Consider the following 113963-nt stretch of genomic DNA (forward strand, 5'->3'; position numbering starts at 1 on the left):
GCGAGGGGGAAAGAGAATTAAACCTGTCAGAATCTCTTAAATTTCACCTCTTTCCCCGAGCCGGGCCGGCCCCACTCCACACCCCGGGCCTGAGCCCGCCGAGCCACCGGACACATCCCCACCGATGTCAGCGGAGAGGATCCCCCGAGCGGAGTGAGCTGCGGAGGGGCAGCGTGCAGGCAGCGAGCGAGGGGGCATCCTGGCCGCAAGGGGAACTTCTGCGTTCCTCTCTTTAAGGAAGTACGCAAACGAGAGCTTGAAACCCGGCAGCGGTTCCCAGGTAGCGCTCGCCGGGCGCTGCCTTCCCCCTGCGGCCCCGCTCCGCGCCGAGCACAGCTGCTGCCGCTCGACATTTGGGGGGTTTCCTTCGGAATTCTTTCCCCCCCGAGGACGCGGTAGCGGCGCCGTCTCCGCGCATTGCGGTGCGTGCCGCCCCCGCCGGGAGCCCGGGACCCCCCACCCACCCCCCGGGAGCCGCTCGCCGCCCGCAGCCCTCGGCCCGACACCGGCACCGGCACGGGAGGAGGAGAGCCCCGGCCGCCCGCGGCCCGCCCTCACCCCGCCGCAGTGCCCGCACAGGCCGGGCCCGGCCCCCCCCTCGCCCCCCTCCTCCTCTCCCGCAGCCCCGGCCGCGCCGTATTCACCCCGCTATGAAAAAATTAAACTTTCAAAACTTTGCGTTTCCCGCAGCCCTCCTGAATGGCGAGATGCGATTCTGAAGGGCAGCCCCCGCGCAGCAGGCCGCCTCCGGAACTCCTCGGCATTATTTATTAATCCCCCGCTTTTAGGGCTTTTTTTTGTGGGTGTTTGCTGGGGTTTTTTTTTCTGCCTTTCGGTGGGGCTGTCAGCGGGGGGGCGATAGGGGGGGGGTCGTGCCGCGCCGTCCCGCGGCCGTCGGGGGGCGGCCGGGCCGGGCCGGGAGGGATCGGGGCCCCCGGTGGAGCGCGGCGCTCGGGGCCGGGCGGAGGGGGGGGTGCGCGTCTCCCGGCGGCGGGCGGGCAGCACACAAAGGAGAAACGTGACACGGCTCTTCACCCCGGCTGTCGGCTGGGGAGGGCTTAGAAAATAAAATAAAAGCGGCGAAAGAAAATAAAGGGGGAAAAAGAGAAAAAAAAAACAACACAAAACCACACAGATGGGGAAGCGGGGCGATCCGCCTCGGGAGCGCTCTCTGGAAGCCCCCGAACGGAAGCCTACAGGTTGTTTGCCGGGCTCCCGTCGCGCTGCCGCCCCGGGACGCGCGGGGACACCCGGGGAGGAGCAGAGCCCGGCCCGGCCGGCAACGGCCCCGGCGCGGCGGGGCTGACACATGTCACCGCGGGGCCAACGCCAAACTTTCCCGCGGCGGCGGCGGCGAGTCAGTGAGCGGCGGAGGCGGGGGGAGAGGAGAGTCACACACCGGAGCGCGGGGGGAGGAGGGGACGGGTGTGTGCGGGGAGGGGGTGGGGGGGGAAAGGGGGGGTAGCACTTACCGGGAGGAGACACCGTGCGGGGCGTCCCGGCGAGCTGACACCGAGAGAAAGGGCGAGCGGAGCGCCGCGCACATGCAAAGTCTCTGCGGGCGGAGCCGCCGCCGCCGCCGGGACGCGCGGGCCGGGAGCGGGGCGGGGGGGGAAGGAGGAGGGGGGGGGGGGGAACGGCGGGGCCGGGAGCGGGCGCGGGGCGGCGGCGGGGCCGGGCGGCCTCCCGCGGGCTGGCGCTGCCTGGCGCCGGCGTGCGGGTCTGGCTGTGTGCGGAGTGTGCCGCTGTGTGTATGTGTTTTGTTGGGAATGCGAAAAAAAAAAAGAGAGAGAGAGAGAGGAAGAAAAAAAAAAAAAAAACCCGCTGCACACACACACCGAGTCCTTCGGAGGAAAAGGGGAGTGAGGAGGGAGCCCTCACATGATCGCCAAGTGGCCGGCACACAAGTGCTAATAATGCGCGGGGGGCGGCGCAGGGGGGAGGATGGCAACGGCGGAAAGTGCCGCGGGACGCGCCGCGCCGTGCCCCGCTCCGCGCCCCCCCCCGGCCCGTGCCCGCTCCACCTGCTGCCAGCTCCCCCCTCCCCGCCCCCTCTCCCTCCCTCCCTCCCTCTTCCCCCCCCTTTTTGCTCCGTTAGACACAACGAGTTTAGCAGACGGGGAGACAAAACAAAGCCGCGCGTTGTGCCGGCGCTGCCGACCGTCTGCGGCCCGCCGCCCGCCCTCGGGGTGGGAGACACGCGTGGGAGGCGGCAGCGGGGCCGCCGGTCCGACGCTCCGCGAAACTTTCTCCGACGCGGCGGCCGCGCCGCGTCGCGCCCCTTCCCGGCCCCTGCCCCGCGGTGCGGGCCGTACGGCGGGGCCGAGGCCGGGGCCGGGAGGGGGCCGTGGCGGCTGCGGGCCCGGCCAATGGGGGCGAGGCTGGGTTCGCGAGGTGAAAGTTCACCGCCGGGGCAGGCTCGCCGCCGCCGCGGCTGCCGATGGGTGGTCGTAAAATATATTTATTTGCTACTTGCGACTCTTTTGTGTTCGTCGCCCCCTGCCCCCCCCCGCTCGCACACCTCCCCGCCTCGTCCGCCCCGTTGCCGGCTTCGCTTCCACCGCACTTTGCGGGCGCAACGGTTGCGGGTGCCGCCCGCGGAGCCCGCCGCGGGGCCGAGGGGATGCGGAGAGCGGGGACCGCGGGCAGCCGCCCCCCGCCGCCCCCCGACGGCTGCGGGCGGGGGGGGAACCGAGCGGCGCCGTCCGCGCTCCGCGCCGTCCGCAAACGAAATCGGCCGCCGCGGGCTCCGCGCGGCCCCGAACCGGCCGCCCTCCTCCCGACGGGCGGCGGCGGCTCTCCGGGCAGCGGCCCGCGCCGTGCCCCGCACTTGTTGGAGGGAGCGCCCGGCCCGGCCCCGCCGCGCTTTCTTTGCGAGCGGTGCGAAACGCGCTTCGCAGCGGAGCGGCCGACGCCTTGAGCCGCGCTGTGCGGTGCGCGACGGGGCGGGGGGAACAACGCGGGGTGAGCGCTGAGCGGGGCGAGCGCTCCGCGAACAAACACTTTTCCGACTCTTTTTATTTTTACAGCAGCGATCGGAGCATGAAACACAGCTTGGCCTCCTAATGAACGAGGCGCGTGTTATTTGTTCCTATTTACGGTTCGGGATTTCATCTGCGCTTTTGTATTGTATTTCTCGCTTCAAATAAACCGCTTCGAAGCCGTCTTCCCTTAATTAATTTAATGCATTTTCCCGGCGCAGCTGGCGGCGCGAGGTGCCCGTCACGTTGTCGTTTCCATCAACGCTGTGTGTATAAGGGCCCGGAGCACGAACCGAGTCCTCTCTCGCCCTACGTCCACTCACCGTCCGCCCCGCGCAGCGCCCGGCGCAGTTCGGGCAGAGCGGAACGTGGGGTTTAAACGGAGTCACCTCGAAGAGAACCTGTACTGCAACATCAAAGCGATCGGAGACGCCACAAAATTGGTGGAGTTACACCACCATCTGTCGTTAAGCCTCGGGACTACAAAAGTTCAGACGGATCGTAAATCTTAATGAGAGCCGGCAACTTTTCCCCCCTCTTCTCAGCTCTGCCCCGTGACAGCGCCGAGCTGGGGGCGGCCGCGTCGGGAACCCCTCCCCGCTGTGCCCGGCCTCCGCCGGGGGCTCCGGGCTGAGCTCTTCGGGGCCCTCTCACGTCCTCCTGCCCTCGGGAGGCTGCGTTCGATGCAGGGCAGACGCGTACCCAACAGTTCAAGTTGTAAGACATAAAACTTCTCTCCAGGCTTCCAGTTGTAGGATTCAGTTTGTTCCATGATGCGTACGAGTCCTACCACAGTATTGGGTTCTGAAAAGTAATATATAGAAAACACACCTTGGAATAACACAAGGAAAAAGCTGATGTCCCACTGCTATACTGCAACGCCTCTTAAAAGAGAACCATCTGTATGCAAACCCTTGGAGGAACCATGAAGTGCTTTGGCATCACCCAAAGCATGCAGCGACCAGTGCGGCATGTGTGACTGTGGGAGCAGCCCCTGGGCTCCTGCTCTTTATCAGTTCCTCAGCCTAAGGCTACAGAGTGCTCATTTGCCATCATTACAGAAGAACCAAGACAGAAGGTGTGTTTCCTTTAGGATTTCCTATTCAGTTTTGAAGATCAGCTGCTATTTGGAGCAGGCTGGGAAGAGACCTGCAGGCTACCTGTAGTATGTATGGAACCCTACAAGGAAAACCATCACATTTATCGCTGAGGCATGAGACATTCAGTAAGTACTGGATCCAAATGGGTTCCAGTGTGGAGTGCTTGATGTCAACTTTCAGATTGTCTTTCTGTAGCTGGGGAAGTTCATGGCTTTTTGCCTGTCTGTGCCAAACACTGTGCAAGTGCCCACTGCCCTCACCCAGAAATTGGTGTTTAGCACTTCCCCATGCTGGGGCTGTTGGTAGGGGAAGATAGCAGCTTCAGGCACCCTTATCCAGTCCTTTCTCAACCCAATGCCTCATCACAGGGAAACTCCATTTCCATCCATCCAGGAACACCACCTCTCCACATTTCTTGAGCACCTCCAGGGACAGTGACTCCACCACCCTCCTGGGCAGCTCATTCCCTGAGTGCCTCACCGCTCTTTCTGAGAAGAAATGTTTTCTAATACCCAACCTGAAGCCCCCCCTGGTACAACTTGAGATCATTACTTCTCATCCAGAATGTGTGCTGCATTCAAAAGCGCTGCCCAAAAATGACTGTTCTAGTTTCTCTTCCTATTTGTGTGGGCAGGCTTGGAGAAACACACCACGCTGACCTTCAGGACAAAGTCCCAGTCCCTAATGTTTAGCTGTGTATGTGAAAGTCTTGTTCAGTCACAGCTGAGGCAAGTTAGCAAACTGAAGGTTTTCCTACTCATCAGTTGGGGAGCAGTGTCACAAACACACACAAACATGTGGTTTTGCCTGAGTCCCAGACAGCTCATAGCTTTTGGAAAGTTTGGCATCTGATGTGTAAGGTTTAACTGCCTAAATCCAAGCTGCAATCTGCAAATGCCTTGTTTAGCCTCACGTGAAGAGGTAACATTGGTGAGGTGGCCCAGTGACCCCTCTTGGCTCCTAAAATATTACTTCTAATCGAAATAACAACTGATGCAGTAGGGCTGATAACCTGACTTACTTCCTGAGCCAAATCAGCCCCCTAAAGCTACGCACCCTCTGCAGAGTTGTGCATTAGTTTGTAACTAGGTGAAATGCTCACCAGTCCTTGTAGCCTGGCTGACCACAGCCTTCCCTTCTCCACTCCCTGTGCAGTAATTTAAGCATTGTAATGTAACATAATGGCACTGCCCCAGCCATCTCTAGCTCTTTTTTGGCAAAGTGACGCTGCATCCCTGTGCTGGGACAACTGAAACCAAGTGGTGCTGGGAGTTGGCTGATGGCTCAGGCACAAGGTGAGTCTAGAAACCAATTAAGATAGCACAGTTATCTATTTATTGTATTAAATAGATATATGTCAGCTACTGCAAGGTAATGCAAAACTAGAAGATATTGTAATTTTAAAGTACAGGTGAAAACAACTGCTTTCCTTATGAGACAGACCACATAGCTCAGCAGAAGCCATGCAGAATGTCTCTGCCATAGCTTACATTGCACTGGAAGTGCCACCTCCAGATGAGCTGCTTCAGCCTCACTCATAACAGGTAAGATGAGATGTGTGGTTGTAGAAGAAGTGAGTGGGCTTCTTGCTGTCAGGCAGTACAAGGCCTCTCACACTTGTCCCACACCCGAGCATGGTGAGTTACTGTCACAGCGCAGAAATCCCTCTGCCAGAACCTGGTGTATGTGGGGAGAACACACGTGGTTCAGCTTCACAGAAGAAAACAGGACTGATTTTGTTTGCTTCCAACCCCTAATGTGGTTTTCAGTATTAAACTGTGATTTCATGATACCAGAAGAGTTCTAGTTTCTAGTTCTTTAATAAAAAATTAAGTAAAAAATTCTTACATCCAGGGGAAAAATGTTTAGTAACCAGACAGCAATTACAGCTCTATCAGGAAACTGCTTTACTTTGGTACCACAGGCACAAGGACCACATTACAGATGCAAAATTGCATTCAGCTTCATGGCATTTACACATCTGTAACAACATTCCTGGCGTGCTGGAAATTTTGTCAGCGTTTGGGGTTAGGGGACAGAGCTGTCTTTTTAGAAACCATTTCTATGTCATACACACAAATTAACATGTATTAAGTAGACGTCTTTCCACCCACAAGCACTTGTGTAGAATTCATGGGTTTGCGAAGTAAATTGAAAACAGACCGTGGATGTTAACAATATGGTTAGATACGGGAGTTCCATGCCAATTGAACAGTGAATAAACAAACCCCCTTTTTAGGTTTATTTAAGAGGACTGTGCAGACTCAACCTCAGATTATGTATTTTAAGGCAATAGAGGTAATTCCTTGTAGATGTGAATTGTAGAGTGCTGTGATACAGAGGCAGCAAAATAACTTGTTTTCCAAATTTGCACAAAACTATAATCAGATACACAAAACACTGCCTTTTTTCCCTCGGCATCCTACTTGCCACTTTCCTTAAACAGCAAAACATGCTTTTTATTGCTACAGCTGCACAGCCTGTAGAGGTAGGAGGAGAATCAGGGAAACGTGAAATCAAGCACAGTCAACGCAATTGGGTATCAGAGTGCTGCACTTCAGTCTGTCAGTTATTTTACTCATTGTGTAAGAAGGAGAGCAAGAGAAATGGAGAAGTGACTCAGAAAAAAAAAAAAAACAATCAGTGCTTTTAAGAAAAAGAAGATTTGAGGAGAAATGAAGTGTTGCTGTAGCCTTGGACACTTGTATCAAGGTTTGACAACGTTACACTCAGTCATTAAAAAAGAAGCTGTTAAAAGGAAGATCTTATATTTACATTGCCTTTTCCCCTGATATTAGACATAATTTATTTTCACATTTCCAAACTGCAGCCACTCCCAAATGCTTTCAGTAATTCACAGATGCCCTTGCAGCTGAACACACTCACTCCCATCTTTCACATTCCCAAAGATGATTCTCTGGCTGAAGCCTGATCTGACATTTGGAAAGCATGTCCCAGGGTCTGCTGCTAAACCATATGCATCTCCTTACCTCAGCCTTACCGCCCAGCAATTCCATGTGCATTCTCCACAGAGTTCTGTTCGTGAAGCTCGGTAGTAAGAATCTTAGCCATGGACATCTTCTCATCAAAGCAATGATTCTTCCAGCCCTGAGTGTCCTCTGCGTGTCAGACTCAAAAGAAGTCACCTTTTTAGGAACTGAAGTATATGACCAGTACATGTTAGAGAAGTCAACATCTTCTAAAGACATCACGTTATTGAAAATCATCTTGGAAATGATCTTGAATCCTGGAAATGTGGCCTTGAAGAGTACTTAAATCAATGCTGACTTCCTAAAAATCTCTTTGCTCTATAGGCAACACACACATAAATTCTGGTATTTTCCTTTGTTGAGAATCTATCACTGCAGCACCACACTGTGCTACAGGGATGTACAAACTCCCCTTTATTTTGGATCTATATAATTCTGTGCTAAAGAAGGTAAAAGCCATAATTGTCCTTTTAAAGAGTTACCTGTGTTTTCCCTATGTCTGCACACTTCTTACGATTATTTATTGTATTTACTAAAAGGTAATTTTACTGAAAACTGAAAATTACAAAAACTGATACCATTCTTTTAAAAGATGGGTTTGACTTAGTTGGCCCAAAAACTGATGGGAATGCATACACGTGACTGGGCAATTGAAATGAATGTCCTATAACCTGTCTAGGAAAAAGGCAGAGAGAAAGAGAAGTAAAGAGAAAGGCAACAGAACAACTGAATTTTCGCCACCTCCTAAGATACTTGTTTTATAAATGACATGGTCTCTCCAGATTTCTTAAATTCTTATAAGAGAAAGGAGATTCACATAGATGCATTGAATCCCCTTAGTGTCTTTCACTTGAATATAAGGAATAGGATAAACTAGCCCTCTAAATTAAAGGTTTATTTTGGATAATGTGCTATGAATACCCCACTGAATAGAAGAACTGCACCATCTGTTTTGAAGTTACACCATTTTGCAAACAGAATATCAGACTGTGACATTCAGCAGTACCTTAAGTACCTATCTGTAATGATGGAAAAAACACTGGGCTCAACTGAGAAAGTTCAACCCAAACTTGATAAAACGGAGATTTAATATTGCCAATCCCCCCAATCCCCCAAAAAAACAATGCAATTGAATTTGATGGGAGAATTACTTTTGTAAGTTAGTACTAATTATTTCCTAACACAGAGAATTGCATCCAGCATAAGATGGAGTTAGGTGACAGCGGCACATAAGGAAAAGCTGATATTGCAGAATTAAAGCATTACAAAAGTAAAACAATTAGTCGATTATAACAAAGGGTGATTATTGATGAATGTTATAGCAACAAATGGGACAATAAACAGCAGTTAGAAAAAAAAAGCGATTCTCAAAAAATAGGTGTAGGCAGTTGATATTCAAGAGTCCTGAAAGTGTAGGATGCAGTTCTTCCTTTACCATTAATATAGATTTCCAATAAATCTGGGAAAAGAAAGCAAGTTCCAAAAAGAGTGGAAGAATGCAAATGCTTTAACTGTGTTTCTAAGTGGTAAACAAGACAGTGTGGGTAGGCTTGTCAATCTGATATCAGTCCCAAGCAATGAATGAAATACAGGCTGAAATGATACATGGGAAAAAGGAATGGAAAATTCATATGCACGGGATATTTGTGCAGGGAGGGGCTGAGGGGGAGACAAAGGGCCTGTGCTGGAAATAAAACCAGCTTTTCTAAAAACCCACAGGGATCGTGACAGACAATCAACTGAACAAAATCCCTGCTCGGTTCTCAGTGCGGTGCTGCAATCAGAAGAAATGTATCTCCACTGTTCGAGAGAGATGATTAAAACTTGGGAAAGGTTAATGGCAGAGTAACGGGAATTCAAACAAATTTTAATGCGAGCGTCATGATACCCACAAGACAATATATTTTGATACTAATAGAGGGGTCTTCACTGTTGAAGACAAAGTATAACAGCTTCCAAAGGACGGCATCTGCAATGAGACAAATTCAAACTGCAGTGCTGTGGAACATTTTTAACAGTAAGACTGTTCTGGAATAATTTCTTACATGCTGTCATGGGTTCCCCGTCACAATCAATTTTTAAAGCAAGTGTGAATATTTTCCTGTGCATACACTATCATTAAAATAAAAATTAACTCAGGAAAAATTCACAGTATGTGCTGTGTATGAGTTAAGGCTCCACAATCTCAATAGCCAGGTAGCTTGGAGGTTAGAACTGGCATTGCCGTGTATTTAACACCCCATGAAGATGAGTGGGACCATCCATACTACTCCTTACACGTGCAGTTCCAGGCAGTTCAAAAATTAATGGATGCATTAGACTGCATAGGGAAAGATGTATTAATAAAGGGAAGGGGGATATCGCTAAAGGAAATATAATTACTAATAATTAGTTTCAGTCGCAGTTAACACCAGCAAGTTGAGGACTCTGTTGTACCATGCACCATGAAAAATCTTCTTCGGTGAGTTCACGATGGATTTTGCAGTCCAGTTAGAAGACAAATGGTAATGTGTAGCCAGGGAACAAACAGCCATAGCTGTTGAGAGTACACATCCTCTTACTCTGAAGCACTGTTCCACTGACTCACATGGCATGCACCACTTCATTACAGCACAGACAAATTCTGGGATCAAAGCTTATCTGGTGTCTGTTTTGTAAATATCCTTTATTTTTCATCAATGTGCTGAAGCAAGTGTGAAAATACGAGTATGAAAGAACTGACAGCACATTGTCAGGTATTTTGTATTTTGTTTTGTTAGACAATACTCTAAGATGAAAATTTAATTCACAAAGTATGTGTGTCGCTGATTGAAATCTGTTGTTTTCTTACTTGATTTATCGGTAGCATCACACAGAAGAAAATCTTACAGTGAATAAAGAATCTCACCTTTTTTGTGCATTAGGGATCTTCCCCACAAGCTAAAACTGAGTATTAAAGAAACGTACATCTCTACTTTTTCCGATTCCTCTTTGAACATTTGTTGAGTGGATACTTGAGTGCTCAGTGCAAAAATCTCAGAACAAACCTGAGCAATCTCTGTGCTCGCCATTCTCTTAATTGCTTATCACCACCTTGTCCAAAGCACACACCGTAAGGCATAACTGCATGGGCTGTGATGTAATTAGATCTTGTTAGCTAAGCAAGACCAGACCTCAAACTTAAGCAAAATAAATGTGGATAAACTTCCTGCCCCTTGACCCAGCTGTTTTGCAGTCTTTGAGCTGTAAAGAAATTTGGAATCTGGTCACAGACGCCAATGCAGAAATTCCCCTGGCTGAAGGGAACTGTCAAATAGTGTACAGCCAGAGGAGCTGGTTCCCACTGCTTTCTGTCTTATCCCAAAAAGCGTGTTAAGCAAAAGAAAGGTTGGGAAATTCAGAGGGAAGATGAACTGTGTCTTTATTATGATGATTTCTGGCCGGCATATGGTCCCTTAGGGACCAAAGCCAGCTTCATAAATTAGAACCATATAGAGTTCACAAACTTATTTTATGTTCTAACTTCAGCTAAGGAGCAAAGCAAGACAGGACAGGGCAGGCTGAGAAAGAAGAAGCTGTAACTCGTTCTGACAGACCTTCCAACAATTCCTCTGAGCACATTTTAGCAACAGGGCAAATATGTCCTTCTGTTAAGCTTTGTGCAAAACCAACATTATTTACCCAAATATGTACAATAATAAATGTACTATGTATTATATATATATACATATATATTTTAAAAAGGATTATAAAATAGAAGCAGTGAAGAAGCCCATACCGCATGTGCAGTGTTTCTAATAAGAAGTGTAATTAACCTGTTCTCTTCTACCCATTGAAGCTTTCTCTCTCTTCTCATTACTTAGTGCTTTTGACTTGCAGTTTGTTATTTGAGAAGAGCTGGAGGAGCAGTGAGTCAGAGAAATCTCAAGACCATCTAAAGTCTTCTTGCTTTAAAAACAATTATGCCTACTTATTCTGTAGAATCTTCAATTCTATGTAGGACTTGTTTAAAAAGCATCTTTGGCTAAAGGTGTTTCTCTTTCAACCAAAGTTTAGAGCTTCTTTGTTTGGTTTTATTTTGTAACAAACCTGTAAATTTTACAGTTACTTTTCAATTAACACTCATCATATGACGCATTTCTTTGGATATGAGGTGAGAAAGGATGCTCTAACAGTGGGATTTAGGAAGCCTGATACTAATATTATGGTACTGCTATTATGTAGCCTACTTTGAAAAAAAATAGATTTAATTGAAATTTTTAGCATTAGGGAGATAATTTAAAAATCTTTGCATATACTCTCAATAATGCAAGAAAAGCATCAGTAACAGGGTAATGTAAAACAAATCACACAACAAAGTTTTGAACTGCAGTATTCTATAACAACAACAACAACAAAGATAGAAAGCAGCTTTATTTTAAAAGCTTCTGTTCTTTGAGTAATTACAGCTGGCTTGGTTGTATCTGTTGTAAGAAGGAAAATCACCTCATATTCATCTCTGTTGGAATCGGAAATAATCTTACCATGTGTCAGCTGAGAATTACACAGTTCTCACAGGACTGTATTTTGAAAGTCTTCTTCCAATGATCGAAACTTAAAGCATTGACCACTGTCCCAGGTGGATCAGCAGAGCTGGGCAATCAGAGCCTACATTTGAAAACATGACCATGACTGGAGGAATGGTCAGTCCAAAGGCTGGTCACCACCACCACCAAGTAATTGCATCTCTTGCAAATAGTACGTAGATTAGTATGGCAGAATACATTTAACATAACTAAAAATCTAAGAAGCAACATTTCAGCCTGTAATTAGAGACTGAACTCTCTTCAGGGAAGCAATGCTTTTCAAAAGAATTGGGGATCAGAGTTCATAGTCATCTGTGTATAACTTCCCAATGTGACATAGTGCACAAAATGTCCAATATGAGCTTAATAAATAAGCATCTGAGGAATAATGAATGAAGATAGGTGTCGAGAGTTATTACAGTGTTGTTGTATTTAGCACTGATGAAATCATTATTGGAATATTTTGTCCAGCCCTGGGGTTCATGGTTCAGGAACATTGTTGAAGAAGTTCAGAGAAGAGTCACAAACATGACTTAGGGACTGTTAATCATGCTTCAGAGTAAAAGATTCAAAGAGTTTGATCTGTTTAGTTTATCAGTTCAGAATAGTAAAGATTGATTTGGACCTAACCTCTAAGATGTTACCATGGGGAATTATGCAGGTTCGGTTATGGACTAATAAATCTAGCGAATATATGAAATTAGTGATAATATGGTGATATAGTGGGAAAACCTGGACAAATTCATGCTAGAAATGGCAACACATACTTTCTGCCCATGGAAGTGGGCTACTTTCTAATGTCCTCAGCAGCAATTGCAACATGCTTTTCTAATAGACTGTAGCTCAGTCAAGAATTAATGTAGACAGCTCTAACAACCTGCTCCATACCAGAAGACAGACCTTATGATTGCAGTGGTACTTCAGGTTCTATACTCCGCAAAGCTACAAATAGACAGCGTTGGAATACTGAGCTTTATATGATGGCTTTGCAGCCATCAAAACAAAGGCCTCCAAATGCATCAGTACAAAACCAACAATTCTGATGGACCAAAAGAGTCCTTAGTGATAGCTTATTTTTCTTGGAAGAAGATTTCTAGGAAATAATATATTAACAAAATAGGAAAGCAAGTAACAAAATTCTGGAGAAATCATGGGTATGCTGTTGATGAGAGTAGTTTTACCAATATAAAAGACTGGTAAGTGTATACCAGTGTATAAGGTATTAAGAAACATGCAAGTGAAACTCGTCAATTTTGTATTGCTTTCCAGCAAAAAATCTTAGAGTGTTTTACAAAAAGCAATAAGCAGAGTCATTCAGAAATCCTAGTGAGTGTTATTATTGAAACGTGAGGAAACTGGGCTTGTTTAGCTTGGAAAAGAGAAGGCTTCGGGGAGACCTCATTGTGGCCTTCCAGTACTTGAAGGGAGAATATCAACAGGAGAGGGAACAGCTGTTTATGAGGGTGGATAGTGATAAGGACAAGGGGGAATGGTTTCAAACTGAGACAGGGGAGGTTTAGGTTAGATATTAGGATGAAGTTTCTCACACAGAGAGTGGTGACGCACTGAACAGGTTGCCCAAGGAGGTTGTGGATGCCCCATCCCTGGAGGCATTCAAGGCCAGGCTGGATGTGGCTCTGGGCAGCCTGGTCTGCTGTTTGGTGACTATGCACTTAGCAGGGGGGTTGAAACTCAGTGATCATTGTGGTCCTTTTCAACTCAGACCATTCTATGATTCTATGATTATTTGCATTAAGCTGAAAACAAACTGAGAGACAGAAGGCATCGAGACTCACACAGGAATTCTATGACTTGTTTGGGAATGGAACAAAAGCCTTCTGAGAGCTGTTCCTGTGCTTTAATCAATTCTTATTTTTATTTTGTTTAACTAAGCACCCTGTAAAAATCCTGGCAAGTGACAAGCTCGTTCTGTTGTCAGTATTGATCCAACCCGGTGTCCGCTGCCAAAAGACAGTCTGATGTTGAAAGCATAGTCCCTCTGCAATGACAATATAGAAAGTAAAGTCCTGAGCACTTACTCTGTGACTTATTCTCTATGGCACTTGTATAAGAAAGAGGTGATATTGATTTTAATGTCTTTTCAAAATTCCAACTTGGGTAATTAGTTTATTCTTACCTAAACTCCTTGAATTTCTGTATGGATGATAACTCATTTGCCTCCCTGCAGAAAACAACAGCAGCAGTTTGCAGTACTAACCAAAAGAAACTGTAGAACAATATAGCATGTCTCCCACTTTATGCAATATTTGTAAGGGTTCTTCAGTAAAACCAGTTGGGGTGCACCACAGATTTCAAAAAGGTATAATGAATGCTATAAAAATGAAGTTTCAATGCAGAACTACCCTGTGGCCCAAAGCTAAGACTATTTTATTTTAAAGCTTTGTTTTTTAGAAAGTTTAGGAATTACCTTCATGATAGCAAATGTCCGTTCCTATGGGTATGTTCTTGAATGGAAGACATGATCAAGTTTAAGGAAAAATAGTGAAAATGATGTATATTAGGCAAAAATCAGCTTACTAGAATTAAAGCAAGAAAAAAAAAAAAAAGGACTAATGAGAAAAAAAACCCAACTCCCATCTGTTACTAACATTGAACAAAATCAACATAAAATGAACTAACATTATTTTGGTCTTTGATCTCTTGGATGCTTTATGACAGAGGTCATAAATCATGTAATTATTATCTGATATCAAGACAGCCTGAATTAACCTCTTACATTCCTAAGGCAATGAGAGCCCCCATTGCAAGTCAAAGTCTGCTTATGTGGAATAAGTAACGTAACTGGGGGAAACATAACCCTTTTAGTCTAGCCTAGACTTTTAAAAACTTAGTGGGAAGAAGATGGAAACTATCACAATGAAAGTCACTGGATCACAGACTTGTTCATTTTGTTTCTGAAAGCTGTCCCTCTGATTTGTAAATCACGTTGTCATTTGGGTTCTGGCTTCTTTTAATTGTAGGCTTCCTCTTTCCTTCTGCTCCTCTTCATCATGAGAGATCAGCCCAAGATGCCTCTATGTTCTGGCTGCTGAGATTCAGGAAAATTTAAAAGGCCTTTAATTTTGACATTTCATTCCTGCCACTGATAAGAAACAGCCTCCATTTGACGAGCTTCAGAAAACATAGCTGAGAATAGTACACACTTGTTGGTTTGGGATGGTTTTTTTTTCCCAACTGACAGTATTGAATGAGACTCGGTTTTGTTTTTTTCCTCCTCGAATAGAAAATTTCCAGGAATACCAGCACTTCTTTTTTTATCATTTTAAAAAATTTTTACTGTAAATTGGCCAGCAGGAATGATGGGCATATTATGATTAAAACACCTTATTTTTATGTATACAGCAGGCAATCATTTGCGGTAGGCACCACACATATATATTGTGAAAAACAGGCACACAATAGAAGTTCTTTCACAAAAGAAATGTACTTTTCCAAAAGAGAGAAATACCTGAAATATCTTATAACAAAAGTACAGCAGCTGGACTAATAACATCAGAACCAGGTCACACAGAACCATGACCAATAATTCAGCATTTTGAGTACCTGAACAAGAAAAGAAGACAATACATAAGCTTCATAATGAAAAACATAACAGGATAAACAGAGAAGTGTCTTTTACTAGCAGCACTTGGAGCTGAAAGACAGCTGAAAGGGAGATGGGCCGCCAAGTTATGTGCAAATCTTCACAGGAAGTCCTCCGGATGAGGTAGCCCATAAAATGATGTGCTTGAGAATGGTTATGTATGGTTTCAACTCAGCCAGGATTTCTGGTCCTGTTTTCAGACAGTTCTGGCACTGGATTCCCCACCACTGAAATGAGAAGCTAACAAGAACAAATTTGAGTGTCTGATTGGTTTTTTAGTAGCATGCTACTTTCACCACAATCAGTGACTTGCTGAAAGATTTAATCATTGCTGAGATCAGACATGGCCACCCACATCTTTGCTTCAATGCAGCCTAAAACACTTGCTTTTTACTATACCTTAACTGTGCATCTTTATTATTTCTTTGCTCTTTTTAATTCTGGACTTACAATAATAAAGGTGACTAAGCAAATTTCTGAGTACTTAGCCAGAATTATATACAGATACAGTATTAGATACTGCCATCATGAAACAATTGGCTCCATGGCCTTGTGTCCAGTCAGGTGCTAGAAACTAGGCCCAAGCCGACATGTAAGCAGTGCAGGGTGAGTTCCCACACCAAAGCCTTCAGCTAATATTTCAGTATAGGTGTAACCACAATCTGAGGTGCTGTGGGGTCAGCACCAAACTGAAAAACCCTTTTCGGTGAATACTGTAATTGTCACAGCAATAGATCTGTAAGATCTGGGGAAGGCTTCTTTTTGCCCTTTTGTCCTGCACAGACATGCAAAAGACAGGAACAGACCCATTCAGTTGGCAAAGCATCCAGGCTGCAAGGCATTGTGTAAGAATAATACATCTGATTGCTTGCCTAGAGTACGTGCAAACAAAGACTTGCGCAAGTGAGCAGACACAGCTCGGTATTTTGATAACACAGATAACAAAAGGTTTGGAGATTTTCCATGCCATCGAAAGCTTTTTTTAACAATAATTTAAAATAAAGATTTTGGCATGAAATTTGGAGTCTTCGCTACTTTGTGACTCAACGTTCCTTCCTCCTAACAAAGTATAACTCAAGATAGGATGAAGTATAGCATCAGGCATCAATCTCATACAGAGCTATTTCTGGATGAAGTTATATAAAGACAAACTGTTCAGGTTGTGGTATATTATATAGGTTTTTATTACCATTACTTAAAGAGACTCACAGAAATACTGAAATTGTTTAGCAGGAATGAGAGATTTCAGAACAATCCCACCAGCATCACTGTCTAGACAAGACTTAGTACTTTAGAGCTAAGTCCACATTCAGTGTATCACTATAAATTAGGGTGAAATCCTCTAAAATCAGGGGAGAGATCCTTAAGATCTGCTGTAAAATGCAGGAAAATCTGATGTAGGAGAAGGGCCATGAGAGAATGTAGTAATAGCCATTTTGTCATACCTATTACATGTTCTAATCAGGCTAACATTTATTAGCATACTTAGAAGTTCTCCCATATCTTCAAAGGAGCATTTGAAAGTTCTTAATTTTGCTATGCAGTCTATGATAGGAAAAAAAAAACAACAACAACTGTGTAGGCTTTCTGTATTCAAGACCGTGTAGTGGTAGATCTCAGTGTGGAGTGTGATGCACATGAAGGGCATGGATTTATGCCAGATTTACATTCTCTTGAAATTGGGGTTGACCCGACTGTCAAGTCAAAATAACTTATTCTTTACATAAGTCACATTTGGGATAGCTGTAAGTAAAAATGAGAACTTGTAAGTAAAAATGAGCATTGCTTTCATTGCAATACATTTTAGACTGATGATATCTATCTTCTCGGTGAACAGTATTTTTGTAAGCGAAGTTGCAAATATGCAGGAATTTCAGATCACTGCATACTCCTTTAAAGAAGATAAACAGGCAGGGAGCGTCTCATGATTAGAAGAAGTGATTTTCTGAAAGCACAGTGTAAATCTATAGAAATCAACAGGACTTCTTGGAATTTTAGTGGGGCTCTTGAAGAACTTGGGAAAATCACTCCTCCTGCACATCACTTCATTCATCTGCTCAGTGACTACAAGGTGCCTACACACTCCGTGGCAAGTGAGAGTCTGTCAGGTGACTCCCACGGCATTTCCCCTTTCATCTGGGAAACTCCTTTGTTAGTGATAAGCCTCTCCTTCCTGGCATCCCTGTACCAGCCGAGGGGAGGAACCTGTTTGTAAACCAGATGCTTTGACGTAGCTGGAACTTGGAAGGGAGGCAGAAGTACTTGGCAAACAAACTTGTAATAAGTGCACTTTGCTTGAAATGTTTATAATTTGTTCTTGAAAAATATGCTGAGAAGATGGGCACGAGACAAACTGCCTGACTTTGAAGTTCAAGTTTGAAGGTGAGGATTCTGAATTCCTCCCAAGGAACATTTGGTAAAAAAAACACAACCTGGTGCTCTGTAAAGTAAAGAATCTGCCTGAGAAGAGGGTATAGGGATTGTTAATAAGACCTCCTTTCACATCATCTGCAATTAATGACCAAGATCTGGAGAAAGACAGCTTCACTGGAAGCAGCAACAAGTTTGTGTGAAGTCTTCTCAATCTGCTAGCAGGTTTTCAATAACAGGTACATGGGTTTATTGATTATCTCTTCCAAATCATGTTGATACTCTCAGTTTAGCAGCACAGTAAAAAAGGAAAAAAAGTAGGCAAATGCCTAGCACAAAAAGAGTCTAATTGACTGCTTGATGTTTACTTAAAATAACTCATACAGGAGTTACTTTGCTCTGCTGTGATATATGGTGCCTATTCACAATACACAAAATGCCCCCCCTGAGAAAACAGCAGCAATTAGAGTTCCTCCTGAAGGCAGCCTGATCAGGGAGTTAAAAACAGGACCTCCGGGACCTCCACTTCTCCAAATGTGAAACTTACCCAAAGATTTCTTCCCTGTGACATTTACATTGCACAACAGAGGGGAATTATTCGTGGAAGTGTTGAACAGGGATGGAGAGTAACTGGACTGATTTCAGAAATCAGGTTTGGGAGATTTATTGATATTTAGAATTTCACTGAATAATAAAGGGGGCAGTTTTATGCTTTACACTTTTATAGTCAAATACATTTATCTCTGTTTTGACTTTTCCTTGTGTCCAGTGTGAACCTCCCCTGGCACAGCTTTTGTGCTGCTTCTGCACATCCTGTCATTACATAGCATAAACAGAGCCCAGCATCTCCTTCTGCTTTCCTTCCTCAAGAGGTTGTAGAGATCAACAAGTTCCCTTCTTGGCCTCCTCTTCTCCACACTGAATATCCCAAGTGTCCTCATCCTCTCCTCACAGGACATGCCTTCCAGCGCTGTTACCAGGACTGTGCTAACGTAAGATCAGTCTCTGGGGGATGCTTTGAAGATTTGGTGGCTGAAATCAGCAGTATATGTTCTTGTACTCAGCATTGGTCCATGTGGCTCAGAAAAGCCCACCAATAAGACATAAGGCAGAACTGAAACAGCTTTGGAACTATTGCCTCAGAGTCTGTGTGAAAAGATAGGTAAGGTGGAAAGAACTACGTTAAGAGTCATCTAGGGATTAATGCCTGCACAAAAAGCAGTCATAATCTTACAGAATTTTGCCTGTGTTTAAGCATGTGAGTATTTTTGCTGATACCTAGTGGGAATGCACAACAGTAAAGACAAACACAAGGCAGAAACCTAAAATAAGACAGGGAATAAGTAATCCAGAATGGGAAAGGCTGAGGGGAAAAAAAAAGAAATGAGAGAGAAAAGAGAAGGAGAATTATTATTATTAACAGAGAGAAACAAATTAGAAGCCAAAACATGTGATATTTTATTATTTTCTGTTGATGGTTGAGATGTATGAAAACACAGCAAATATTGATACTGCTTTTAAAACCTCAACCTAGAATACATTAAAAGAAAGTACATTCAGCTTCCTCGGATTAGCAAGCAGGCAAAGATTTGCATTTAAAATAAGAGTCCAGATCGTGCGCCCTCTCAGACAGGGTTAAACCAGACCAGAAAAAATTGCAGGGTCAGGGCCAAGGCAGCTGCCTGCACGCCTGTTATGTCTGTCATTGTTTGTTTTGTCTTTTCGGACTTGTAAGCTCTGGGGGTAGGAGAGCACCGTGGGGCCCTCCCGCCGGCCCTGCCTCAGTGGCACCGGGCAAGGCTTTGTTTGCCCAGCAGTCAGCACGGCGCAGCCCGGGCCCGGCTGGGCCCTTCAGGTACACACACGTACTACACGCTGCCTGCCACCAGCGGCCACCTGCACAGGGCCGTGCCTCTGCAGGTCCTCCTGTATCGGAACTGCACAGACGTGGCTCAGACAGAACTTCGTGTTTGGACTCTGTTACGATCAGTGAAGGCAGTGCTTTATAGGTAGAAGGAAAGGCGGTTTAAAAGCCTTCTCTAAAAGCGTGCCGGCTTGTTTTCATGCCCGCCCCGAGACGCAGCCGAGCGGCACTTTGGTGCCCCCTCGTGGCTCGCGGCGGAGCAGGGCGGGCGGGGCCGGGCTGTAGTGACTCCGCGCTGTGGAGGCGGCGGAACGAGGATGCGCTGTGGGCAGGACGGGGCTGTGAGGAGGGACAGTCCAGGATTCAGGAGGGCTTAAGAGGAAAATCCGTTGCTTTTCGTGTAGAGATACATGTAACGCTCTGAAGAGCTGCCTTTGAGGAGAGAATTCTCTCGGCAGAGAAGGACCTGGGGGTCCTGATGGATGAAAGACTCAACATGAGCCAGCAGTGCACTCTGGCAGCCCGGAAAGCAAATGGGATCCTGGGCTCCATCAGGAGAGGGGTGGTCAGAAGGGATAGGGAGGTGATTGTCCCTCTCTACTCTGCTCTTGTGAGGCCCCATCTGGAGTACTGTGTCCAGGTGTGGAGCCCTCAGTACAAAAAAGACATGGAGATTTTGGAAAGGGTCCAGAGGAGGGCCATGAAGATAATCAGGGGGCTGGAGCACCTCCCCTATGAGGACAGGCTGAGGGAGTTGGGTTTGTTCAGCCTGGAGAAGAGAAGGTTGCGGGGTGACCTCATTGCAGCCTTTCAGTACCTGAAGGGAACTTACTCCCAGGAGGGGAGTAAACTCTTCGAAAGGGCTGATAATAGCAGGACTAGGGGAAATGGTTTTAAGTTAAAAGAGGGAAGATTTAGATTGGATGTTAGGGGGAAGTTCTTCACTAGGAGAGTGGTTAGGTCCTGGAACAGGCTGCCCAGTGAGGTTGTGGATGCCCCGTCCTTGGAGGTGTTCAAGACCAGCTTGGACAGGGCTCTGGGCAACCTGATCTAGTAAAGGCGTACGTTTGGTGGCCCTGCCAGGCAGGGGGGTTGGAACTACATGATCCTTGAGGTCCCTTCCAACCCGGGTCATTCTGTGATTCTGTGTGAAGAGCAGGAAAGGAATAAGCCAACAAATGTTTGTGTTTGTGTGGGAACTCTGATCTTTATTGTGATGGAATTTTGGGACCAGAGTAAGGAGGGGAAGGTTAGGGGGGTAAACGGTATGCAAGGGTGGATAGCATTAGGACAAGGATGGATGTTTTTAAACTAAGACCAGGGAGTTTGGGGCTGGATATCAGGGGGAATTTTTTCTCAGAAATGTTAGTGACACAGTCTGGAACAGGTTGCCCAATGATGTTGCATATGCACCAGCCCTGGAGGCATGGAAATCCAGGCTGGATGTATCTCTGGGCAGTGTGGTGTAGTGGATGTTGACCCTGCACACAGCAGGGGGGTTGATCCACATGAACATGGTAGTCTTTTTTGACCCAGGCCATTGTACAAAAAGCAATCGGCTGCACCTACGCGGACGCGGTGGATGTCTGTGGGGACTTTGTCTCTGATGTTTTTCCTGGGAGCAGCTTCATTCACAGAAAGGCCTCCACTGTTGGGCCCAGCTCCTGCTGCTGCTTTGTTGCGAGCTGTGGGAACTGTGGGCCCGATGTCTCTGATGGGGAGAACTTTGGGTGCGGGCTCACCCTCAACGCCTGGACCGTCCCCTGCGTCCAGGCGCTCTGGAAGAACTGGTGGATCTTGATCTTGCAGATCTTGTTGATCTGCGGGTGCTGCTCCGATCCCCTGAGGCTGGCGTTCGCCTGCTGCCATGGCGTCTTCTTGGCTGGCTCCGGGATTGCGAGGCCCGACTTTGCAGCGGGGAGCGGCTTCGTGTGCCACTTCTTCCTCGCTGCCTGGGACGTCTTCTGCGTGCAGCTGATGGAGACGCCCTGCAGGTTCTGGATGCCCTCTGCCTTGTGGATCTTCGGGAACCACTTTGAGACCTCTGGGCTGCTCTTGGTCTGCGCCCACGACGTCCTCGCAGCTGCTCCGAGGTAGCCCCATCCTCAGATGGACGTGGGCTGCTTGTCTCCTGCTCGGTCTCAGGCAGGTTGCTGTGCTCAGGCAGCTGGGAGGTCTGGGACGTCCCCGGTGCTACCTGGCTGGAAGGCATCGAGCTGATATCCTCAGGCTCCACGAAGATGATGAATGGCCCCTGAGCCCTCTGAGCGGCAGCGCTGGGACTGTCGCTCTCAGTGTCAGAACTGGAGACTGTAAGAGGAGGCAGGAAGGTTATGAGGATGAAGCGGCAGCTCCGCAGTGAGATCTGCCAGACCTCTTGCGGCAGACAGACTCCAGCAAAGCTGCCCTGAGCTCTTACTGCCAGATTGCCACTTACCAGTTCCCTGGCCAGCACAACTGTTGCACTCCCACCTGGCTGCTGTGTTACTCAAGTGCGAGCAACGACGGTGGGTCCCCTCAGCAGCACAGGAGCTGCACAGGATCAGCTGCCAGGATCTGGGGAAGCAAAGGGGTTGTGGCTGTGAGTAGCAAGTGAGCTAAGGCAGGGAGTGCCCAGCACAGCACATCTCTGGTGCTCAGTTATTGCTCCCCCAGCCTGTGGTCAGGCTGAGAACCCCCACAGAGCCTCAGAGAGCTGCTGCGGTAACTCACCCTGTTCTCTCTGCCTGCTCTCTGCCTCCAGGGTAAAGGCACTCGCTGGCATCGCAGCGGCTGTGCCTCTCCAGAAGTGATGCATATGCATCATTCTGCTCCCATTCTGGCTCTCTATAAGAGAAGTGAGGGGAAGTGATGAGCCCCCAGTGTCCGCAGCATAAGATCCAAGGTCCTCCTATCTCATTCACCCCAACTCCATTCCCAGCCTCTCCATGAAGGTTGGACACACGCTCATGATCCAGCCAAGGCCCAGGCCTGCCAAGACAGCCCCTGGACAGACCCAGCACAACAGTCTTTATGTCAGCAGAAGTGGGCAGAAGGGCACCAACCTGACTGGGATTCGGATCCCCAGCAGGGCCATTTCTGTAATGAAATCCTCAAAATCCCGACAGCTGGGGCACTGGAAACACAAAGCACCAGCACTCCTGGCCATTTGCTACAGAAGATGAAGAAGAAGCAGTGTGAGTGTGAGCAGTGCCTGGTGCTGCTGAGCACCAAGTGTGCCTGCAGGGTGAGGGGAGGGCTCCTACCTGGATGCAGCCCCGGTGGAACCAGGTGTGTCTGCACGCTGGACACACCATGGTGTGGTAGGACACAGTGTCCCCCACAGGCTCCAGGCATATGAGGCAGTTTGTGCCTTGAGGTGGAGCTTCCTGAGCTTCCTGGCGAAGACGGTGCTCCGAACAAAAGGACCTGGGGGAATATGGAAGCGATGGGCAGCGTGAGCCGTGCTGCAAGAAGGGCAGAGGAGCAGGAAGGAGCTCCAGGCCCTGGCTCAAGCTGCCGGGAGGTGTAACTGCAGTTTCCTCCCTGGCTTGGCTGCTGCTGACAGCACTTACCTGCGTTGCCCAAAGAACTGGGTGATGCATTCCCCATCCTGGGCACAGGGCAGGTGGAAGCTGCGCTCACAGCCTCTCTCTGAGCATGCAATGGTAGCACCCCTTTCTCCACAAACGCAGCATTGCTGGAATGAACAAAACAACCCTGTCAGCAGCACACTCTGGGCTTCTGTGGCTGGCCGCACATCTCTGGGCAGGGCCCAGGACGTGGACACTGCTGGGTGATGTTCTACAAAGATGCCTGGTGGACAGGACTCATCCTCTAACTTAGTCCAGGAGGCAGTTGGAAAGGCTGCGATGGCTTTCTTTGGCTCCAGACTAAGCTGGTGTCAGCCTCTCCTGGCACAAATCGGCCTGCTCTGTAAGAGTCCTCACCTTCCTGGTTGCCTCTTTGGCTGCACGTCTGATGGCAGCAAGAGGGAGGCGGTCCTCACTTCCCGACCTTGTCCCTCTTGCTTCATTAATGGTGCTGGCAAGATCCTGTAGGAGGGAAAAGAACAAGGTCTCCTTAGTATAGGAAGAAAAGGAGCATCCCTAGCAGTGATCAGAAAGGAGCCCATGGGAGAACTCACCAAGCACAACCAATGGACGTGAATTCCACTCTCATGAACCATGTGCCCACAGATGTTCGGGTCAACATCTGCCCGGCCACACAGCATGCACACTGCAGAGGAGAGAGCAAATGTGAGTAGCGGTGAGCAGCTTGCACAGCCAGGTGTCCCTGAGGGCTGTCCCCAGAGTCCTGCTCTGTGCCTGCTGTGCTGGCTGAAGGCGGTGGAGGAGAAGGGGCCATGGCAGGCCCAACGCTGCCAGTGGGCAAACACAGCCCAAGATGGGCCCACCTGCCATGAAGCTGAGGGGCCCTGCCTTGCAGCTGTTGGGGAGTCCCTGCCTGTCCCTTCTTAGCCTTTCAGCCACAGGCAGATAACCAGCACCCCTTTTGCCCAGTAGCTTTGCTCAGGGATGCAGTGCTCTCACCTGGCTCCTCCGAGCTGGAGGCCTTCCTCTTCCTATTGGACATGATGTGCGCTAACAGTGAGCATTGCAAGAGTCACTGCTCTCTCTACGCCTCACCAAACCGCACTGATGCTCAGGCTGAGCCCGGCAGCCTTGGCTCTGCTCCCAGCATCACGTCACAATGGCCACTCCCTGACACCCACTGTGACATCACGGTCACTGCCTCACAGTGGGTGTGGGCGCAGGCCCTCAAGCAAGAGGTTGGCAGCCATTCCAGGCAGCACAGATTGTGGACTAGGTGCTGCCTTGCAGCAGAGAGGAAGCATGGCCTCCCTCAACCTGCTGGCACTGCTCCTCGTGGCAGATGCTGAAGTGCTGCTGTCCCTTTGGTCCCACGCTAGCACTTCTGATCTGAGTCTAATAGTTTAGTTTATGTTTCTGCATGGTCTAGTAAAGATATCAAGATAACAGCATATTTGGTGTCTTGTGTGTGTGGTGAGCGACATTTTCCATGGTCTGATAGGGATAGGACATGGTTTAATCTAGTTTTAATCGGGAGAAGTAGTTTAGACTAAGTCTTAGAGCTAGTTCTTTACCCTAAGATTGGTGAGACACTGGCACAGGCTGCCCAAAGCAGCTGTGTATACTCCATCTTTTTTGGTTTTCATGTCCATGCTGGATGGAGCTCTATTCTAACTTTCTGTAGTGGAAACTCTTGGCCCCGGCAGTTGGTTGGAATTAGTTCAGCTTGTCAGGACCCTTCCAACCCAAGCATTCTGTGATGCTTTGGTAACAAACTGCTGCTGTATTGTTGGCACGACCTTAGTGTCATATCATCATAGTTTGTATAATGTTGTCCTGCTGCAATTTATAGGAGAGAGAGGAGGATCTTTTAATGTATGTGTTCCCGATGGAGAGATGAAGGCGCAACTGATCAAATGTTAGCCTGACCATTTTGTTACAAATCCTAGTGGTTTAGGGGTATGGGGATAGGAAGACTGGTGTTAGAAAAGATAGGAAGGAAAAGCGAGAGGTCTCTGTAGGAAGCAAGAAAGAGGTGGCCATCACCACGCATCCAGTGTTGTCTGTAGTTCCATCGTTGATCTTCATTTGTTATGGGTTATCAGAGATTGTTGTTCGGTTGATGATCATGACGACAATGACCCTTTGCAATGGTAGCACAAACTTATAAATTGATATGTCCAAAGAGATCGAGTCAGCTCCTTTTGGAGTGACAGCTTCTGGCTTTTGGATCTCAGCAGGAACTCCTTTTGTTTCAATCTTCGTGGCCTTGGCAGCCAATAAGAGGGAGCATGGACGCACCAGCATGTATCTTGCCCTCACATAATACAGTGGTATCATCCCCCAGTCTCCCTTAGGAAGCTGGAGTTCTTCGGGCACAGGCCAGATCTTCTGCCAGAAAACAGCCCTGAGCATTCTCTTCCAAAGGCAAACACCTCCAAAGAAATGCTTTCAAATGTAACACTGTGATGCCGACTGCCACACGGCAACAGCCACCTCTCATCTCCTAGATAAGTCAGGGTCTTACCGCATGAAATGCCTCAGTGACTAATCTCGGAGCCAAAACCAAAGAAGGGTTCAGACTAACGTGCACATGCCTCCGTTCTTCTTCTCTATTGTGGCAGCAGGGAAAGCGTTAATGATATGCATTATGCCTTGTCTACGAGGTGTCAGGGTTTGATGGTTTTTGGTTATCGTATTCCACATCATAACATCCCACAGTGCACTGTTAAACTACTAGTGCTCCAGTTCCATGGAATGTGGATGGTTCCGGGTGCCTGGTTCTCCAAAAAGAGGAAGAGCTACATACTACATACCCCAGAGGATTTTGTGTTATTTGTGTTTCTGTTTTCCACTCAGGGGGAAAGATAAATACCATCCACAAAATAGTTTCCCTCCCCTTTTTGATATCAGCAGCCATTTATTTTGTAGTCATTGCTCTACACTTTCCCTCTTTTTTCCCATTCCTGGAGCGTAAGTCTGTGGGTTCCCCCAGTCTGCTAGACACAGAATCGGAACAAACCAGCCTGTAAAACACTGACAAAGAAGTAAATGTTTTCAGAACTTAAAATGTGACGCAATATGAAGCTTAGTTGAAGCAACAGAAAGAGAACCCTAAAACTTGATGTTCATGAAGTGTGGGCTGCCCAAGCATATTCCTTATAGCGGGGCTTGAGCTTTCGTGGCTATAGCTGAGTTCATCATTGAGCTCTCTCTTCCTTTGGTACCTTTCTCACTGCACTGACATTTTGTCTCTCTTTATTGTCTCTCCAGAGAGAAAACCTGACTGCTCCCGTTTCCCCAAACTCTTGTCATTTCTATTTATTCCTTTATTTTGAGATTAGGGTTTTATTTTTTTAATTAACCTGAGTGTTTGAGTGTGCAGATGCTTTTACTAGACAACCGTAGGGAAGTTCCACTGAAGGTGAGCAATTCCAAGGCTTTGAGAAGCAATGAAGTAAGCCCCTGAAGTCCACACGGCAGTGATGAGTTGAGCCAGAGATGAAATGCAGGCTGGCATGACATTCGTGGAATGAGGAGCATTTGTCTGTGGGTTTGTCCAGCTCAGAAGAAACATTTATCTAGAAGCATCAGAGCTACAAGTGTTTTGCAGTCAGCACAGGTAAACTGGCCTACAGTTCCCTTCAAGTTCACATCTAAACTCCATCAGGAAATCTGTGTTGGGTGAGATGAAGATCCCGCCTGGCAGAGGATTCGTGACCACCTCAAAACACACGGGGTTAGTAGAACTTTTGCTGGCAGAGCATATTGAGCTCTTCTGTTTGCTCTGTAAGGCAGTTTGCCCTGTAAACTGTAGGTGAAAGGAAAGGTTTAAAGGGATTAGCAAAAGACAGTACAATAGGTACTGCTGTGGCTGTACTAGTGGGCTGCTTGTTTGTTTTTACGACATTTCTGTGTTTCTTAATTTATTACACACATTTTTCTAAGTTTGTTCCTGTGGAAATGACAATCTCCTCCACGTGGATCCCAGTTCCCTGAGCCCACAGTAGTTCCCAAAATAAGGAATGCTGATCTGAATTTTAACTTGAGAAAGTCCTTTCACGTTTGGCACCAAAACTCGGCCTGATTCAAAGCCTCAGTGGTCAGAGTGGCTGCTCCCTGCCACCCTCTGAGGCATCATGGTCACCTCACCACATTGGTCACATGGGATGTGGGTGTGGGCCTTCATTACCCAAGCAAAAGAATTGCAGCTCCACAGCTGAATAAAGATGTTCTTCCCAACATCCAATCTTTATATATCTCTCCTTTCTTTGTTCAGAATTAGGCATCACATCCAAGCACAGCTACTTCCCTCAGATACTCTCCACCTTTCCACTTGCCTGAACTTCTCCGAATGGATACTTTTACTTCATGGCAGAGAAAGAATCACTTCCATAGCATGAAAGCAGATGTTCAATCTCCGCTGGCTTTGTCATGGTCCTCTTCCCTTCAAAGGGATACCAGATACATGCCTTCACTGTAAACAAATGGACCAAGGGCCCCATTCTCCCCTAAACAGAGGAGCCATGGGGCACTGTGCTCGCCCTGATGATGGCTGAAGTTTTTTCATAGATCTCTCAGCTCACTCCGAGAGTTCTGTCTCATTTTACATTCCATTCTTAGAATCACAGAATGAGTTATCCACAAATCTTTAGGAGGGTTGGAGAATACCTCTAAAACCAACTAGTCCAAATGTCTACTTGTCACCAATATTGCCCACAAAATCATGCACATAAGTTCTCAGATACTATGGCGTCCAGTTCCGGCATTCCCAAAGCAAAAATGGTAAGGAGTGGTTGGAGCAGGGCTGGGGAGTGCATGGTCAGAGGTCAGGAGCTCCTGTGTGATTATAAGAGGCATTCAGTACATACAGGATGGAGATTTGAGCAGCCTGGTCTGGCAGGTGGTGTTCCTGCCTGTAGTGGAGAGTTTGCAACTAGATCAAGGAATCATAGAATCACGAGGTTGGAAAGGTCCTACAAGATCATCTAGTCCAGCTGCCCTCCCATTACTGTAGCTACAACAAACCACTAAACCATATCTCCTCATCCAGACGCCTCTTGAACACTACCAGGGACGGTGACTCCACCACCTCCCTGGGCGGCCACTCCAGTCCCTGACCACTCTCTGGGAGAAAAATTTGCTTCCTATGTCTACTCTAAACCTCTTCTGGAATAACTTGTGACCATTTCCTCGTGTAATGTTTGTTGAATGGTTGAAGAGGCCAAGCCCCTCCTCATCGCAACCTCCCCTCAGGAAGTTGTAGGGAGATGATTTGAAAGGTCCGTTCCAGCCCAAAACATTCTATGATTCTAATTCACAATTCCCTGCCATTCCTTTGTGTCTCCACCTACTATGAGAGCTCTGACTCCAGGCCAAGCAGACCATCCACCTACTCTCACCTCATGCAGGTGGTATCCCTGCCACCCTCCAATTTGTGAGGAGACTGCAGGACCCCGCCTCTCCCTGAACTATTTCTCACACACATCTTGTGATGGCTCGGCTTTGTTCTCATCTCTTCTTAAAAGTACATTTCCTTTCTAATCTCTGTGACTTTTTCAGCTGTTGACTCATCTTGTATCCACGGGTGTCTGACAGAGGCACAGATGGGCTAACAGGACAAACCACAATTCCTCTCACAGGGACTGCAGCAGCTACAGGGCCTGTCACAGGGGCTGCAGCAACCAGAGGGCCTGTCTCAACCACAGGGCCCGTCACAACGGCAGGGCCTGTCACCAGGACTGAAGCAGCTGCAGGCTCCGTCATGACAGTTGGAGCAACTGCCGCCTCCGCTGGAGGCTTGGAGCGGTTGCAGGGCCTGCTGAGTTGTCATCAGCTCCAAAGATCTCCAGGGATGGAGCAGCCACAACCTCTCTGAGCAGCCCATTCCAGCACCTCAGCACTGTCTGCAAAGAACTTCCTCCTGGCCTCCACCCTGACTCAATCTTCGCTACCCCAGCTTAGAAACATAGTTGCATTGGCCCATCTGACCGGTAGGTGGCCTGCCCACGTTCAGAAGGAAAGCCCGAGCTCTGACAAAGCTGAAAGCAGCCCTGGAGCTGAACACCATGACATCCCAAGGCTGGAAACAAGCCCAGAAATGGGCTGTCCTTGCCAGTGCGGCCTGGGATCTTGAGGAATGTGGGTTGTGTGCCCCACCGGGGATGTGGCCTGAACCCAGCTCAGCCTGGCCTAGGCGAGGGGAAGTGAGGTCTGGGATGGAAGAGGGGAGGAGAAAACCTCTTGTCAAGGTCCCTACCTCTGCCCATCTCAGCAAGAGCAGAGAAGGATGAAGCCAACAAATGTTTGTGTTTGTGTGGGAACTCTGATCTTTATTGTGATGGAATTTTGGGACCAGAGTAAGGAGGGGGAAGTTAGGGAGGTAATCAGTATTCGAGGGTGGATAGCATTAGGACAAGGAGGGATGTTTTTAAACTAAGACCAGGGAGTTTGGGGCTGGATATTAGGAGGAATTTTTTCTCAGAAATGTTAGTGACACAGTCTGGAACAGGTTGCCCAATGATGATGTTGCATATGCACCAGCCCTGGAGGCATGGAAATCCAGGCTGGATGTATCTCTGGGCAGTGTGGTGTTGTGGTTGTTGACCCGGTAGACAGCAGGGGGGTTGATCCAGATGAACATGGTAGTCTTTTTTGACCCAGGCCATTGTACGAAAAGCAGTCGGCTGCACCTACGCGGACGCGGTGGATGTCTGTGGGGACTTTGTCTCTGATGTTTTTCCTGGGAGCAGCTTCATTCACAGAAAGGTCTCCACTGTTGGGCCCAGCTCCTGCTGCTTCTTTGTTGTGAGCTGTGGGAACTGTGGGCCCGATGTCTCTGATGGGGAGAACTTTGGGTGCGGGCTCACCCTCAACACCTGGACCGTCCCCTGCGTCCAGGCGCTCTGGATCTTGATCTTGCAGATCTTGTTGATCTGCGGGTGCTGCTCCGCTCCCCCGAGGCTGGCGTTCGCCTGCTGCCATGGCGTCTTCTTGGCTGGCTCCGGGATTGCGAGGCCCGACATTGCAGTGGGGAGCGGCTTCGTGTGCCGCTTCTTCCTCGCTGCCTGGGACGTCTTCTGCGTGTAGGTGATGGAGACGCCCTGCAGGTTCTGGATGCCCTCTGCCTTGTGGATCTTCGGGAACCACTTTGAGACCTCTGGGCTGCTCTTGGTCTGCGCCCACGACGTCCTCGCAGCTGCTCCGAGGTAGCCCCATCCTCAGATGGACGTGGGCTGCTTGTCTCCTGCTCGGTCTCAGGCAGGTTGCTGTGCTCAGGCAGCTGGGAGGTCTGGGACGTCCCCGGTGCTACCTGGCTGGAAGGCATCGAGCTGATATCCTCAGGCTCCACGAAGATGATGAATGGCCCCTGAGCCCTCTGAGCGGCAGCGCTGGGACTGTCGCTCTCAGTGTCAGAACTGGAGACTGTAAAAGGAGGCAGGAAGGTTATGAGGATGAAGCGGCAGCTCCGCAGTGAGATCTGCCAGACCTCTTGGGGCAGACAGACTCCAGCAAAGCTGCCCTGAGCTCTTACTGTCAAATTGCCACTTACCAGTTCCCTGGCCAGCACAACTGTTGCACTCCCACCTGGCTGCTGTGTTACTCAAGTGCGAGCAACGACGGTGGGTCCCCTCAGCAGCACAGGAGCTGCACAGGATCAGCTGCCAGGATCTGGGGAAGCAAAGGGGTTGTGGCTGTGAGTAGCAAGTGAGCTAAGGCAGGGAGTGCCCAGCACAGCACATCTCTGGTGCTCAGTCCTTGCTCCCCCAGCCTGTGGTCAGGCTGAGAACCCCCACAGAGCCTCAGAGAGCTGCTGCGGTAACTCACCCTCTTCTCTCTGCCTGCTCTCTGCCTCCAGGGTAAAGGCACTCGCTGGCATCGCAGCGGCTGTGCCTCTCCAGAAGTGATGCGTATGCATCATTCTGCTCCCATTCTGGCTCTCTACAAGAGAAGGGAGGGGAAGTGATGAGCCCCCAGTGTCCGCAGCATAAGATCCAAGGTCCTCCTATCTCATTCACCCCAACTCCATTCCCAGCCTCTCCATGAAGGTGGTACACACGCTCATGATCCAGCCAAGGCCCAGGCCTGCCAAGACAGCCCCTGGACAGACCCAGAACAACAGCCTTTATGTCAGCAGAAGTGGGCAGAAGGGCACCAACCTGACTGGGATTCGGATCCCTAGCAGGGCCATTTCTGCTATGAAATCCTCAAAATCCCGACAGCTGGGGCACTGGAAACACAAAGCACCAGCACTCCTGGCCATTTGCTACAGAAGATGAAGAAGAAGCAGTGTGAGTGTGAGCAGTGCCTGGTGCTGCTGAGCACCAAGTGTGCCTGCGGGGTGAGGGGAGGGCTCCTACCTGGATGCAGCCCCGGTGGAACCAGGCGTGTCTGCACGCTGGACACACCATGGTGTGGTAGGACACAGTGTCCCCCACAGGCTCCAGGCATATGAGGCAGTTTGTGCCTTGAGGTGGAGCTTCCTGAGCTTCCTGGCGAAGACGGTGCTCCGAACAAAAGGACCTGGGGGAATATGGAAGCGATGGGCAGCGTGAGCCGTGCTGCAAGAAGGGCAGAGGAGCAGGAAGGAGCTCAAGCTGCCGGGAGGTGTAACTGCAGTTTCCTCCCTGGCTTGGCTGCTGCTGACAGCACTTACCTGCGTTGCCCAAAGAACTGGGTGATGCATTCCCCATCCTGGGCACAGGGCAGGTGGAAGCTGCGCTCACAGCCTCTCTCTGAGCATGCGATGGTAGCACCCCTTTCTCCACAAACGCAGCATTGCTGGAATGAACAAAACAACCCTGTCAGCAGCACACTCTGGGCTTCTGTGGCTGGCCGCAGATCTCTGGGCAGGGCCCAGGACGTGGACACTGCTGGGTGATGTTCTACAAAGATGCCTGGTGGACAGGACTCATCCTCTAACTTTGTCCAGGAGGCAGTTGGAAAGGCTGCGATGGCTTTCTTTGGCTCCAGACTAAGCTGGTGTCAGCCTCTCCTGGAACAAATCAGCCTGCTCTGTACGAGTCCTCACCTTCCTGGTTGCCTCTTTGGCTGCACGTCTGATGGCAGCAAGAGGGAGGCGGCCCTCACATCCAGACCGTGTCCCTCTTGCTTCATTGACGGTGCTGGCAAGATCCTGTAGGAGGGAAAAGAACAAGGTCTCCTTAGGATAGGAAGAAAAGGAGCATCCCTAGCAGTGATCAAGAAGGAGCCCATGGGAGAACTCACCAAGCACAACCAATGGACATGAATTCCACTCTCATGAACCATGTGCCCACAGATGTTCGGGTCAACATCTGCCCGGCCACACAGCATGCACACTGCAGAGGAGAGAGCAAATGTGAGTAGCGGTGAGCAGCTTGCACAGCCAGGTGTCCCTGAGGGCTGTCCCCAGAGTCCTGCTCTGTGCCTGCTGTGCTGGCTGAAGGCGGTGGAGGAGAAGGGGCCATGGCAGGCCCAACGCTGCCAGTGGGCAGACACAGCCCAAGATGGGCCCACCTGCCATGAAGCTGAGGGGCCCTGCCTTGCAGCTGTTGGGGAGTCCCTGCCTGTCCCTTCTTAGCCTTTCAGCCACAGGCAGATCCCCAGCACCCCTTTTGCCCAGTAGCTTTGCTCAGGGATGCAGTGCTCTCACCTGGCTCCTCCAAGCTGGAGGCCTTCCTCTTCCTATTGGACATGATGTGCGCTAACAGTGAGCACTGCAAGAGTCACTGCTCTCTCTACGCCTCACCAAACCGCACTGATGCTCAGGCTGAGCCCGGCAGACTTGGCTCTACTCCCAGCATGATGTCACAATGGCCACTCCCTGACACCCGCTGTGACATCACAGTCACTGCCTCACAGTGGGTGTGGGCGCAGGCCCTCAAGCAAGAGGGTGGCAGCCCTTCCAGTCAGCACAGATAGAGGACCCGGTGCTGCCTTGCAGCAGAGAGGAAGCATGGCCTCCCTCAACCTGCTGGCACTGCTCCTCGTGGCAGATGCTGAAGTGCTGCTGTCCCTTTGGTCCCACGCTAGCACTTCTGATCTGAGTCTTTCTAGTCTATGTTCCTGCATGGTCTAGTAAAGATATCAAGATAACAGCATATTTGGTGTCTAGTGTGTGGTGAGTGACTTTTTGCATGGTCTGACAGGGATAGGACATGGTTTAATCTAGTTTTAATCGGGAGAAGTAGCTTAGACTAAGTTTTAGAGGTAGTTCTTTACCCTAAGATTGGTGAGACACAGGAACAGGCTGCCCAAAGCAGCTGTGTATACTCCATCTTTTTTGGTTTTCATGTCCATGCTGGATGGAGCTCTATTCTAACTTTCTGTAGTGGAAATTTTTGGCCCCGGCAGTTGGTTGGAATTAGTTCAGCTTGTCAGGACCCTTCCAACCCAAGCATTCTGTGATGCTTTGGTAACAAACTGCTGCTGTACTGTTGGCAGCAGCTTAGTGTCATATCATCACTGTTTGTATAATGCTATTCTGCTCCAATTAATAGGAGAGAGAGGATGATCTTTTAATATATATGTACCCGATGGAGAGATGAATGCACAACTGATCAAATGTTAGCCTGACCATTTTGTTACAAATCCTAGTGGTTTAGGGGCTTGGGGATAGGAAGACAGGTGTTAGAAAAGATTGGAAAGAAAAGCAAGAGATCTTTGTAGGAAGCAAGACAGAGGTGGTCAGCACCACGCATCCAGTGTTGTCTGTAGTTCCATCGTTGATCTTCATTTGTTATGCGTTTTCAGAGATTGTTGTTCGATGGATGACCATGACGAAAATGACCCTTTCCAATGGCAGTACAAACTTATGAAATGATATGTCCAAAGAGATCGAGTCCGCTCCTTTTGGAGTGACAGCTTCTGGCTTTTGGATCTCAGCAGGAATTCCTTTTGTTTCAATCTTCTTGGCCTTGGCAGCCAATAAGAGGGAGCATGGACGCACCAGCATGTATCTTGCCCTCACATAATACAGTGGTATCATCCCCCAGTCTCCCTTAGGAAGCTGGAATTCTTCGGGCACAGGCCAGATCTTCTGCCAGAAAACAGCCCTGAGCATTCTCTTCCAAAGGCAAACAGCTCCAAAGAAATGCTTTCAAATGTAACACTGTGATGCCGACTGCCACACGGCAACAGCCACCTCTCATCTCCTAGATAAGTCAGGGTCTTACCGCAAGAAATGCCCCAGAGACTAAGCTGGGAGCGAAAAACAAAGAAGGGATCAGGCTAACGTGCACATGCTTCCATTCTTCTTCTGTATTATAGTCAGCAGGAAAGCGTTAATGATATACATCATGCCTTGTCTACACGGTGTCAGGGTTTGATGGTTTTTGGTTATCGTATTCCACATCATAACTGTCATCAATTTATAAGCAATGAGCCGATAATGTTCCAATTAGAAACTTTTATTAATTGTAGCGGGTAAAACAAAAAGGCAATTCAGCGCTGGGCGACAGGGGAATCATCGTTCCTCCAACTGCCGCGCCTTCCCGTCCCTTGCAACTTCTTTTGTAAGGTCCATCCCGAGTGTATTGTCCTTTAATTGGTCGGTCGTGATCGTGCCACTTGGTGTGTCGTTCCTTGGTTGGTCCTTCCGTGAAACTTTGTATCCATCGGGGCGCGCTTTGCCTGTAACTATGCAGAGTACACAATCTACCCATAAAATTAGAGTGTTCTGCAACCCTTGTGGCCTCCATATTCCACCATCACATCCCGGTCCTAATGAACAAGCACTCCACCACAATGCTACCACATCCCGGTCTTAATGAGCAAACATTTTATCACAGTCCCCCCTTTTCTTTTATTGTACTATTTTGTTTTGCTCATTAAACCGTTTTAGTTCTTGTCGACTCCATTCTAGAGCATCCTCTTCTGGTTCCCCATCAAGGGGTTCATATCTTTCTCTAATTACCATTAGGTGGGCTGCCTCTAGCCTGTTCTTAACGATAACGATTAGTCTATTTAAAATACAGGGTCCAAAGGTCAAACCTAATATTATCATAATAACTGGTCCCATTATTGTGGATAATAATGTAGTGAACCAGGAGGAACCATTAAACCAACTCTCATACCAACTTCTTTGAGACTCCTGGGCTCTTTTTCTTTGTTCTAACTGTTTTCTTAGTTCAGTCATTGTATCTATTGCTACCCCCGTTTGATCAACGTAGGTGCAACATTGTTCTTTAAGAGCCACACATAGTCCCCCTTGCTGCAATAGGAGAAGATCCAACCCCCTTCTATTTTGTAACACTACTTCTGATAAAGACCGTACCAATTTTGTAAGCGCATCGATGGCTTCATCTATTTTCTGTAGATCTTCATCCACAGATTGTCTAAGGGTTTTCAGTCCTTGTGGCTGGTTTATTAAAGATGCTACTCCAGTCCCCAGCCCGGCCCCTCCTATAGTTAATAGCATTGCAACGGTTAGGGCTGTGAATGGCTCCCTTTTAATCAGGTGATGTTCAGAGGTTTCTTGTTGACTGATCACATAATCTTTAGGGTGATATATGATTCGTGGAACTATAATTACTTGTACACAGTAATTGGTGGTTTGATTAAATATCTTAGTCGATAAGCATGTAGTGACCCCTAATTTGGCACATATCCATTTAGCATTGTCTGCGGGTAGGAGCCAGTCTGAGGGTTTCTCCTGACTTTGTACTTCTATAGTTTTATTACATAGATGTCGTTTTTCTAGAGGTATAGTTCCCACACACACACCATTTCCAGTAACATGTGCTAGAGTTATCCCTGGAACATTAGGCCTTCCCTTTTTCCATAGGCACTCTGCTGGGTTAGTCCCATTTCTTCTCCTAATCTTCGCTACGGATCCTATTGCTTCATAAAAAGGGGGTCTTATATCATAGCATAGCCAACACTCCTTAGTTAATTCTGGGTGGGTGTTGTTTAACACCTTGAAACTAGACTGAATTATTTTCCAAAGGGTGCCATATTCGGTAATATAAGGGCTTGCTTCGGTCGGGCCTACAGTAACAGCTTCTGTCTTATTCTGATTGTTATTTATTACTACGTTAGGTCCTATACCTATTGGGGGGTCTGGCGGAACTCTTTCTTTTTTAATAAGGAAATGGCCCCCTCGGTCTCTTCCAGGCTCCCACATTCGTACCCCCCAAGTCTTTCCTATCCACCACACTGTGTTTTCTGTTTTAAGGATTTTTATCTCTAAATGTTGGCATGTTCCTTCACTACCGATATCAGAGTGAGTCCCATAAGTCGGAGGTGTACAACCTGAGGGACCCCAACTAATTGTTATATATTCATCTCGTCCCCCCCCTGGCAGAAATCCCAGTGAAACCGTTTCACAGCCCCAGTATGCACAATAATATTCCCCTGGGTAATTACAATAACTTTTCCCTGGATTTGATGCTGGGCAAGCATAGATTGCCTTGCGATTCAGGCATGGTTGTGTTGGTACTAGGTCACATACTTGACTTTTAAGGATGGGAGCGCCTGGGGTCACGTCTGTGCTTATCACCTTCTGATCTTCCCATCTGATTAGGGACCACTTAAATGGCTCATGTGTCTGTACCTCTGTACCCCAACCCTCATTAATGAGACTTAATATTATTATCAATTGAGCTAGTTTTAGATAGGCAGTTTTCCCACTGCAGTAGTGAGTCTTTAATTGCTCGGGGGAGTTATTTCCAGTCTTGGGGTATCTTCTGGATCCTAAATCTTTGGATTCATTCATAATGGAGCAGACCCCTCCACATGTTTTATCTCCTCTGCCTCGCCCATCGACTCGGTTGCCTCGAGCCATGGGGTGTATAATCTTCTCGGCAGCAAGAGTATTCTTCAGGAGGGGCTGGTTTTGCTTCCCTTTTAAGTGGGTCTTTGGGGTACTGCACCCTATTCTTTTTCCCACTGGTTATACACTTAAGTGATGCTGGTAAGGATCCAAATTCACCCCCAGGTTTACCCCCTTCTATTAAAATTTCCACGGCCACTCTGAAGGCTAATAACCAATTTGTGTATCCCTGTCTTCGCAGTGGGTCCACTACCTTTCTAAAACATATCCCAACAGTTGCATTCACAATAGTCAAAATATTCCCTTCTACATTAAATTCTATACTGATACGTTTATACAATCATTGTTAATTCATGTTCTCATTTTCCTTGACGGAGGGTTTCGTGACAATTTTACTTTCAAATCACCCGCTGGACTAGTGACTCTCCATTCGTGATTTTGTACTGGACCCTTAACACGACTAGCATGTGTCCATCCTTTTTCAGCAGTTCTGATGGCAGTATTGGTAGTCAATAATACCAGATAGGGACCTTCCCAGCGAGGCTGCAGTGTGGTTTCTCTCCAGGTCTTTATCAGAACCCAATCTCCAGGCTTTATTCGATGGAGGGTAATGTCCAGAGGGGGTCTTTGAGTCAATTGTCCCTTTTTCACAATTCCTGTTTATACTTCATTAATTCCGTGATATAAGCTTGAATGTTCTTATTTAACACCCCCGGGTGATCTTTAGGGGTTCCCGCATCATATGGCATTCCGTATAACATTTCAAAGGGAGATATTCCTATGTCAGCCCGGGGCTGGGCCCTAAGGTTTAAGAGGGCAAGGGGAATGCATTTTATCCATGAGAGCTTAGTTTCTAGTGTTAATTTGGCCAATTGCTTTTTTAGTTCCCCATTCATTCTCTCTACTCGCCCTGAACTCTGTGGGTGCCAGGGAGTATGTTCTTCCCATTTTATTCCCAAGGCTTCAGCTATATTTCTAGTGATTCTTGATGTAAAGTGTGGTCCTTGATCTGAATCTATTACTTCTGTTACCCCATACCTAGGGATGATTTGTTCGAGTAATATTTTTGTTACTACCTGAGCTGTTGCTTTAGTTGTGGGGAATGCCTCTACATAATGTGTGAGGTGGTCTATTATGACTAATACATATTTATATCTTCCTACTTTAGGAAATTCGGTAAAGTCAATTTGGACTCTAGAAAATGGCCTAGTGGCCAAGGGTCTTCCCCCCATAGGCAGTTTTCTTTGTACGGCTCTGTTTATCTTTAAGCACGTAATACATCCTTGAGTAATATGTCTAGCTAAATTATGTAGGCCTATACACATGTACTTAGTGGCAAAATGATCTATTAAAGCTTGGCTTCCCCAGTGGGTCTGTTCGTGCAACTGGGTCAGCACCTGAGATGCTATTGACTTAGGCAGTACCTCTCTCCCGTCAGCTAGATACCACCTCCCTTCTGTGTTTTTAGTTATTCCCATTTGATTCAGTTTTTGTTCTTCCTTCGGTGTAAACGAAGGGGCCTCATCATGTGTCAATTCTTCCTGCCTCTCCTGCCTCAGGACCAATTCCCTGAGGGCAGCTTGCTTAGCTTCTAGGTCTGCTGCATTATTTCCTCTAGTCTTGTAATCGGTCCCCTGTTGGTGTCCTCTAAGGTGTACCACCGCTATCTTCTTTGGTCTTCGTAGGGCCACTAAGAGTTGCTTTATTAATTCTTGATGTATTAAGTCCTTTCCTTGGGAATTTATCAATCCCCTTTCTTCCCAAATCTTCCCAAAGGTATGTATTACCCCATAACTATATTTGGAATCAGTATAGATAGTGCCCTCTTTTCCCTGTAATCTTTTTAGTGCCTGTAAAACAGCATACAGCTCGCAAGCTTGAGCTGACCAAGTGTTACTCAAGGGTCCTGATTCCAATACCCGGAGGGTCTTTCCATCTACTATTGCATAACCTGATCTTCTCTTTCCCTCCACTACTCTAGAGGATCCATCCACAAATAATTTTTCCACTTCTCTTAATTCTTCTTCCCTGCCCAATCCTGTGTTAAAACCCCATACGCTGTACCACTGTCTATGTTAACGAATAAATAAAAGGGTCTTTTTAAGTCAGGCAGGCTCAAGACAGGGGCATTGATAAGATCCTCCTTCAGCTTTTGTAGATTCTCTTCATCTTGTCTATCCCACTTTATTAATCCATCGGTACTGAGCTTTTGATATAGGAACTTTACTTTACTGCTATAATTTTCAATCCATTGTCTACAATATCCCACCAATCCCAGCAATTGTCTTATTTGTCTCTTATTGCTTGGCGATGTCAGGGACAATATTCCTTGTATCCTTTCAGGATCTATCTTCTTTTCTCCTTTACTCAGGTAATGCCCTAGATATCTAACCTCCTCTTCCACAAATTGCAATTTCCTTTTTGATACTTTAAGTCCCTTCAGTCCCAAAAAGTTCAGCAATTTAATACTTTCTTTCCGAACCTTTCCCTCATCCTCTCCAGAATCATACCTCTCTCTTCTGCTGTGAACAGTATACTTAGAATAGATTGTAGTTCCTCCCAGGTATCCTAAGAACTGATCTACTCTGTCTGCCACCCCCAGGGGATCTTCTAGTATATTACCCATTTCCTTCTTAAAATCTCTAACATCCCCTGAATTTAAGGGCACTGATATAAACCCCATCTGAGGTTGTGGACCTCCCATGGGCATTTCTCTTAAAGGGTAGAGGTTATTTTGTCGTGCCTTTGCCCGTGTCACAGGCCCTCCCCCTTCTATCTTTTGTACTTCTCCCTCTCTCGAATCCATCTGCCCATGATCCAACTGAGGAGGAGAAGGTAGGGGAATTGCTGGTGGTAAAGCATATGGTGGGGGTCCCACTAAGGCCTCCTCTTCCCTTCGAGGCTTACGTTTTTCGACATCTTTTTCTGTTCGTGTCAAATTAAAAATGGGGACTCCTAAACCCTCCGGGCGAGTGACCCATACTGCTGCATAGTCACTTTCTTCTTGATTGAAAGGGGTTTTGGAGTTTACCCAAAAATTTAATTGCTGTTGTACCCAATCTTCATTAGAACCATACTTAGGCCACCATACTGCCGGGCCAATTTGTTGTCCGCTCCAAATTTCTACACAATAATAAATCATCTTTGCCTTATCTTTATTTCTTGTTCCTGGATAGTGCGTCCAGGCACTTAGCATGAACCCTAGAGGTGAGTCCTTAGGAATGGATGGTCGTTTAGAAGGGGTGGATGGTTTAGTTTTACACTGCCCCATCTCGTTCTTTACTTCTTGCTCTCTTGTTTTATTCAACGTCTGTAGCTCCCCCTAGTGCCCGTAGCTCTAGGGGAACACCTAATAGTAATCATCCCTAGTGCCCGTAGCTCTAGGGGAACACCTAATAGTAATCATCCCTAGTGCCCGTAGCTCTAGGGGAACACCTAATAGTAATCATCCCTAGTGCCCGTAGCTCTAGGGGAACACCTAATAGTAATCATCCCTAGTGCCCGTAGCTCTAGGGGAACACCTAATAGTAATCATCCCTAGTGCCCGTAGCTCTAGGGGAACACCTAATAGTAATCATCACTAGTGCCCGTAGCTCTAGGGGTTGTGGTGGTGAAAGGGTCCCGCTTATACCCTGTACCCACCCTTCGGCGTGCCCTCACTCAGTGTTGCATTCACTCGCTTCCCCCAGGTCGTGGCCCACGCCCTCGCGGGCAATGGGAACCGCACTACTGTGGGGTCCACACTCGCTCGGGTTAGTGCCGGCTGCCGGCCCCCCTTCACAAGCACACAACACTCGCCACACGCCGGATTCCCAACCCAGACCGGACTATACTCACCTGTCCTGCGTCTTCGTCCGGACTTTCGTGCACGAAATTTAAAGGGTTAACCGGTTTTTCCTTGCCTTTGTGTTTTAAATTTCGGATCGTCGGCGGGAGTAGGGCGGGAGGATAGGAGCCGAGGCCGCCTATTTAGGCGGGGCAATCCCTCAGGCTCCTCATACCTACGCCAATATTCCCATCCGAGTCACGGCACCAAATTGTCATCAATTTATAAGCAATGAGCCGATAATGTTCCAATTAGAAACTTTTATTAATTGTAGCGGGTAAAACAAAAAGGCAATTCAGCGCTGGGCGACAGGGGAATCATCGTTCCTCCAACTGCCGCGCCTTCCCGTCCCTTGCAACTTCTTTTGTAAGGTCCATCCCGAGTGTATTGTCCTTTAATTGGTCGGTCGTGATCGTGCCACTTGGTGTGTCGTTCCTTGGTTGGTCCTTCCGTGAAACTTTGTATCCATCGGGGCGCGCTTTGCCTGTAACTATGCAGAGTACACAATCTACCCATAAAATTAGAGTGTTCTGCAACCCTTGTGGCCTCCATATTCCACCATCACATCCCGGTCCTAATGAACAAGCACTCCACCACAATGCTACCACATCCCGGTCTTAATGAGCAAACATTTTATCAAAATAACATCCCACAGTGCACTGTTAAATTGCTAATGCTCCATTTCCATGGAATGTGGATGGTTCCGGGTGCCTTGTTCTCCAAAAAGAGGAAGAGCTACATACTACATACCCCAGAGGATTTTGTGTTATTTGTGTTTCCGTTATCCACTCAGGGGGAAAGATAAATACCATCCACAAAACAGTTTCCCTCCCCCTTTTTGATATCAGCAGCCATTTATTTTGTAGTCATTGCTCTACACTTTCCCTCTTTTTTCCCTTTCCTGGAGCGTGGGTCTGTGGTCCCGACAGTATGCTAGACACAGAAGTGGAGCAAACCAGACTGTAAACCACTGACAAAGAAGTAAATGTCCTCAGAACTTAAAATGTGACGCAATATGAAGCTTAGTTGAAGGAACAGAAAGAGAACCCCAAAACTTGATGTTCATGAAGTGTGGGCTGCCCAAGCATATTCCTTCTAGCAAGGCATGAGCTTTCATGGCCAGAGCTGAGTTCATCATTGAGCTCTCTCTTCCTTTGGTACCTTTCTCACTGCACTGACATTTTGTCTCTCTTTATTGTCTCTCCAGAGAGAAAACCTGACTGCTCCCATTTCCCAAAGCTCTTGTCGTTCCTCTTTATTCCTTTATTTTAAGGTTAAAATTGTATTGTTTTATTTAAGCAGAGTATTTTAAGTGTTCAGATGCTTCTACTACTAGACAACCGTAGGGAAGTTCCACTGAAGGTGAGCAATTCCAGGGCTTTGAGAAGCAATGAAGTAAGCCCCTGAAGTCCACACCGCAGTGATGAGCTGAGCCAGAGATGAAATGCAGGCTGGCATCACATTCGTGGAATGAGGAGCGTTTGTCTGTGGGTTTGTCCAGCTCAGAAGAAAAATTTATCTACATGCATCAAAGCTACAAGTGTTTTGTAGTCAGCAGAAGTAAACTGGCCTACAGTTCCCTTCAAGTTCATATCTAAACTCCATCAGGAAATCTGTGTTGGGGGAGATGAAGATCCAGCCTGGCAGGGGATCTCTGACAACCTCAAAAGACACGGGTGTTTGTGGAGTGTGTGCTGGCAGAGCATATTGAGCTTTCCTGTTTGCTCTTTAAGGCACTTTAGGTGAAAGGAATGGTTTAAATGGATTGGCGAAAGACAGTAAAACAGGTACTGCTGTGGCTGTACTAGTGGACTGCTTGTTTGTTTTTACAACATTTCTATGTTTCTTAATTTATTACACTCATTTTTCTAAGTTTTTTCCTGTGGAAATGACAATCTCCTCCACGTCGATCCCAGTTCCCTGAGTTCCCAAAATAAGGAATGCTGATCTGAATTTTAACTTGTGAAAGTCCTTTCACGTTTGGCACCAAAAATTGGCCTGATTCCCGGCCTCAGGGGTCAGAGCGGCCGCTCCCTGCCACCAACTGAGGCATCTTGTTCACCTCACCACATTGGTCACAGGGGATGTGGGTGTGGGCCTTCATTACCCAAGCAAAAGAATTGCAGCTCCACAACTTCTCTGGGCAACCTCTTCCAGTTCATCACTGCCCTCTGAATAAAGATGTTCTTCCCAACATCCAATCTTTATATATCTCTCCTTTCTTTGTTCAGAATTAGGCATCACACTCAAGCACAGCTACTTCCCTCCGGTACTCTCCACCTTTCCACTTGCCTGAACTTCTCCAAACGGATACTTTTACTTCATGGCAGAGAAAGAATCACTTCCATAGCATGAAAGCAGACGTCCCTTCTGTGCTGGCTTTGTCAGCGTCCTCTTCCCTTCAAAGGGATCCCACATAACTGCCTTCACTGTACACGAATGGACCAAGGGCCCCATTCTCCCATAAACAGAGCAGCCATGGGGCACAGTGATCGCCCTGATGATGGTTGAAGTCTTTTCAAAACTCTCTCAGCTGACTCGTGGACAGCAGTTGAACAGTTATTGTCAGCTCTGAGAGTTCTGCCTCATTCACATCCTGTTCTTAGAATCACAGAATGAGTAATCCACGAATCTTTGAGGAGAGTTGGAGAAGACCTCTAAAACCATCTATTCCAAATTTCCACTTGTCCCCAATATTGCCCACAAAACAATGTCCCTGCATTCTTGTTCACTACTGAACACTCCCTGCCACCCTCCAATTTGTGAGGAGACTGCAGGCCACTGCATCTCCTTGAACTATTTCTCCCAAACATCTTGTGATGGCTCGGCTTTGTTCTTATCTCTTCTTAAAAGTTGATTTCCTTTCTAATCTCTGCGACTTTTTCAGCTGTCACAAAGGCAGGGCCTGTCACCAGGACTGAAGCAGCTGCAGGCTCCGTCATGACAGTTGGAGCAACTGCCGCCTCCGCTGGAGGCTTGGAGCGGTTGCAGGGCCTGCTGAGTTGTCATCAGCTCCAAAGATCTCCAGGGATGGAGCAGCCACAACCTCTCTGAGCAGCCCATTCCAGCACCTCAGCACTGTCTGCAAAGAACTTCCTCCTTGCCTCCACCCTGACTCAATCTTCGCTACCCCAGTTTAGAAACATAGTTGCATTGGCCCATCTGACCAGTACACAGCCTGCCCACATTCAGGAGGAAAGCCCAAGCTGTGACACAGCTGAAAGCAGCCCTGGAGCTGAACACCATGACATCCCAAGGCTGGAAACAAGCCCAGAAATGGGCTGTCCTTGCCAGCGCGGCCAGGGCTCTTGAGGAATGTGGGCTGTGTGCCCCACCGAGGATGTGGCCTGAACCCAGCTCAGCCTGGCCTAGGCCAGGGGAAGTGAGGTCTGGGATGGTAGTGGGGAGGAGAAAAGCCTCTTGTCAAGGTCCCTACCTCTGTCCATCTCAGCAAGAGCAGGGAAGGATGAAGCCAACAAATGTTTGTGTTTGTGTGGGAACTCTGATCTTTATTGTGATGGAATTTTGGGACCAGAGTAAGGAGGGGGAAGTTAGGGCGGTAATCAGTATGCAAGGGTGGATAGCATTAGGACAAGGAGGGATGTTTTTAAACTAAGAACAAGGAGTTTGGGGCTGGATATCAGGGGGAATTTTTTCTCATAAAGTGTAGTGACACAGTCTGAAAAAGGTTGCCCAATGATGTTGCAGATGCACCAGCCCTGGAGGCATGGAAATCCAGGCTGGATGTATCTCTGGGCAGTGTGGTGTTGTGGTTGTTGACCCGGTAGACAGCAGGGGGGTTGATCCAGATGAACATGGTAGTCCGTTTTCACCCAGGCCATTTTATGTAAAGCAGTTGGCTGCTCCTAGGCAGACTCGGTGGCTGTCTGTGGGGACTTTGTCTCTGATGTTTTTCCTGGGAGCAGCTTCATTCACAGAAAGGCCTCCACTGTTGGGCCCAGCTCCTGCTGCTTCTTTGTTGTGAGCTGTGGGAACTGTGGGCCCGATGTCTCTGATGGGGAGAACTTTGGGTGCGGGCTCACCCTCAACACCTGGACCGTCCCCTGCGTCCAGGCGCTCTGGATCTTGATCTTGCAGATCTTGTTGATCTGCGGGTGCTGCTCCGCTCCCCTGAGGCTGGCGTTCGCCTGCTGCCATGGCGTCTTCTTGGCTGGCTCCGGGATTGCGAGGCCCGACTTTGCAGCGGGGAGCGGCTTCGTGTGCCGCTTCTTCCTCGCTGCCTGGGACGTCTTCTGCGTGTAGGTGATGGAGACGCCCTGCAGGTTCTGGATGCCCTCTGCCTTGTGGATCTTCGGGAACCACTTTGAGACCTCTGGGCTGCTCTTGGTCTGCGCCCACGACGTCCTCGCAGCTGCTCCGAGGTAGCCCCATCCTCAGATGGACGTGGGCTGCTTGTCTCCTGCTCGGTCTCAGGCAGGTTGCTGTGCTCAGGCAGCTGGGAGGTCTGGGACGTCCCCGGTGCTACCTGGCTGGAAGGCATCGAGCTGATATTCTCAGGCTCTACGAAGATGATGAATGGCCCCTGAGCCCTCTGAGCGGCAGCGCTGGGACTGTCGCTCTCAGTGTCAGAACTGGAGACTGTAAGAGGAGGCAGGAAGGTTATGAGGATGAAGCGGCAGCTCTGCAGTGAGATCTGCCAGACCTCTTGGGGCAGACAGACTCCAGCAAAGCTGCCCTGAGCTTTTACTGCCAGATTGCCACTTACCAGTTCCCAGGCCAGCACAGCTGTTGCACTCCCACCTGGCTGCTGTGTTACTCAAGTGCGAGCAACGACGGTGGGTCCCCTCAGCAGCACAGGAGCTGCACAGGATCAGCTGCCAGGATCTGGGGAAGCAAAGGGGTTGTGGCTGTGAGTAGCAAGTGAGCTAAGGCAGGGAGTGCCCAGCACAGCACATCTCTGGTGCTCAGTCCTTGCTCCCCCAGCCTGTGGTCAGGCTGAGAACCCCCACAGAGCCTCAGAGAGCTGCTGCGGTAACTCACCCTGTTCTCTCTGCCTGCTCTCTGCCTCCAGGGTAAAGGCACTCGCTGGCATCGCAGCGGCTGTGCCTCTCCAGAAGTGATGCGTATGCATCATTCTGCTCCCATTCTGGCTCTCTATAAGAGAAGTGAGGGGAAGTGATGAGCCCCCAGTGTCCGCAGCATAAGATCCAAGGTCCTCCTATCTCATTCACCCCAACTCCATTCCCAGCCTCTCCATGAAGGTGGGACACATGCTCATGATCCAGCCAAGGCCCAGGCCTGCCAAGACAGCCCCTGGACAGACCCAGAACAACAGCCTTTATGTCAGCAGAAGTGGGCAGAAGGGCACCAACCTGACTGGGATTCGGATCCCCAGCAGGGCCATTTCTGTTGCGAAATCCTCAAAATCCCGACAGCTGGGGCACTGGAAACACAAAAGACCAGCACTCCTGGCCATTTGCTACAGAAGATGAAGAAGAAGCAGTGTGAGTGTGAGCAGTGCCTGGTGCTGCTGAGCACCAAGTGTGCCTGCAGGGTGAGGGGAGGGCTCCTACCTGGATGCAGCCCCGGTGGAACCAGGCGTGTCTGCACGCTGGACACACCATGGTGTGGTAGGACACAGTGTCCCCCACAGGCTCCAGGCATATGAGGCAGTTTGTGCCTTGAGGTGGAGCTTCCTGAGCTTCCTGGCGAAGACGGTGCTCCGAACAAAAGGACCTGGGGGAATATGGAAGCGATGGGCAGCGTGAGCCGTGCTGCAAGAAGGGCAGAGGAGCAGGAAGGAGCTCCAGGCCCTGGCTCAAGCTGCCGGGAGGTGTAACTGCAGTTTCCTCCCTGGCTTGGCTGCTGCTGACAGCACTTACCTGCGTTGCCCAAAGAACTGGGTGATGCATTCCCCATCCTGGGCACAGGGCAGGTGGAAGCTGCGCTCACAGCCTCTCTCTGAGCATGCGATGGTAGCACCCCTTTCTCCACAAACGCAGCATTGCTGGAATGAACAAAACAACCCTGTCAGCAGCACACTCTGGGCTTCTGTGGCTGGCCGCACATCTCTGGGCAGGGCCCAGGACGTGGACACTGCTGGGTGATGTTCTACAAAGATGCCTGGTGGACAGGACTCATCCCCTAACTTTGTCCAGGAGGCAGTTGGAAAGGCTGCGATGGCTTTCTTTGGCTCCAGACTAAGCTGGTGTCAGCCTGTCCTGGCACAAATCGGCCTGCTCTGTACGAGTCCTCACCTTCCTGGTTGCCTCTTTGGCTGCACGTCTGATGGCAGCAAGAGGGAGGCGGCCCTCACATCCAGACCGTGTCCCTCTTGCTTCATTAATGGTGCTGGCAAGATCCTGTAGGAGGGAAAAGAACAAGGTCTCCTTAGGATAGGAAGAAAAGGAGCATCCCTAGCAGTGATCAGAAAGGAGCCCATGGGAGAACTCACCAAGCACAACCAATGGACGTGAATTCCACTCTCATAAACCATGTGCCCACAGATGTTTGGGTCAACATCTGCCCGGCCACACAGCATGCACACTGCAGAGGAGAGAGCAAATGTGAGTAGCGGTGAGCAGCTTGCACAGCCAGGTGTCCCTGAGGGCTGTCCCCAGAGTCCTGCTCTGTGCCTGCTGTGCTGGCTGAAGGCGGTGGAGGAGAAGGTGCCATGGCAGGCCCAACGCTGCCAGTGGGCAGACACAGCCCAAGATGGGCCCACCTGCCATGAAGCTGAGGGGCCCTGCCTTGCAGCTGTTGGGGAGGCCCTGCCTGTCCCTTCTTAGCCTTTCAGCCACAGGCAGATAACCAGCACCCCTTTTGCCCAGTAGCTTTGCTCAGGGATTCAGTGCTCTCACCTGGCTCCTCCGAGCTGGAGGCCTTCCTCTTCCTATTGGACATGATGTGCGCTAACAGTGAGCACTGCAAGAGTCACTGCTCTCTCTACGCCTCACCAAACCGCACTGATGCTCAGGCTGAGCCCGGCAGCCTTGGCTCTGCTCCCAGCATGATGTCACAATGGCCACTCCCTGACACCCGCTGTGACATCACGGTCACTGCCTCACAGTGGGTGTGGGCGCAGGCCCTCAAGCAAGAGGGTGGCAGCCTTTCCAGTCAGCACAGATAGAGGACCCGGTGCTGCCTTGCAGCAGAGAGGAAGCATGGCCTCCCTCAACCTGCTGGCACTGTTCCTCGTGGCAGATGCTGAAGTGCTGCTGTCCCTTTGGTCCCACGCTAGCACTTCTGATCTGAGTCTTTCTAGTCTATGTTCCTGCATGGTCTAGTAAAGATATCAAGATAACAGCAAATTTGGTGTCTAGTGTGTGGTGAGTGACTTTTTGCATGGTCTGATAGGGATAGGACATGGTTTAGTCTAGTTTTAATCGGGAGAAGTAGCTTAGACTAAGTTTTAGAGGTAGTTCTTTACCCTAAGATTGGTGAGACACTGGCACAGGCTGCCCAAAGCAGCTGTGTATACGCCATCTTTTTTGGTTTTCATGTCCATGCTGGATGGAGCTCTATTCTAACTTTCTGTAGTGGAAACTCTTGGCCCCGGCAGTTGGTTGGAATTAGTTCAGCTTGTCAGGACCCTTCCAACCCAAGCATTCTGTGATGCTTTGGTAACAAACTGCTGCTGTACTGTTGGCAGCAGCTTAGTGTCATATCATCACTGTTTGTATAATGCTATTCTGCTCCAATTAATAGGAGAGAGAGGATGATCTTTTAATATATATGTACCCGATGGAGAGATGAATGCAAAACTGATCAAATGTTAGCCTGACCATTTTGTTACAAATCCTAGTGGTTTAGGGGCTTAGGGATACTAAGACAGGTGTTAGAAAAGATCGGAAAGAAAAGCAAGAGTTCTTTGTAGGAAGCAAGACAGAGGTGGTCAGCACCACACATCCAGTGTTGTCTGTAGTTCCATCGTTGATCTTCATTTGTTATGGGTTATCAGAGATTGTTGTTCGATGGATGACCATGACGAAAATGACCCTTTCCAATGGCAGTACAAACGTATAAAATGATATGTCCAAAGAGATCGAGTCAGCTCCTTTTGGAGTGACAGCTTCTGGCTTTTGGATCTCACCAGGAATTCCTTTTGTTTCAATCTTCGTGGCCTTGGCAGCCAATAAGAGGGAGCATGGACGCACCAGCATGTATCTTGCCCTCACATAATACAGTGGTATCATCCCCCAGTCTCCCTTAGGAAGCTGGAATTCTTCGGGCACAGGCCAGATCTTCTGCCAGAAAACAGCCTTGAGCATTCTCTTCCAAAGGCAAACAGCTCCAAAGAAATGCTTTCAAATGTAACACTGTGATGCCGACTGCCACACGGCAACAGCCACCTCTCATCTCCTACATAAGTCAGGGTCTTACCGCAAGAAATGCCCCAGAGACTAAGCTGGGAGCGAAAAACAAAGAAGGGATCAGGCTAACGTGCACATGCCTCCATTCTTCTTCTGTATTATAGTCAGCAGGGAAAGCGTTAATGATATGCATCATGCCTTGTCTACAAGGTGTCAGGGTTTGATGGTTTTTGGTTATCGTATTCCACATCATAACATCCCACAGTGCACTGTTAAATTGCTAATGCTCCATTTCCATGGAATGTGAATGGTTCTGGGTGCCTGGTTCTCCTGTGGCTGTACTAGCGGACTGCTTGTTTGTTTTTACAACATTTCTATGTTTCTTAATTTATTACACTAATTTTTCTAAGTTTTTTCCTGTGGAAATGACAATCTCCTCCACGTCGATCCCAGTTCCCTGAGTTCCCAAAATAAGGAATGCTGATCTGAATTTTAACTTGTGAAAGTCCTTTCACGTTTGGCACCAAAAATTGGCCTGATTCCCGGCCTCAGGGGTCAGAGCAGCCGCTCCCTGCCACCACCTGAGGCATCTTGGTCACCTCACCACATTGGTCACAGGGGATGTGGGTGTGGGCCTTCATTACCCAAGCAAAAGAATTGCAGCTCCACAGCTTCTCTGGGCAACCTCTTCCAGTTCATCGCTGCCCTCTGAATAAAGATGTTTTTCCCAACATCCAATCTTTATATATCTCTCCTTTCTTCGTTCAGAATTAGGCATCACGTTCAAGCACAGCTACTTCCCTCCGGTATTCTCCACCTTTCCACTTGCCTGAACTTCTCCGAATGGTTACTTTTACTTCATGGCAGAGAAAGAATCACTTCCATAGCATGAAAGCAGACGTCCCTTCTGTGCTGGCTTTGTCAGCGTCCTCTTCCCTTCAAAGGGATCCCACATAACTGCCTTCACTGTACACGAATGGACCAAGGGCCCCATTCTCCCATAAACAGAGCAGCCATGGGGCACAGTGATCGCCCTGATGATGGTTGAAGTCTTTTCAAAACTCTCTCAGCTGACTCGTGGACAGCAGTTGAACAGTTATTGTCAGCTCTGAGAGTTCTGCCTCATTCACATCCTGTTCTTAGAATCACAGAATGAGTAATCCACGAATCTTTGAGGAGAGTTGGAGAAGACCTCTAAAACCATCTATTCCAAATTTCCACTTGTCCCCAATATTGCCCACAAAACAATGTCCCTGCATTCTTGTTCACTACTGAACACTCCCTGCCACCCTCCAATTTGTGAGGAGACTGCAGGCCACTGCATCTCCTTGAACTATTTCTCCCAAACATCTTGTGATGGCTCGGCTTTGTTCTTATCTCTTCTTAAAAGTTGATTTCCTTTCTAATCTCTGCGACTTTTTCAGCTGTCACAAAGGCAGGGCCTGTCACCAGGACTGAAGCAGCTGCAGGCTCCGTCATGACAGTTGGAGCAACTGCCGCCTCCGCTGGAGGCTTGGAGCGGTTGCAGGGCCTGCTGAGTTGTCATCAGCTCCAAAGATCTCCAGGGATGGAGCAGCCACAACCTCTCTGAGCAGCCCATTCCAGCACCTCAGCACTGTCTGCAAAGAACTTCCTCCTTGCCTCCACCCTGACTCAATCTTCGCTACCCCAGTTTAGAAACATAGTTGCATTGGCCCATCTGACCAGTACACAGCCTGCCCACATTCAGGAGGAAAGCCCAAGCTGTGACACAGCTGAAAGCAGCCCTGGAGCTGAACACCATGACATCCCAAGGCTGGAAACAAGCCCAGAAATGGGCTGTCCTTGCCAGCGCGGCCAGGGCTCTTGAGGAATGTGGGCTGTGTGCCCCACCGAGGATGTGGCCTGAACCCAGCTCAGCCTGGCCTAGGCCAGGGGAAGTGAGGTCTGGGATGGTAGTGGGGAGGAGAAAAGCCTCTTGTCAAGGTCCCTACCTCTGTCCATCTCAGCAAGAGCAGGGAAGGATGAAGCCAACAAATGTTTGTGTTTGTGTGGGAACTCTGATCTTTATTGTGATGGAATTTTGGGACCAGAGTAAGGAGGGGGAAGTTAGGGCGGTAATCAGTATGCAAGGGTGGATAGCATTAGGACAAGGAGGGATGTTTTTAAACTAAGAACAAGGAGTTTGGGGCTGGATATCAGGGGGAATTTTTTCTCATAAAGTGTAGTGACACAGTCTGAAAAAGGTTGCCCAATGATGTTGCAGATGCACCAGCCCTGGAGGCATGGAAATCCAGGCTGGATGTATCTCTGGGCAGTGTGGTGTTGTGGTTGTTGACCCGGTAGACAGCAGGGGGGTTGATCCAGATGAACATGGTAGTCCGTTTTCACCCAGGCCATTTTATGTAAAGCAGTTGGCTGCTCCTAGGCAGACTCGGTGGCTGTCTGTGGGGACTTTGTCTCTGATGTTTTTCCTGGGAGCAGCTTCATTCACAGAAAGGCCTCCACTGTTGGGCCCAGCTCCTGCTGCTTCTTTGTTGTGAGCTGTGGGAACTGTGGGCCCGATGTCTCTGATGGGGAGAACTTTGGGTGCGGGCTCACCCTCAACACCTGGACCGTCCCCTGCGTCCAGGCGCTCTGGATCTTGATCTTGCAGATCTTGTTGATCTGCGGGTGCTGCTCCGCTCCCCTGAGGCTGGCGTTCGCCTGCTGCCATGGCGTCTTCTTGGCTGGCTCTGGGATTGCGAGGCCCGACTTTGCAGCGGGGAACGGCTTCGTGTGCCACTTCTTCCTCGCTGCCTGGGACGTCTTCTGCGTGTAGGTGATGGAGACGCCCTGCAGGTTCTGGATGCCCTCTGCCTTGTGGATCTTCGGGAACCACTTTGAGACCTCTGGGCTGCTCTTGGTCTGCGCCCACGACGTCCTCGCAGCTGCTCCGAGGTAGCCCCATCCTCAGATGGACGTGGGCTGCTTGTCTCCTGCTCGGTCTCAGGCAGGTTGCTGTGCTCAGGCAGCTGGGAGGTCTGGGACGTCCCCGGTGCTACCTGGCTGGAAGGCATCGAGCTGATATTCTCAGGCTCTACGAAGATGATGAATGGCCCCTGAGCCCTCTGAGCGGCAGCGCTGGGACTGTCGCTCTCAGTGTCAGAACTGGAGACTGTAAGAGGAGGCAGGAAGGTTATGAGGATGAAGCGGCAGCTCTGCAGTGAGATCTGCCAGACCTCTTGGGGCAGACAGACTCCAGCAAAGCTGCCCTGAGCTTTTACTGCCAGATTGCCACTTACCAGTTCCCAGGCCAGCACAGATGTTGCACTCCCACCTGGCTGCTGTGTTACTCAAGTGCGAGCAACGACGGTGGGTCCCCTCAGCAGCACAGGAGCTGCACAGGATCAGCTGCCAGGATCTGGGGAAGCAAAGGGGTTGTGGCTGTGAGTAGCAAGTGAGCTAAGGCAGGGAGTGCCCAGCACAGCACATCTCTGGTGCTCAGTCCTTGCTCCCCCAGCCTGTGGTCAGGCTGAGAACCCCCACAGAGCCTCAGAGAGCTGCTGCGGTAACTCACCCTGTTCTCTCTGCCTGCTCTCTGCCTCCAGGGTAAAGGCACTCGCTGGCATCGCAGCGGCTGTGCCTCTCCAGAAGTGATGCGTATGCATCATTCTGCTCCCATTCTGGCTCTCTATAAGAGAAGTGAGGGGAAGTGATGAGCCCCCAGTGTCCGCAGCATAAGATCCAAGGTCCTCCTATCTCATTCACCCCAACTCCATTCCCAGCCTCTCCATGAAGGTGGGACACATGCTCATGATCCAGCCAAGGCCCAGGCCTGCCAAGACAGCCCCTGGACAGACCCAGCACAACAGCCTTTATGTCAGCAGAAGTGGGCAGAAGGGCACCAACCTGACTGGGATTCGGATCCCCAGCAGGGCCATTTCTGTTGCGAAATCCTCAAAATCCCGACAGCTGGGGCACTGGAAACACAAAAGACCAGCACTCCTGGCCATTTGCTACAGAAGATGAAGAAGAAGCAGTGTGAGTGTGAGCAGTGCCTGGTGCTGCTGAGCACCAAGTGTGCCTGCAGGGTGAGGGGAGGGCTCCTACCTGGATGCAGCCCCGGTGGAACCAGGCGTGTCTGCACGCTGGACACACCATGGTGTGGTAGGACACAGTGTCCCCCACAGGCTCCAGGCATATGAGGCAGTTTGTGCCTTGAGGTGGAGCTTCCTGAGCTTCCTGGCGAAGACGGTGCTCCGAACAAAAGGACCTGGGGGAATATGGAAGCGATGGGCAGCGTGAGCCGTGCTGCAAGAAGGGCAGAGGAGCAGGAAGGAGCTCCAGGCCCTGGCTCAAGCTGCCGGGAGGTGTAACTGCAGTTTCCTCCCTGGCTTGGCTGCTGCTGACAGCACTTACCTGCGTTGCCCAAAGAACTGGGTGATGCATTCCCCATCCTGGGCACAGGGCAGGTGGAAGCTGCGCTCACAGCCTCTCTCTGAGCATGCGATGGTAGCACCCCTTTCTCCACAAACGCAGCATTGCTGGAATGAACAAAACAACCCTGTCAGCAGCACACTCTGGGCTTCTGTGGCTGGCCGCACATCTCTGGGCAGGGCCCAGGACGTGGACACTGCTGGGTGATGTTCTACAAAGATGCCTGGTGGACAGGACTCATCCCCTAACTTTGTCCAGGAGGCAGTTGGAAAGGCTGCGATGGCTTTCTTTGGCTCCAGACTAAGCTGGTGTCAGCCTGTCCTGGCACAAATCGGCCTGCTCTGTACGAGTCCTCACCTTCCTGGTTGCCTCTTTGGCTGCACGTCTGATGGCAGCAAGAGGGAGGCGGCCCTCACATCCAGACCGTGTCCCTCTTGCTTCATTAATGGTGCTGGCAAGATCCTGTAGGAGGGAAAAGAACAAGGTCTCCTTAGGATAGGAAGAAAAGGAGCATCCCTAGCAGTGATCAGGAAGGAGCCCATGGGAGAACTCACCAAGCACAACCAATGGACGTGAATTCCACTCTCATAAACCATGTGCCCACAGATGTTTGGGTCAACATCTGCCCGGCCACACAGCATGCACACTGCAGAGGAGAGAGCAAATGTGAGTAGCGGTGAGCAGCTTGCACAGCCAGGTGTCCCTGAGGGCTGTCCCCAGAGTCCTGCTCTGTGCCTGCTGTGCTGGCTGAAGGCGGTGGAGGAGAAGGTGCCATGGCAGGCCCAACGCTGCCAGTGGGCAGACACAGCCCAAGCTGTGCCCACCTGCCATGAAGCTGAGGGGCCCTGCCTTGCAGCTGTTGGGGAGTCCCTGCCTGTCCCTTCTTAGCCTTTCAGCCACAGGCAGATAACCAGCACCCCTTTTGCCCAGTAGCTTTGCTCAGGGATTCAGTGCTCTCACCTGGCTCCTCCGAGCTGGAGGCCTTCCTCTTCCTATTGGACATGATGTGCGCTAACAGTGAGCACTGCAAGAGTCACTGCTCTCTCTACGCCTCACCAAACCGCACTGATGCTCAGGCTGAGCCCGGCAGCCTTGGCTCTGCTCCCAGCATGATGTCACAATGGCCACTCCCTGACACCCGCTGTGACATCACGGTCACTGCCTCACAGTGGGTGTGGGCGCAGGCCCTCAAGCAAGAGGGTGGCAGCCTTTCCAGTCAGCACAGATAGAGGACCCGGTGCTGCCTTGCAGCAGAGAGGAAGCATGGCCTCCCTCAACCTGCTGGCACTGTTCCTCGTGGCAGATGCTGAAGTGCTGCTGTCCCTTTGGTCCCACGCTAGCACTTCTGATCTGAGTCTTTCTAGTCTATGTTCCTGCATGGTCTAGTAAAGATATCAAGATAACAGCAAATTTGGTGTCTAGTGTGTGGTGAGTGACTTTTTGCATGGTCTGATAGGGATAGGACATGGTTTAGTCTAGTTTTAATCGGGAGAAGTAGCTTAGACTAAGTTTTAGAGGTAGTTCTTTACCCTAAGATTGGTGAGACACTGGCACAGGCTGCCCAAAGCAGCTGTGTATACGCCATCTTTTTTGGTTTTCATGTCCATGCTGGATGGAGCTCTATTCTAACTTTCTGTAGTGGAAACTCTTGGCCCCGGCAGTTGGTTGGAATTAGTTCAGCTTGTCAGGACCCTTCCAACCCAAGCATTCTGTGATGCTTTGGTAACAAACTGCTGCTGTACTGTTGGCAGCAGCTTAGTGTCATATCATCACTGTTTGTATAATGCTATTCTGCTCCAATTAATAGGAGAGAGAGGATGATCTTTTAATATATATGTACCCGATGGAGAGATGAATGCAAAACTGATCAAATGTTAGCCTGACCATTTTGTTACAAATCCTAGTGGTTTAGGGGCTTAGGGATACTAAGACAGGTGTTAGAAAAGATCGGAAAGAAAAGCAAGAGTTCTTTGTAGGAAGCAAGACAGAGGTGGTCAGCACCACACATCCAGTGTTGTCTGTAGTTCCATCGTTGATCTTCATTTGTTATGGGTTATCAGAGATTGTTGTTCGATGGATGACCATGACGAAAATGACCCTTTCCAATGGCAGTACAAACGTATAAAATGATATGTCCAAAGAGATCGAGTCAGCTCCTTTTGGAGTGACAGCTTCTGGCTTTTGGATCTCACCAGGAATTCCTTTTGTTTCAATCTTCGTGGCCTTGGCAGCCAATAAGAGGGAGCATGGACGCACCAGCATGTATCTTGCCCTCACATAATACAGTGGTATCATCCCCCAGTCTCCCTTAGGAAGCTGGAATTCTTCGGGCACAGGCCAGATCTTCTGCCAGAAAACAGCCTTGAGCATTCTCTTCCAAAGGCAAACAGCTCCAAAGAAATGCTTTCAAATGTAACACTGTGATGCCGACTGCCACACGGCAACAGCCACCTCTCATCTCCTACATAAGTCAGGGTCTTACCGCAAGAAATGCCCCAGAGACTAAGCTGGGAGCGAAAAACAAAGAAGGGATCAGGCTAACGTGCACATGCCTCCATTCTTCTTCTGTATTATAGTCAGCAGGGAAAGCGTTAATGATATGCATCATGCCTTGTCTACAAGGTGTCAGGGTTTGATGGTTTTTGGTTATCGTATTCCACATCATAACATCCCACAGTGCACTGTTAAATTGCTAATGCTCCATTTCCATGGAATGTGAATGGTTCTGGGTGCCTGGTTCTCCTGTGGCTGTACTAGCGGACTGCTTGTTTGTTTTTACAACATTTCTATGTTTCTTAATTTATTACACTAATTTTTCTAAGTTTTTTCCTGTGGAAATGACAATCTCCTCCACGTCGATCCCAGTTCCCTGAGTTCCCAAAATAAGGAATGCTGATCTGAATTTTAACTTGTGAAAGTCCTTTCACGTTTGGCACCAAAAATTGGCCTGATTCCCGGCCTCAGGGGTCAGAGCAGCCGCTCCCTGCCACCACCTGAGGCATCTTGGTCACCTCACCACATTGGTCACAGGGGATGTGGGTGTGGGCCTTCATTACCCAAGCAAAAGAATTGCAGCTCCACAGCTTCTCTGGGCAACCTCTTCCAGTTCATCGCTGCCCTCTGAATAAAGATGTTTTTCCCAACATCCAATCTTTATATATCTCTCCTTTCTTCGTTCAGAATTAGGCATCACGTTCAAGCACAGCTACTTCCCTCCGGTATTCTCCACCTTTCCACTTGCCTGAACTTCTCCGAATGGTTACTTTTACTTCATGGCAGAGAAAGAATCACTTCCATAGCATGAAAGCAGACGTCCCTTCTGTGCTGGCTTTGTCAGCGTCCTCTTCCCTTCAAAGGGATCCCACATAACTGCCTTCACTGTACACGAATGGACCAAGGGCCCCATTCTCCCATAAACAGAGCAGCCATGGGGCACAGTGATCGCCCTGATGATGGTTGAAGTCTTTTCAAAACTCTCTCAGCTGACTCGTGGACAGCAGTTGAACAGTTATTGTCAGCTCTGAGAGTTCTGCCTCATTCACATCCTGTTCTTAGAATCACAGAATGAGTAATCCACGAATCTTTGAGGAGAGTTGGAGAAGACCTCTAAAACCATCTATTCCAAATTTCCACTTGTCCCCAATATTGCCCACAAAACAATGTCCCTGCATTCTTGTTCACTACTGAACACTCCCTGCCACCCTCCAATTTGTGAGGAGACTGCAGGCCACTGCATCTCCTTGAACTATTTCTCCCAAACATCTTGTGATGGCTCGGCTTTGTTCTTATCTCTTCTTAAAAGTTGATTTCCTTTCTAATCTCTGCGACTTTTTCAGCTGTCACAAAGGCAGGGCCTGTCACCAGGACTGAAGCAGCTGCAGGCTCCGTCATGACAGTTGGAGCAACTGCCGCCTCCGCTGGAGGCTTGGAGCGGTTGCAGGGCCTGCTGAGTTGTCATCAGCTCCAAAGATCTCCAGGGATGGAGCAGCCACAACCTCTCTGAGCAGCCCATTCCAGCACCTCAGCACTGTCTGCAAAGAACTTCCTCCTTGCCTCCACCCTGACTCAATCTTCGCTACCCCAGTTTAGAAACATAGTTGCATTGGCCCATCTGACCAGTACACAGCCTGCCCACATTCAGGAGGAAAGCCCAAGCTGTGACACAGCTGAAAGCAGCCCTGGAGCTGAACACCATGACATCCCAAGGCTGGAAACAAGCCCAGAAATGGGCTGTCCTTGCCAGCGCGGCCAGGGCTCTTGAGGAATGTGGGCTGTGTGCCCCACCGAGGATGTGGCCTGAACCCAGCTCAGCCTGGCCTAGGCCAGGGGAAGTGAGGTCTGGGATGGTAGTGGGGAGGAGAAAAGCCTCTTGTCAAGGTCCCTACCTCTGTCCATCTCAGCAAGAGCAGGGAAGGATGAAGCCAACAAATGTTTGTGTTTGTGTGGGAACTCTGATCTTTATTGTGATGGAATTTTGGGACCAGAGTAAGGAGGGGGAAGTTAGGGCGGTAATCAGTATGCAAGGGTGGATAGCATTAGGACAAGGAGGGATGTTTTTAAACTAAGAACAAGGAGTTTGGGGCTGGATATCAGGGGGAATTTTTTCTCATAAAGTGTAGTGACACAGTCTGAAAAAGGTTGCCCAATGATGTTGCAGATGCACCAGCCCTGGAGGCATGGAAATCCAGGCTGGATGTATCTCTGGGCAGTGTGGTGTTGTGGTTGTTGACCCGGTAGACAGCAGGGGGGTTGATCCAGATGAACATGGTAGTCCGTTTTCACCCAGGCCATTTTATGTAAAGCAGTTGGCTGCTCCTAGGCAGACTCGGTGGCTGTCTGTGGGGACTTTGTCTCTGATGTTTTTCCTGGGAGCAGCTTCATTCACAGAAAGGCCTCCACTGTTGGGCCCAGCTCCTGCTGCTTCTTTGTTGTGAGCTGTGGGAACTGTGGGCCCGATGTCTCTGATGGGGAGAACTTTGGGTGCGGGCTCACCCTCAACACCTGGACCGTCCCCTGCGTCCAGGCGCTCTGGATCTTGATCTTGCAGATCTTGTTGATCTGCGGGTGCTGCTCCGCTCCCCTGAGGCTGGCGTTCGCCTGCTGCCATGGCGTCTTCTTGGCTGGCTCTGGGATTGCGAGGCCCGACTTTGCAGCGGGGAACGGCTTCGTGTGCCACTTCTTCCTCGCTGCCTGGGACGTCTTCTGCGTGTAGGTGATGGAGACGCCCTGCAGGTTCTGGATGCCCTCTGCCTTGTGGATCTTCGGGAACCACTTTGAGACCTCTGGGCTGCTCTTGGTCTGCGCCCACGACGTCCTCGCAGCTGCTCCGAGGTAGCCCCATCCTCAGATGGACGTGGGCTGCTTGTCTCCTGCTCGGTCTCAGGCAGGTTGCTGTGCTCAGGCAGCTGGGAGGTCTGGGACGTCCCCGGTGCTACCTGGCTGGAAGGCATCGAGCTGATATTCTCAGGCTCTACGAAGATGATGAATGGCCCCTGAGCCCTCTGAGCGGCAGCGCTGGGACTGTCGCTCTCAGTGTCAGAACTGGAGACTGTAAGAGGAGGCAGGAAGGTTATGAGGATGAAGCGGCAGCTCTGCAGTGAGATCTGCCAGACCTCTTGGGGCAGACAGACTCCAGCAAAGCTGCCCTGAGCTTTTACTGCCAGATTGCCACTTACCAGTTCCCAGGCCAGCACAGATGTTGCACTCCCACCTGGCTGCTGTGTTACTCAAGTGCGAGCAACGACGGTGGGTCCCCTCAGCAGCACAGGAGCTGCACAGGATCAGCTGCCAGGATCTGGGGAAGCAAAGGGGTTGTGGCTGTGAGTAGCAAGTGAGCTAAGGCAGGGAGTGCCCAGCACAGCACATCTCTGGTGCTCAGTCCTTGCTCCCCCAGCCTGTGGTCAGGCTGAGAACCCCCACAGAGCCTCAGAGAGCTGCTGCGGTAACTCACCCTGTTCTCTCTGCCTGCTCTCTGCCTCCAGGGTAAAGGCACTCGCTGGCATCGCAGCGGCTGTGCCTCTCCAGAAGTGATGCGTATGCATCATTCTGCTCCCATTCTGGCTCTCTATAAGAGAAGTGAGGGGAAGTGATGAGCCCCCAGTGTCCGCAGCATAAGATCCAAGGTCCTCCTATCTCATTCACCCCAACTCCATTCCCAGCCTCTCCATGAAGGTGGGACACATGCTCATGATCCAGCCAAGGCCCAGGCCTGCCAAGACAGCCCCTGGACAGACCCAGCACAACAGCCTTTATGTCAGCAGAAGTGGGCAGAAGGGCACCAACCTGACTGGGATTCGGATCCCCAGCAGGGCCATTTCTGTTGCGAAATCCTCAAAATCCCGACAGCTGGGGCACTGGAAACACAAAAGACCAGCACTCCTGGCCATTTGCTACAGAAGATGAAGAAGAAGCAGTGTGAGTGTGAGCAGTGCCTGGTGCTGCTGAGCACCAAGTGTGCCTGCAGGGTGAGGGGAGGGCTCCTACCTGGATGCAGCCCCGGTGGAACCAGGCGTGTCTGCACGCTGGACACACCATGGTGTGGTAGGACACAGTGTCCCCCACAGGCTCCAGGCATATGAGGCAGTTTGTGCCTTGAGGTGGAGCTTCCTGAGCTTCCTGGCGAAGACGGTGCTCCGAACAAAAGGACCTGGGGGAATATGGAAGCGATGGGCAGCGTGAGCCGTGCTGCAAGAAGGGCAGAGGAGCAGGAAGGAGCTCCAGGCCCTGGCTCAAGCTGCCGGGAGGTGTAACTGCAGTTTCCTCCCTGGCTTGGCTGCTGCTGACAGCACTTACCTGCGTTGCCCAAAGAACTGGGTGATGCATTCCCCATCCTGGGCACAGGGCAGGTGGAAGCTGCGCTCACAGCCTCTCTCTGAGCATGCGATGGTAGCACCCCTTTCTCCACAAACGCAGCATTGCTGGAATGAACAAAACAACCCTGTCAGCAGCACACTCTGGGCTTCTGTGGCTGGCCGCACATCTCTGGGCAGGGCCCAGGACGTGGACACTGCTGGGTGATGTTCTACAAAGATGCCTGGTGGACAGGACTCATCCCCTAACTTTGTCCAGGAGGCAGTTGGAAAGGCTGCGATGGCTTTCTTTGGCTCCAGACTAAGCTGGTGTCAGCCTGTCCTGGCACAAATCGGCCTGCTCTGTACGAGTCCTCACCTTCCTGGTTGCCTCTTTGGCTGCACGTCTGATGGCAGCAAGAGGGAGGCGGCCCTCACATCCAGACCGTGTCCCTCTTGCTTCATTAATGGTGCTGGCAAGATCCTGTAGGAGGGAAAAGAACAAGGTCTCCTTAGGATAGGAAGAAAAGGAGCATCCCTAGCAGTGATCAGGAAGGAGCCCATGGGAGAACTCACCAAGCACAACCAATGGACGTGAATTCCACTCTCATAAACCATGTGCCCACAGATGTTTGGGTCAACATCTGCCCGGCCACACAGCATGCACACTGCAGAGGAGAGAGCAAATGTGAGTAGCGGTGAGCAGCTTGCACAGCCAGGTGTCCCTGAGGGCTGTCCCCAGAGTCCTGCTCTGTGCCTGCTGTGCTGGCTGAAGGCGGTGGAGGAGAAGGTGCCATGGCAGGCCCAACGCTGCCAGTGGGCAGACACAGCCCAAGCTGTGCCCACCTGCCATGAAGCTGAGGGGCCCTGCCTTGCAGCTGTTGGGGAGTCCCTGCCTGTCCCTTCTTAGCCTTTCAGCCACAGGCAGATAACCAGCACCCCTTTTGCCCAGTAGCTTTGCTCAGGGATTCAGTGCTCTCACCTGGCTCCTCCGAGCTGGAGGCCTTCCTCTTCCTATTGGACATGATGTGCGCTAACAGTGAGCACTGCAAGAGTCACTGCTCTCTCTACGCCTCACCAAACCGCACTGATGCTCAGGCTGAGCCCGGCAGCCTTGGCTCTGCTCCCAGCATGATGTCACAATGGCCACTCCCTGACACCCGCTGTGACATCACGGTCACTGCCTCACAGTGGGTGTGGGCGCAGGCCCTCAAGCAAGAGGGTGGCAGCCTTTCCAGTCAGCACAGATAGAGGACCCGGTGCTGCCTTGCAGCAGAGAGGAAGCATGGCCTCCCTCAACCTGCTGGCACTGTTCCTCGTGGCAGATGCTGAAGTGCTGCTGTCCCTTTGGTCCCACGCTAGCACTTCTGATCTGAGTCTTTCTAGTCTATGTTCCTGCATGGTCTAGTAAAGATATCAAGATAACAGCAAATTTGGTGTCTAGTGTGTGGTGAGTGACTTTTTGCATGGTCTGATAGGGATAGGACATGGTTTAGTCTAGTTTTAATCGGGAGAAGTAGCTTAGACTAAGTTTTAGAGGTAGTTCTTTACCCTAAGATTGGTGAGACACTGGCACAGGCTGCCCAAAGCAGCTGTGTATACGCCATCTTTTTTGGTTTTCATGTCCATGCTGGATGGAGCTCTATTCTAACTTTCTGTAGTGGAAACTCTTGGCCCCGGCAGTTGGTTGGAATTAGTTCAGCTTGTCAGGACCCTTCCAACCCAAGCATTCTGTGATGCTTTGGTAACAAACTGCTGCTGTACTGTTGGCAGCAGCTTAGTGTCATATCATCACTGTTTGTATAATGCTATTCTGCTCCAATTAATAGGAGAGAGAGGATGATCTTTTAATATATATGTACCCGATGGAGAGATGAATGCAAAACTGATCAAATGTTAGCCTGACCATTTTGTTACAAATCCTAGTGGTTTAGGGGCTTAGGGATACTAAGACAGGTGTTAGAAAAGATCGGAAAGAAAAGCAAGAGTTCTTTGTAGGAAGCAAGACAGAGGTGGTCAGCACCACACATCCAGTGTTGTCTGTAGTTCCATCGTTGATCTTCATTTGTTATGGGTTATCAGAGATTGTTGTTCGATGGATGACCATGACGAAAATGACCCTTTCCAATGGCAGTACAAACGTATAAAATGATATGTCCAAAGAGATCGAGTCAGCTCCTTTTGGAGTGACAGCTTCTGGCTTTTGGATCTCACCAGGAATTCCTTTTGTTTCAATCTTCGTGGCCTTGGCAGCCAATAAGAGGGAGCATGGACGCACCAGCATGTATCTTGCCCTCACATAATACAGTGGTATCATCCCCCAGTCTCCCTTAGGAAGCTGGAATTCTTCGGGCACAGGCCAGATCTTCTGCCAGAAAACAGCCTTGAGCATTCTCTTCCAAAGGCAAACAGCTCCAAAGAAATGCTTTCAAATGTAACACTGTGATGCCGACTGCCACACGGCAACAGCCACCTCTCATCTCCTACATAAGTCAGGGTCTTACCGCAAGAAATGCCCCAGAGACTAAGCTGGGAGCGAAAAACAAAGAAGGGATCAGGCTAACGTGCACATGCCTCCATTCTTCTTCTGTATTATAGTCAGCAGGGAAAGCGTTAATGATATGCATCATGCCTTGTCTACAAGGTGTCAGGGTTTGATGGTTTTTGGTTATCGTATTCCACATCATAACATCCCACAGTGCACTGTTAAATTGCTAATGCTCCATTTCCATGGAATGTGAATGGTTCTGGGTGCCTGGTTCTCCTGTGGCTGTACTAGCGGACTGCTTGTTTGTTTTTACAACATTTCTATGTTTCTTAATTTATTACACTAATTTTTCTAAGTTTTTTCCTGTGGAAATGACAATCTCCTCCACGTCGATCCCAGTTCCCTGAGTTCCCAAAATAAGGAATGCTGATCTGAATTTTAACTTGTGAAAGTCCTTTCACGTTTGGCACCAAAAATTGGCCTGATTCCCGGCCTCAGGGGTCAGAGCAGCCGCTCCCTGCCACCACCTGAGGCATCTTGGTCACCTCACCACATTGGTCACAGGGGATGTGGGTGTGGGCCTTCATTACCCAAGCAAAAGAATTGCAGCTCCACAGCTTCTCTGGGCAACCTCTTCCAGTTCATCGCTGCCCTCTGAATAAAGATGTTTTTCCCAACATCCAATCTTTATATATCTCTCCTTTCTTCGTTCAGAATTAGGCATCACGTTCAAGCACAGCTACTTCCCTCCGGTATTCTCCACCTTTCCACTTGCCTGAACTTCTCCGAATGGTTACTTTTACTTCATGGCAGAGAAAGAATCACTTCCATAGCATGAAAGCAGACGTCCCTTCTGTGCTGGCTTTGTCAGCGTCCTCTTCCCTTCAAAGGGATCCCACATAACTGCCTTCACTGTACACGAATGGACCAAGGGCCCCATTCTCCCATAAACAGAGCAGCCATGGGGCACAGTGATCGCCCTGATGATGGTTGAAGTCTTTTCAAAACTCTCTCAGCTGACTCGTGGACAGCAGTTGAACAGTTATTGTCAGCTCTGAGAGTTCTGCCTCATTCACATCCTGTTCTTAGAATCACAGAATGAGTAATCCACGAATCTTTGAGGAGAGTTGGAGAAGACCTCTAAAACCATCTATTCCAAATTTCCACTTGTCCCCAATATTGCCCACAAAACAATGTCCCTGCATTCTTGTTCACTACTGAACACTCCCTGCCACCCTCCAATTTGTGAGGAGACTGCAGGCCACTGCATCTCCTTGAACTATTTCTCCCAAACATCTTGTGATGGCTCGGCTTTGTTCTTATCTCTTCTTAAAAGTTGATTTCCTTTCTAATCTCTGCGACTTTTTCAGCTGTCACAAAGGCAGGGCCTGTCACCAGGACTGAAGCAGCTGCAGGCTCTGTCATGACAGTTGGAGCAACTGCCGCCTCCGCTGGAGGCTTGGAGCGGTTGCAGGGCCTGCTGAGTTGTCATCAGCTCCAAAGATCTCCAGGGATGGAGCAGCCACAACCTCTCTGAGCAGCCCATTCCAGCACCTCAGCACTGTCTGCAAAGAACTTCCTCCTTGCCTCCACCCTGACTCAATCTTCGCTACCCCAGTTTAGAAACATAGTTGCATTGGCCCATCTGACCAGTACACAGCCTGCCCACATTCAGGAGGAAAGCCCAAGCTGTGACACAGCTGAAAGCAGCCCTGGAGCTGAACACCATGACATCCCAAGGCTGGAAACAAGCCCAGAAATGGGCTGTCCTTGCCAGCGCGGCCAGGGCTCTTGAGGAATGTGGGCTGTGTGCCCCACCGAGGATGTGGCCTGAACCCAGCTCAGCCTGGCCTAGGCCAGGGGAAGTGAGGTCTGGGATGGTAGTGGGGAGGAGAAAAGCCTCTTGTCAAGGTCCCTACCTCTGTCCATCTCAGCAAGAGCAGGGAAGGATGAAGCCAACAAATGTTTGTGTTTGTGTGGGAACTCTGATCTTTATTGTGATGGAATTTTGGGACCAGAGTAAGGAGGGGGAAGTTAGGGCGGTAATCAGTATGCAAGGGTGGATAGCATTAGGACAAGGAGGGATGTTTTTAAACTAAGAACAAGGAGTTTGGGGCTGGATATCAGGGGGAATTTTTTCTCAGAAAGTGTAGTGACACAGTCTGAAAAAGGTTGCCCAATGATGTTGCAGATGCACCAGCCCTGGAGGCATGGAAATCCAGGCTGGATGTATCTCTGGGCAGTGTGGTGTTGTGGTTGTTGACCCGGTAGACAGCAGGGGGGTTGATCCAGATGAACATGGTAGTCCGTTTTCACCCAGGCCATTTTATGTAAAGCAGTTGGCTGCTCCTAGGCAGACTCGGTGGCTGTCTGTGGGGACTTTGTCTCTGATGTTTTTCCTGGGAGCAGCTTCATTCACAGAAAGGCCTCCACTGTTGGGCCCAGCTCCTGCTGCTTTTTTGTTGTGAGCTGTGGGAACTGTGGGCCCGATGTCTCTGATGGGGAGAACTTTGGGTGCGGGCTCACCCTCAACACCTGGACCGTCCCCTGCGTCCAGGCGCTCTGGATCTTGATCTTGCAGATCTTGTTGATCTGCGGGTGCTGCTCCGCTCCCCTGAGGCTGGCGTTCGCCTGCTGCCATGGCGTCTTCTTGGCTGGCTCTGGGATTGCGAGGCCCGACTTTGCAGCGGGGAACGGCTTCGTGTGCCACTTCTTCCTCGCTGCCTGGGACGTCTTCTGCGTGTAGGTGATGGAGACGCCCTGCAGGTTCTGGATGCCCTCTGCCTTGTGGATCTTCGGGAACCACTTTGAGACCTCTGGGCTGCTCTTGGTCTGCGCCCACGACGTCCTCGCAGCTGCTCCGAGGTAGCCCCATCCTCAGATGGACGTGGGCTGCTTGTCTCCTGCTCGGTCTCAGGCAGGTTGCTGTGCTCAGGCAGCTGGGAGGTCTGGGACGTCCCCGGTGCTACCTGGCTGGAAGGCATCGAGCTGATATTCTCAGGCTCTACGAAGATGATGAATGGCCCCTGAGCCCTCTGAGCGGCAGCGCTGGGACTGTCGCTCTCAGTGTCAGAACTGGAGACTGTAAGAGGAGGCAGGAAGGTTGTGAGGATGAAGCGGCAGCTCTGCAGTGAGATCTGCCAGACCTCTTGGGGCAGACAGACTCCAGCAAAGCTGCCCTGAGCTTTTACTGCCAGATTGCCACTTACCAGTTCCCAGGCCAGCACAGATGTTGCACTCCCACCTGGCTGCTGTGTTACTCAAGTGCGAGCAACGACGGTGGGTCCCCTCAGCAGCACAGGAGCTGCACAGGATCAGCTGCCAGGATCTGGGGAAGCAAAGGGGTTGTGGCTGTGAGTAGCAAGTGAGCTAAGGCAGGGAGTGCCCAGCACAGCACATCTCTGGTGCTCAGTCCTTGCTCCCCCAGCCTGTGGTCAGGCTGAGAACCCCCACAGAGCCTCAGAGAGCTGCTGCGGTAACTCACCCTGTTCTCTCTGCCTGCTCTCTGCCTCCAGGGTAAAGGCACTCGCTGGCATCGCAGCGGCTGTGCCTCTCCAGAAGTGATGCGTATGCATCATTCTGCTCCCATTCTGGCTCTCTATAAGAGAAGTGAGGGGAAGTGATGAGCCCCCAGTGTCCGCAGCATAAGATCCAAGGTCCTCCTATCTCATTCACCCCAACTCCATTCCCAGCCTCTCCATGAAGGTGGGACACATGCTCATGATCCAGCCAAGGCCCAGGCCTGCCAAGACAGCCCCTGGACAGACCCAGCACAACAGCCTTTATGTCAGCAGAAGTGGGCAGAAGGGCACCAACCTGACTGGGATTCGGATCCCCAGCAGGGCCATTTCTGTTGCGAAATCCTCAAAATCCCGACAGCTGGGGCACTGGAAACACAAAAGACCAGCACTCCTGGCCATTTGCTACAGAAGATGAAGAAGAAGCAGTGTGAGTGTGAGCAGTGCCTGGTGCTGCTGAGCACCAAGTGTGCCTGCAGGGTGAGGGGAGGGCTCCTACCTGGATGCAGCCCCGGTGGAACCAGGTGTGTCTGCACGCTGGACACACCATGGTGTGGTAGGACACAGTGTCCCCCACAGGCTCCAGGCATATGAGGCAGTTTGTGCCTTGAGGTGGAGCTTCCTGAGCTTCCTGGCGAAGACGGTGCTCCGAACAAAAGGACCTGGGGGAATATGGAAGCGATGGGCAGCGTGAGCCGTGCTGCAAGAAGGGCAGAGGAGCAGGAAGGAGCTCCAGGCCCTGGCTCAAGCTGCCGGGAGGTGTAACTGCAGTTTCCTCCCTGGCTTGGCTGCTGCTGACAGCACTTACCTGCGTTGCCCAAAGAACTGGGTGATGCATTCCCCATCCTGGGCACAGGGCAGGTGGAAGCTGCGCTCACAGCCTCTCTCTGAGCATGCGATGGTAGCACCCCTTTCTCCACAAACGCAGCATTGCTGGAATGAACAAAACAACCCTGTCAGCAGCACACTCTGGGCTTCTGTGGCTGGCCGCACATCTCTGGGCAGGGCCCAGGACGTGGACACTGCTGGGTGATGTTCTACAAAGATGCCTGGTGGACAGGACTCATCCCCTAACTTTGTCCAGGAGGCAGTTGGAAAGGCTGCGATGGCTTTCTTTGGCTCCAGACTAAGCTGGTGTCAGCCTGTCCTGGCACAAATCGGCCTGCTCTGTACGAGTCCTCACCTTCCTGGTTGCCTCTTTGGCTGCACGTCTGATGGCAGCAAGAGGGAGGCGGCCCTCACATCCAGACCGTGTCCCTCTTGCTTCATTAATGGTGCTGGCAAGATCCTGTAGGAGGGAAAAGAACAAGGTCTCCTTAGGATAGGAAGAAAAGGAGCATCCCTAGCAGTGATCAGGAAGGAGCCCATGGGAGAACTCACCAAGCACAACCAATGGACGTGAATTCCACTCTCATAAACCATGTGCCCACAGATGTTTGGGTCAACATCTGCCCGGCCACACAGCATGCACACTGCAGAGGAGAGAGCAAATGTGAGTAGCGGTGAGCAGCTTGCACAGCCAGGTGTCCCTGAGGGCTGTCCCCAGAGTCCTGCTCTGTGCCTGCTGTGCTGGCTGAAGGCGGTGGAGGAGAAGGTGCCATGGCAGGCCCAACGCTGCCAGTGGGCAGACACAGCCCAAGCTGTGCCCACCTGCCATGAAGCTGAGGGGCCCTGCCTTGCAGCTGTTGGGGAGGCCCTGCCTGTCCCTTCTTAGCCTTTCAGCCACAGGCAGATAACCAGCACCCCTTTTGCCCAGTAGCTTTGCTCAGGGATTCAGTGCTCTCACCTGGCTCCTCCGAGCTGGAGGCCTTCCTCTTCCTATTGGACATGATGTGCGCTAACAGTGAGCACTGCAAGAGTCACTGCTCTCTCTACGCCTCACCAAACCGCACTGATGCTCAGGCTGAGCCCGGCAGCCTTGGCTCTGCTCCCAGCATGATGTCACAATGGCCACTCCCTGACACCCGCTGTGACATCACGGTCACTGCCTCACAGTGGGTGTGGGCGCAGGCCCTCAAGCAAGAGGGTGGCAGCCCTTCCAGTCAGCACAGATAGAGGACCCGGTGCTGCCTTGCAGCAGAGAGGAAGCATGGCCTCCCTCAACCTGCTGGCACTGTTCCTCGTGGCAGATGCTGAAGTGCTGCTGTCCCTTTGGTCCCACGCTAGCACTTCTGATCTGAGTCTTTCTAGTCTATGTTCCTGCATGGTCTAGTAAAGATATCAAGATAACAGCAAATTTGGTGTCTAGTGTGTGGTGAGTGACTTTTTGCATGGTCTGATAGGGATAGGACATGGTTTAGTCTAGTTTTAATCGGGAGAAGTAGCTTAGACTAAGTTTTAGAGGTAGTTCTTTACCCTAAGATTGGTGAGACACTGGCACAGGCTGCCCAAAGCAGCTGTGTATACGCCATCTTTTTTGGTTTTCATGTCCATGCTGGATGGAGCTCTATTCTAACTTTCTGTAGTGGAAACTCTTGGCCCCGGCAGTTGGTTGGAATTAGTTCAGCTTGTCAGGACCCTTCCAACCCAAGCATTCTGTGATGCTTTGGTAACAAACTGCTGCTGTACTGTTGGCAGCAGCTTAGTGTCATATCATCACTGTTTGTATAATGCTATTCTGCTCCAATTAATAGGAGAGAGAGGATGATCTTTTAATATATATGTACCCGATGGAGAGATGAATGCAAAACTGATCAAATGTTAGCCTGACCATTTTGTTACAAATCCTAGTGGTTTAGGGGCTTAGGGATACTAAGACAGGTGTTAGAAAAGATTGGAAAGAAAAGCAAGAGTTCTTTGTAGGAAGCAAGACAGAGGTGGTCAGCACCACACATCCAGTGTTGTCTGTAGTTCCATCGTTGATCTTCATTTGTTATGGGTTATCAGAGATTGTTGTTCGATGGATGACCATGACGAAAATGACCCTTTCCAATGGCAGTACAAACGTATAAAATGATATGTCCAAAGAGATCGAGTCAGCTCCTTTTGGAGTGATAGCTTCTGGCTTTTGGATCTCAGCAGGAATTCCTTTTGTTTCAATCTTCGTGGCCTTGGCAGCCAATAAGAGGGAGCATGGACGCACCAGCATGTATCTTGCCCTCACATAATACAGTGGTATCATCCCCCAGTCTCCCTTAGGAAGCTGGAATTCTTCGGGCACAGGCCAGATCTTCTGCCAGAAAACAGCCTTGAGCATTCTCTTCCAAAGGCAAACAGCTCCAAAGAAATGCTTTCAAATGTAACACTGTGATGCCGACTGCCACACGGCAACAGCCACCTCTCATCTCCTACATAAGTCAGGGTCTTACCGCAAGAAATGCCCCAGAGACTAAGCTGGGAGCGAAAAACAAAGAAGGGATCAGGCTAACGTGCACATGCCTCCATTCTTCTTCTGTATTATAGTCAGCAGGGAAAGCGTTAATGATATGCATCATGCCTTGTCTACAAGGTGTCAGGGTTTGATGGTTTTTGGTTATCGTATTCCACATCATAACATCCCACAGTGCACTGTTAAATTGCTAATGCTCCATTTCCATGGAATGTGAATGGTTCTGGGTGCCTGGTTCTCCTGTGGCTGTACTAGCGGACTGCTTGTTTGTTTTTACAACATTTCTATGTTTCTTAATTTATTACACTAATTTTTCTAAGTTTTTTCCTGTGGAAATGACTGTCTCCTCCACGTCGATCCCAGTTCCCTGAGTTCCCAAAATAAGGAATGCTGATCTGAATTTTAACTTGTGAAAGTCCTTTCACGTTTGGCACCAAAAATTGGCCTGATTCCCGGCCTCAGGGGTCAGAGCAGCCGCTCCCTGCCACCACCTGAGGCATCTTGGTCACCTCACCACATTGGTCACAGGGGATGTGGGTGTGGGCCTTCATTACCCAAGCAAAAGAATTGCAGCTCCACAGCTTCTCTGGGCAACCTCTTCCAGTTCATCGCTGCCCTCTGAATAAAGATGTTTTTCCCAACATCCAATCTTTATATATCTCTCCTTTCTTCGTTCAGAATTAGGCATCACGTTCAAGCACTGCTACTTCCCTCCGGTATTCTCCACCTTTCCACTTGCCTGAACTTCTCCGAATGGTTACTTTTACTTCATGGCAGAGAAAGAATCACTTCCATAGCATGAAAGCAGACGTCCCTTCTGTGCTGGCTTTGTCAGCGTCCTCTTCCCTTCAAAGGGATCCCACATAACTGCCTTCACTGTACACGAATGGACCAAGGGCCCCATTCTCCCATAAACAGAGCAGCCATGGGGCACAGTGATCGCCCTGATGATGGTTGAAGTCTTTTCAAAACTCTCTCAGCTGACTCGTGGACAGCAGTTGAACAGTTATTGTCAGCTCTGAGAGTTCTGCCTCATTCACATCCTGTTCTTAGAATCACAGAATGAGTAATCCACGAATCTTTGAGGAGAGTTGGAGAAGACCTCTAAAACCATCTATTCCAAATTTCCACTTGTCCCCAATATTGCCCACAAAACAATGTCCCTGCATTCTTGTTCACTACTGAACACTCCCTGCCACCCTCCAATTTGTGAGGAGACTGCAGGCCACTGCATCTCCTTGAACTATTTCTCCCAAACATCTTGTGATGGCTCGGCTTTGTTCTTATCTCTTCTTAAAAGTTGATTTCCTTTCTAATCTCTGCGACTTTTTCAGCTGTCACAAAGGCAGGGCCTGTCACCAGGACTGAAGCAGCTGCAGGCTCCGTCATGACAGTTGGAGCAACTGCCGCCTCCGCTGGAGGCTTGGAGCGGTTGCAGGGCCTGCTGAGTTGTCATCAGCTCCAAAGATCTCCAGGGATGGAGCAGCCACAACCTCTCTGAGCAGCCCATTCCAGCACCTCAGCACTGTCTGCAAAGAACTTCCTCCTTGCCTCCACCCTGACTCAATCTTCGCTACCCCAGTTTAGAAACATAGTTGCATTGGCCCATCTGACCAGTACACAGCCTGCCCACATTCAGGAGGAAAGCCCAAGCTGTGACACAGCTGAAAGCAGCCCTGGAGCTGAACACCATGACATCCCAAGGCTGGAAACAAGCCCAGAAATGGGCTGTCCTTGCCAGCGCGGCCAGGGCTCTTGAGGAATGTGGGCTGTGTGCCCCACCGAGGATGTGGCCTGAACCCAGCTCAGCCTGGCCTAGGCCAGGGGAAGTGAGGTCTGGGATGGTAGTGGGGAGGAGAAAAGCCTCTTGTCAAGGTCCCTACCTCTGTCCATCTCAGCAAGAGCAGGGAAGGATGAAGCCAACAAATGTTTGTGTTTGTGTGGGAACTCTGATCTTTATTGTGATGGAATTTTGGGACCAGAGTAAGGAGGGGGAAGTTAGGGCGGTAATCAGTATGCAAGGGTGGATAGCATTAGGACAAGGAGGGATGTTTTTAAACTAAGAACAAGGAGTTTGGGGCTGGATATCAGGGGGAATTTTTTCTCAGAAAGTGTAGTGACACAGTCTGAAAAAGGTTGCCCAATGATGTTGCAGATGCACCAGCCCTGGAGGCATGGAAATCCAGGCTGGATGTATCTCTGGGCAGTGTGGTGTTGTGGTTGTTGACCCGGTAGACAGCAGGGGGGTTGATCCAGATGAACATGGTAGTCCGTTTTCACCCAGGCCATTTTATGTAAAGCAGTTGGCTGCTCCTAGGCAGACTCGGTGGCTGTCTGTGGGGACTTTGTCTCTGATGTTTTTCCTGGGAGCAGCTTCATTCACAGAAAGGCCTCCACTGTTGGGCCCAGCTCCTGCTGCTTCTTTGTTGTGAGCTGTGGGAACTGTGGGCCCGATGTCTCTGATGGGGAGAACTTTGGGTGCGGGCTCACCCTCAACACCTGGACCGTCCCCTGCGTCCAGGCGCTCTGGATCTTGATCTTGCAGATCTTGTTGATCTGCGGGTGCTGCTCCGCTCCCCTGAGGCTGGCGTTCGCCTGCTGCCATGGCGTCTTCTTGGCTGGCTCCGGGATTGCGAGGCCCGACTTTGCAGCGGGGAGCGGCTTCGTGTGCCACTTCTTCCTCGCTGCCTGGGACGTCTTCTGCGTGTAGGTGATGGAGACGCCCTGCAGGTTCTGGATGCCCTCTGCCTTGTGGATCTTCGGGAACCACTTTGAGACCTCTGGGCTGCTCTTGGTCTGCGCCCACGACGTCCTCGCAGCTGCTCCGAGGTAGCCCCATCCTCAGATGGACGTGGGCTGCTTGTCTCCTGCTCGGTCTCAGGCAGGTTGCTGTGCTCAGGCAGCTGGGAGGTCTGGGACGTCCCCGGTGCTACCTGGCTGGAAGGCATCGAGCTGATATTCTCAGGCTCTACGAAGATGATGAATGGCCCCTGAGCCCTCTGAGCGGCAGCGCTGGGACTGTCGCTCTCAGTGTCAGAACTGGAGACTGTAAGAGGAGGCAGGAAGGTTATGAGGATGAAGCGGCAGCTCTGCAGTGAGATCTGCCAGACCTCTTGGGGCAGACAGACTCCAGCAAAGCTGCCCTGAGCTTTTACTGCCAGATTGCCACTTACCAGTTCCCAGGCCAGCACAGATGTTGCACTCCCACCTGGCTGCTGTGTTACTCAAGTGCGAGCAACGACGGTGGGTCCCCTCAGCAGCACAGGAGCTGCACAGGATCAGCTGCCAGGATCTGGGGAAGCAAAGGGGTTGTGGCTGTGAGTAGCAAGTGAGCTAAGGCAGGGAGTGCCCAGCACAGCACATCTCTGGTGCTCAGTCCTTGCTCCCCCAGCCTGTGGTCAGGCTGAGAACCCCCACAGAGCCTCAGAGAGCTGCTGCGGTAACTCACCCTGTTCTCTCTGCCTGCTCTCTGCCTCCAGGGTAAAGGCACTCGCTGGCATCGCAGCGGCTGTGCCTCTCCAGAAGTGATGCGTATGCATCATTCTGCTCCCATTCTGGCTCTCTATAAGAGAAGTGAGGGGAAGTGATGAGCCCCCAGTGTCCGCAGCATAAGATCCAAGGTCCTCCTATCTCATTCACCCCAACTCCATTCCCAGCCTCTCCATGAAGGTGGGACACATGCTCATGATCCAGCCAAGGCCCAGGCCTGCCAAGACAGCCCCTGGACAGACCCAGCACAACAGCCTTTATGTCAGCAGAAGTGGGCAGAAGGGCACCAACCTGACTGGGATTCGGATCCCCAGCAGGGCCATTTCTGTTGCGAAATCCTCAAAATCCCGACAGCTGGGGCACTGGAAACACAAAAGACCAGCACTCCTGGCCATTTGCTACAGAAGATGAAGAAGAAGCAGTGTGAGTGTGAGCAGTGCCTGGTGCTGCTGAGCACCAAGTGTGCCTGCAGGGTGAGGGGAGGGCTCCTACCTGGATGCAGCCCCGGTGGAACCAGGCGTGTCTGCACGCTGGACACACCATGGTGTGGTAGGACACAGTGTCCCCCACAGGCTCCAGGCATATGAGGCAGTTTGTGCCTTGAGGTGGAGCTTCCTGAGCTTCCTGGCGAAGACGGTGCTCCGAACAAAAGGACCTGGGGGAATATGGAAGCGATGGGCAGCGTGAGCCGTGCTGCAAGAAGGGCAGAGGAGCAGGAAGGAGCTCCAGGCCCTGGCTCAAGCTGCCGGGAGGTGTAACTGCAGTTTCCTCCCTGGCTTGGCTGCTGCTGACAGCACTTACCTGCGTTGCCCAAAGAACTGGGTGATGCATTCCCCATCCTGGGCACAGGGCAGGTGGAAGCTGCGCTCACAGCCTCTCTCTGAGCATGCGATGGTAGCACCCCTTTCTCCACAAACGCAGCATTGCTGGAATGAACAAAACAACCCTGTCAGCAGCACACTCTGGGCTTCTGTGGCTGGCCGCACATCTCTGGGCAGGGCCCAGGACGTGGACACTGCTGGGTGATGTTCTACAAAGATGCCTGGTGGACAGGACTCATCCCCTAACTTTGTCCAGGAGGCAGTTGGAAAGGCTGCGATGGCTTTCTTTGGCTCCAGACTAAGCTGGTGTCAGCCTGTCCTGGCACAAATCGGCCTGCTCTGTACGAGTCCTCACCTTCCTGGTTGCCTCTTTGGCTGCACGTCTGATGGCAGCAAGAGGGAGGCGGCCCTCACATCCAGACCGTGTCCCTCTTGCTTCATTAATGGTGCTGGCAAGATCCTGTAGGAGGGAAAAGAACAAGGTCTCCTTAGGATAGGAAGAAAAGGAGCATCCCTAGCAGTGATCAGGAAGGAGCCCATGGGAGAACTCACCAAGCACAACCAATGGACGTGAATTCCACTCTCATAAACCATGTGCCCACAGATGTTTGGGTCAACATCTGCCCGGCCACACAGCATGCACACTGCAGAGGAGAGAGCAAATGTGAGTAGCGGTGAGCAGCTTGCACAGCCAGGTGTCCCTGAGGGCTGTCCCCAGAGTCCTGCTCTGTGCCTGCTGTGCTGGCTGAAGGCGGTGGAGGAGAAGGTGCCATGGCAGGCCCAACGCTGCCAGTGGGCAGACACAGCCCAAGCTGTGCCCACCTGCCATGAAGCTGAGGGGCCCTGCCTTGCAGCTGTTGGGGAGGCCCTGCCTGTCCCTTCTTAGCCTTTCAGCCACAGGCAGATAACCAGCACCCCTTTTGCCCAGTAGCTTTGCTCAGGGATTCAGTGCTCTCACCTGGCTCCTCCGAGCTGGAGGCCTTCCTCTTCCTATTGGACATGATGTGCGCTAACAGTGAGCACTGCAAGAGTCACTGCTCTCTCTACGCCTCACCAAACCGCACTGATGCTCAGGCTGAGCCCGGCAGCCTTGGCTCTGCTCCCAGCATGATGTCACAATGGCCACTCCCTGACACCCGCTGTGACATCACGGTCACTGCCTCACAGTGGGTGTGGGCGCAGGCCCTCAAGCAAGAGGGTGGCAGCCCTTCCAGTCAGCACAGATAGAGGACCCGGTGCTGCCTTGCAGCAGAGAGGAAGCATGGCCTCCCTCAACCTGCTGGCACTGTTCCTCGTGGCAGATGCTGAAGTGCTGCTGTCCCTTTGGTCCCACGCTAGCACTTCTGATCTGAGTCTTTCTAGTCTATGTTCCTGCATGGTCTAGTAAAGATATCAAGATAACAGCAAATTTGGTGTCTAGTGTGTGGTGAGTGACTTTTTGCATGGTCTGATAGGGATAGGACATGGTTTAGTCTAGTTTTAATCGGGAGAAGTAGCTTAGACTAAGTTTTAGAGGTAGTTCTTTACCCTAAGATTGGTGAGACACTGGCACAGGCTGCCCAAAGCAGCTGTGTATACGCCATCTTTTTTGGTTTTCATGTCCATGCTGGATGGAGCTCTATTCTAACTTTCTGTAGTGGAAACTCTTGGCCCCGGCAGTTGGTTGGAATTAGTTCAGCTTGTCAGGACCCTTCCAACCCAAGCATTCTGTGATGCTTTGGTAACAAACTGCTGCTGTACTGTTGGCAGCAGCTTAGTGTCATATCATCACTGTTTGTATAATGCTATTCTGCTCCAATTAATAGGAGAGAGAGGATGATCTTTTAATATATATGTACCCGATGGAGAGATGAATGCAAAACTGATCAAATGTTAGCCTGACCATTTTGTTACAAATCCTAGTGGTTTAGGGGCTTAGGGATACTAAGACAGGTGTTAGAAAAGATTGGAAAGAAAAGCAAGAGTTCTTTGTAGGAAGCAAGACAGAGGTGGTCAGCACCACACATCCAGTGTTGTCTGTAGTTCCATCGTTGATCTTCATTTGTTATGGGTTATCAGAGATTGTTGTTCGATGGATGACCATGACGAAAATGACCCTTTCCAATGGCAGTACAAACGTATAAAATGATATGTCCAAAGAGATCGAGTCAGCTCCTTTTGGAGTGACAGCTTCTGGCTTTTGGATCTCAGCAGGAATTCCTTTTGTTTCAATCTTCGTGGCCTTGGCAGCCAATAAGAGGGAGCATGGACGCACCAGCATGTATCTTGCCCTCACATAATACAGTGGTATCATCCCCCAGTCTCCCTTAGGAAGCTGGAATTCTTCGGGCACAGGCCAGATCTTCTGCCAGAAAACAGCCTTGAGCATTCTCTTCCAAAGGCAAACAGCTCCAAAGAAATGCTTTCAAATGTAACACTGTGATGCCGACTGCCACACGGCAACAGCCACCTCTCATCTCCTACATAAGTCAGGGTCTTACCGCAAGAAATGCCCCAGAGACTAAGCTGGGAGCGAAAAACAAAGAAGGGATCAGGCTAACGTGCACATGCCTCCATTCTTCTTCTGTATTATAGTCAGCAGGGAAAGCGTTAATGATATGCATCATGCCTTGTCTACAAGGTGTCAGGGTTTGATGGTTTTTGGTTATCGTATTCCACATCATAACATCCCACAGTGCACTGTTAAATTGCTAATGCTCCATTTCCATGGAATGTGAATGGTTCTGGGTGCCTGGTTCTCCTGTGGCTGTACTAGCGGACTGCTTGTTTGTTTTTACAACATTTCTATGTTTCTTAATTTATTACACTAATTTTTCTAAGTTTTTTCCTGTGGAAATGACAATCTCCTCCACGTCGATCCCAGTTCCCTGAGTTCCCAAAATAAGGAATGCTGATCTGAATTTTAACTTGTGAAAGTCCTTTCACGTTTGGCACCAAAAATTGGCCTGATTCCCGGCCTCAGGGGTCAGAGCAGCCGCTCCCTGCCACCACCTGAGGCATCTTGGTCACCTCACCACATTGGTCACAGGGGATGTGGGTGTGGGCCTTCATTACCCAAGCAAAAGAATTGCAGCTCCACAGCTTCTCTGGGCAACCTCTTCCAGTTCATCGCTGCCCTCTGAATAAAGATGTTTTTCCCAACATCCAATCTTTATATATCTCTCCTTTCTTCGTTCAGAATTAGGCATCACGTTCAAGCACAGCTACTTCCCTCCGGTATTCTCCACCTTTCCACTTGCCTGAACTTCTCCGAATGGTTACTTTTACTTCATGGCAGAGAAAGAATCACTTCCATAGCATGAAAGCAGACGTCCCTTCTGTGCTGGCTTTGTCAGCGTCCTCTTCCCTTCAAAGGGATCCCACATAACTGCCTTCACTGTACACGAATGGACCAAGGGCCCCATTCTCCCATAAACAGAGCAGCCATGGGGCACAGTGATCGCCCTGATGATGGTTGAAGTCTTTTCAAAACTCTCTCAGCTGACTCGTGGACAGCAGTTGAACAGTTATTGTCAGCTCTGAGAGTTCTGCCTCATTCACATCCTGTTCTTAGAATCACAGAATGAGTAATCCACGAATCTTTGAGGAGAGTTGGAGAAGACCTCTAAAACCATCTATTCCAAATTTCCACTTGTCCCCAATATTGCCCACAAAACAATGTCCCTGCATTCTTGTTCACTACTGAACACTCCCTGCCACCCTCCAATTTGTGAGGAGACTGCAGGCCACTGCATCTCCTTGAACTATTTCTCCCAAACATCTTGTGATGGCTCGGCTTTGTTCTTATCTCTTCTTAAAAGTTGATTTCCTTTCTAATCTCTGCGACTTTTTCAGCTGTCACAAAGGCAGGGCCTGTCACCAAGACTGAAGCAGCTGCAGGCTCCATCATGACAGTTGGAGCAACTGCCGCCTCCGCTGGAGGCTTGGAGCGGTTGCAGGGCCTGCTGAGTTGTCATCAGCTCCAAAGATCTCCAGGGATGGAGCAGCCACAACCTCTCTGAGCAGCCCATTCCAGCACCTCAGCACTGTCTGCAAAGAACTTCCTCCTTGCCTCCACCCTGACTCAATCTTCGCTACCCCAGTTTAGAAACATAGTTGCATTGGCCCATCTGACCAGTACACAGCCTGCCCACATTCAGGAGGAAAGCCCAAGCTGTGACACAGCTGAAAGCAGCCCTGGAGCTGAACACCATGACATCCCAAGGCTGGAAACAAGCCCAGAAATGGGCTGTCCTTGCCAGCGCGGCCAGGGCTCTTGAGGAATGTGGGCTGTGTGCCCCACCGAGGATGTGGCCTGAACCCAGCTCAGCCTGGCCTAGGCCAGGGGAAGTGAGGTCTGGGATGGTAGTGGGGAGGAGAAAAGCCTCTTGTCAAGGTCCCTACCTCTGTCCATCTCAGCAAGAGCAGGGAAGGATGAAGCCAACAAATGTTTGTGTTTGTGTGGGAACTCTGATCTTTATTGTGATGGAATTTTGGGACCAGAGTAAGGAGGGGGAAGTTAGGGCGGTAATCAGTATGCAAGGGTGGATAGCATTAGGACAAGGAGGGATGTTTTTAAACTAAGAACAAGGAGTTTGGGGCTGGATATCAGGGGGAATTTTTTCTCAGAAAGTGTAGTGACACAGTCTGAAAAAGGTTGCCCAATGATGTTGCAGATGCACCAGCCCTGGAGGCATGGAAATCCAGGCTGGATGTATCTCTGGGCAGTGTGGTGTTGTGGTTGTTGACCCGGTAGACAGCAGGGGGGTTGATCCAGATGAACATGGTAGTCCGTTTTCACCCAGGCCATTTTATGTAAAGCAGTTGGCTGCTCCTAGGCAGACTCGGTGGCTGTCTGTGGGGACTTTGTCTCTGATGTTTTTCCTGGGAGCAGCTTCATTCACAGAAAGGCCTCCACTGTTGGGCCCAGCTCCTGCTGCTTCTTTGTTGTGAGCTGTGGGAACTGTGGGCCCGATGTCTCTGATGGGGAGAACTTTGGGTGCGGGCTCACCCTCAACACCTGGACCGTCCCCTGCGTCCAGGCGCTCTGGATCTTGATCTTGCAGATCTTGTTGATCTGCGGGTGCTGCTCCGCTCCCCTGAGGCTGGCGTTCGCCTGCTGCCATGGCGTCTTCTTGGCTGGCTCCGGGATTGCGAGGCCCGACTTTGCAGCGGGGAGCGGCTTCGTGTGCCGCTTCTTCCTCGCTGCCTGGGACGTCTTCTGCGTGTAGGTGATGGAGACGCCCTGCAGGTTCTGGATGCCCTCTGCCTTGTGGATCTTCGGGAACCACTTTGAGACCTCTGGGCTGCTCTTGGTCTGCGCCCACGACGTCCTCGCAGCTGCTCCGAGGTAGCCCCATCCTCAGATGGACGTGGGCTGCTTGTCTCCTGCTCGGTCTCAGGCAGGTTGCTGTGCTCAGGCAGCTGGGAGGTCTGGGACGTCCCCGGTGCTACCTGGCTGGAAGGCATCGAGCTGATATTCTCAGGCTCTACGAAGATGATGAATGGCCCCTGAGCCCTCTGAGCGGCAGCGCTGGGACTGTCGCTCTCAGTGTCAGAACTGGAGACTGTAAGAGGAGGCAGGAAGGTTATGAGGATGAAGCGGCAGCTCTGCAGTGAGATCTGCCAGACCTCTTGGGGCAGACAGACTCCAGCAAAGCTGCCCTGAGCTTTTACTGCCAGATTGCCACTTACCAGTTCCCAGGCCAGCACAGATGTTGCACTCCCACCTGGCTGCTGTGTTACTCAAGTGCGAGCAACGACGGTGGGTCCCCTCAGCAGCACAGGAGCTGCACAGGATCAGCTGCCAGGATCTGGGGAAGCAAAGGGGTTGTGGCTGTGAGTAGCAAGTGAGCTAAGGCAGGGAGTGCCCAGCACAGCACATCTCTGGTGCTCAGTCCTTGCTCCCCCAGCCTGTGGTCAGGCTGAGAACCCCCACAGAGCCTCAGAGAGCTGCTGCGGTAACTCACCCTGTTCTCTCTGCCTGCTCTCTGCCTCCAGGGTAAAGGCACTCGCTGGCATCGCAGCGGCTGTGCCTCTCCAGAAGTGATGCGTATGCATCATTCTGCTCCCATTCTGGCTCTCTATAAGAGAAGTGAGGGGAAGTGATGAGCCCCCAGTGTCCGCAGCATAAGATCCAAGGTCCTCCTATCTCATTCACCCCAACTCCATTCCCAGCCTCTCCATGAAGGTGGGACACATGCTCATGATCCAGCCAAGGCCCAGGCCTGCCAAGACAGCCCCTGGACAGACCCAGCACAACAGCCTTTATGTCAGCAGAAGTGGGCAGAAGGGCACCAACCTGACTGGGATTCGGATCCCCAGCAGGGCCATTTCTGTTGCGAAATCCTCAAAATCCCGACAGCTGGGGCACTGGAAACACAAAAGACCAGCACTCCTGGCCATTTGCTACAGAAGATGAAGAAGAAGCAGTGTGAGTGTGAGCAGTGCCTGGTGCTGCTGAGCACCAAGTGTGCCTGCAGGGTGAGGGGAGGGCTCCTACCTGGATGCAGCCCCGGTGGAACCAGGCGTGTCTGCACGCTGGACACACCATGGTGTGGTAGGACACAGTGTCCCCCACAGGCTCCAGGCATATGAGGCAGTTTGTGCCTTGAGGTGGAGCTTCCTGAGCTTCCTGGCGAAGACGGTGCTCCGAACAAAAGGACCTGGGGGAATATGGAAGCGATGGGCAGCGTGAGCCGTGCTGCAAGAAGGGCAGAGGAGCAGGAAGGAGCTCCAGGCCCTGGCTCAAGCTGCCGGGAGGTGTAACTGCAGTTTCCTCCCTGGCTTGGCTGCTGCTGACAGCACTTACCTGCGTTGCCCAAAGAACTGGGTGATGCATTCCCCATCCTGGGCACAGGGCAGGTGGAAGCTGCGCTCACAGCCTCTCTCTGAGCATGCGATGGTAGCACCCCTTTCTCCACAAACGCAGCATTGCTGGAATGAACAAAACAACCCTGTCAGCAGCACACTCTGGGCTTCTGTGGCTGGCCGCACATCTCTGGGCAGGGCCCAGGACGTGGACACTGCTGGGTGATGTTCTACAAAGATGCCTGGTGGACAGGACTCATCCCCTAACTTTGTCCAGGAGGCAGTTGGAAAGGCTGCGATGGCTTTCTTTGGCTCCAGACTAAGCTGGTGTCAGCCTGTCCTGGCACAAATCGGCCTGCTCTGTACGAGTCCTCACCTTCCTGGTTGCCTCTTTGGCTGCACGTCTGATGGCAGCAAGAGGGAGGCGGCCCTCACATCCAGACCGTGTCCCTCTTGCTTCATTAATGGTGCTGGCAAGATCCTGTAGGAGGGAAAAGAACAAGGTCTCCTTAGGATAGGAAGAAAAGGAGCATCCCTAGCAGTGATCAGGAAGGAGCCCATGGGAGAACTCACCAAGCACAACCAATGGACGTGAATTCCACTCTCATAAACCATGTGCCCACAGATGTTTGGGTCAACATCTGCCCGGCCACACAGCATGCACACTGCAGAGGAGAGAGCAAATGTGAGTAGCGGTGAGCAGCTTGCACAGCCAGGTGTCCCTGAGGGCTGTCCCCAGAGTCCTGCTCTGTGCCTGCTGTGCTGGCTGAAGGCGGTGGAGGAGAAGGTGCCATGGCAGGCCCAACGCTGCCAGTGGGCAGACACAGCCCAAGCTGTGCCCACCTGCCATGAAGCTGAGGGGCCCTGCCTTGCAGCTGTTGGGGAGGCCCTGCCTGTCCCTTCTTAGCCTTTCAGCCACAGGCAGATAACCAGCACCCCTTTTGCCCAGTAGCTTTGCTCAGGGATTCAGTGCTCTCACCTGGCTCCTCCGAGCTGGAGGCCTTCCTCTTCCTATTGGACATGATGTGCGCTAACAGTGAGCACTGCAAGAGTCACTGCTCTCTCTACGCCTCACCAAACCGCACTGATGCTCAGGCTGAGCCCGGCAGCCTTGGCTCTGCTCCCAGCATGATGTCACAATGGCCACTCCCTGACACCCGCTGTGACATCACGGTCACTGCCTCACAGTGGGTGTGGGCGCAGGCCCTCAAGCAAGAGGGTGGCAGCCCTTCCAGTCAGCACAGATAGAGGACCCGGTGCTGCCTTGCAGCAGAGAGGAAGCATGGCCTCCCTCAACCTGCTGGCACTGTTCCTCGTGGCAGATGCTGAAGTGCTGCTGTCCCTTTGGTCCCACGCTAGCACTTCTGATCTGAGTCTTTCTAGTCTATGTTCCTGCATGGTCTAGTAAAGATATCAAGATAACAGCAAATTTGGTGTCTAGTGTGTGGTGAGTGACTTTTTGCATGGTCTGATAGGGATAGGACATGGTTTAGTCTAGTTTTAATCGGGAGAAGTAGCTTAGACTAAGTTTTAGAGGTAGTTCTTTACCCTAAGATTGGTGAGACACTGGCACAGGCTGCCCAAAGCAGCTGTGTATACGCCATCTTTTTTGGTTTTCATGTCCATGCTGGATGGAGCTCTATTCTAACTTTCTGTAGTGGAAACTCTTGGCCCCGGCAGTTGGTTGGAATTAGTTCAGCTTGTCAGGACCCTTCCAACCCAAGCATTCTGTGATGCTTTGGTAACAAACTGCTGCTGTACTGTTGGCAGCAGCTTAGTGTCATATCATCACTGATTGTATAATGCTATTCTGCTCCAATTAATAGGAGAGAGAGGATGATCTTTTAATATATATGTACCCGATGGAGAGATGAATGCAAAACTGATCAAATGTTAGCCTGACCATTTTGTTACAAATCCTAGTGGTTTAGGGGCTTAGGGATACTAAGACAGGTGTTAGAAAAGATTGGAAAGAAAAGCAAGAGTTCTTTGTAGGAAGCAAGACAGAGGTGGTCAGCACCACACATCCAGTGTTGTCTGTAGTTCCATCGTTGATCTTCATTTGTTATGGGTTATCAGAGATTGTTGTTCGATGGATGACCATGACGAAAATGACCCTTTCCAATGGCAGTACAAACGTATAAAATGATATGTCCAAAGAGATCGAGTCAGCTCCTTTTGGAGTGACAGCTTCTGGCTTTTGGATCTCAGCAGGAATTCCTTTTGTTTCAATCTTCGTGGCCTTGGCAGCCAATAAGAGGGAGCATGGACGCACCAGCATGTATCTTGCCCTCACATAATACAGTGGTATCATCCCCCAGTCTCCCTTAGGAAGCTGGAATTCTTCGGGCACAGGCCAGATCTTCTGCCAGAAAACAGCCTTGAGCATTCTCTTCCAAAGGCAAACAGCTCCAAAGAAATGCTTTCAAATGTAACACTGTGATGCCGACTGCCACACGGCAACAGCCACCTCTCATCTCCTACATAAGTCAGGGTCTTACCGCAAGAAATGCCCCAGAGACTAAGCTGGGAGTGAAAAACAAAGAAGGGATCAGGCTAACGTGCACATGCCTCCATTCTTCTTCTGTATTATAGTCAGCAGGGAAAGCGTTAATGATATGCATCATGCCTTGTCTACAAGGTGTCAGGGTTTGATGGTTTTTGGTTATCGTATTCCACATCATAACATCCCACAGTGCACTGTTAAATTGCTAATGCTCCATTTCCATGGAATGTGAATGGTTCTGGGTGCCTGGTTCTCCTGTGGCTGTACTAGCGGACTGCTTGTTTGTTTTTACAACATTTCTATGTTTCTTAATTTATTACACTAATTTTTCTAAGTTTTTTCCTGTGGAAATGACAGTCTCCTCCACGTCGATCCCAGTTCCCTGAGTTCCCAAAATAAGGAATGCTGATCTGAATTTTAACTTGTGAAAGTCCTTTCACGTTTGGCACCAAAAATTGGCCTGATTCCCGGCCTCAGGGGTCAGAGCAGCCGCTCCCTGCCACCACCTGAGGCATCTTGGTCACCTCACCACATTGGTCACAGGGGATGTGGGTGTGGGCCTTCATTACCCAAGCAAAAGAATTGCAGCTCCACAGCTTCTCTGGGCAACCTCTTCCAGTTCATCGCTGCCCTCTGAATAAAGATGTTTTTCCCAACATCCAATCTTTATATATCTCTCCTTTCTTCGTTCAGAATTAGGCATCACGTTCAAGCACTGCTACTTCCCTCCGGTATTCTCCACCTTTCCACTTGCCTGAACTTCTCCGAATGGTTACTTTTACTTCATGGCAGAGAAAGAATCACTTCCATAGCATGAAAGCAGACGTCCCTTCTGTGCTGGCTTTGTCAGCGTCCTCTTCCCTTCAAAGGGATCCCACATAACTGCCTTCACTGTACACGAATGGACCAAGGGCCCCATTCTCCCATAAACAGAGCAGCCATGGGGCACAGTGATCGCCCTGATGATGGTTGAAGTCTTTTCAAAACTCTCTCAGCTGACTCGTGGACAGCAGTTGAACAGTTATTGTCAGCTCTGAGAGTTCTGCCTCATTCACATCCTGTTCTTAGAATCACAGAATGAGTAATCCACGAATCTTTGAGGAGAGTTGGAGAAGACCTCTAAAACCATCTATTCCAAATTTCCACTTGTCCCCAATATTGCCCACAAAACAATGTCCCTGCATTCTTGTTCACTACTGAACACTCCCTGCCACCCTCCAATTTGTGAGGAGACTGCAGGCCACTGCATCTCCTTGAACTATTTCTCCCAAACATCTTGTGATGGCTCGGCTTTGTTCTTATCTCTTCTTAAAAGTTGATTTCCTTTCTAATCTCTGCGACTTTTTCAGCTGTCACAAAGGCAGGGCCTGTCACCAGGACTGAAGCAGCTGCAGGCTCCGTCATGACAGTTGGAGCAACTGCCGCCTCCGCTGGAGGCTTGGAGCGGTTGCAGGGCCTGCTGAGTTGTCATCAGCTCCAAAGATCTCCAGGGATGGAGCAGCCACAACCTCTCTGAGCAGCCCATTCCAGCACCTCAGCACTGTCTGCAAAGAACTTCCTCCTTGCCTCCACCCTGACTCAATCTTCGCTACCCCAGTTTAGAAACATAGTTGCATTGGCCCATCTGACCAGTACACAGCCTGCCCACATTCAGGAGGAAAGCCCAAGCTGTGACACAGCTGAAAGCAGCCCTGGAGCTGAACACCATGACATCCCAAGGCTGGAAACAAGCCCAGAAATGGGCTGTCCTTGCCAGCGCGGCCAGGGCTCTTGAGGAATGTGGGCTGTGTGCCCCACCGAGGATGTGGCCTGAACCCAGCTCAGCCTGGCCTAGGCCAGGGGAAGTGAGGTCTGGGATGGTAGTGGGGAGGAGAAAAGCCTCTTGTCAAGGTCCCTACCTCTGTCCATCTCAGCAAGAGCAGGGAAGGATGAAGCCAACAAATGTTTGTGTTTGTGTGGGAACTCTGATCTTTATTGTGATGGAATTTTGGGACCAGAGTAAGGAGGGGGAAGTTAGGGCGGTAATCAGTATGCAAGGGTGGATAGCATTAGGACAAGGAGGGATGTTTTTAAACTAAGAACAAGGAGTTTGGGGCTGGATATCAGGGGGAATTTTTTCTCAGAAAGTGTAGTGACACAGTCTGAAAAAGGTTGCCCAATGATGTTGCAGATGCACCAGCCCTGGAGGCATGGAAATCCAGGCTGGATGTATCTCTGGGCAGTGTGGTGTTGTGGTTGTTGACCCGGTAGACAGCAGGGGGGTTGATCCAGATGAACATGGTAGTCCGTTTTCACCCAGGCCATTTTATGTAAAGCAGTTGGCTGCTCCTAGGCAGACTCGGTGGCTGTCTGTGGGGACTTTGTCTCTGATGTTTTTCCTGGGAGCAGCTTCATTCACAGAAAGGCCTCCACTGTTGGGCCCAGCTCCTGCTGCTTCTTTGTTGTGAGCTGTGGGAACTGTGGGCCCGATGTCTCTGATGGGGAGAACTTTGGGTGCGGGCTCACCCTCAACACCTGGACCGTCCCCTGCGTCCAGGCGCTCTGGATCTTGATCTTGCAGATCTTGTTGATCTGCGGGTGCTGCTCCGCTCCCCTGAGGCTGGCGTTCGCCTGCTGCCATGGCGTCTTCTTGGCTGGCTCCGGGATTGCGAGGCCCGACTTTGCAGCGGGGAGCGGCTTCGTGTGCCACTTCTTCCTCGCTGCCTGGGACGTCTTCTGCGTGTAGGTGATGGAGACGCCCTGCAGGTTCTGGATGCCCTCTGCCTTGTGGATCTTCGGGAACCACTTTGAGACCTCTGGGCTGCTCTTGGTCTGCGCCCACGACGTCCTCGCAGCTGCTCCGAGGTAGCCCCATCCTCAGATGGACGTGGGCTGCTTGTCTCCTGCTCGGTCTCAGGCAGGTTGCTGTGCTCAGGCAGCTGGGAGGTCTGGGACGTCCCCGGTGCTACCTGGCTGGAAGGCATCGAGCTGATATTCTCAGGCTCTACGAAGATGATGAATGGCCCCTGAGCCCTCTGAGCGGCAGCGCTGGGACTGTCGCTCTCAGTGTCAGAACTGGAGACTGTAAGAGGAGGCAGGAAGGTTATGAGGATGAAGCGGCAGCTCTGCAGTGAGATCTGCCAGACCTCTTGGGGCAGACAGACTCCAGCAAAGCTGCCCTGAGCTTTTACTGCCAGATTGCCACTTACCAGTTCCCAGGCCAGCACAGATGTTGCACTCCCACCTGGCTGCTGTGTTACTCAAGTGCGAGCAACGACGGTGGGTCCCCTCAGCAGCACAGGAGCTGCACAGGATCAGCTGCCAGGATCTGGGGAAGCAAAGGGGTTGTGGCTGTGAGTAGCAAGTGAGCTAAGGCAGGGAGTGCCCAGCACAGCACATCTCTGGTGCTCAGTCCTTGCTCCCCCAGCCTGTGGTCAGGCTGAGAACCCCCACAGAGCCTCAGAGAGCTGCTGCGGTAACTCACCCTGTTCTCTCTGCCTGCTCTCTGCCTCCAGGGTAAAGGCACTCGCTGGCATCGCAGCGGCTGTGCCTCTCCAGAAGTGATGCGTATGCATCATTCTGCTCCCATTCTGGCTCTCTATAAGAGAAGTGAGGGGAAGTGATGAGCCCCCAGTGTCCGCAGCATAAGATCCAAGGTCCTCCTATCTCATTCACCCCAACTCCATTCCCAGCCTCTCCATGAAGGTGGGACACATGCTCATGATCCAGCCAAGGCCCAGGCCTGCCAAGACAGCCCCTGGACAGACCCAGCACAACAGCCTTTATGTCAGCAGAAGTGGGCAGAAGGGCACCAACCTGACTGGGATTCGGATCCCCAGCAGGGCCATTTCTGTTGCGAAATCCTCAAAATCCCGACAGCTGGGGCACTGGAAACACAAAAGACCAGCACTCCTGGCCATTTGCTACAGAAGATGAAGAAGAAGCAGTGTGAGTGTGAGCAGTGCCTGGTGCTGCTGAGCACCAAGTGTGCCTGCAGGGTGAGGGGAGGGCTCCTACCTGGATGCAGCCCCGGTGGAACCAGGCGTGTCTGCACGCTGGACACACCATGGTGTGGTAGGACACAGTGTCCCCCACAGGCTCCAGGCATATGAGGCAGTTTGTGCCTTGAGGTGGAGCTTCCTGAGCTTCCTGGCGAAGACAGTGCTCCGAACAAAAGGACCTGGGGGAATATGGAAGCGATGGGCAGCGTGAGCCGTGCTGCAAGAAGGGCAGAGGAGCAGGAAGGAGCTCCAGGCCCTGGCTCAAGCTGCCGGGAGGTGTAACTGCAGTTTCCTCCCTGGCTTGGCTGCTGCTGACAGCACTTACCTGCGTTGCCCAAAGAACTGGGTGATGCATTCCCCATCCTGGGCACAGGGCAGGTGGAAGCTGCGCTCACAGCCTCTCTCTGAGCATGCGATGGTAGCACCCCTTTCTCCACAAACGCAGCATTGCTGGAATGAACAAAACAACCCTGTCAGCAGCACACTCTGGGCTTCTGTGGCTGGCCGCACATCTCTGGGCAGGGCCCAGGACGTGGACACTGCTGGGTGATGTTCTACAAAGATGCCTGGTGGACAGGACTCATCCCCTAACTTTGTCCAGGAGGCAGTTGGAAAGGCTGCGATGGCTTTCTTTGGCTCCAGACTAAGCTGGTGTCAGCCTGTCCTGGCACAAATCGGCCTGCTCTGTACGAGTCCTCACCTTCCTGGTTGCCTCTTTGGCTGCACGTCTGATGGCAGCAAGAGGGAGGCGGCCCTCACATCCAGACCGTGTCCCTCTTGCTTCATTAATGGTGCTGGCAAGATCCTGTAGGAGGGAAAAGAACAAGGTCTCCTTAGGATAGGAAGAAAAGGAGCATCCCTAGCAGTGATCAGGAAGGAGCCCATGGGAGAACTCACCAAGCACAACCAATGGACGTGAATTCCACTCTCATAAACCATGTGCCCACAGATGTTTGGGTCAACATCTGCCCGGCCACACAGCATGCACACTGCAGAGGAGAGAGCAAATGTGAGTAGCGGTGAGCAGCTTGCACAGCCAGGTGTCCCTGAGGGCTGTCCCCAGAGTCCTGCTCTGTGCCTGCTGTGCTGGCTGAAGGCGGTGGAGGAGAAGGTGCCATGGCAGGCCCAACGCTGCCAGTGGGCAGACACAGCCCAAGCTGTGCCCACCTGCCATGAAGCTGAGGGGCCCTGCCTTGCAGCTGTTGGGGAGGCCCTGCCTGTCCCTTCTTAGCCTTTCAGCCACAGGCAGATAACCAGCACCCCTTTTGCCCAGTAGCTTTGCTCAGGGATTCAGTGCTCTCACCTGGCTCCTCCGAGCTGGAGGCCTTCCTCTTCCTATTGGACATGATGTGCGCTAACAGTGAGCACTGCAAGAGTCACTGCTCTCTCTACGCCTCACCAAACCGCACTGATGCTCAGGCTGAGCCCGGCAGCCTTGGCTCTGCTCCCAGCATGATGTCACAATGGCCACTCCCTGACACCCGCTGTGACATCACGGTCACTGCCTCACAGTGGGTGTGGGCGCAGGCCCTCAAGCAAGAGGGTGGCAGCCTTTCCAGTCAGCACAGATAGAGGACCCGGTGCTGCCTTGCAGCAGAGAGGAAGCATGGCCTCCCTCAACCTGCTGGCACTGTTCCTCGTGGCAGATGCTGAAGTGCTGCTGTCCCTTTGGTCCCACGCTAGCACTTCTGATCTGAGTCTTTCTAGTCTATGTTCCTGCATGGTCTAGTAAAGATATCAAGATAACAGCAAATTTGGTGTCTAGTGTGTGGTGAGTGACTTTTTGCATGGTCTGATAGGGATAGGACATGGTTTAGTCTAGTTTTAATCGGGAGAAGTAGCTTAGACTAAGTTTTAGAGGTAGTTCTTTACCCTAAGATTGGTGAGACACTGGCACAGGCTGCCCAAAGCAGCTGTGTATACGCCATCTTTTTTGGTTTTCATGTCCATGCTGGATGGAGCTCTATTCTAACTTTCTGTAGTGGAAACTCTTGGCCCCGGCAGTTGGTTGGAATTAGTTCAGCTTGTCAGGACCCTTCCAACCCAAGCATTCTGTGATGCTTTGGTAACAAACTGCTGCTGTACTGTTGGCAGCAGCTTAGTGTCATATCATCACTGTTTGTATAATGCTATTCTGCTCCAATTAATAGGAGAGAGAGGATGATCTTTTAATATATATGTACCCGATGGAGAGATGAATGCAAAACTGATCAAATGTTAGCCTGACCATTTTGTTACAAATCCTAGTGGTTTAGGGGCTTAGGGATACTAAGACAGGTGTTAGAAAAGATTGGAAAGAAAAGCAAGAGTTCTTTGTAGGAAGCAAGACAGAGGTGGTCAGCACCACACATCCAGTGTTGTCTGTAGTTCCATCGTTGATCTTCATTTGTTATGGGTTATCAGAGATTGTTGTTCGATGGATGACCATGACGAAAATGACCCTTTCCAATGGCAGTACAAACGTATAAAATGATATGTCCAAAGAGATCGAGTCAGCTCCTTTTGGAGTGACAGCTTCTGGCTTTTGGATCTCAGCAGGAATTCCTTTTGTTTCAATCTTCGTGGCCTTGGCAGCCAATAAGAGGGAGCATGGACGCACCAGCATGTATCTTGCCCTCACATAATACAGTGGTATCATCCCCCAGTCTCCCTTAGGAAGCTGGAATTCTTCGGGCACAGGCCAGATCTTCTGCCAGAAAACAGCCTTGAGCATTCTCTTCCAAAGGCAAACAGCTCCAAAGAAATGCTTTCAAATGTAACACTGTGATGCCGACTGCCACACGGCAACAGCCACCTCTCATCTCCTACATAAGTCAGGGTCTTACCGCAAGAAATGCCCCAGAGACTAAGCTGGGAGCGAAAAACAAAGAAGGGATCAGGCTAACGTGCACATGCCTCCATTCTTCTTCTGTATTATAGTCAGCAGGGAAAGCGTTAATGATATGCATCATGCCTTGTCTACAAGGTGTCAGGGTTTGATGGTTTTTGGTTATCGTATTCCACATCATAACATCCCACAGTGCACTGTTAAATTGCTAATGCTCCATTTCCATGGAATGTGAATGGTTCTGGGTGCCTGGTTCTCCTGTGGCTGTACTAGCGGACTGCTTGTTTGTTTTTACAACATTTCTATGTTTCTTAATTTATTACACTAATTTTTCTAAGTTTTTTCCTGTGGAAATGACAATCTCCTCCACGTCGATCCCAGTTCCCTGAGTTCCCAAAATAAGGAATGCTGATCTGAATTTTAACTTGTGAAAGTCCTTTCACGTTTGGCACCAAAAATTGGCCTGATTCCCGGCCTCAGGGGTCAGAGCAGCCGCTCCCTGCCACCACCTGAGGCATCTTGGTCACCTCACCACATTGGTCACAGGGGATGTGGGTGTGGGCCTTCATTACCCAAGCAAAAGAATTGCAGCTCCACAGCTTCTCTGGGCAACCTCTTCCAGTTCATCGCTGCCCTCTGAATAAAGATGTTTTTCCCAACATCCAATCTTTATATATCTCTCCTTTCTTCGTTCAGAATTAGGCATCACGTTCAAGCACAGCTACTTCCCTCCGGTATTCTCCACCTTTCCACTTGCCTGAACTTCTCCGAATGGTTACTTTTACTTCATGGCAGAGAAAGAATCACTTCCATAGCATGAAAGCAGACGTCCCTTCTGTGCTGGCTTTGTCAGCGTCCTCTTCCCTTCAAAGGGATCCCACATAACTGCCTTCACTGTACACGAATGGACCAAGGGCCCCATTCTCCCATAAACAGAGCAGCCATGGGGCACAGTGATCGCCCTGATGATGGTTGAAGTCTTTTCAAAACTCTCTCAGCTGACTCGTGGACAGCAGTTGAACAGTTATTGTCAGCTCTGAGAGTTCTGCCTCATTCACATCCTGTTCTTAGAATCACAGAATGAGTAATCCACGAATCTTTGAGGAGAGTTGGAGAAGACCTCTAAAACCATCTATTCCAAATTTCCACTTGTCCCCAATATTGCCCACAAAACAATGTCCCTGCATTCTTGTTCACTACTGAACACTCCCTGCCACCCTCCAATTTGTGAGGAGACTGCAGGCCACTGCATCTCCTTGAACTATTTCTCCCAAACATCTTGTGATGGCTCGGCTTTGTTCTTATCTCTTCTTAAAAGTTGATTTCCTTTCTAATCTCTGCGACTTTTTCAGCTGTCACAAAGGCAAGGCCTGTCACCAGGACTGAAGCAGCTGCAGGCTCCATCATGACAGTTGGAGCAACTGCCGCCTCCGCTGGAGGCTTGGAGCGGTTGCAGGGCCTGCTGAGTTGTCATCAGCTCCAAAGATCTCCAGGGATGGAGCAGCCACAACCTCTCTGAGCAGCCCATTCCAGCACCTCAGCACTGTCTGCAAAGAACTTCCTCCTTGCCTCCACCCTGACTCAATCTTCGCTACCCCAGTTTAGAAACATAGTTGCATTGGCCCATCTGACCAGTACACAGCCTGCCCACATTCAGGAGGAAAGCCCAAGCTGTGACACAGCTGAAAGCAGCCCTGGAGCTGAACACCATGACATCCCAAGGCTGGAAACAAGCCCAGAAATGGGCTGTCCTTGCCAGCGCGGCCAGGGCTCTTGAGGAATGTGGGCTGTGTGCCCCACCGAGGATGTGGCCTGAACCCAGCTCAGCCTGGCCTAGGCCAGGGGAAGTGAGGTCTGGGATGGTAGTGGGGAGGAGAAAAGCCTCTTGTCAAGGTCCCTACCTCTGTCCATCTCAGCAAGAGCAGGGAAGGATGAAGCCAACAAATGTTTGTGTTTGTGTGGGAACTCTGATCTTTATTGTGATGGAATTTTGGGACCAGAGTAAGGAGGGGGAAGTTAGGGCGGTAATCAGTATGCAAGGGTGGATAGCATTAGGACAAGGAGGGATGTTTTTAAACTAAGAACAAGGAGTTTGGGGCTGGATATCAGGGGGAATTTTTTCTCAGAAAGTGTAGTGACACAGTCTGAAAAAGGTTGCCCAATGATGTTGCAGATGCACCAGCCCTGGAGGCATGGAAATCCAGGCTGGATGTATCTCTGGGCAGTGTGGTGTTGTGGTTGTTGACCCGGTAGACAGCAGGGGGGTTGATCCAGATGAACATGGTAGTCCGTTTTCACCCAGGCCATTTTATGTAAAGCAGTTGGCTGCTCCTAGGCAGACTCGGTGGCTGTCTGTGGGGACTTTGTCTCTGATGTTTTTCCTGGGAGCAGCTTCATTCACAGAAAGGCCTCCACTGTTGGGCCCAGCTCCTGCTGCTTCTTTGTTGTGAGCTGTGGGAACTGTGGGCCCGATGTCTCTGATGGGGAGAACTTTGGGTGCGGGCTCACCCTCAACACCTGGACCGTCCCCTGCGTCCAGGCGCTCTGGATCTTGATCTTGCAGATCTTGTTGATCTGCGGGTGCTGCTCCGCTCCCCTGAGGCTGGCGTTCGCCTGCTGCCATGGCGTCTTCTTGGCTGGCTCCGGGATTGCGAGGCCCGACTTTGCAGCGGGGAGCGGCTTCGTGTGCCGCTTCTTCCTCGCTGCCTGGGACGTCTTCTGCGTGTAGGTGATGGAGACGCCCTGCAGGTTCTGGATGCCCTCTGCCTTGTGGATCTTCGGGAACCACTTTGAGACCTCTGGGCTGCTCTTGGTCTGCGCCCACGACGTCCTCGCAGCTGCTCCGAGGTAGCCCCATCCTCAGATGGACGTGGGCTGCTTGTCTCCTGCTCGGTCTCAGGCAGGTTGCTGTGCTCAGGCAGCTGGGAGGTCTGGGACGTCCCCGGTGCTACCTGGCTGGAAGGCATCGAGCTGATATTCTCAGGCTCTACGAAGATGATGAATGGCCCCTGAGCCCTCTGAGCGGCAGCGCTGGGACTGTCGCTCTCAGTGTCAGAACTGGAGACTGTAAGAGGAGGCAGGAAGGTTATGAGGATGAAGCGGCAGCTCTGCAGTGAGATCTGCCAGACCTCTTGGGGCAGACAGACTCCAGCAAAGCTGCCCTGAGCTTTTACTGCCAGATTGCCACTTACCAGTTCCCAGGCCAGCACAGCTGTTGCACTCCCACCTGGCTGCTGTGTTACTCAAGTGCGAGCAACGACGGTGGGTCCCCTCAGCAGCACAGGAGCTGCACAGGATCAGCTGCCAGGATCTGGGGAAGCAAAGGGGTTGTGGCTGTGAGTAGCAAGTGAGCTAAGGCAGGGAGTGCCCAGCACAGCACATCTCTGGTGCTCAGTCCTTGCTCCCCCAGCCTGTGGTCAGGCTGAGAACCCCCACAGAGCCTCAGAGAGCTGCTGCGGTAACTCACCCTGTTCTCTCTGCCTGCTCTCTGCCTCCAGGGTAAAGGCACTCGCTGGCATCGCAGCGGCTGTGCCTCTCCAGAAGTGATGCGTATGCATCATTCTGCTCCCATTCTGGCTCTCTATAAGAGAAGTGAGGGGAAGTGATGAGCCCCCAGTGTCCGCAGCATAAGATCCAAGGTCCTCCTATCTCATTCACCCCAACTCCATTCCCAGCCTCTCCATGAAGGTGGGACACATGCTCATGATCCAGCCAAGGCCCAGGCCTGCCAAGACAGCCCCTGGACAGACCCAGCACAACAGCCTTTATGTCAGCAGAAGTGGGCAGAAGGGCACCAACCTGACTGGGATTCGGATCCCCAGCAGGGCCATTTCTGTTGCGAAATCCTCAAAATCCCGACAGCTGGGGCACTGGAAACACAAAAGACCAGCACTCCTGGCCATTTGCTACAGAAGATGAAGAAGAAGCAGTGTGAGTGTGAGCAGTGCCTGGTGCTGCTGAGCACCAAGTGTGCCTGCAGGGTGAGGGGAGGGCTCCTACCTGGATGCAGCCCCGGTGGAACCAGGCGTGTCTGCACGCTGGACACACCATGGTGTGGTAGGACACAGTGTCCCCCACAGGCTCCAGGCATATGAGGCAGTTTGTGCCTTGAGGTGGAGCTTCCTGAGCTTCCTGGCGAAGACGGTGCTCTGAACAAAAGGACCTGGGGGAATATGGAAGCGATGGGCAGCGTGAGCCGTGCTGCAAGAAGGGCAGAGGAGCAGGAAGGAGCTCCAGGCCCTGGCTCAAGCTGCCGGGAGGTGTAACTGCAGTTTCCTCCCTGGCTTGGCTGCTGCTGACAGCACTTACCTGCGTTGCCCAAAGAACTGGGTGATGCATTCCCCATCCTGGGCACAGGGCAGGTGGAAGCTGCGCTCACAGCCTCTCTCTGAGCATGCGATGGTAGCACCCCTTTCTCCACAAACGCAGCATTGCTGGAATGAACAAAACAACCCTGTCAGCAGCACACTCTGGGCTTCTGTGGCTGGCCACACATCTCTGGGCAGGGCCCAGGACGTGGACACTGCTGGGTGATGTTCTACAAAGATGCCTGGTGGACAGGACTCATCCCCTAACTTTGTCCAGGAGGCAGTTGGAAAGGCTGCGATGGCTTTCTTTGGCTCCAGACTAAGCTGGTGTCAGCCTGTCCTGGCACAAATCGGCCTGCTCTGTACGAGTCCTCACCTTCCTGGTTGCCTCTTTGGCTGCACGTCTGATGGCAGCAAGAGGGAGGCGGCCCTCACATCCAGACCGTGTCCCTCTTGCTTCATTAATGGTGCTGGCAAGATCCTGTAGGAGGGAAAAGAACAAGGTCTCCTTAGGATAGGAAGAAAAGGAGCATCCCTAGCAGTGATCAGGAAGGAGCCCATGGGAGAACTCACCAAGCACAACCAATGGACGTGAATTCCACTCTCATAAACCATGTGCCCACAGATGTTTGGGTCAACATCTGCCCGGCCACACAGCATGCACACTGCAGAGGAGAGAGCAAATGTGAGTAGCGGTGAGCAGCTTGCACAGCCAGGTGTCCCTGAGGGCTGTCCCCAGAGTCCTGCTCTGTGCCTGCTGTGCTGGCTGAAGGCGGTGGAGGAGAAGGTGCCATGGCAGGCCCAACGCTGCCAGTGGGCAGACACAGCCCAAGCTGTGCCCACCTGCCATGAAGCTGAGGGGCCCTGCCTTGCAGCTGTTGGGGAGGCCCTGCCTGTCCCTTCTTAGCCTTTCAGCCACAGGCAGATAACCAGCACCCCTTTTGCCCAGTAGCTTTGCTCAGGGATTCAGTGCTCTCACCTGGCTCCTCCGAGCTGGAGGCCTTCCTCTTCCTATTGGACATGATGTGCGCTAACAGTGAGCACTGCAAGAGTCACTGCTCTCTCTACGCCTCACCAAACCGCACTGATGCTCAGGCTGAGCCCGGCAGCCTTGGCTCTGCTCCCAGCATGATGTCACAATGGCCACTCCCTGACACCCGCTGTGACATCACGGTCACTGCCTCACAGTGGGTGTGGGCGCAGGCCCTCAAGCAAGAGGGTGGCAGCCCTTCCAGTCAGCACAGATAGAGGACCCGGTGCTGCCTTGCAGCAGAGAGGAAGCATGGCCTCCCTCAACCTGCTGGCACTGTTCCTCGTGGCAGATGCTGAAGTGCTGCTGTCCCTTTGGTCCCACGCTAGCACTTCTGATCTGAGTCTTTCTAGTCTATGTTCCTGCATGGTCTAGTAAAGATATCAAGATAACAGCAAATTTGGTGTCTAGTGTGTGGTGAGTGACTTTTTGCATGGTCTGATAGGGATAGGACATGGTTTAGTCTAGTTTTAATCGGGAGAAGTAGCTTAGACTAAGTTTTAGAGGTAGTTCTTTACCCTAAGATTGGTGAGACACTGGCACAGGCTGCCCAAAGCAGCTGTGTATACGCCATCTTTTTTGGTTTTCATGTCCATGCTGGATGGAGCTCTATTCTAACTTTCTGTAGTGGAAACTCTTGGCCCCGGCAGTTGGTTGGAATTAGTTCAGCTTGTCAGGACCCTTCCAACCCAAGCATTCTGTGATGCTTTGGTAACAAACTGCTGCTGTACTGTTGGCAGCAGCTTAGTGTCATATCATCACTGTTTGTATAATGCTATTCTGCTCCAATTAATAGGAGAGAGAGGATGATCTTTTAATATATATGTACCCGATGGAGAGATGAATGCAAAACTGATCAAATGTTAGCCTGACCATTTTGTTACAAATCCTAGTGGTTTAGGGGCTTAGGGATACTAAGACAGGTGTTAGAAAAGATTGGAAAGAAAAGCAAGAGTTCTTTGTAGGAAGCAAGACAGAGGTGGTCAGCACCACACATCCAGTGTTGTCTGTAGTTCCATCGTTGATCTTCATTTGTTATGGGTTATCAGAGATTGTTGTTCGATGGATGACCATGACGAAAATGACCCTTTCCAATGGCAGTACAAACGTATAAAATGATATGTCCAAAGAGATCGAGTCAGCTCCTTTTGGAGTGACAGCTTCTGGCTTTTGGATCTCAGCAGGAATTCCTTTTGTTTCAATCTTCGTGGCCTTGGCAGCCAATAAGAGGGAGCATGGACGCACCAGCATGTATCTTGCCCTCACATAATACAGTGGTATCATCCCCCAGTCTCCCTTAGGAAGCTGGAATTCTTCGGGCACAGGCCAGATCTTCTGCCAGAAAACAGCCTTGAGCATTCTCTTCCAAAGGCAAACAGCTCCAAAGAAATGCTTTCAAATGTAACACTGTGATGCCGACTGCCACACGGCAACAGCCACCTCTCATCTCCTACATAAGTCAGGGTCTTACCGCAAGAAATGCCCCAGAGACTAAGCTGGGAGCGAAAAACAAAGAAGGGATCAGGCTAACGTGCACATGCCTCCATTCTTCTTCTGTATTATAGTCAGCAGGGAAAGCGTTAATGATATGCATCATGCCTTGTCTACAAGGTGTCAGGGTTTGATGGTTTTTGGTTATCGTATTCCACATCATAACATCCCACAGTGCACTGTTAAATTGCTAATGCTCCATTTCCATGGAATGTGAATGGTTCTGGGTGCCTGGTTCTCCTGTGGCTGTACTAGCGGACTGCTTGTTTGTTTTTACAACATTTCTATGTTTCTTAATTTATTACACTAATTTTTCTAAGTTTTTTCCTGTGGAAATGACAATCTCCTCCACGTCGATCCCAGTTCCCTGAGTTCCCAAAATAAGGAATGCTGATCTGAATTTTAACTTGTGAAAGTCCTTTCACGTTTGGCACCAAAAATTGGCCTGATTCCCGGCCTCAGGGGTCAGAGCAGCCGCTCCCTGCCACCACCTGAGGCATCTTGGTCACCTCACCACATTGGTCACAGGGGATGTGGGTGTGGGCCTTCATTACCCAAGCAAAAGAATTGCAGCTCCACAGCTTCTCTGGGCAACCTCTTCCAGTTCATCGCTGCCCTCTGAATAAAGATGTTCTTCCCAACATCCAATCTTTATATATCTCTCCTTTCTTTGTTCAGAATTAGGCATCACACTCAAGCACAGCTACTTCCCTCCGGTACTCTCCACCTTTCCACTTGCCTGAACTTCTCCAAACGGATACTTTTACTTCATGGCAGAGAAAGAATCACTTCCATAGCATGAAAGCAGACGTCCCTTCTGTGCTGGCTTTGTCAGCGTCCTCTTCCCTTCAAAGGGATCCCACATAACTGCCTTCACTGTACACGAATGGACCAAGGGCCCCATTCTCCCATAAACAGAGCAGCCATGGGGCACAGTGATCGCCCTGATGATGGCTGAAGTCTTTTCAAAACTCTCTCAGCTGACTCGTGGACAGCAGTTGAACAGTTATTGTCAGCTCTGAGAGTTCTGCCTCATTCACATCCTGTTCTTAGAATCACAGAATGAGTAATCCACGAATCTTTGAGGAGAGTTGGAGAAGACCTCTAAAACCATCTATTCCAAATTTCCACTTGTCCCCAATATTGCCCACAAAACAATGTCCCTGCATTCTTGTTCACTACTGAACACTCCCTGCCACCCTCCAATTTGTGAGGAGACTGCAGGCCACTGCATCTCCTTGAACTATTTCTCCCAAACATCTTGTGATGGCTCGGCTTTGTTCTTATCTCTTCTTAAAAGTTGATTTCCTTTCTAATCTCTGCGACTTTTTCAGCTGTTGACTCATCTTGTTTCCACGGGTGTCTCTCACAATGGTCTCTCAGAACAACCACAATTCTACTCACGGGGTCTGCAGCAGCTGCAGGGTCTGTCACAGGGGCTGCAGCAACCAGAGGGCCTGTCTCAACCACAGGGCCCGTCACAACGGCAGGGCCTGTCACCAGGACTGAAGCAGCTGCAGGCTCCGTCATGACAGTTGGAGCAACTGCCGCCTCCGCTGGAGGCTTGGAGCGGTTGCAGGGCCTGCTGAGTTGTCATCAGGCCACCTGATCAAGGGGAGGCTGCTGATGAGGGTTTCTTGCTCCAGATGCGTGAGGCGTCTGGCTCACGGGCTCTTGTCCTGGTGGGGGACTTCAACCATCCGGACATTTGTTGGAAAAACCACACGGCGAGCTGTAAGAGCTCCAGAAGGCTCTTGGAATCCATTGATGATAGCTTTCTGGTTCAGGTATTGGACAGACCGACCAGAGGTCAAGCGTTGCTGGACCTGCTGCTCACCAATGCTTAGGAGATCATCAAAGGCGTCAAGGTTGGAGGATGCCTGGGCTCCAGCGATCATGCCCTGGTTGAGTTTGTGATCTCAAGTGATGTGGGCCTGGCAAAGAGCAGGACCAGAACGCTGAACTTTAGAAGAGCAGACTTCAAGCTACTCAATGGAATGCTGGCCAAGATCCCCTGGCGCACTGCCCTCAAAGACAAGGACGTTGAGGAGAGCTGGCCCTCAAGGATGCCCTCCTGGCATCACAAGAGGTCTCCATTCCCCTGATTAAGAAAGTGGGCAGGAGAGGTAGAAAACCGGCATGGCTCAGCAAGGACCTGCTAAGAGAACTGAGGGCGAAGAAAGGGATGTACAAGCTCTGGAAACAAGGCTGTGTCACCCGGGAAGAATACAGGGATGCTGTCCGAACTTGCAGACGTGGGATCAGGAAAGCCAAGGCGCAGGCAGAACTGAACTTGGTGAGGGACGTGAAAAACAATAAGAAAACCTTCTACAGGTACATTGGCCAGAAGAGACAGGCCAAAACGGGCGTACCTACTTTGGTAAATTTAAAAGGAGAAATGGCTTCAACAGATGAAGAGAAAGCTGAGGTGCTGAATGAGTTCTTCACCTCGGTCTTCACTGGTGGCCAGGATTCTAGTCTTTTTCACGTCCCTAAGTCTTGCACCCCCATACCTCTATGTGGGGACCAAGGAGGTAAATCCCTCCCCACTGTAAGGGTAGAGCATGTCCAAGAGTGCCTCCTTATAATGATTGAGTATAAGGCTATGGGGCCAGATGGCTTGCATCCCAGGGTCCTGAAGGAGCTGGCTGAGGTGGTTGCTGAGCCACTCTCCATCATATTTGAGAAGTCGTGGCTGTCAGGTGAGGTCCCGGATGATTGGAGGAAGGGTCACGTCACTCCCATTTACAAGAAGGGGAGCAGGGAGGACCCGGGTAACTACAGGCCGGTGAGTCTCACCTCCGTGCCTGGGAAGATTATGGAACAGATCCTCCTGGACAACATGCTTGATCACATAAAGAACGAGCACGTGATCCTAGACAGCCAGCATGGCTTCACCATGGGAAGGTCATGCTTTACTAATCTTGTGGCCTTCTATAATGGAGTGACGGCGTTGGTGGACGAAGGGAAGGCGACTGATGTCATTTACCTGGACCTGAGCAAGGCCTTTGACATGGTCCCCCATCACATCCTCATCTCCAGATTGGAGGGAAGTGGATTTGATGGGTGGACAACTAGATGGATAAGCAATTGGTTGAAAGGCCGCAGACAGAGGGTGGTGGTCAATGGCTCTATGTCCAGGTGGAGGCCGGTAACGAGCAGTGTCCCTCAAGGGTCTGTCTTGGGACCGGTGCTCCTTAACATCTTTATTAATGACATCGATGAGGGAATGGAGTGCACCTTCAGCAAGTTTGCTGATGACACCAAGCTGAGTGGTGCAGTCGATATGGTGGAGGGAACGGATGCCATTCAGAGGGACCTTGACAGGCTGGAAAGCTGGGCTTGGGTGAACCTAATGAGGTTCAACACGGCAAAGTGCAAGGTTTTGCACTTGGGCCGGAAGAACCCCAGGCACCTGTGTAGGCTGGGAGGAGTTGTCCTTGAGAGCAGCTTGGCAGAAAAAGACCTAGGGGTCCTGATAGATGAGAAACTTAACATGAGCCAGCAGTGCGCTCTGGCAGCCCGGAAAGCAAATGGGATCCTGGGCTCCATCAGGAAAGGGGTGGTCAGCAGGGATAGGGAGGTGATTGTCCCTCTCTACTCTGCTCTTGTGAGGCCCCATCTGGAGTACTGTGTCCAGGTGTGGAGCCCTCAGTACAAAAAAGATATGGAGATTTTGGAAAGGGTCCAGAGGAGGGCCATGAAGATAATCAGGGGGCTGGAGCACCTCCCCTATGAGGACAGGCTGAGGGAGTTGGGTTTGTTCAGCCTGGAGAAGAGAAGGTTGTGGGGTGACCTCATTGCAGCCTTTCAGTACCTAAAGGGAACTTACTCCCAGGAGGGGAGTAAACTCTTCGAAAGGGCTGATAATAGCAGGACTAGGGGAAATGGTTTTAAGTTAAAAGAGGGAAGATTTAGGTTGGATGTTAGGGGGAAGTTCTTTACTAGGAGAGTGGTTAGGTCCTGGAACAGGCTGCCCAGTGAGGTTGTGGATGCCCCGTCCTTGGAGGTGTTCAAGGCCAGGTTGGACAGGGCCCTGGGCAACCTGATCTAGTAAAGGCGTATGTTTGGTGGCCCTGCTAGACAGGGGGGTTGGAACTACATGATCCTTGAGGTCCCTTCCAACCCAGGTCAGTCTGTGATTCTGTGATTCTGAGATGCGCTGGCTGCCATAGTTGGGTTTCAGCTGCAGCTGGTATGCATGTTGGGTCAGTATGCAGCCCGCTCTCCATCCACACACAGGTGATCCAATACCAGCAGTCAGTTTCTGGGCTGTACATGATCCCTGGAATGCAGCTCACTGAAGCCTGCTTTGCAAAAGCTTCTCCTAGTGCAGCCGTATACCTGTTTGGATAGATCTCTCCTGTCCTTCATGGCAATCGGTGTCAAGGAGTGGGATCAACCCCTTCTTCATGGCTCAGATTTGCAGAAAATCCTGTTGGCAGCTGGTGAAAGAACTCAGGGGGCCCAGAGTACTCTATTATATAATCTACCCTTGGACCATCAGAGCCGAAATATAAAATCTGGGTTCCTGCAGCAGAAAATATATTTCAAGTGTTGTCTGGTGCAAAGATTTAGAATGCTAAGTATAACTCCAGGCTGCCTTGTTTTGTGAGCCTGATCTAAATTACAGAAAACAAACTGGAAGGGTGAATCCAGTAGTGCAGGGTAACACTTGCACTTATGCTGCAGGGTGACCTCATTGCAACCTTTCAGTACCTAAAGGGAACCTATATCCAGGAGGGGAGTAAACTCTTTGAAAGAGCTGATAATAGCAGGACAAGGGGAAATGGATTTAAGTTGAAAGAGGGAAGATTTAGGTTGGATGTTAGGGAGTTTTTTAAGAGGAGAGTGGTTAGGCCCTGGAACAGGTTGCCCAGGGAGGTTGTGGATGCCCCGTCCTTGGAGATGTTCAAGGCCAGGTTGGATGGGGCCCTGGGCAACCTGATCTAGTAAATGTGTATGTTTGGTGGCCCTGCCAGGCAGGGGGGTTGGAGCTTCATGATCTTTGAGGTCCCTTCCAACCTGGGTCATTCTGTAATTCTTGCAGCGAGTTCAGTGGCAACTTTTTGTTTGTTTGCTTGTTTGGTACCCAGGAAATTCTGGCTTCTTTGAAAACAATGGCAGAAAACTGTGCTTTATGGAGTGCAAGAGTTCTTCTCTACCCACTGCATAAAACCGCCCAAAGAGAATCACACATACTTCAGCATTTCAGAGTTACTTCTGTACGTGAATTGACCAGGAATTCACAGGTGTTGTGCACATTCCTGTGCATTGCTTCAACATGCAGATCACTTTGGTGACTGAAGGAAAAGCCTGTACATGCCTCATCATAAGGTTAAAATTCCTATATTGTAGTCTTATATTGAAGGCAATACTGTTTCAGTCTGTGCCTATGTCTTCCCATTTGTGAACAAAACTATTCAGTAATATGAATAGATAAATGCATTAAAAGATTCCTATTGTAGAAGAAACACACTGCAAGCTGAGGGAGAAAAACACCAATACTTTTTTTCTTTCTTTTTAGCCTAAGTGAAAAGTGAGGATCTGCAGCAGTTTGGAACTCAGCGATGAACAATTTTGCATATCAGAACATCACCACCACACTTCTTAGAGTTGGCATTAGCTGACTCACTCGCTACTTTCAGCTGTAACTCCCTCATAAAGAAGGTATATTAGAAAAATCAATAGAGAAATCAATACATTTTATCCAAGATATCGGATGTGCCCCAGATGCTTACATCGCTAAATAGTATTTGATTCAAATAAAATATATCTTGCACCCTTTGTATTAAAGTTGGTGTTGACACGTGTTTCTCTTCTCTCCCTTCTCCATTCCTGGTTGAGAAGCTTTTCGCACCAACTTGTGTGGAATTTCAGTGTGTTTTGGAAACAAAATTGACTAGCATTTTCTTTCCTGAAGAACCATCTTAACATCATCCCTACAGTCATAGGAAATTAAGTTGAATAAAAATAGTTTTTGGTTTTATTTCCCAAATAAAGAAATAATGCAGCATAATGAAGGACTGTACAGGAGAGCTCTAGGAGTACTTCAGAAAAAGCAACAGTCAGTGAAGTGGAAAAATGAGGGAACAAAAACTGGATTTCACAGTAAACTTTTTCCATTGGATTTCATCTCTTGATATCATGTTGATATTTATGTGCATAATCACGTGGGAGCACTGCAGGGTAAACTGACAGTGCACTGCACATAGATTAGGCATGCAAATGACAAAAGTGGGAGTTAAGTGTGTAGAAAAAATATCCCTGAATCAACATTTACTTAACTTGCTGACAAACAGGAGTGCCAGGAAAGCATTTTAAGACTCACTACATTTTGCATGAAGACACACAGCTCTTAGTAAAGATGTTGGTAATGTCCAAACTTTCTCACAACCGCATTATCCTTAATATAAGACTGATAAGCATTATTTTGGCAAGCTAATTATTAAGCTTAACACCCACCCAAGAAACTCACTACGGTCTGCAGTGTTGGTAAACGTTGCTGAAATACTGAAATACTGAATCCCATTTAAAGGGATGGGAACACTGACACAAAGTGAATTTGGGGGAATGGAGAAGGTTATCGACACATGTACTTCACCTGTGCAGTATGGATTACATCTGTTTAAGTAAACTTGCCTTCATGTTGTGTAATTGCAGTGATATAGCTGGCAGATTAGTCAGGAGTCATCAGAAATTTCATCTTGAGTGAGTTAGCTGGCACTGACAACCTCTGTATTCACTGTGAGCTACTACTCTGTCTTAACCAACTGGACTGTTCACCTGAAAGACCTTTTTACTACTTCATCATCACGGTGGCTAGAAGATACATCTCTTTAAGTGCTGTCTTGAATCTATGCGCTGTGTTTGTATTTGTGTTTCCAGTTAGAGCTCTGTGGACACCATCTTTGCTTAATTTATAAAATTAAAGATGAAGAAGTCATGGAGTTCAGAGATAACAGCTCAAACATTCTGGATGAAGCATCTAAAACAATGGCAGTGCAAAGTCTTCACTGCAGGCTCATACAGCTCTATGACAGAATAATGCCCCCTGTTTCAGTGGTACTGAAACAAAGGACATGAAGATGCCTGGAGAAAGCTAAGGACGTGTCACGTCTGGGCAGTTAGTCAGACTGCAGTTGACACAGAGGGCCAGCATTCGCCAGTATCTTGTTTCAGACACAGTCAGTGCACAAAAGGATTTTGTCTCCTGCTTCAGTCTCTTGTGTCAGTCTTGTGTCACTTGCTTCCATCACAAACACTGATGTCAGGCACAGTTTTGGATACCAGAGTACAATTGATTCACCCAGACTCAACCAAGACCTCAGAAAGCCTGACCTAGCACCCCTCTCCTTCAAAACTGTTACCAACCAGACTTCTGCCTCTGAAAATATCTCATTTTGAGATGAATATCACTGCTCAGAGGTCTGAAGAGCATGATTGCACATGCTTTAATTAAAGGTCACGGGTCTGACAGGCCGTGACGTTATCTAATAGATAGCCCTTCCTTCAGAGCTGAAGATTGCCATTTTTTGAGCTAGTGCTTTTCCCTGATTCACACCATTGACAGGAAGGACCCAAAGTAGAGACTAAACTTCACAAAAAAAGCTGAAGCCCACCTCTTGCCAGATTGCTGCCACTTCTTCTCTTTTCTCTCATCCTCCTGACTGAACCTGAGGCAGCTTGAGTTTTCCCTCCCAGTGATGGAGCCAGTATACTCTGTCAGAACTGTATAGACTTTTGGTTAGGATTTCTACCACTTTGATTCATCTTCTCTCTTCTCCACACTGAAACACGTGTCCCTGTCTCTGCAGCAGGCTCTTTGTGGTGGCTCCATCTCTATAAATACTTCTGTTGGTAGAAACCCTGTTCTCAATTTTCTCAGTCCCTAATTCAAAGAGAAAAAGAGAAGATCATGGAGGCTTCTGAATCGAAATTAAATGAAGTGAAATTTTTAAAGACAACAATTTATAGGACATAGAACAAAGGAGAAGGAAGGCTTTCTTCCTTCTTGGGGTCACTGTGTGGGCAGATAGCTGCCAGGGAAAGAGAACACCGCAACAAGGACTGAGGTCCTGCTTTGGCAAAGGAAAATGTCATGAATGGACAGAAAGCTAAAGCTGCTAATAAGCTAAGATACAGGCAGACTTGGTTGGGAAATATGCGCATATGTACTGCTGTTCTCACTTCAGCATTCCTGGAAAGTCACATCCACCTCAGCCTCCAACTAGAACTTGTTGTACAAACTTGGGAGCATTTTTTTTGTTATCAGGCTTCACTACACATGCTGTCCTTACTTCTCCTTCCATCATGACATACCCTCCTTTTGACTCTTCACTTCAGAGGAGCGGTCTCTGTCATTTGATGCCACTTAAAAATTCTGTCCAGATCTGTAACACCTCCACAAGGCTGGGACAGTAGGTGTCTGTGAGCTAACCTTTGCTGATCTAAGGCATTTTGGATCTCTCTTTTATTGAAAATGATTGTATTGGTACTTTTAGGAAGATTAATTTGTTTCAAGTATCAGGTCATATATTTTGCCAGAAAGTCATGTATATTGAGTATGATAAATCTCTGACATACAGTTAAGGAAGTTCTACACAGAAAATTCTCCAAACCATTAACTTAAGTCTATCCTCTTATGAGTCACAGAACATAAACATTCATAAAAGTACATGTGAAACAATCATCTTTACTCACATGGCCACCATTGGACAGACTGCGTCATCACTGAGATAAACCCTTCAGTAAAATCTCCAACACTGCTATTTTGCTTATATGTGTCTTTGCCTGGAAGTGTCAGCTTCTTAACGAAGACAAGTCCTAGGTGTCCTGTTAAGATGCTATGGAGAAGTTTACCACCCTGCAGACAAGTGGGTGATTTTACTTTTCAGAGTAGCTGTTGTAAGAGTTCTCTGAAATAAAATAGTATGATTTTAAAAAGCAATGTTTTATTTACTGTTACAATTAAAACTCCATTTTTTCCTTTTAGTATTTGGCCTCTGTAATCTGCTGTTTAAAGCACAGCATAAATTCACAGCAGCATCCACTGGCCATGCTAGGGCATATTTCTTCTTTGATCTTTAAAGTGAGAGAGTTCTATTGAAGCACAGTTTGAAAAATTAACCTTTCCAGCTGCCTTTTGCATGTATACATCAAACTGCAGTTCAGGGAACAATTCACTGGCCTAGCATGTTGGATCTTGGAAACTTGTCTCTGCTTTTGTTTGCTAACAGATTACTTTGTTAATTCCAAAGGTTTTGCAAGCACCTTGTTGTTTTTTTTCAACAGAATTTCATTTATCGGTTCCTGTTCTGTATGAATAGGTTTCTACTGGTCACTGAGAGACAGGACTTTGTCTTTCATGTTCATACATTTTCTGCTGCCTAATTATTTTAAACATTTGACACCACAGATGTACAAATATCCACTGGCCTCTGTCAACTTTATTAGGCTGCATATTGGCAACCAATTTAAAACATACACTTGGGCATGCTTTGAGTCCATCAGAGAATATATTCACATTACATATATACATTGTGCCTATTCTCTGCTGCCCTTTGTAGTCATTGACAGTGGCACAAAAATCTGTGTTTGTTGCGAATCAAGCTGGAAGGAAAAGGATATATATCATTTGGCAAATGAGATTCCAGATTGCATTCTCAGTGTTCTCTTCTCTTCTCTTCTCTTCTCTTCTCTTCTCTTCTCTTCTCTTCTCTTCTCTTCTCTTCTCTTCTCTTCTCTTCTCTTCTCTTCTCTTCTCTTCTCTTCTCTTCTCTTCTCTTCTCTTCTCTTCTCTTCTCTTCTCTTCTCTTCCTTCCCTTCCCTTCCCTTCCCTTCCCTTCCCTTCCCTTCCCTTCCCTTCCCTTCCCTTCCCTTCCCTTCCCTTCCCTTCCCTTCCCTTCCCTTCCCTTCCCTTCCCTTCCCTTCCCTTCCCTTCCCTTCCCTTCCCTTCCCTTCCCTTCCCTTCCCTTCCCTTCCCTTCCCTTCCCTTCCCTTCCCTTCCCTTCCCTTCCCTTCCCTTCCCTTCCCTTCCCTTCCCTTCCCTTCCCTTCCCTTCCCTTCCCTTCCCTTCCCTTCCCTTCCCTTCCCTTCCCTTCCCTTCCCTTCCCTTCCCTTCTCTTCTCTTCTCTTCTCTTCTCTTCTCTCTTTCTCCCTCTTCTCTTCTTTCTGCTTTAAAATCAGTAGAACCTCAATTTTGATTTCATAATTAGATAAATTAAAACTAAAAATGACACTGTTTTTCCAGCTTTAAGATAGATCAGATTGACCTAAGCCTCTGTGCTTCTGATGTGCAGTAGTCATCAAGTTGGCTGCTGAATTATTTCCTTATAAGATCATTTAACTTCTAAACTTTGTGCTATGCAGGTCACGTGTTCTGGTGATATTCAGAAGGGAATTGTCATTTTCAGACAACTAATATCAGTCATTCTTCTATCTATATTTGGATTGCAGGCTCCGGAAAGTGTGATGGCAGTTATTAACTGCTCTCAAGAAATCCACTTGCAAGATGGATTTATTTCTTGATTAATGATGGAGATTATTCAAGTATTAATTCCAGTTTTTTTATATCGCAAACTTGATATCATCCTTGCTCTCTCCACCCTTAAAATTACTATGATTACTCTAATTGTTAGAAAGCTATTATTTGATTCAGATTTGCAAAGTAATTATCATCTAGTAGCACATCTGCCATTTCTTACTAAATTTTGGTATGTATTGTTGTATCTCAATTAACAAAAGATCTACTAACTGAAGCATTGCTGCATGAATTCTAGTAAGGCTTTCAAGCATGACATACATTTTATACTGATTGATTCTGACTCTTACTGTGTGCTGTTTAATTTGTTGCTTTGCATTTCAGAGCAGTTCTGTGAACCCAGTGCTTGATGTTTTATACAATGATTTCCTCATCTGCAGCTATCAGATGTACATGTAGAGGTTTTAACCGATGGAGCATCCTTTATGACATTATTTTTACTTCTGCTTTTCAACTTGTGTTCTCAATGCCTTTTTTTGCTTTGATTGTGTCACAGGCTACAGGGATTAAACAGAATTACAGTTTTTAATCTCATCTTTGAGATGATACTACTAACATAATGGGATAATTATCTCCACATGTGTAGCTTCTCTTTCATGAATATGAGGAGCAGCAAAGGCAGAAAACATGCCAGCTATTAATACCGAAGTGTAATTGATTTGCTTTTTACAACAGCTGTACTTATATAAAGTTGTTCAACTCATTGCAATATTACAAACAATTTAAAAATTACAAGATTTTGCACATTCGTTAATATGCACACATGCCTTTCCGTGCACACACAAACAGTTGTGTATGTGTACACTGCAGATGTCTGTGACTGTTTCTATATTAAACAGCTTCAGTAATTTACTTCTAAGAGGTTGAAAATACATCTTGTACTGAAAATATATTAATAACGCAGTTTATGCATAACGTTGCATTCTTAACGGTATAAGCAGTTCTGGGCTATGAAGTTCAGCTTTTGTGTGTTTTCTGTAAAAACACTACCATAATCTTTTTCAGAAACTATTACCAAGCAAAATCAATTTCAAAACATCTTCAGGCTTTTCTCAAACTCCTTCTTTAGCCTCTAGATTTAGAACAATCTACGCTCACAATGATTATTCTCTGCCTCTTCTTCTAATTCCAACAACTTAACTTATTGATCATATAAATAATGATAGACATGAAAATATTATTTGAATGTTGGAAGTTGGAGAGGATAATAATTTGTTTTGTGAAATCAATATCTAGGTGGGAAGACTGGATTATGTGCCGCTTTGGTTATATTTAATGACTCAATGGTTATTTAGATTTTTATAATGTTTACATCTATTACTACTATACCATGAACTCTATAATGTTAAGTGAAACAGAATTACTAAATGATTCTGAAAGTCTTGAACAGATGTCTTTGGAATTTTCATGTTAGAGTTAAAAAGAAGAAAGATAAGATTTTCTTCTGTAGTAGACTTTTAAATGCCACCCTATAGAAATATTGCTTTATTTGAGTTGATATCTCAACTTTTTATAGTGTGTTGGGTTTTGCAGTGTACAGTACAGTACGCTTGTGATATATTTTGATTTTTAATATGTTTGATTAAAAAGATTGAATCACATTCTATTATCAACAATTGTGTTCTGAGCACATGTGGTTCAATCCACTTTGCTTACAGCATGAAAACATGTATGTATCTGTCAACAGCAACACTAGAAGACTGGGATATTGCTCCAAGTAGAATGCCATAACATGAATTATTCCCTCTTAGAATTGCCGTGCAATTGGCTTCTACATCAGCAAACTATTTGAATTACATGCTAAATTAGTTTATTTAGGGTGAAATTCAGTTGTTATCATGCTGCTATTTCTCATGTCCAAAATTGGTGTGTCACTAGAGTGGAAGAGGAACCACGCTCTCCTGGGCATGAAGATCTGGGCTTCCCTGAGCCAGTATAGGGCTGCTCTGGGAGTCAGGAATCTTCAATTTCATAGTCCTCCATGACATTCAAGATCTGCAGCTTCTGTTGCAAGCTGGGTGACCCTCTGTTTCCTGCCTAAGCTGTAAAATCAAGTATATATAATCTGATACCTAGAGGTTTCCCCTTTCTTGTTACTGTGGCTTTGTTAAGCTTAGTATCTATACTAAAGCTTTCTCTTACACATATTTGGACAGCATGGAATCATGAAACACTACACCAGCAGGCAGATAAGTGGCTTTTGTCTTACTGATGAAAGTGTGGTAGCTGTTCTGGTGCCATTCATTGCTTAAAAAGGCAGATGTCTCCTCCACAACAAAACTGGTAAATACCTGTTGATGAGTTCCCAGCTTCAGCCCAATGCACTTACTCTTCTGCTGTTTTTGACTATAACTTCAAACCTATTAGCTGTTCTTCCTGGTACTGGGGATGTCCCCATTACTTTTCTACTCTTTCACTTTCAGTGGGGCAGCCATTTGAAAATCCAAATGGCCAGGCACTTTGTCTTGTTTCTGTGTGGATATCCCTTCTCAGCTCCAGACATGCTAGACCTTTGAAGGACTGTATCTTCACAAACGTAGCATAAACCATGCACTGTCTTCAGAGGGCCCAAATATGCAAGCTCTGTGTGTTGAAAGCACAATACCAAATCAAATGTTAAAATAGCTAAAAATGCTGCAGAAACTGTTGAAAGCTGTAAGAATTTCTTTTTATTGAAGAGCTGACAGCTGTGTCTGGAGACATGATTTAACAGAACTTCCCAGGAGCAAGCTCTTTAACTGAGACTTTGTTTGCTGAGCTATCAGGTTGACTCAAGTCTACTACATACCGTACTGAGGAGTCTGTCAGGCAGATAAGAAAACTAGTACAGTATGATTTTATGGTACAGATAAAGTCTGGAAGCATTTCTCTGCTGTGTGGATGCACCTGATCAGGATTCTGTGCTGGATAAAAGGGTTAAAATTTTGGTTTATAGTACAAAAATTGTATATTTTGACTTATGCCGACATGGCCCATTTGGCATGAACATATAACTTCATGACATAGATGGAATTACATTTGTATGCAATTATCTCTATTTGACATATATTTTAGATAAGAGATGTTACAATTCATACGTAGTTATAAAATGCATGAGCCAGATAAGAAACCTGGGAAGGTTCTGGTTAAAGGCACACTTGAAAGAAAGAAATTAAAAGTTTTAGGTACATGAGGGCAATTTATTAACCATTGTTTTTTTCCTTTAGTGATGCTATATATTTCCTGTGTAATTGTGATTGAGGCATTTTCATAATCTCATCTGAGGTTGTACCAATACTCAAGGGGTTTAAATGTTTCCTTTATTTTTCTCCTCTCATGGTGTCTCTAGAGGCCCAACCTTACATAGCCCCATGGATTTGTGTATACAAGGCTCACCAGGATCGGAGAGGTATTTGTGCTCTGCAGATCCCAAAGGGAAGCTGTTGTCCATAAGCTGCAGCAGGTGTGCAAGGGATGTTTAATTGTTGAGTGGGCATAAGTTTCTGTCTTGAGGTGTGAGTGGACTGAGTGGTTAACACTGCTTAGAAACTTCTTTTCCTGCAAAGCTTTCACTTGTGCCCCTGGCCATTGGTTAATTTCCACACCAAAGAAGTCAAGACTGAGTCAGCACTTGTGCTGGGCAGCAAATGTATCAGAAACTAAACTGTGTACCAACAGTCTGGGTCTTATAGACTTAGATAGTTTACAAAAATTTTAAAATAAATGTTTGCATAAACTGATGAAGGTCAGCTGCAAAGGGAATATTATTATTATTTACCTCGATATGATTATGTTTTTAGAAAGAGGGGCTTATGTTCAGGCCTAGTTTTCTTACTACTCATTAAGATACAGTTTATTGAAAGTGTTAGGAAATGTATGGTTCAAACACAATGTCATTATGTAGAAGTCATTTTCTTTAGTGAAAAAAAACAAGAGAGCAATTGGTATTATTTATTTATGAAAGCTTACGTGACCTCAATTCCAGCTATTTATGTCACACACTGGTATTTCAACTGTGTGCTCTCAAAGTAGATCTGCTGCAAAAAGATGACCTGTGCCTGGGCAGAATGGGCAAAACAGACGTAACAATGGTCAAAATGCTGAGAATTTGATTTCCTGGTATTTTTATTAACCTCGCTAATGCATTTTGGCTGGAAAATGTTGAAGCTGACAATGTGCAATTTTTGGATACTGTGTTAATATCAGATTTTCTGTAATTCAGCATTTGTAACTGTTGTTTTCACTTCTCAGGGAGTCTTTTGCACCACACGTACTGCCTCAGATATTCCTGTACAAATGTATAATTCATCCATTTAATTTTCATGAACATTTGTTTCTTCTCATTAAGTATAAGTTTCCTGTACCAGAAATTTAATGTCCTCTCTAATTGTAGGGTGATCAAAATTAGAAAATAATCCATTTTTATATGCCAAGTGGATTTGGAGTTTTGGAATTCCAGTAAAACACCTAATTTGATTTGTTTCATATTGCTTTTAAATTTTGACTTCAGGTTGTTTGCAAATTAGTACTTTGACATTTTCATCACATAATGACATACTAACCCTACCCCTTCAGCTGTGATGAAAAACATTATTAAGATTGCAATGTCAAGCTTTCACAGGCTGGGGAAAAATCTGGCATCTTGTCTAAATTGTGCCTTCCTAACTTGGTCTTTACCTTAGTGGAAGGCATTACAATATTGCCTTTAATTATATGAAGAAAGTCTCCTTTCTCTTTCCTGATTTAATATCCAAAGTACATCTCTTTGGTAAATAGATTAGAATTGTATAACAAAGAAGTGCTGGGCTTTGTTGTAGAAACTGGAAAGTATTTTAAAAGCTGGATTAGATATTCCGGGAAGAAAAAGGATGTCTATATTACAGAAGCTGAAATTTGCCTTGAAGAAAAGGCTTCCTCTCTTTTCTCTGCTGCAGTATTTCTGGACAAGTTATCAAATCAAACTTCTCACAGGTGGTCACTGATTTCCTTGTGGCAAATGTTCTGATCACAAAAATCAGGGTACTGGGAGTTGGGCCTTGAGCAAAGAAACATATTTGGCCTCAGTCTTTTAAAGCCTATGTTTCAAGACACTCATCATCTCTCAGGATATTTTAAAGTAGATTGTATAATGACTTTGAAGGATAATAATAAAATAGTAAATGGAAGTTTTGCCTCCAGGTAAGCATTTGACCTATGTATGTAAGCCATAGTATCATAGTGTCATAGTATCATAGTACCATAGTATCATAGTATCATAGTATCATAGTCTCGTGGGGGTTGGAAGGGACCTTAGAGATCATTGAGTCCAACCCCTGGGATTCGAATCTCTGTGTAGCAGAGCGGCACTTCTACCACCTGCGCCACAGGGGGGATTTGAACCCGGACCTTCGATGTTGCAAGCAGCATTCCTACCACTGCGCCACCAGGGCACGCATACATGAATATGAGGAGAAAAAAAAATAGCCATTCATTACATGAGTAGAATCCTCCTAATCAGGGATGTGCAGGTGCTCTACAAACAAGCAAAAAGTTAAAACACGTTGAAAAAAAAAGTTGGACAGCATACTGACAGCTACGTAATCATACTGAGAATATCTAAAATGGGAGTTCCCAGGCTATGGTATGTGTGATACTAGCGGTATGAAAACTATTTAAAAGTGATCTTCAAATAAAATCTGAACATCTGAGTAGAAGAAAAGACTCCTCCTGCATGTAAGTTCCTCTGATCACATTTCCACAGGAAACTGGGGCATAGATTTGGTTTAGTGTGGTACATACCACATTTCCACCACTGTCACTAACGCAGTAAATTGAAATGCTCTACCCAAAACAATCTAATATGGTTAGTGATCACATCACCTCAAAGCTCATTCCCCTGTTTCCCTCCTCCAGCTCTCCTTTATCATGGAAAATGAAGTCAAATGGCATTGTGTCCCTCTAAGAATATTGCAAGGTGCACTTCACAGACTTTTGCCAAGTGAGCTAATGGAGAGAGAACAGGAGTAACTGGTTGTCTTGTGTAATTTTGAACTAATTTGCTGACAGCTAAAGAACTGAGTATTACATTTCATCCCTGACATTCTAGTACACAGACTTGTAGGCAAAGAGTTTTCACCTGCTATTTCTTAAAGGCATCCCAGGTTTTCTTATTCTTAGGTTTTAATTTCATCTGATTTTAATTGCCTGGCATTCACAGTTTGTATTCCCCAAACTTCTCAGAGCTCCTGCCTCCTCAATCAGCAAATCTGGTCTCCTTTTCCAACCCCATTTACCTCCTTCCTTTTCTCCATCCTGTCTCCATATGTGGCCAAGAGCCTGAGTCATTATCTAAGTCTCATGTTTTGTTTAGATACCCGGTCTCTTCATGATTTTATCACAGCAGACTCTTTAGAGCTTTATTACTCAAATCCAACTTTTCAGTGAGCAAATGGAATCACTGAATCATAGAATCATACAGTTCTAAGAGTCGGAAGGGACCTTTAAAGGTCATCCAGTCCAACACCCCTGCAACGAACAGGAACATTCACAGCTAGATCAAATTGCCCAGGGCCTGATACAACCTTGCCTTGAAAGTCTCCAGGGACAGGGCATCCTCCACTTCTCTGGGCAACCTATTCCACTGCCTCACCACCCTCCCTGTAAAAGACTTTTTCCTTATGTCCAACCTAAATCTGCCTTCCCTGAGCTTGTAAGTCACTTCCCCTTTTACATACTGAGAGGCCTTTATCAGGTCACCTCAGAGCTTTCTCTTCTCTGCTGAACAGCCCCAGCTCTCTCAGCCTGTTCTCATGGGAGAGGTATTCCTTCCCTTGGATCACTTTGTGGCAATTCAAAATTCAACAG

General features: G+C 49.2%; 9 protein-coding genes and 2 pseudogenes across 27 annotated transcripts in view; all 11 read right to left on the bottom strand.

Annotated features, from left to right (window-relative positions):
• Nucleotides 1-1794, bottom strand: part of FOXP2 (forkhead box P2) — a 389891-nt gene extending 388097 nt beyond the window's left edge. For 9 of the 18 annotated variants that reach the window (XR_014940862.1, XM_085531421.1, XM_085531355.1 and 6 more), the window contains exon 1: nucleotides 1473-1794. The gene's annotated coding sequence lies outside the window, so the exon portion shown is untranslated. The remainder of the gene's footprint in view (nucleotides 1-1472) is intronic. The other 9 variants (XM_085532347.1, XM_085532771.1, XM_085532288.1 and 6 more) reach the window with 1 other exon arrangement.
• Nucleotides 1795-20680: 18886 nt separating this feature from the next.
• On the bottom strand, nucleotides 20681-24028 carry LOC107308963 (E3 ubiquitin-protein ligase PHF7-like). Its single transcript, XM_085536771.1, has 9 exons — nucleotides 23986-24028; nucleotides 23564-23671; nucleotides 23383-23462; nucleotides 23008-23132; nucleotides 22699-22861; nucleotides 22498-22604; nucleotides 22166-22279; nucleotides 21891-22009; nucleotides 20681-21763 (listed from the first exon to the last, which is right to left on the bottom strand). Exons 1-9 carry the CDS (start codon nucleotides 24026-24028, stop codon nucleotides 21198-21200), a joined length of 1425 nt encoding a protein of 474 aa, XP_085392897.1. The 3' UTR covers nucleotides 20681-21197.
• A 5269-nt stretch (nucleotides 24029-29297) lies between these two features.
• LOC146762312 (E3 ubiquitin-protein ligase PHF7-like) lies at nucleotides 29298-32663 on the bottom strand. The gene is made up of 9 exons (XM_085536773.1): nucleotides 32621-32663; nucleotides 32215-32306; nucleotides 32018-32122; nucleotides 31643-31767; nucleotides 31347-31509; nucleotides 31146-31252; nucleotides 30814-30927; nucleotides 30539-30657; nucleotides 29298-30411 (listed from the first exon to the last, which is right to left on the bottom strand). Exons 1-9 carry the CDS (start codon nucleotides 32661-32663, stop codon nucleotides 29858-29860), a joined length of 1422 nt encoding a protein of 473 aa, XP_085392899.1. The 3' UTR covers nucleotides 29298-29857.
• An 11575-nt stretch (nucleotides 32664-44238) lies between these two features.
• Nucleotides 44239-47429, bottom strand: LOC146762313 (uncharacterized; annotated as a pseudogene).
• A 3623-nt stretch (nucleotides 47430-51052) lies between these two features.
• On the bottom strand, nucleotides 51053-54239 carry LOC146762314 (uncharacterized). Its single transcript, XM_085544559.1, has 8 exons — nucleotides 54197-54239; nucleotides 53791-53882; nucleotides 53594-53698; nucleotides 53219-53343; nucleotides 52910-53072; nucleotides 52709-52815; nucleotides 52402-52490; nucleotides 51053-52151 (listed from the first exon to the last, which is right to left on the bottom strand). The coding sequence occupies exons 1-8, from the start codon at nucleotides 54237-54239 to the stop codon at nucleotides 51421-51423; spliced, it is 1455 nt and encodes a 484-aa protein (XP_085400685.1). The 3' UTR covers nucleotides 51053-51420.
• A 3623-nt stretch (nucleotides 54240-57862) lies between these two features.
• Nucleotides 57863-61049, bottom strand: LOC146762315 (uncharacterized). The gene is made up of 8 exons (XM_085545330.1): nucleotides 61007-61049; nucleotides 60601-60692; nucleotides 60404-60508; nucleotides 60029-60153; nucleotides 59720-59882; nucleotides 59519-59625; nucleotides 59212-59300; nucleotides 57863-58961 (listed from the first exon to the last, which is right to left on the bottom strand). The coding sequence occupies exons 1-8, from the start codon at nucleotides 61047-61049 to the stop codon at nucleotides 58231-58233; spliced, it is 1455 nt and encodes a 484-aa protein (XP_085401456.1). The 3' UTR covers nucleotides 57863-58230.
• Nucleotides 61050-64997: 3948 nt separating this feature from the next.
• Nucleotides 64998-68981, bottom strand: LOC146762316 (uncharacterized; annotated as a pseudogene). The gene is made up of 4 exons (XR_014945635.1): nucleotides 66530-68981; nucleotides 65997-66435; nucleotides 65677-65840; nucleotides 64998-65594 (listed from the first exon to the last, which is right to left on the bottom strand). The product of XR_014945635.1 is annotated as an uncharacterized LOC146762316 (transcript).
• Nucleotides 68982-71271: 2290 nt separating this feature from the next.
• LOC146762317 (uncharacterized) lies at nucleotides 71272-74669 on the bottom strand. Its single transcript, XM_085546828.1, has 8 exons — nucleotides 74627-74669; nucleotides 74221-74312; nucleotides 74024-74128; nucleotides 73649-73773; nucleotides 73340-73502; nucleotides 73139-73245; nucleotides 72832-72920; nucleotides 71272-72581 (listed from the first exon to the last, which is right to left on the bottom strand). Exons 1-8 carry the CDS (start codon nucleotides 74667-74669, stop codon nucleotides 71851-71853), a joined length of 1455 nt encoding a protein of 484 aa, XP_085402954.1. The 3' UTR covers nucleotides 71272-71850.
• A 3412-nt stretch (nucleotides 74670-78081) lies between these two features.
• Nucleotides 78082-81479, bottom strand: LOC146762318 (uncharacterized). Its single transcript, XM_085547710.1, has 8 exons — nucleotides 81437-81479; nucleotides 81031-81122; nucleotides 80834-80938; nucleotides 80459-80583; nucleotides 80150-80312; nucleotides 79949-80055; nucleotides 79642-79730; nucleotides 78082-79391 (listed from the first exon to the last, which is right to left on the bottom strand). The coding sequence occupies exons 1-8, from the start codon at nucleotides 81477-81479 to the stop codon at nucleotides 78661-78663; spliced, it is 1455 nt and encodes a 484-aa protein (XP_085403836.1). The 3' UTR covers nucleotides 78082-78660.
• Nucleotides 81480-84891: 3412 nt separating this feature from the next.
• Nucleotides 84892-88289, bottom strand: LOC146762319 (uncharacterized). Its single transcript, XM_085548396.1, has 8 exons — nucleotides 88247-88289; nucleotides 87841-87932; nucleotides 87644-87748; nucleotides 87269-87393; nucleotides 86960-87122; nucleotides 86759-86865; nucleotides 86452-86540; nucleotides 84892-86201 (listed from the first exon to the last, which is right to left on the bottom strand). The coding sequence occupies exons 1-8, from the start codon at nucleotides 88287-88289 to the stop codon at nucleotides 85471-85473; spliced, it is 1455 nt and encodes a 484-aa protein (XP_085404522.1). The 3' UTR covers nucleotides 84892-85470.
• Nucleotides 88290-91701: 3412 nt separating this feature from the next.
• Nucleotides 91702-95099, bottom strand: LOC146762320 (E3 ubiquitin-protein ligase PHF7-like). Its single transcript, XM_085549235.1, has 9 exons — nucleotides 95057-95099; nucleotides 94651-94742; nucleotides 94454-94558; nucleotides 94079-94203; nucleotides 93770-93932; nucleotides 93569-93675; nucleotides 93237-93350; nucleotides 93052-93080; nucleotides 91702-92981 (listed from the first exon to the last, which is right to left on the bottom strand). The coding sequence occupies exons 1-9, from the start codon at nucleotides 95097-95099 to the stop codon at nucleotides 92281-92283; spliced, it is 1479 nt and encodes a 492-aa protein (XP_085405361.1). The 3' UTR covers nucleotides 91702-92280.
• Nucleotides 95100-113963: the final 18864 nt, after the last annotated feature.

The sequence above is a fragment of the Coturnix japonica genome, chromosome 1, assembly GCF_054131305.1.
Source record: "Coturnix japonica strain WE chromosome 1, WE-NBRP24, whole genome shotgun sequence".
Lineage (NCBI taxonomy): Eukaryota > Metazoa > Chordata > Aves > Galliformes > Phasianidae > Coturnix > Coturnix japonica.

Coding starts and splice junctions, on each gene's coding strand:
- LOC107308963 (XM_085536771.1), bottom strand. CDS start 24,028: ATGTCCAATAGGAAGAGGAAGGCCTCCAGCTCGGAGGAGCCAG. Junction 23,463..23,563: donor CTTGGTGAGTTCTCCCATGG/GCTCCTTTCTGA, acceptor CCATTAATGAAG/CAAGAGGGACAAGGTCGGGA. Junction 22,605..22,698: donor TCCACCGGGGCTGCATCCAG/GTAGGAGCCCTC, acceptor CATCTTCTGTAG/CAAATGGCCAGGAGTGCTGG.
- LOC146762312 (XM_085536773.1), bottom strand. CDS start 32,663: ATGTCCAATAGGAAGAGGAAGGCCTCCAGCTTGGAGGAGCCAG. Junction 30,658..30,813: donor GAGCAGGCAGAGAGAAGAGG/GTGAGTTACCGC, acceptor TTGCTTCCCCAG/ATCCTGGCAGCTGATCCTGT. Junction 30,412..30,538: donor TTGTGCTGGCCAGGGAACTG/GTAAGTGGCAAT, acceptor CTCCTTTTACAG/TCTCCAGTTCTGACACTGAG.
- LOC146762314 (XM_085544559.1), bottom strand. CDS start 54,239: ATGTCCAATAGGAAGAGGAAGGCCTCCAGCTCGGAGGAGCCAG. Junction 53,883..54,196: donor CTCCAGCTCGGAGGAGCCAG/GTGAGAGCACTG, acceptor TCTCCTCTGCAG/TGTGCATGCTGTGTGGCCGG. Junction 52,491..52,708: donor GGGATCCGAATCCCAGTCAG/GTTGGTGCCCTT, acceptor CTTCTCTTATAG/AGAGCCAGAATGGGAGCAGA.
- LOC146762315 (XM_085545330.1), bottom strand. CDS start 61,049: ATGTCCAATAGGAAGAGGAAGGCCTCCAGCTCGGAGGAGCCAG. Junction 59,626..59,719: donor TCCACCGGGGCTGCATCCAG/GTAGGAGCCCTC, acceptor CATCTTCTGTAG/CAAATGGCCAGGAGTGCTGG. Junction 59,301..59,518: donor GGGATCCGAATCCCAGTCAG/GTTGGTGCCCTT, acceptor CTTCTCTTATAG/AGAGCCAGAATGGGAGCAGA.
- LOC146762317 (XM_085546828.1), bottom strand. CDS start 74,669: ATGTCCAATAGGAAGAGGAAGGCCTCCAGCTCGGAGGAGCCAG. Junction 74,129..74,220: donor ACGTCCATTGGTTGTGCTTG/GTGAGTTCTCCC, acceptor TCCCTCCTACAG/GATCTTGCCAGCACCATTAA. Junction 72,582..72,831: donor CGAGTGCCTTTACCCTGGAG/GCAGAGAGCAGG, acceptor CTCGCACTTGAG/TAACACAGCAGCCAGGTGGG.
- LOC146762318 (XM_085547710.1), bottom strand. CDS start 81,479: ATGTCCAATAGGAAGAGGAAGGCCTCCAGCTCGGAGGAGCCAG. Junction 80,584..80,833: donor CCAAAGAGGCAACCAGGAAG/GTGAGGACTCGT, acceptor TGTTCATTCCAG/CAATGCTGCGTTTGTGGAGA. Junction 79,392..79,641: donor CGAGTGCCTTTACCCTGGAG/GCAGAGAGCAGG, acceptor CTCGCACTTGAG/TAACACAGCAGCCAGGTGGG.
- LOC146762319 (XM_085548396.1), bottom strand. CDS start 88,289: ATGTCCAATAGGAAGAGGAAGGCCTCCAGCTCGGAGGAGCCAG. Junction 87,933..88,246: donor CTCCAGCTCGGAGGAGCCAG/GTGAGAGCACTG, acceptor TCTCCTCTGCAG/TGTGCATGCTGTGTGGCCGG. Junction 86,202..86,451: donor CGAGTGCCTTTACCCTGGAG/GCAGAGAGCAGG, acceptor CTCGCACTTGAG/TAACACAGCAGCCAGGTGGG.
- LOC146762320 (XM_085549235.1), bottom strand. CDS start 95,099: ATGTCCAATAGGAAGAGGAAGGCCTCCAGCTCGGAGGAGCCAG. Junction 93,933..94,078: donor CAGTTCTTTGGGCAACGCAG/GTAAGTGCTGTC, acceptor ATATTCCCCCAG/GTCCTTTTGTTCAGAGCACC. Junction 93,351..93,568: donor GGGATCCGAATCCCAGTCAG/GTTGGTGCCCTT, acceptor CTTCTCTTATAG/AGAGCCAGAATGGGAGCAGA.